Below are 144179 nucleotides of genomic sequence, written 5' to 3'. Positions count from 1 at the left end.
AGTGTTCAATAGTGGGCTACTAGAACACTGTTTCTAATGGCCCACAGAAAATCATGCTCTGCTCACAGAGACTTTCCCCAGGACATGAGCAGCATTAAATGTGAGTATGTCTACAAAGGCTTGAGACCCAATAATCTACTCACAAATGAAACACTCATTCACACAAATACATTAGGCAGGGTTCTCCACAGAAACAGACCAATAGGATGTGTAATGTGTGTATACACACACACACACACACACACACATACATATAGAGATAGAGATAGAAATAGAGATAGAAGTAGAGATTTATTTTAAGGAGGAATTGCCTCACTCATTTGTAGGTGCTGGCAAGTCTGAAATGTGCAGGACAGGCCGGTAAGCAGGGGATCCAGGGAGGAGGTGATGCTGCAGCTCAAGTCCAAAGGCAATAGAGAGGTAGAATTCCCTCTTTTTCTGAGAGAGGTCAGTCTTTTCCAACTAAGGCCTCCACTGATTGGATAAGCCCCACCCATATTATAGCGGGTAATTTACTTTTCTCTAAGTCTACTGATTTAATAATTAATAAATATTAATTAATAATTAATTATTAATAAATAATTAATAAATATTTTTGTTTTTTAATGAGAAAAATCATAATTATATACATTTGTGGGGTGCAATATGATGTTTTGATTTACATATATCGTGGAATGATTCAATCAAGCTAATAAACATGTTCAGCATCTCACTTATCATTTTTATGGTAAGATGTTTGAAATTTACTCTTAGCTATTTTGAAATACACAATACATTCTTATTGACAATAGTCACCTTGCTGGGCAATAGATCTGGAAAACTTATTCCAAACTTTGCACCCTTTCACCAACATCTCTCCATTCACTTTCCTGCCACTGAGGCTCTGGTGACCACTGTCCTACACTCTCTTTCTATGAGTTTAGCTGTTTTAGTCCCACATGTAAGTGAGATCACATAGTACTTGTCTTTCTCTGCCTGGCTTATTTCACTTAGCCTAATGTTCTCCAGGTTCATCCATTTTGTTGCAAATGACAGAATTACCTTCTTCCTTATTTAAGGCTGAATAATATTCCATTGTGTAGTGCACCACATTGTCTTTCTTCTTGGTCCAATGGAAACTTACATTCATTCAAGAATGAATTAATTCATTCACTCTTGGCTATGTAAATAAGGCTGCAGTGAACACGGGCGTGCAGATGTCTCTTTTAGATCCTGATTTCAAGTCCTTTGGATAGATACCCAGAAGCGGGATTGCTAAATCACATGGTAGTTCTATTTTTAGTTTTTTGAGGCACTTCCATACTATTTTCCATAATGGCTGCACTCATTTACTCCCCCAGTAACAGTGTACCAGGATTCTCTTTTCTCTGAGTTCTCGCCAATACTTGTGATCGTTCGTCTTTTTGATTATAGCCATACTAACAAGGGTGAGGTGATAGTTCCTTGTGGCTTTAATTTGCATCCCCCTGATGACTGGAGATGTTGAGCAATTTTCATGAATCTATTGGACATCTGTACGTCTTCTTTGGAGAAATGTCTGTTCAAGTCCTTCGCCAACTTTTTAATCAGGTTTTTTGTCTTCTTACTGTTGAGGTGTTGGATTCCTTGTATATTTTGGATATTAACCCTTTATCAGATGTATGGTTTACAAACATTTTCTACCATACCATACTGTGGGTTACCTCTTTGTTAATTGTTTCCTTTGCTGTACAGGGACTTCTACTTTGATCTAATCCCATTTATCTATTTTTTACTTTTGTTGCCTGGGCTTTTGCGGTCATATCCAGAAAACCATTGCCCAGAACAATCTTGTGGAACTTTCCCCTATTTTCTTCTAGTAGTTTTACAGTTTCAGGAATACTGATTAAATACGAATCACATCTGAAAAACAGGCTCACAGCAACATTTTGGGGTTGACCAACAACTGGGTACCATGATCTAGACAAATTGACACATAAAATTACCCATCACATACACAGTCATGTGTTACTTAGCAACTGGGATATGTTCTGAGACATGGGTCATTTGGTGATTTCATTGTTGTGTGAACATCATACAGTGGACTTACACAAACCTTGATGGTACAGCCCACTACACACCTAGGCTACAGGGAAGAGTGTATCACTCCTGGGCTACAAACCTATACAGCAGGTGACTATACTGAATACTGTAGGCAATTGCAACCCAGTGATAAGCATTTGTGTATTTAAATATATCCAAACATAGAAAAGGTACAGTAAAAAAATCATGTTATAATCTTATGAGCTCATCCTCCTGTATGTGGTTTGTTGTTGACTGAAATGTCATACTATGGTACATGACTATACACACATATACAGAGGTAAAATTTATCCAGGTAGTTTGAAATTATCCATCTTCAAGCAAAAAGAAATCCAAAAAATAAAAACAAATCAACAAATAAAAAGCAGTAAAGACAGTCTATAAAATGTACTACTTGTCTACCTGCAGGTGATAATATGTTTGGGTTTCCTTGACTAAAGTGCTATTAAATAAAATCAAAGTAGATAGTGTTGAACATTGCTCATACATGGGGATGAGTCCCTCTCTGTCCCTAAATTGTCTTTTCTAGAAACTGAGGTGATTCTCTTTGCACAAAATGCTTAAACAAAGCAGTAAGGCACAAGGCTCAGAAGCACAGGTTTTGGAGTCAGCCCAACCGGAGTCCACTCCTGGGCTCCTCCACAGTCTTCCTGTATAATCTTGGGCAATCAAATTAATCTCCTGGGGCTATTTCCTCATCTGTAAAGTGGACGTAGAAAGATGAAATTGCTGAATGATGTGAGAAGTATTCGAGACCTATAAGGAAAGCACTTAATGGCAGTGTCAGGCACACGGTAACGGTCTAGCAAATGACAGCTGTAACAGTGAACCAGCATGGTTACAAATCATCAGCTGCCATGTGCACTGCAACCAAGGCAGGCTTGGATGAGGGCTGTGATGAAACCCGAGCAAGAAGGCCATCTTCAAGGAGGAAGGGGTGGTGGTGGCCAGGACTGCACGTTCTAGGGCAGGTGGGAACACAGGTGGAACATCCAGGTGGTCCACGCAGTGTCTAAGGCATGACAGTCTCCATGCTGATCTCATAGGCAGTTAATAACAGGAAAACATCAAAGTGGGCAGATGTCCCAATGCTGTGAACATTTCAGAGCAAAAGGATGGCATTGTTATGTGAGCACTATCTTTTTTAGCACAATCACAGCCATGGAGGAGACGGCTGATGGGAGAGGGGCAGGGTCTCAGGACTTTAGCTACATGGGTGGGTCCTAATACTTTCCCGTGCATATGTACAACATTCTTGTGAAATAGATTTATCTAATATGCGGTTAAGATATTGCTATATAGATGAGTTCCACCTCTGCTAATATCAGATGAATCCTCCTCAATGTGAACAAGAAGAAAATCTGAGAAAACATTGTTTAAATGTATTTAAAGGTGTCAGAAAGCTAATATAGTAATAAAAAGTTACCCAGCCAAGGTTTGAGAGAAAAATAAAACATAGACAGGTGTTTCTGGCATGTGGGCCAATTTTACCCCGAAAAGCTTCTCTTTATTCTGAAATAAGCTGCAGAACAAGTGAAGAGGAACAGAGCTCTTGACAGATTCCCAGAGACAGAGACAGAAACTGGAATTTAAGGCACTTCAGGTACAGACGGTGGCTCTGGTAAGCACCTATGATTTAGGCTGGGACAAAAAAGAGTTATAGTACAGAATTAAGAGTAACCAGAAACACACTGACTCTCAGACAAAACCAGTATCCAAGCTTTGAGCCATGCCGACCCCTGAGGAGTCAAAGTAATCCTGGCCTTCGAACTCCCCTAGCCTAGTTACCCTCTGGCAGCCAATTGAAACCCTCTGTGTAGAAAGATGGCATTATCCAGAGACTCAAATTAGCTCTACAAGTTTTCAGATACAATGCCTATGCCCAGTCTAAAATTATTATGCATAAGGAGGTAAGAAAAAATTATTTAAAATGAAGAGAAATAGTACACCCGTAAGTGAGTCAGATAATGGCATTATCAGATACAGACTTCAAAATAGCAAGGGTTAATACATTTAGGGAAATAAAGGCTACACTGAGAATTCCTGTAGAGAACCAGAAACTGTTTTTTCAAATCCAAGTGGATGTTCTAGGACTGCAATAACAGCATGTTAATGGATTTCAGAGAAAATTATAAAAAGCTGAAGATGAAATTATTAAACTGAGATAGGTCAGAAAGAATTATCCAGACAATGTAATGAGAATTACAGAAAGAACAGAAGAGATGCAGAGATGTGGTAAGAAGGTCTACATTACTTATAACTGAATTTCCAGAAAAACAAGAGAAAAATAAAGAGGCAAAAAATAATAATGTTCCAAAATCGATGGAAGCCCTCAAGCCACATATTCAAGAAGTTCTACAAACCCCAAAAAAGATAAATGCAAAACACCACACCTAGACACAGGATGGAAAAATCCCTAAAAACAAAAGAAAAAGCAAGCAGAGAAAAAAAGCAAATTACTTTCAAAGTGGTCTCCATAAGACTTAAAACAAATGTCTCACTAGAAATGATATAAAAACCAGAAGAGAATAAAAAGATATCTTCAAATTCAAAAAAAAAACAAGATTTTAAATTTAGTTAGGTTCTAGAAAAATATATCTCAAAGACGAAAGTAAAATTAAGACACATTGGGACAAACAAAATTGACAGAATGTGTCAGCATTGGAACCACACTGAAGAAAATGCTCAAGGAAATGTATTCATCTGCGGGGAAAATGACTGCTGCGAAAACCTGAAGAAGGAAGAGAGGTGAAGCTTGAAATATGTGAATAAATCTAAACAGTATTGTCGATTACAACTATAATAATGCAGAATTAAAATAAACGGCAATAATAATACATTAGTTAGGAGGAAGCTAAATGGAGTTAGGGCAGCCTGAATTTCCTGCACTGAGTGCAAAGGAGTGAACCTACTTATGTATATTTGACTTGGTAGGTCAAGGACACCTGTTATGTTCTCTTAGTAGGATCACTGGTTTTAGAAGAGTGTATAACGACCAAGTAATGGACGGAATGTCTGTGTCCAAAAAATGTCTATGTTGAAACCTGAACCCCCAGTGATCTCCAATGAGATGGTACTAGGAGGCGGGCCCTCTGAGAGGTGATTAGATCAGGAGGGTGGAGCCCTCGTGATGAGATAAGTGTTCTTACATAAGGAGCATGTCTCTCTCTTCCCCAGCCCCCCAATCTCTCCCTCTGTGAGGGCAGTGCCATGTGAAGGCACTGTAAGAAAGTAGCCATCTGTGAGCCCAGAAGAAGACCCTCACTCCAAACCCAACCATGCTAGCAGCCTGATCTCAGACCTCCAGGCCCCAGAACTGTGTGAATTAAATGTTTGCTATTTAAGCCACCCAGTCAATGGTAAGCTTGCTACAGCAGCCTGAACCAACTAAGACTAACAAATTAAATAATTAGGCAGGGTGCAGTGGCTCGCACCTATAATCCCAGCACTTTGGGAGGTCGAGGAGGATGGATCATGGGGTCAGGAGTTCGAGACCAGCCTGGCCAACATAGTGAAACCCCATCTCTACTAAAAATACAAAAAATTAGCCGGGTGTGGTGGTGGGCACCTGTAATCCCTGCTACTAGGGAGGCTGAGGCAGGAGAATTGTTTGAACCTGGGAGGCGGAGGTTGCAGTGAGTGCCATTGCACTCCAGCCCAAGTGACAGTGCAAGATTGTCTCAAAAAAAAAAAAAAAAAAAAAAAAGAAGAAGAAGAAGGAGAAGAAGAAATGAAATAATTATTATAAAAAAATACTTCACCAATTCAATAAAAAGGGGCAATATTAAGGAGAAAAACAAGGAAGAAGAACATCTCTTCCAGACATCAAGACTTACTAGACCATAATTAAGACACTCTGGTACTGACATAAGGACAAACAATCTTATAAAAATGGGATAACCTCTTTGGAAACTGGCATTAGCAACTACATATGTTCATTTGCTGAACCACGAAGGTGGCCCTGAAACACAATGAGGATATAAAGATCTCACCAGTAAATGGTGCTGACACCCATAGGGAAGTAAATGAATCACAGGACATAAAATCAATTCCAGGTGGATTAAAGACCTACCTGTGAAACATAAAGCAAAAAAAGTTCTAGAGAATGACATAGAATATCTTCATGACCTTGGAAAAGATATAAATGAAAAGACTAACAGAGCTGTGTTAAATTTAAGAAAGTGCGTTCATCAAAAAAGACACTAATAAGCGAGTGACAAGGCAAGCCTCGGAATAGCAAAAGATCTTTACATCACAGACAACCTCCAAAGGACTAGCGTCCAGAAACCCTAGAAATCAACAAGAAAAAGACAACCCTATAGAGAAAAGCAGGCAAGAGACTTGGTGGGAGAGCAGAACATGGACCCCAATATATGAAGAGTTGTTGAGCTGAAGGCGATTAAGAAGAAGCAGAAACAGAGAAGTTCTCCGCGCTCTATTTGCCTAAAAGCTGGACATAGATTACAAAGACAAAGGGGATCCTGCCCAGCCCTTCTACCAGCAAGAAAAAAAGTTACCCACTGACAACAACGTAGATCCTTATCTGCCTGGAGATGGCCCTGCAGGACTCTGCATGAGCAAGCCTCACCAGCTGCCTTTATCTGACAGTTATCTGCCTTCCTCCAAGTTGCAGTCTCTGGAGACCAATGGACTGTCCCTTTGTCTGGTCACTGCTCTAAAAATTTACTGTCCTTTGTTGCAGATGCCACATAAGCTGGAATTCAAAGCCACATCTTTGAGAACTGCTCATTCCGTGGGTACTTCCCAGGTACATGTGAAATGCACTTCTGTTTGTTTTTCTCTTCTTAATCTGCCTTTTGTTACAGAGTCCATTCCAACTAAGCACCTATGGGAATTATTCTTCCCCTACAACTTGAATAGATATTTCACAAAAGAGCACATCTAAATAAATGGTTAATGAACACATAAAATTTGTTTAATTTTTTTAGGCATCTAGGGAAATATTTTAACTAAGGCCACAATAGAATACCATGACACACCATCCAAAATGGATGAATTGAAAGATTGATGGTAACAAGCAATATCACAACTGCTTTGAAAATTGTTTGATATTATCTACTGATTTTGAATGAATGCCTACCTTACGACCCAAAAATTATACTCTTTGGTCTATACCCAAAGGAAATGCATGCACAAATGCACCAAGAGACATGGATGAGAATATTTGTGGCAGCATTATTCAAAATAGCCAACAGCTGAAAACAATTATAATGTTCATCCATAGTGGAATGTGAAATAAATGGTAGAAAACTAACACAACTATCATGAAGCAACGAAAATGAACAGACCATAGCTATCTGCTACAATGTGGCTGAATCTCACAAGTGGAGCTGAATGAAAAAAACCAGTAATGAGGGAATTATACTATGTGATTCCACCTTTGCAAAATTCAAAACAAGCAAAGCTGATTTAAGAAGTTGGAAATCACGTGGTGGGTCACAATTACTGGGGGCAGCCTGAGCCACACTCTGGGGTCCTGACAATGTTCTGTACCTTGGTCTAAGTATCGGTAATAAGGATATTCAAGTGCCAACAGTTGATTGGCTGTAACTAGTGATTTGTGCATTTTGTGTACCTGTATTATATTTCACCCCGAAAAGAAAAAATAGTGTACTTTTATACGCCAAACTTGAAAGCATAAGAACTTTAAAATTTGGTAGCTGAAGTTGGAAATAAGTTTCCTTGAACTTAGCCTCTGGGCTAGATTTTGATATGTTTGGTTAAAATAGATTCTGTTTATGGTAGCTGTGCTTGGTGTCCTAAAAGGTACAAAAGTTTATGGAATAAATAAATGGAACCTTGAGCATAAAAAAGCATACTGCTATTCCATGGGAGTAAGGGCAGGCCAACTGTGAAGAAAGAGGCCCTTCTTGAAGTCATTCACCAAGGGCCTGCCACATATTAATCATAGACCAGGTAGGTCTTTTGGCCCAGAAACCAGCACCTGATAAGGGAATCCCAGGTACTTCAAAAAGGTGGACTCTTGACCTCTGCCAGAGAAGGGCCATGTTGAACTATACATAAAGCAGCTCCCAAGAAGTAGAAAAAAATAACATTGAATTTGAAGTCAGAATATCTATAGTTCAGACCCAGGTCAACCATTAAACTATGTTGTATTAGCAGATATTTTAAACTGGAAGATAAAATATAGACTATTTCATCATTCTTAAAAGCATAAAATGTTACAGTTATAGAGTTTTATTAATATAAATTTTAAATAAAATGTAGGTGGTTGTATGTGCAGAACTCCCATTGGGAATGGGAGTGGAGGAACCACAGAAAAACAGGTATCTGATGAGAAATCAGGTGGTTCACACACTTTCTTAGAAGATATCCAACATTCGGCACTTCTGAGATCTTGAGTAACTGAGGATGTCTTCAGAGAGGTGACGTAAGGAGACAGAATGCATCTCATGGCACTAGGCTGAGAGCAAATACGTAGCGCTGGGTCTGCTGAGGTCTTCTGGAGAATCACTGACCTGAGCGTGTGCTTCTTTCTTTCTTTCTTTTTGGCCTGTCAGTAGAAGCTCTGCCCAGTTCACAAAACAGTACAATTACGATCAGCAATGATATTCTTGCATCAGTCTTCACCAGTAACTCTGAGAATGCCCATTTCCTTTGGTTGCATAAGGCACTGTCATGCCTCTGGCAAAGGCTGGGACATTACGCCCTTTTAAAAAAATATCTACTTTCATCCACTCCTAAACATGTTTGTCTTCACTCTCTACTTCTGTACCTCATGGGATCATATGACTCAGATGGAGTCCTGAGTTCACCACTACACATGCAAGGAGAGGAACATGGCAGGCCCTTCCAAGAGGCCATATGATGGCTTACCAAAAGAATTGTCCCAAACAAGAAGAGTGAGACTCCACCAAGGAGAGTTCCCAGGTCTTCAAATCATGCTAATAATAGTAAGTGCATCCCAGGACTTGAGACTCACATTACATTAAATAAGAGGGAGGCGTCTCAAAGACAGTAAACTCTATAAATGATAGTTATAACCATCACCATTACCATTACCATCATCATCATCATCATCATCATCACTATCATCACCATCATCATTACCATCATTGTCTGTATTACTGTCACCATGATTATCTTCATCATCATCACCACCATCATTGCCATCACCATCATCATCATCACCACTATCATCACTATCACTGTCTTCCCTACCATAATCATCATCACCACCACCATCATCATCATCATCATCCTCTCCACCACCACTGCCGATATTGTCATCACCATCAACACCAACATTATCATCACCACCACCATTAACAACATCATTCTGGAATGGGTAAGTTGCCTCTGTCTTCTTTTTTAAAAAAATTTTAACTCCCACACCTTTGAGTGTTCCACCTGAGACCTTTGGAACAGAATGCACCTGACCATGCCCATCATAGAAGTTCTGGTAAAGTGGCATGTTCTCTCTCTCTGACCACATGAAATGGCAGGGATGCATGTCAACAGCAGCTGTGCACTGCGTGATCCAGACCCACCATGGACAAGCCTGGATGCGTAGCTGTATGCTCAAGGGATACAGAGCAGGAGGGCCTCCTCGTCCCCGGAGGCAGTCTGACCAGATGGCTGAGAATAAAGATGTTAAGAAACTGGCTGCCTGTGATCTTGAACGTGCAACCCACTCGCACCCCACAGGGAGACTTTTTGGGACTCTTTTGCCTTGATGTTTTGAATGAAGCTCATTGTGATGCATGCCTGTTCCGCTCACTCATAGTGATGAGTGAGATGAAACCCAGGTGAGTTATTTGGCAGCAGGGAATGCTGCTGTTTTTAATCAAAGCAAATAAAAAGACAATCTTTTTTATTGAAAAGATGTATCCTCAAGGCCTTTTACAGACTGCAGATGTGTGCACCTTAATCTTACGTTCCTTTGAAAAGAGAACATTCTTGAAAAAAAGCAAGCTATATGTTCTTAATTTCACAATAAAATACTTGAATAGTTCTGTTTTTTTGAATCAGTACAGAAAAGAAAGGCAAGGACAAATCCTGCTGGAATGCAGGAACCGCCACTGTCACACAGCCCCTGGAAGGCGATGCTGGTGGATGCTGAATGCAGGACCACCAAGCTCTAAGGCTGCCAAGAAAAGATGTGGCTCTGCATTATAAACACGAGAACATGTCTGTAGGAGAAATATAAACAAAACAATTACTAAAACGTGTAAACACAGCAAGATGAATAGAACAGCAAAACCCATCATCTGCGGAATTGATATGGTAGGTTTTCCTTCTGTCAGAGAAGACGTTCTAGCCACACTTAAAGGCTTAAGTGGCCGGTGCCTAGTAGATCCAACACAACAGCAATGGATGTTAGATGCAAATGGATAATGGTGCTTAAAAAACAATAAGGAACATGCCAGCCTCTGTGAGTGCTCTCAGGAAGAAACCTGAAAGACAAATGCCCACAGAGAAACTCCATTCCAGGCGGAAGCAGAGCACAGCCAGCACATCTTTCATACCAAGCAGGGGAGAGAGGTTATGTGTTCAATGAGGTTGCTAAGAAAAAGCATTCAAGTTCCTAAAATATTCAGGTTTCATGACTTTTTTTTTTCTCTACTCCTGTGACAGATGAGGTTTCATGACTCTATAAAAGATAGGTAATATATAGAAAACATATATTGTCACTGGGTTTCTAATGTGATTTCTACACCCAATTAGACCCCAAAACCCCCCATGTTTCCAAGTTACTGATTGCTCATGAATAATTTTACTTTTTCAAAACTGGTTTGCATGGGTGCAGACATAACTTTGCCATCTCTTTAGTTGTTTTGCCATTCTCTCTTTTTTTTCCACTTCTAGGTATATACTCATATTTTACCATCCTCAAATGACTCTTACCACCGAAGCCATTCACGCCTTATGGAAGTATTTTTTTTTACAAGTGAAATGCAATTTTTAATTCAGCTTTTGTCCTTGGTAGGAAAGGTGGACATGGAACTGGATAGTACAAAAGAAACCCCTTTTACAAGGCCTCTACTAGAGCAGACACTTAAGAACATCTTAATTACAAAATGGGCAAATTAGACCAGCAAGGTGAGCGGAGCAGAGGGGTGTCAGGACTCAAGATGGGAACTTGAGAAGTTAAATACTTATGAGGTCTCTTCCAGGCTGAAGAGTGTCTCCCTGAAATTCTTGTCCACCATGAACCTCAGAATATAATCTTGTTTTAAAATAGGGTGTTTGCAGATGTAATTAGTTAAGATGGGGTCATGTTGCATTAGGCTGGGTCCTAACCCAAAGACTGGTGTTCTAATAAAAAGGGAAAACAGACACAGAGACACACAGAGAAGAATGTCACGTGTGGACAGAGACAGAGACTGGAGTGATGTGTCTAGAAGCCAAGGAATGCCATGAGCCACCAGTGATCCCCCAAAACAGGAGGAGGCAAGAAGCCCCTCCTTGGAGCCCTCAGAGATCGTATGGCCCTGCCCACACCTTGATTTGGACTTCCAACCTCCAGAACTATGAGAGAATCCCATTTCCTTGGTTTTAAACCATAAAGTTTGTGGCACTTTGTTATATCAGTCCTAGGAAACTAGTCCACAGCCCCTTAGTCATCTAGAGAATGGATTCCCAGACTCAGCTCCCTTCCAGGAACTCACAATCATAGAGCATCTGAGTACCCTCTGAATCTGTGAATGGAAGAAGCTGTGGCAGTGGATTAAACAACACATCCTCAAGGGAGGTCACTGGGGCATCGGAACTGACAGACAGTGACTCCTTCTGCTGTGCAGCTCCATGCGTTCTGTCAACCTTGACATGGATGCCTTCCTTTCATTCTCAAGAGGGCTTCCGGAAAGCCACATGTCTTTCATCATCAAGCCTGGATTTTCAAAGGCCAGGGATGTCCTTCACTGATGGTAAATGGCATTTAGTGGAGATTCTGGAATTTTCACCTCATGTCTAAGGCCACCGCTGCCTCTGTTATCACTTCCATACATCTCCCTGTTCTCCCCACAGCTTCTCTGTCACCCACAGCCCTCTCTACCCAGCCTTGAATGCAGCCCTGCTGCATTTCCCTGTGCGTGAGGCTTCCCGGAACCCCTACACCTTCCTCCTTTCATGCCTTTTCTTTGCTGTTCCAAGCTAAATGTATTAGTTCCCTGCTGCTGCTGGAATAAAGTTCCACAAACTCAGAGGCTAAAATTGCAGAAACTTATCTTCTCGCAGCTCTGGAGGCCAGAACTATGCCATCCAGGTGCAGTCAGTGTCCCTAAAGGCCCTGGGGAAGAGCCCTTGGCTCTTGGCTTCCGCTGCTCCCAGCCATCCTGGCCTTCCTTGGCTCATGGCTGCATCATGCAGATCACTGCCCGCCGTCCCCTGGCATTCTCCCTGTGCCTCCTGCTCCCTTTGCGTCTCTCCTTATGAGGACACCAGTTCTTGGATTAAGGCCCACGCTAATCCAGTATGGCCTCATTTTTAACTCGATCCCATTTGCAAAGGTCTATTTCCAAACATGGCTGCATTCACAGGTACTGGGAGTTAGGACTTCAACAGATCTTTCTGGAAGACCCAATTCCACTGACAGCACCCACCTGTGGAAGCAGCGAGCCAGCTTAAGTCGGCCTCCTCATCCTCCGTGGGCACTGCCCTGGTTCTATGCCCATCCCCCCACAGTGGTCTGGTGAGTATCACACCTATTTCTCCATCTTCTCTCCCTTTCATACAGCCTGGCCTTGGCTGAGGTCCTGATGGGCCCCTCAGCCTCCCTTCTTTGCTGTCCATTGTCTGTCCTCTGCAATGCAGCTGGAGGGTCCTCTCAAAGCAGAGACCTGCTCACCTCCCTCACCTGCTCGGGAGCGGAGGCTCCTGCTGCAGCTGGAGAGTCTGAGCCTCTGAGCCTGATTCTCACTGTTCTCCCAAACCAGGCCCTGCCTACCACCTCTCGCCTCATCTGGAACAACACCCAAAATCACACTAATGATCCGGGACATGTGGAGACCCAAGCCCAGGGCAGCGTGTTTCATTTCGTATGCTTTTGATCCTTTGTCTTTATTTCGAGAGTGAGGGCTGGAATGCTCTTGCTTTTGCTCTTGCTTCACTGTCATCAGACCACATGCAGGGCTGATTGCAGGAAGCCTCTCCTCGCTCCTGCCCTGACCCAAGCTGGGCCGTGTGGCTGCCTCAGGGTTCTCAGAACCAGGGCACCTTTCATCACGGCCCACGGCACAGCCAGGTGGAAACGTCTGTCCGTCTGCTTCTCCCCTCGGCTGTCGGCACCTGCAGAGCTTCTGCCGCATCTTGGCACTCCTAGCTGCTAACAAGACCCTCACACTGACCGTGCACAGAGCATAAAGGTGTGTGAATGGCAGCATCTCTTCCCCTCCCTAGCCCTCCACCCTCACACACCATCACAAGGGTCAATGACCAAACAATTTCACAGAGGAGGCAATGTTTCTACGTTTGGAGGCTGAGATTCTCAGAGAAAAGTGTCTACTATTTCTGATGGTATCTTTTGTTTTTCCAAGTGAGAAGATTGACTATCCAGAACAGTCAAGAAACCGCAGCCAGTCCTGGCCACATACTCTCAGCCCCTTTCCCCTCAGAAGACGGAGGTGCCCATCTGCACCTGGAGCTGCAGTGTTCTCAGGTCAGGGTTCCCCGGAGCCCTCAGACTGAGGTGCCACAGAGCGGCTAAAGGAGATTCTGCCACAGGCTAAACAGCACCTGGCTTTAGACTTTGGGGAGGAACAAATCTATATTTCAAAACAAAATAGTCATCTAAGATGGAGAACTCCCTGGGTGAGAGCTGTGCCAGTGCAGACTATGTCCTGGCCATGCCTGCCCCACCTCCCCCAGTCCGTGCCCACCACAGCCTCCCCTTGAGTGAGTGCGGACAGTGGAGGGAGGCCCCTGGCACCTCAGAGCTCTTCACAAAGGAAGTAGACTTGGTCTGGGATGAACAGCTTTAGTCTGAGTGAAGCCATGGGTGACTCCTTCATGCACTCTATGTAAGAGACAGCATCTTCCATCAGCTTCCCCAGCCCCTAGCCTCCCTGCCTCCCACCACCCCCGTCTCCTCATCCTGAAGAAGGAGTCTCCAGGCTCAGGTAGAAGGCTGCCCCTGAGGCTGCCCCTGTCCACAGCCCAAATTTTGTACAGTATTCGGATGATCATACAACACGAACAGCCATCCAGGAAAAGCGCTGTTTGCTCCTTTGTGAATTAGGAAGGCCGCCCACCTCTCTCTTTTCTCTTTTCCCCAGTTTGTGCTTCTACGGTGTTTCCAATGTGCACAGAATTCCTGGAAGAACAACTGAAGAGAAAGCAGGACCTGGCATTTGTCAAGGAGAAACCGAGCTGGACACAGTCTACAGGGCTAAAGACAGATTCTATTCAGTGCTGCTGCAACTAGGGAAAGGAGATTTCAGTATGGAGCTGAGCTCTGCTCAAAGTACAAAACCAGGTGGGGCTCTGCGGCCAAGGAGCAGTGCCAGGGGCTCAGTCGGTGGATGGAGATTAGTAAGAGGAGACATCAGGGTAGGGAGTACCTGCTAAGCCAGCTTACCTGGATCCTCGCTCAGTGCAGGGGGGTGGGGGGGATCAGGTATCACCGTGGGGGCCGGCTTAGCAGGGTTCTTTGTTAAGACAGCCTGAGGACAGGGCTGGTGGAAAAGAATGCTCAGAGGCACCTGTCCAAAGTTTGGTCAAAGAGACAGTCTTTGCCAATGTGCAATAATAGATACCAAAATCAGCTTCCAGTGATTACGTGTTCATGACTGCAGGGTAATGTCACAAAGTCGCAAAGGCCTGAGCACACACCTTGGTCAGGTTAGTGAAATCTCACAACAGCCCAGAGGTAGGCCCGTCATTACCTGTTGCAAATGAGGAAACTGCGGCTGAGCAAGGTGGAGTGACACCCTCAGGTTCACGATGAGGAAGTCAAGGGCAGAGCTGAGGTCTGCAGCCAACTGATTGATCCTGCAATGTTCACACAATGCCTTCTACACCTGAATCCCCTAAATATGGCCAGCTTTGGGCACTCCCCATCAGCATTGTTTCCAACAGCCACAATATCCACTTACTAACAGAGCTGCCATTTCAGCTGCAGACCCCTCCCCTCTCCCCATGCATGGAGAACATGCCACTGGCCAAGTGCTCTCTAAGGCAGGAAAGGCTGCCGCAGAAGCCGGTGCCAGTGAAGGGAGTTGGATCCAGCCTGCCCCAGAGCTGCAGGTGGGGGCCCAGGACCACAGCTGGAGCTCCTGGCTCGCTGGGCTGCCCGCTGGTTGCTGGCCCCAGGTGTCAGTGACCACGTGGTCTCGGCATGCTGAGCCTCAAACACCCGCTAGTTCAGGCGGGCTGGGGAGGCGGCTCCTGTGGCAGGTGCAGTAGTGCAGGAGATGCCATCAACTTCCCGAGGAGCTGCATCTCACACCACCCACACTGCATGCACCTGCTTTCTAGAAAAAGCAGGGAGACAGCCAGGAGCAGCACCCTAAGGACATGGAAAGGCAGTCAGTTGCTCGGGCACTGAAGCCAAGCTCTATGGGTCCTCTTCGCACTGGGCACCTTGTCACCTCTCTGGGCCTCAGTTTCCTGCAGGTGAAATGAAAAGGCTGGACCATGTTTAATTGTAGCACCTTGAGGCTCTATTAAATTTTTAACTAGAAAATGTCCATGTAGACCAAAGCAGGCTTTGCTTCCAATGTGGACAAAGGCCCACAGTGTGCATGGGTCAAGGGGTCAGCTGCAATCCTGGGCACAGAGTGGAGGAAGGATTTTCTCCTGCAGAGGGCACCAGCCCACGCCCAAAGGTCACATGAGGTGGGCTCCATGGCCCCAACCACTCTGATGTTTCTGGAGAGAAGCCCTCGACGTCATATCCCAGGTCACCACCTTCGGTGAGCAGAACGGTGCTGGCAGTGAGGAGGCCCTGCTCAACAGCCTGAGGGAAACACGTTTCATTTCTCAGTTTGCCAATTTGGCCACTAGAGTCCCGGCTCGGCCACTGAGTGTCTGCTGACACTGCGTCCCCGACCTCCCCACAGAGCCACTGCTGCCATGACACAGGCTGGACACTGGTGCTTGCCACACTTCCTACTGGGGTCGGGATGGGGGAAGTGCTGAGTCAGGACCATCAGTCACTGTAGCCCACCATACTCAGCTCCTGTGGATATGCTGTGAGCAGAAATGGAGAGTGGAGAGGAGGGAACCCCATGGGTGCCTTCTAAGGCCAGGACTTTGCAGCCACCCTTCATCCCTCAACACACGCTCCCCGAGCAGCTGCTGTGTGCTGCACTCTCCCTGGAATTCCAGCCTGCAGCCAACCAGAGGAAAGGCCCATCCTGATGAATTTCTTGTTTTAGCAGGAGAGGGGAGATGATAAACAACATAAATTTAAACCTCCATCATGTATTACACGGCGAAGATGGGCAGGAGAAAAGCAAAACAGGGAAAGAGAACCAGTAGGCAGGGAAGTGTCACTGAGAGGGGAGGACACGTGGAGACGGAAGGAGAAGCGGGTGGAGGCGGCCTTGATGCCGTCCCGGGGGGGCATCCCTGGCAGATGGGAGAGTGGAGCCCAGGTCCCAAGGCATGAGCAGAGCTGGCAGGGCTGAGGACCAGCAGAGAGACTCAGTGCTGGAGAAGCTGGAGAAGAGTCAGGCAGGAAAGAGTCACAGACAATGAAGTCAGGGAGGGCATGGGGACTGCAGAGCATCGTGGTTCAACGTTAGAACACCTGCGTTCATTCCAAGTGAGACACGAAATGCATAGGTGCAACAGCCAAGGAAGGGCGTGACCTGGTTTATGTTTTAACACTCTCCTGGCTGCTGGGCTGAAATGGGTGAGGAGCAAGGGACAGAAGGAAGACCAGGCAGGCACTGCACAAGCCTAAGTGACAGAAATGCTTGCTCAGCCCAGGGCTGTAGAGGTGGGCCTGGGGAGGTGTGGCTGGATTTGGGATACGGGTTGGGGTACAGCTCTCAGGATATACTGAGAACCAGGACAGAGAGGGCGAGAGAAAGCACTGAACAATCACTCCATGGTCTTGACCCTGGGGGGCTGGAAGGATGGAGCTGCCATTTACTGTCATAACAAGAGCAAGTGGAACAGGTTGCAAGAGGATGATCAGGAGTTTTATTCCGGACGTAGCAAATTTTAGATCAGACATAGCAAATTTCAGACACCTGTTAGGCTTAAAATGGAAAATGCTGTATGGGAAGTTAGATACAGTAGTCTGGAGTTCAGGATGTTGATCATGGCTAGATATGTAAATTGAGAAGCAACAGCAAACCTAGGATATTTAAAACCAGGAGACTTAAAGCATGGATAGAGAAAGAAAGACATTCAAGGATAGAACCTGAGGTATATCAAGGTTTAAAGAAAACAGAGAAGGAACCCTGCAAAGGAGACCAAAGGGGAAAAGCCACTTGTGTGTTCTGGGAGCCAAGTAAAGAGGCTGCTTCACAAAAAAGGAGGACCAGCTGTGGGCATTGCTGCTGGGGGAAGGAGGAACACTTAGAATTAACCCCTGGATATAACCTTGGGGTTATATCCTTGACCAGAGATCCCAGGAGCGGTAGGAACAAAGGCCTGATTTGAGTCACACTGAGAGCAAAATGAGGGCAGCTGCAGCAATGAAAAGTGGAAAGAAAGGAAGGTCATTTTGCAACACGGAAAGAAATAATGGCATGTTCATTTGCTGATGGAAATGACCCAATAGGGAGGGAGAAATTGATCACGAAGGAGAGAGGGGAGAATCACCAGAGTGATGTCCTTGAGAAGCTGAGAGGGGATAGGATTTATCCTTAGTAACAGGAGAGGAAATGGAGAAGTCGGCACAGCTGGGGGAGGTGGGTGGATGACGGGGAGGGAGCTGGCAGCAATTCTTTTCTGATCACTCTGATTTCCTCCATGAAACTAAAGAAGCAAATAAATCAGCTGATACAAGGATGAAGGAAGAGTTGACGCAGGTTTCGAGAGAGGAGAAGGTGTGAGACAGTGATCTATACATATAACATGATGGCCGGGCAGCTCTCAGGGCCCATTTGAGGTCAGTGGTCACAAATTTAACAAGAGCAGAGTCAGCGCAATGGTGTTCTGTCCAGCCTCCCACTGCACAGGGGAAGGGGCAGCATGGCCAGAGGACTGGGGCCTTGCCAAGGAAGTGAGATGCAGACAGAGAGGAACAAGGGACTTCAGTTTATGGATTGAGAAATATTAGTCTTTCTTTAAGATAAGAAATTGAGTTAAGTTACTTGCCCAAGGTCACAGAGCTAGTGAGATACCTACTTGTGATTTAAATCTCAATCTAGCTGACTTGAAAGCCATTAATCTTTCCACTACTTGATAAAGAATTGCATTTTAGGCCAGGCACTGTGGCTTATGCCTGTAATCCCAGCAATTTGGGAGGCCGAAACTGGGAGATTACTTGATGCCAGGAGTTTAAAACAAAACTGCTCAACACAGCAAGACCCTCATCTCTACAAAATTAAAAAAAAAAAAAATTAGCCAGGCATGGTGGCACATGCCTGTCTGTAGTCCCAGCTTCTCTGGAGGCTGAGGCAGAGGATTGCTTAAGCCCAGGAATCTGAGCCTGCAGTGAGCCATGATCACACCACTGCAATCCAGCCTGGATGATGGAGAAAGACCCTGTCTCAAAAAAAACAAAAAAAAAACCATTTGACATATAGCCATTATATCTTACATCTGCCCTAGAGTTTCTATGCCACTGTATCATGCATACCACTTTGAATCATTTTGCTTTTATTATTCACCATTAGTTATTCCTTTTTCCAGTGCTTTGCAGTTGTTTATTTTTAATAATTTATTACGGCATGACCTACACATAGGAAAATCAGAGTTGAGGGGTATACAGCTTGATAAATATCACAAAGTGATAATTGCTAAGGAGCTTCTTGTGTCTGGGAATTGATGTCTTGCATTGGTTTTCGAAAATTCTCAGCCATTTTTCAGTAACCAAGACAGCAAGGTACTGGCACAAAAAAAAGAAACATAGACCAATGGAACAGAATAGAGAGCCCAGAAATAAGGTCCCACACCTACAACTATCTGATCTTCAACAAAGTTGGCATAAACAAGCAATGGAGAAAGGACTCCCTATTCAATAAATGGTGCTGGAATAACTGGTTAGCCATATGCAGAAGATTGAAACTAGACCCCTTCTTTACACCATATACAAAAATTAACTCAAGATGGATTAAAGACTTAAATGTAAAACCTAAAACCATAAAAGCCCTGGAAGACAACCTAGGCAATACCATTCTGGATATAGGTACTGGCAAAGATTTCATGATGAAGACACCAAAACCAATCACAACAAAAGCAAAAATTGACAAATGAGATCTAATTAAACAAGAGCTTCTGCACAGCAAAAGAAACTATCAAAAAAGTAAACAGACAACCTACAGGATGGGAGGAAATATTTGCAAACTATGCATCTGACAAAAGTCTAATATCTAGCACCTATAAGGAACTTAAAACAAATTTACATAAAAAAGTGCATTAAAAAGTGGACAAAGGACATGAATGGATACTTCTCAAAAGAAGACATACGTGCGACTAACAAGCATATGAAAAAAAGGCTCAACGTCACTGATCATTAGAGAAATGCAAATCAAAACCACAATGAGATAATTATCTCATATCAGTCAGAATGATTATTATTAAAAAGTCAAGGCTGGGCACGGTGGCTCATGCCTGTAATCCCAGCACTTTGGGAGGCCAAGGCAGGCGGATCATGAGGTCAGGAGATTGAGACCATCCTGGCTGACATGGTGAAACCCCGTCTCTACTAAAAATACAAAAAATTAGCCAGGCATGGTAGCGGGTGCCTGTAGTCCCAGCTACTTGAAAGGCTGAGGCAGGAGAATGGCTTGAACCCGGGAGGGGAGCTTGCAGTGAGCCGAGATCGTGCCACTGCATTCCAGCCTGGGCAACAGAGCTTAGATTCCATCTCAAAAAAAAAAAAAAGAAATTAAAAAATTAAAAATAATTTTAAAAAATCAAAAAATAACAAATGCTGGTGAGGTTGTGGAGAAAAGGGAATGCTTATACACTGTTGGTAAGAGTGCAAATTATTTCAACTATCATGAAAAGCAGTATGGTGATTCCTCAAAGAGCTAAAAACAGAACTATTATTTGACCCAGCAATCCTATCACTGGCTATATACTCAAAGAATATAAATAGTTCTCATAAAGACACATGCATGCATATGTTCATTGCAGCACTATTCTACATAGCGAAGACATGAAAGCAACCAAAATGCCCATCGATGGCAGATTGGATAAAGAAAATGTGGTATATATATACCATGGAATACTATGCAGGCATAAAAAGGAACAAGAGCATGTCCTTTGCAGGAACATGGTTGAAGCTGGAGGCCATTATCCTTAGCAAACTAATTCAGGAACAGAAAAACCAAATATTGCATGTTCTCACTTATAAATGGGAGACAAATGATGAGAACACATGGACACAAACAAGGGAGCAACACACACTGGGGCTTACCTAAGAGTGGAGGGTGGGAAGAGGGAGAGGCTCAGAAAAAATAATTTTTGGGTACTAGTCTTGGTGCCTTGGTGATTAAAGAATCTATACAACAACCCCCATGAAATGAGTTTACCTATAAAACAAAACTGCACATGTACCCCTGAACCTAAAATAAAAGTTTTTAAAATAAAATAAAATAAATATTTTTATTTTATTTTGGGTAAATATTTTTTAAAAAAGAAAATCTTCAGCCATTATCTCTTTGAAGACTGCCATTGACTCTGTTTTCTCACCTTTGGGAACTCAATTCTATGAATGTCAGATCTTTCATTTTTGTCAATATTTCTCTTTATTCTTTGCCACATTTTTCATCATTTATTTTTTCTATGGTTCATTCTTTTCATTTTGTTTTACCTATTCTCTTTTTCTCTGGTGAAATTCTCCAACTTGACTTTTAATTCTTGAGCATATTAATCATAGTTACTTTAAAGTCTATTTCTGATAATTTTGATATCTGGATTTCCTGCACTTCTGTTCCTGTTGTCTAGTATTTTCTGTTTGGTTTTGGTCTATTCTTATCTGTTTTTATCTGTTATTTTTAACTTTATTTAGTACATTATGTATGGAAATTTAGAAATCACGTGAGGGACTGATCTACGCTATCATTCTCTAGGGAACACTTACTTTTGCTTTAGAAGGGGAGTCAGGGTAGGGCTAGATGACCTTAATCCAAAAGAGGACTAAGCTGGTTCCCAGCTGGGCTTCAGTCTCTCTGGGGCCTGTTCCATTTATGGTTAATCCTTACTCTTACATGTTATTCTGCAAGATTTCCAACTGAAAGCATGGGGTATTTCCCAGCACCTCTTTTTCACAGTGGTCTCTGATATCTGATATTTGTTTTTCCAGGTCTGGGAGCCGCTGAGAGCTCTGTTCAGATTCTCAAAATTTGGTTACTACAAATGCCCTGAAGGAAAAAGTGGCACCTAATGTCAGGGTTTCTTCACTGTAATCACCTACTCAGAATCTTGGGGTATTAGTCCATTCTCACACTTCTATGAAGAAATACCCAAGATTGGGCAATTTATAAAGGAAAGAGGTTTAATTGACTCCAGTTCTGCAGCACTGGGGAGACCTCAGGAAACTTACAATCATGGCGGAAGGGGAAGCAAATACGTTCTTCTTCACATGGCTGCAGCAAGAAGTGCCGAGTGAAAAGGGGGAAACCCCTTATAAAACCATCAGATCTCATGAAAAATCACTCGCTATCATGAGAACAACATGAGAGTAACTGCCCCCATGATTAAATTACCTCCCACTGGGTCCCTCCCATGACGCAAGGGGATTATGGGAACTGCAATTCAAGGTGAGATTTGGGTGGGGACACAGAGCTAAACCATATCATTCCACCGTGGCCCTGCCCAAATCTCATGTTCTCCCATTTCCAAGCACAATCATTCCTTTCCAACAGTCCCCCAAAGTCTTAACTCATTCCAGCATTAACCCAAAAGTCCAAGTCCAAAGTCTCATCTGAGACAAGGGAAGTCCCTCCTGCCTATGAGCCTGTAAAATCAAAAGCAAGTTAGTTACTTCCTAGATGCTATGGGGGTAAAAGCATTAGGTAAATACACCCATTCCAAACGGGAGAAATTGGCCAAAACAAAGGGGCTACAGGCCCCATCAAGTCTGAAATACAGTGGGGCAGCCAAACCTTAAAGCTCCAAAATGATCTCCTTTGATTCCTTGTCACATCCAGACCATGCTGGTGCAAGAGGTGGGCTCCCACAACCTTGAGTAGCTCCAGCCCTGTTGCTTTGCAGGGTACACCCCCCGACACACACACCTGGCTGCCTCCTCAGGCTGGTGTTGAGTGCTTACAGCTTTTCCAGGTGCATGGTGCAAGCTATTGGTGGATCTACCATTCTGGGTCCTGAAGGACAGTGGCCATCTTCTCACAGCTCCACTAGGCAGTGCCTCAGTGAGGACTCTGAGTGGGGGCTCCAACCCCACATTTCTCTTCTGCACTGCACTAACAGAGGTTCTCCATGAGGGCTCTGTCCTTGCAGCAAACTTCTGCCTAGATATCCAGGCATTGCCATACATCCTCTGAAATTTAGGCAGAGGTTCCCAAACCTCAGTTCTTGATTTCCATGCACCCACAGGCTCAACAACACTGGTAGCTGCCAAGGCTTGGGGTTTGCACCCTCTGAAACCATGTCCTGAACTGTACCTTGGTCACCTGTTAGCCATGGCTGGAGCTGCTGGGATGCAGGGCACCAAGTCTCTAGGCTGCACACAGCAGAGAGGACCCTGGGTCCAGCCCACAAAACCATTTTTTCCTCATAGGCCTCCAGGCTTGTGATGGGAGGAGCTGCTGCAAAGGTCTCTGACATGCCCTGAAGACATTTTCTCCAACGTCTTAGTGATTAACATTCGGTTCCTCATTACTCATGCAAATTTCTATAGTTGGCTTGAATTTCTCTCCCGAAAATTGATTTTTCTTTTCTATCACATCATCAGGCTGCAAATTTTCAAAACTTCTAAGCTCTGCTTCCTCTTAAATGCTTCACTGCTTAGAAATTTCTTCTGCCAGATACCCTAGATCATCTCTCTCAAGTTCAGTTTCACAGATTTCTAGGGCAGGGGCAAAATGCCGCCAGTCTCTTTGCTGAAACATAGCAAGAGTCACCTTTATTCCAGTTCCCAACAAGTTCTTCATCTCCATCTGAGCTCACCTCAGCCTGGGCTTCACTGCTGATATCACTATCAGTATTTTGGTCAAAGCCATTCAACAAATCTCTAGGAAGCTTCAAACTTTTCTTCTGAGCCCTCCAAATTGTTCCTGTTTTCTTCTGAGCCCTCCAAATTGTTCCAACCTCTGCCTGTTATCCAGTTCCAAAGTCACTTCCACATTTTTGACTATCTTTACAGCAGCATCCCACTACCTCGGTACCAATTTACTGTATTAGTATGTTCTCACGCTGCTAAGAAGAAATATCTGAGATTGGGCAAGTTATAAAGGAAAGAGGTTTAATGGACTCCAGTTCTGCAGAGCTGGAGAAGCCTCAGGAAACTTACAACCTTGGTGGAAGGGGAAACAAACATGTCCTTCTTCACATGGTGGCAGCAAGAAATGCCAAGCAAAAGGGGGAGAAGCTCCTTATAAAACCATCCGATCTCATGAGAACTCCCTCACTATCATGAGAATGCATGAGGGTAACTGCCCCCATGACTAAATTACCTCCCACTGGGTGCCTCCCATGACACATGGGGATTATGGGAACTACAATTCAATGTCAGATTTGGGTGGGGATACAGCACCAAACCACATCAGTTGGCCTTCGAGTTCTTGCTGTCTTGGAAGTTCTCCAAAGTTTTAAACAGATAGATAAGCTTTTTTTTTTTTTTTATGTTATGTTCAGTTTTTCTAATTGTTCCTGGTAGGAAGACTGGTCTTCATTATCTAGTCTCCCATTAACAGAATTAGAAATCTCTTCTTAATTGCTTACAGCAATTTTGCAGAGATTCTCTTATTTGCTTCCAAAGCCCAGCAGTCTGTGGCAGACACCTGAAAAGACAAAGGAGAAAAGACTAATTTCACTGGGCAAATGGCAAATGACTTAGTGCATTGTGTTAGTACGTTCTCTTAAGAATGTTACTCTTGTGTTAACCTCCTTAACAAACTTTTCTTTGGTTTTGAAATTTCTACCACTTTCTGGCCAGGCGCGGTGGCTCACACCTATCATCCCAGCACTTTGGGAGGCTGAGGTGGGTGGATCACCTGAGGTCAGGAGTTCGAGACCAGCCTGGCCAACATGGAGAATTCCGTTTTTACTAAAAACACAAAATTAGCCAGATGTGGTGGTGCATGCCCGTAATCCCAGCTACTCAGGAGGCTGAGGAAAGAGATCGCTTGAACCCGGGAGGCGGAGGTTGCGGTGAGCTGAAATTGCGCCATTGCACTCCAGCCTGGGCAACAAGAGCAAAACTCCATCTCAAAAAAAAAAAGAAAAAGAAAAAATTCTACCCCTTTCTGTCATAGAGGGCCTTTGGAGTTAATTTTTTTTAACTAGGAAATCTCTCTCAGGATATATCCACCAACACATTGTGTTCTTAGAAAATTTCCACTTCTCGTGAAAGCATGCCAGGTTGCTGAATTATAAGTTTCAAGTAGTGGTTGGGGCAGAATAAAGGGTTTCAAGATGTACAACCTAACCACAAATGTAATAATGTGTTTTCGGGGGAAAAAAAAGAATTTTAATTTAAAAAGCAAAATGACAGATTAGAGAAATGTAATCAAGCAAGTCAATCTTACAGAGACTTATTTATAATCCATTTCCTCTGGAGATTCAGCTAGGAGCATGAGTAGGAGATGAAATCTTGCTCAGAAGCCTCCTGTGCATGCTCCCTCTGACCCCAGGCTGTGTCTGCACTCTGGACTCCATCAATGAGCCTGAGAGGGAAGGTTGGGTCTCACGGCAGGGAGAAAGGGCAAGAAGGGGAAGCTTTTTGTAAAAAGCAGACAGTGAGGTTGAGGGACTGGCCTCTGTGTGAGTGAACAGAGATGTGCTCGTAGACATGTGTGGTCAAGGGCAGGGAAGAAGCCAGGGAGCCAGTATTTTTTGCAAATACCCTCTGCATAGAGTATTTCAGCTCAATCATATTGAACATCTCTTGGGTCGCCTAAAACATGCTCTCTAAAGCAAATTTACCTCCTGTGCCAAATTTAATCTCTTGGCACTGTGTTGAGAAAGCTTCTGAGGCTGAATTAAGGTCCAGGAGAAAGTCACTGTGAGGAGTGGGGTCAGCCACAGCCACAGCACGGGGTTTGTGCGTTTGCCACTTCTCTCCTTAGAAGAAGCGTATAATCATAATCATTCCAGAATGTGCTAGGGCATGTCAAAGTACATCGTTACTTTTTCACTTTTTCCCAAAACAACTTCATGATGTAGATAAGACAGGTATTATAAATCCCATTTTACAGGTGAGAAAGTGGCAGCAGTGAATGTAACAGGATTTGTCCATTTGTCCACATCATCCACAGGTCCTCGGTAACCGTGTTACAGGAAATGTTTCCGATCCAGACCCCAAGAGAGGGTTCTTGGATCTCACGCAAGAAAGAATTCAGGGCGAGCCCACAGTGCAAAGTCAAAGCAAGTTTATTAGGAAAGTAAAGTGGTGAAAGGACAGCTACTCCATAGAGAGAGTAGGATGTTCCTGAAAGTAAGAGGAGGAACACGTCCACCCTAGGTACAATGCTTGTATCTATGGGGAGATGTGCTCTGCTACAAGGATTTGTGATAAAGGATTAATTTTCTTAACTACTATATTTTCCAAGATTCAATACTATTATCTTTAAAGCAAAATTAGGAATGCCTTTGATGTCCAGGACACTCCCAAGTTTGGGTCTGTTTAGTAAACATTATTAATTTGTCCCCTTAACCTTAAACATCTAGAGCCTCGGAATGCCTAACTTTCTGAGAATGCAGCCTAGCAAGTCTCAGTTTCATTTTCTAGCCCTCACTCAAAATAAAGTCCAGTTTCATTTTCCAGCCCTCACTCAAAATGGAGTCTCAGTTTCATTTTCCAGCCCTCACTCAAAATGGAGTCACTCTGGTTCTAACACCTATGACAACCACTGCTGTGATTCCTACTCAACTTTCCAACGGTTGAAAGAAGGACAAGTCAGTTCCCAGTAATCAGAGAATCATGTTAAACAAATGAACTAGACACAAATATTTATAGCATTGCTCTCAAAAAACACAAAGAAGGCTCCCAACAGAAATGATCCTGTCCGCTCATGATAAAAAATTAAACATGTCATTCAGAATATTTTATAAAACATAAGTAAAAGATAAAGTTATGCATGGTTATGAATATAGATTAACTTAATATTAGAAGTGGACTTAACATAAGTAGTTAATGTTGCAAGCATATGAGGAAATAAAAGATGCCTTCATCATTGAAAACTTTAGCTGCTGATCATTGTGCCTATCGAAAAAGAAGGCAGGAAAAAGGGAGTTTAATTCAGTTAAACAAACATTTACCTGAGCCCTATACTAACTGTATAGAATATTATTTAAGCATATTTGAGCTAGCATATAATGAGTTAGATAAGTGGACAAAAACAATAATCCAAGACGGGATAAGATACACGCTATTGGAAAGACTCAAAGAAAATATTGAAACTGCCTTTCCAAAATTATAATCGGCAAGAAGGTTGTGACAATGGGGTAGATCTGATCTAGCTCAACCCCACTCCTAGCTTTAGTCTCCTCACCACCCCCAGCTGCCCTTGATTATTCCTGGGCTAGCTTTGGGAGACATTTAGTTCATAGTTTAAATGATAATAGCCCTCCCCAGCTAATGAGAGGCTGCCAGGCTAGAAGGAGCAGAGGAACCTGAACCCTGCTAAGGTGCAGACAGAAAGGATTGTCAGCCACATACAACTGACCTAACTGCTCCTGCAAATAATATCAGTATTCTAGAGCCTAAGATTGGCCTTTTGAGATATCTTTTCAGTGTTTTTTTGCATGTCTGACACCCATGGCTCCACTTGGACCCACCAACCCCACTCCTGTGGCCCCGCCCAGAAGCAATTCAGCCTGCAGGAGGACAGCTTCCACCGCCTGTGATTTCATCTCTGCCCCAACCAATCAGTAGCAAGCACCTGTTACCTGGCCACCCCAACCTATTCTCCCAAACTGCCTTTGAAAAACCCCTAAGCTAGGAGCTCTGAGGAGACCGATTTGAGTAATAATAAAACTTCCGTCCCCCAAACAGCTGGCTCTGTATGAATTACTCTTTGTCTATTGGTTTTCAGTTCTTGCATCTGCTTAGGATTATGGCCCCCTCTCTTGATAAATCGGCTCTGTCTAGGCAGCGGGCAAGGTGAACCCACTGGGCAGTTACAATATCATGGGAGAACATGGAATCAAGAGATTTGGAAATAAACATTCTGAATGATTACTGAATGACCATGAATTTCATTTCTAAAATACTTATAATTTGCTCTCAAATTCAGAGGCAAAAAAGGGAGAAATATTTCTTTCAAAATTTCATGTATTGACTGATCCTTTATATTATTTTTTTCCTGGAATCCTCAGATAGATACCAACAAACTATGTCTATAATATATGCAGGTCCATTTCCTGGACCCTTTCAGGGACTGTATGTAATGAGCATTCAATAGTAAAACAATTCATCTCAAGAATCGTGGCATGGATTTTAATTTCTGGTTATAAATCTTCAAAGGTCAGGAAAAGAGAAAATGACTTCTGTGAATGAATCATAGAAACCAAGAATCTGATGCAAATTCATCCAACTCTAAATGGAAATATTTCCAGACTATCCAAGATGGGCTGTTTTACTCAATAGCTGTCCTGGAATCAAGGTCTTGTTTTTCCCAAAATTAAAATGTTTCTTTTCATTGTTTATTTATTTTCTATTTTGTAACCTTTATTTAGGTTCGGGGGTACATGTACTGGTTTGTTATACAGGTAAATTGTGTCTCATAAGGGTTTGGTGTACAGATTATTTCATCACGCAGGTACTAAGCATAGTACCCAAAGGTAGTTTTTCGATCCTCTTCCTCCTTCCACCCTCCACCCTCCAGGAGGCCCCAGTGTCTGTCTTTCCCTTCTTTGTGTCCATGTAGACTCAGTGTTTCACTCCCATTCATAAGTGAGAACATGTGGTATTTGATTTTCTGTTCCTGCATCTGCCTAAGATTATGGTCTCCAGCTCCATTCATGTTGCTGCAAAAAGGACATGATCTCGTTCTGTCTTACACCTGTGTAGTATTCCATGGCGTATATGTAACATATTTTCTTTATTCAGTCTACTGTCGCTAGGCATTCAGCTTGATTCCATATATTTGCTATTGTAAATAGTGCTGCAATGAACATATGCGTGCATGTGTCTCTGTGGTCGAAAAATTTATATTCACTGGGGTATACAGCCAGTCATGAGATTGCTGGGTAGAATGATAATTCTGTTTTAAGTTCTTCGAGAAATCACCACGCTACTTTCCATGATGGCTGAACTAATTTACACTCCCACCAAGAGTGTAGAAGTGTTCCCTTTTCAACAGTCAAACAACAGCAGATGCTGGTGAGGTTGTGGAGAAAAGGAATGCAGATCTGAGAGCACACTGCATCAAGCGTTTGACATTAAAGCCCCTTTGTGTCATGAGTTCTCCTCTTACTGAATACATGGGCACTGGGCAGAGGAAAAGAGACTTTAGCTCCATGATGAATTTCTAAAGTTTCCTGATCCATGGGCACTCTCATCGGTGATGTCTGCTCCATCCACCTGGGCCTTGGTGCTTAGGTCTTCATAGATAAAAGTCAAATTGAATGTTACCCCTTTCCCAATGTGGGGATTCAAATAAAAAAGTCACAACTTCTTTAACACTCCTCCCTTCAAGGGACTGGGTCCATGTCCTCTCCCCTTAAATCAATCAAGCAATGTGGTGGGTGGAGGTGATGATGCCCTAGGGCTCCTGAAGTGAGGCCATACACAGCCATGCAGCCTCCATGTGGCCTTGAGCAGCACTGGCTTTTGGAACGCTCCTTCTTGAGACCCAGCCCAGGTCACTTGGAGATGCCATGTGCTCACACTTGCTCAGCAATGGGAGTGGAGGCTGGTACCGAGTCATCCCAGCCCAGGCACCACACATCTGAGTGAAGAAGCTTCCAGATGGTTCCAGGGCCCAGTCTCAGGTCATGCCAGCCGTTCATCTTTCCGAATGAGGCCCCTGTGCTCCCGCTGTGCTCTGTATAATTTCCTGGCTCACACCGTTTGGGAGCATAATGAGACGCCTGCTGCCCTGCACCACTCAGCTCAGGCCACTTCCACAGCCCTTGGTAACCACAACCCTCTACACCACTGTCAGCCACGCCCCTCGAACTTGTCCAGAGCCCCACCTACCCATCCATTTCCAGACAGACTCCTCAATCCCAAGGAAGTCCTTACACAGGTCTTCCATTTTACCAGTCACTCAATTTGACACAAATATTTTTCTCATTATAATATTTTGGTTTATTTACTGCCATTTTAAAGATTATTTCACTATTACAGGACATTTTACTATTGGGGATGTTTAGATTATTTTGCATTTGGGACAATTATGAATAATGCTGTTATAAATATCTTTGTGTGTGATTTTATGCTCGAGTTGGAGTTTGTTTCACATGATAGATTTTCAGAAGTTCAATTACTGGGTTAAAGAGGATTAATGACTTAAGTCTCTTGAGGCATATTGCCAAATCTCTTTTCAAAAAGTTATAACAACTCATGGTGACACCAATAATATATGAGCCTGCTTGTATCACTGTACCCTCTCCAGCTAAACTTAAACAGATAATTAAGAAAAATATTGACTTGAAGCATAAAACTCATAGCTTTATTTATCTCACAAATTCAGGTAGATGTGGAGTGACAAGAAGGGTGGCTGGAATAAGAGGTTCATCATAGCACCAGGTCTAAAAACAGATAAATTATTCCTTAGAAGAAGAGAGAAATGCAAAGGAATCGTCGTCAAGCCTTGGGGAGGCAAAGAGTGAGGCAGAGCAAAAGAGAGATGGAGCAATGCCAGGAAAGGGAGACACGGAGCCCGTGGCGAGGCCCACATGCGTGAAGGCAGGGAGGAGAGCCAAAAGCAGGGGAGAAACTCCAAGCAAATGCACGGATCTCAGAATTAGACCAGGGTATTGGAAAGACCAGACGAGAGTCATTAAGAAACAGAAAAAACAAGCCAGCCATGGCGGCTCACACCTGTAATCCCAGCACTTTGGGAGGCCAAGGTGGGCAGATCACCTGGGGTCAGGAGTTCAAGACCGGCCTGGCCAACATGGTGAAACCCCATTTGTACTAAAAGTACAAAAATTAGCCGTGCATGGTGGTGTGCACCTGTAGTCCCAGCCACTCAGGAGGCTGAGACAGGACAACTGCTTGAACCCAGGAGGTGGAGGTAGCAGTGAGCCACTGCACTCCAGCCTGGGCAACAGAGTGAGACTCTGCTCCCATCCCCTAAAAAAGAAAATTTAAAAAAAAAGAAAGTAGGAAAAACAGTCTTGACCAGTGGCATCAATATGATGGAATTCCACCTTGTTTATCACCCGTGGTTCCCTCAGAGGCTGGCTAGAAGTTAGAACACAAGCTTTAGATCAATAGCATTAGAAAAAAATATTATAAAAAAAATCTGGAATAAGAATGAATTTGGCCAAACAGATTCAAATATCCTTACCATTATTTTCCAAAATAACTATCATTTACACTTTTTTAGGCAAATGTAGCTCCTAAAACTTAAGAAATTTATGGGAATATTCAAAACAACATTATAAAGATAGTTTTCCTTGAAATTCCCTCTGTTTAATGGCCAGCATGCTGTACTGTCCTATTTTTTTTTCCCCCAGATACCAAAGGCTCGTGGTAAAAAACATCTGGTTTATGTGAGCCTTGGTTTTGGCAGTAGCACATTAATGTAAGTAAATATCTGATTAAAAATGCGTCACACGGTTGAAACTGATATCATCAGCTACTTGGTTTTTCCAAGAACAATACAGGATAAAGCACCAATTAAGTCTCCTAAACAAGAGGACCAGAGAATAACAGATGGTAAAATAGTTCATTTCATTCAGGCTGTCTTCTGCATTGGCATTGAGAGCCTATGTTATTCACGGTTCTTGAAGTTACTGGACTTGCAGAAAGAAATCTAATGTGCCCCCACATCACATTCAAGTACTTGTTACTCACATCTCGCAATTTTGTATTCTGCTTCGCCAGGAAATGGACACATTGAGTATTCTAAGTTTATAGAATAAGCAACATCGATACCTCAGGTGTGGTTTGTCCATTACCCAAACTCACTTTTATTTGTCTACTCATCTACCACGTGCATGGTGATTTCCTATGTGTTATTCTACTTCATGAGCACAACAATATAACAAAAAGTGATTCATCTCTCCACTTTCAAAGCACTGGCCCTGGGTAAATCCAGCCACTCGTGAGGGTAGCCTGATGCGGAGAGAAGTCACACAAATGCCACATGACACGGTTTCAAAGCATTGTTATCCCACAGCCGCTGGCCCTCAGGCCACGGGGTCCATGCCCTGCCTCATCTCCTGTGTCCCTGCTCCCCAGGATTCTGTGCAGTGCTGAGGGCAGCCGGAGGGCCAGCTCTGGGCCTGCGACCCGGGGCCATCGCTTCCTTGTAACTGTCATGTGTCCCTGTGTGAATTCTTCCACCTTCAGTTCTTGTAGTAAATCTAACTCAGTCACGTGAAAAATATAACATTTTGTAAGATCTCAGGGGATCTGGGGACAACCTTCCACATCATTTTCTGAAGAATTCTCTTGTTTACATCGAGACTGCAAAGGAACAGAAAGTGACCTCTCATGTCCAGCTGCCCTTTGAAAAGATTGCTGGTGTTTTCCAACATGCTTTCCTTCCACAGAGACAAGCACTCCCCATTTGGAAAGCCCTGGTTTCTGCTGAGGGTCTTTGAAAACAACTGAAAACACCGTGGTGGCTTTTAATACCATTTGGCTGGAACCACAGAAGGTGTTTGCCTGGTGCAAGGGTCCTGGGCTAACCCCACAAGGGACCTAAGTAGTGGGTCCCACTCTGCAGCTCGGCAGATGTTTGCCCTTAAGGATGGGACCTGTGATTAGGTAGGGAAGGGGGCAGTTCAAGCAGAGGACAGAGCAGCAAAGTAGGGTTTAATTCCAGGGCCCCCACTTGGAGCTGGGCAGCCTTGCCCAGGCTTTGCCTTCTGGGGAGTGCAGGATGGGTTTCAAGCACTCAGGTCTATCTCATGGGCTTGTGAGAATAAAGCATAGAGAAGCCAGCATTTATTGCCCATTTCCTGTATCCTTGATATTGTGCTGTGCACTTTTACGTTCAATATCTCCAATTCTTCGTTCACCTGTGAGGGTGGTTCTGTTGTCCTCCTTGTTTCACAGAAGAGAAGAGTGAGGCAGAGAGACTTGAAGAGGTTTCTCTTCAAGGTCAAATTATGGGTGAGGCCCTTAGGGGCTGCAGAGTGGGACCTGGCCCACTGCATACTCAGCGACCTGGCCCCAGGACAACCTCCCTTGCCTAACTACGACCCTGCACAGTCCATCAGGTCACAAGAACAGAGCTAGCACAGGCAATTGGTTAATAAACGGTGGCTTCCCTTGCTCTCCATCTGTGTTTACAATCGTGATAGAATATTGGCTCTTTAAATGTAAACATAATTTTGTAACAGGTGATCATCCCTAAATGTAAGTTTCTAGCTGGGGAGGGAATCCTTCCATGCCAGCACCTGTGAGCACTTTGCCACGTGTGGAATGGAGGCTCAGGAACAGCAAAATGAATGAACTGTAGACCAAACGCCACTAAATTATTCCACAGGATCCCTAAACATGCGTAAGTGCCCATCCTGATAAATAGTTATTCTTGGAAGCTGCTGTTGCTTCTGAAATTACTTGCAACATATTGACTTTATTCTAGTACTGAAAAGTTATTCAGTTCTATTATATTTGATTCTTTTTACTTACCCGTATTGCAAGCAACTTTCCAATCTCAGGAAAACAGATAGCAATTACCTTCCATGCTGACTGTTTGAACTGAGCCGTACATCAGCCCGGAGTCTTTCCGCATTTCCCCCTCAGCTCAGGCTATGCATCTGTGGCCTCTCACACATCTATGCTTGGCACGTCCCTTTCAGCCATAGAGAAGAAGAGTATTATTGTTCATAAGAAATTAGCCATGGTTTGCTATTTTCAGATAATTTGGAATTGTTATTGGAGAAACTGCCATTCACTATTTTGTGTGGTTTTTGGAAAGTTCTTAGGCAAAAGCTCAGTCCAGGAGGGTCCAGGTGATAGCCGGCCGGAAGGAGCAGAAGTCAATGAAGGAAGTGTGTAGAGTCTTCTTGCAGAACCGAGGGGTGCAGCACCTGCCTGGGTGGAAGCGGAAGGCAGACAGCGAGCCTCCCTAAGAAAGGGCGAGAGGAAAGCTGAAAAGAGGGGCAGACCCTAGGCTGTGGGGGGAAAGCTCAGTGCTTGTCCAAGAGAAAGAGGAGAAGGGAATCCCTGGCTCTGGAATGTCTGCAAAGTCCTAGGGGTGGAGCAGCAAGGGTGTGCCCAAAGGCCCTGCAGCCAGTGGGGGGTATTCACAGGCAGAGTTGGAGAGTAGGGGGTGTCTTCCCCAAGGGCCCTGTCAAACAGGCAACCCAGAGCAATGGGTAAAATCCAGGTGGTCATTTGCTTTGTAGAGACAGTGACATAAACACACTCCCGATCAGATCAGCAGAGGACATGGATTCACGGCTAGCATGAGGCTGCAGGCTTTCGTAGTGTCAGCGCTGAGAGTGAGGGGTGTTAGGAGATGGATGAGCCTTCCTGGCACCACCCGGACCCCTCATCTCTCCATGACTTTGTAAAGGAGGGAAGAAGAGACAAGGGGAGTGGAAAAAGCAGGGGTAAAGTGATGGAGGACAGAGGAAGGTGGGTTCATCACAGTCCACAGCAGGACAATTAAATGTCCCTGAGAAGAATGAGAGAGCTGCTCCTCCCGCCCTCTTCCCCCTCAGCCCCACTCTGATGTCCCTTCTGTTCCAGAACCTGTGGCCTGTCCCAGTCTGGATGCAGTTCTCTTCATTCAACCCCACGGTCTGACACACTGAGGGTGGCCGGCTGCAGCTGGAGCCATGTGGGGTTCTGCAACCAGTTCCGCACTTTCCTTGAGAGAAGGAGGACAGGGACCTTGGAAGAGGCCATGGTATGACTACTGAGAGGAATTTCTGATTTGGGGACACAGAAGCAAGAGCTTAATAAATCCTGGGGCGGGGGAGGGAAGGGGAGGGGAGGAGCAGCCCTGAGTGTGAGTGGGGCCATGAGCTTGGGCTTGTGTTGGTGTGGACTAACTTTGGGCTTCCAGTCACAACCAAGGAAATAATCCGAATATGACTTTGGGAACTTGACCTTCCCTCACTGCTGAGCTCACAGTGGAGTAATCAACAACATAATTGCCCTTGAAAAGAAAAAGGGCCCATGTGATTAAAAAGCCCATATACCCTGAGATGGAGAGAGATTGCAACTTCACAATTTTGCAGCCAACCACTATTTTTCATTGAGAAAATAATGAACAGGTCCATCATGAAGAGTTATGTGATGAGCAATACAGCATCCCATTTTAGGGAATCTGGACTCAGAAATATGAGTGCCCCGTCCCCAAATATGCCAGCTGAAAGGCACACTCATCAGTCACTTCAGGAATGTTTCCTTTCAGATAAATGACCTTTCACACTGGGCCACCTGCTTCCTCCAAATTGGGATGCTGCGTGGGTGCAGAGGAAAACAGAGCTGGTGTGCACTAGCAATGGTTCTCCAGAGACACAGAGCCAGGAGGACGGATCCCCACATGGGTTCGGTGGGTCTGTGTCTCTGGAGAACCCTGACTAATACAATACAGATGATGGATGCATGGGTGGATGGATAGACAGACAGATAGACAGACAAAGAGAGGGAAATTTTAAGGAATTGTCTTACATGTTTGTGGAGGTTGGCAAGTCTGCAATCCATATGGCAGGCATCAGAATCTGGAAATTTAGGGAAGAGTTGATATTGCCATCTTGAGTCCAAATTCCACAGGGCAGCAGGCTGGAAACTCAAGTTTCCATATTGTAGTCTTCAGGCAGAATTTCTTCTTCTTTGGGAAACCTCCATCTTTGTGCTTCCGGCCTTCCACTGATTGGATGGGGCTCACCCACATCATTGAGGGTCATCTCAGTTAGAGTGAACTGATTATAGATGTTAATCACATCTGGACAAGACCTTCAGAGCAACATGTAAACTGGTGTTGGACCGAACTACCATACATCAAAGGCCAGGCAAGTTGATACCTAAAATTAATCATCCTAGCTGGCATAGATTGCCTTGTTTCTAGAACTTCCATAGGGCAAGAACAGTGATTTTCCCCAAAAAAGCAGCCAGTCCTCGGGGTCCATCAGCTGCTGTCCTGGAACCACAAGAGCTCCCAGCATGGGGAACTGCAGAGGGAAGAGGGAGGGACAGACAGAGCTAGTGGTTCTTGCGTTGCTCTCAGATTCTGCCCTTTTTCCTCCTAGAAGGTTTTATTGAGGAATCTCCAAGGACCACGGTGGTTTCCTGCCATGCTCCCTCGGCCTTGGGGGTGACATAATTATGCAAATGCAGCCAAGGGAAACTTTAATTTTAGTGCAATTTATACACGGAAGTGCTCAGATCTCAGGTGTAACTTACGATGCCTGTCAAGACACAGAGCATCTTCCGCGTCCCAGAAAGGCACCTAGTTCTCCTTCCCGTGAGTCCTCCACTGCAAAGCCTGCACTGATCAGATTTCTGTCACCTTCGGTCTCTCGTGCTTATTTCTCCAAGTTTGTATGGATTAAATTTCCTGGGACGTACACTTCTGTGTTTGCTGTACTCCTATTAGCCTGTTACTCTTGAGACTTATGCATATTGTGTGCTGAGTGCTATCCAAGTGCATGAGCAAAGCATAGTTTACCCACGTGTTGATTAAACAATCCAGATTTGACTATTATAAAAGTCTTTTTTGTAAAGGAACTTTTATGGATATATTGCATTTATTTTTGACAAATACCCGGGAATGAAATCACTGGGTCGTAGGATAGAAGTATGTTATTTTAGGAGAGGACAGACAGTTTGCCAAAGTGGCTGTACCATTTTCCACCCCTGCCAGCAGCAGATAAGCATGCCAGGGCTCTGCATTCCTCCCAGCACCTGCGGCAGTCAGCCTTGGGCATTGCAGGTCTTCTAGGGCAGCATGCGGTAGGAGTTCCTGGGGTGTCTAGTGTGTATTTTCTTGATGGTTGATGAAGTTGAGCAGGTTTTCATGTGCTTATTCACCATTTCTACGTCTTCTTTTGTGAACAGCCTCTTTGCTTTTTTCTCTTTTTAAATTGTGTTCTTTGTCTTATTATCACTGAGTTTTAGAAGTTCTTCATGTAATTTGGGTAAAAATTCTCTTCCTTATGAATACATTCTCACAGTTTGTGACTTATCTGTTTATTTTGTTGATAATGTTTTGTGATGAAGATTTTATTTTTTTTGAGACAGGGTCTCATTCTGTCACCCATGCTGGAGTGCAGTGGTATGACCTTGGCTTACTGCAACCTCTGCTTTCTGGGCTCAAGCGATCCCCCACCTCAATCCCCCAAGCAGCTGAGAGTACAGGAGCAATCCACATGCCTGGCTAATTTTTGTATTTTTTCAGCTCAAGCAATCCACCCACTCCGGCCTCCCAAAGTGCTAAGATTGCAAGCATGAGCCGCTGCGCCTGGCCAGATTGTTTTATCTTGATGAAGTATAATTAATCATTTTTTAATTTTATGAGCATGTTTTTTGTCTCCTAAAAAATCTTTGCTTGCCCCAAGATCACAGACATAATCTTCTGTGTTTTCTTCTAGAAGTTTTATGATTGTTTTACATTTTACATTTGGGTCCATAATTCATCTCAGATTGATTTTGTATGCAGTATATTAGTGATCAAGTTCTTTTTATAGATGGATCTCACATAAGGCACATTTTAAAATATGAATTACAAAATATTGATTACAGTTGACTCTTGAACATTGAACAATGTGGGGTTAAGGGCACCAACCCTCTACACAGTCCAAAATTTTTTACTCCCCCCAAATTTAGCTACTAATAGCCTGTTGACTGAAAGCCTTACCAATAACAGAGTTAATTAATCCAGGTTTTCTATATTGTGTGTATTATATACTGTATTGTTACAATAAAGTAATCTAGAAAACAGAAAATGTTATTGAAAATCATAAGGAAGAGAAAATGTATTTACTTTTCATTATGTGGAAGCAGATCTTCACAAAGGTCTTCATCCTGGTTGTATTTTCTTGAGTATGCTGAGGAGGAGGAGGAGGGAGAAGATAAGTTGTCTGGTTGTCTTAGGGGTGGCAGAGGCAAAAGAAAGTCTGCGGGGTTCAAACTCATATTGTTCAGGGGCAACTGTAATAGAGTAGCAATATACACTTGCTTCCATTTGGCTGTTAATACGAGATTTGAAAACTGGCTTTAGTACACCTGAGAGGGTTAGAGAAACTCATGAAATTCACCGCCTCCTCTTGCTTTTCCACTTCCTCTACTTGGGACTACTTTGACTTACTAACCACATTTATTTATCACTGTCGGTTTCCTTGCTGTCAAAATAGAAGTTTATTTTCATCCCCCCCCTGTGTGTAGCACAGCACATGTGACAGACATTCTCCAGATGGTATTGCCTCCCTTGATATTTTTCTCTCTTTCCTTTTTTTAAATTATGAAATTTACCATTCATGGATATATATGCACAGTTTAAAGAATAAACATACTCTCTTTTTCTCCCTCATACACAAATTTATAAGGTTTTTTATATTTATACAAATATGTACCCTTTTTTGGTGCTTTTCATTGCATCTTACAGGTTCAGGGTTAAATCTGTTATAATTTTTCTTCAGCCTGAGACAATTATCGTAGTATTTCTTTTTTTTTTTTTTTTTCCTTTTGAGACAGGGTCTCCCTCTGTCGCTCAGGCTGGAATGCAGTGGCATGATTGTGACTCACTGCAACCTCTGCCTCCTGGGTTCAAGTGATTCTCATGCTGCAGCCTCCCGAGTAGCTGGGACTACAGCTACACACCACCATGCCCAGCTAATTTTTGTATTTTTTGTGGAGACACAGTTTCACCATGTTGGCTGGGCTGATATTGAACTCCTGACCTCAAGTGACTGCCTGCCTCAGCCTCCCAAAGTGTTGAGATTACAGGCATGAGCCACTGCACATAGTCAATTGTAGTATTTCTTAAAAAGAAGGTCTAATGGAGAGAAATTCTCTTAGCTTTTATCTCTTGAAAATGTATTTATTTTCCCTTCATTTTAAAATTAATCTCCTTTTTGAGATAATAGTAGATTCACATACAATTGTAAGAAATGCATAAAGATCCCACGTATTTTTTACTGAGTCTCCTCCAATGAAGACAACTTACAAAATTATAGTACAATATCATAATCAGGTATAGACATTGATACAGTCAAGATATAGAACAGTTCCATCACCTCCAGGATCTCTCATGTTGCCCTTTTTTAGAAACACTTAACTGTCTCCTCCCTACATCCATCCATGACCCCGGTAACCATGAATCTGTCTTCTCTTTCTATAATTTTCTCATTTCAAAAATGAAATTATACAGTACTTGATATTTTGAGATTGGCTTATCTTCATTTTTGAAGGCTATTTCTGCAAGATGTGGAATTCAAGGTTGGTGGTTATTTGTACACATGTGTGTGCATGCATGCTCTCATGTGTCCTTTCAGCTCTTTGAGGATACCTGTCTGTTGTTTCTGGCCACTATTAAGTCTGGTGAGAAGTCAGTGACTGCACTTATCTTTGTTCTCCTGTACATAATGTGCATCTTTTATCTGGCTCATTTTGAAACTCTGCTGTTTAATTTTGGTGGTCACAATTAGCTATGATGTGCTTAGGTACTTTGTATTTCTCCTGATTGGTGTTTTCTCATTGTTTTAGATTTGTAAGTTTATGTCTTCTATCAATCTTAAACTATTCTCAGCAAATATCATATTAAATATTTATTCTTCTTCATTTTCTCTTCTTCCTGGAGCCCAATTATATGTATGTTGGGTCATTTGATATTGTCTCACAAAGAAAGACATCATCACCTATTCTGGGTTTTCTGGCGTTTTTTTTTTTTTTTTTTTGGTCTTTTTATGTTTATTTTTTATTTGTCATTTTTTTACTTTGTATTTCAGCTTGGATACTTTCTAATAACTTGTCCTCAAGTTCACTGATTCTTTCCTCTGCTAAGTCACTCTATTATGAAATCCAATAAAGTACTTATTTCTGATATTGTATTTCTCCTGTGTAGCACTTCCACTCCATTCTCTTTCACAGCTTCCATGTCTCTGGTGATATTCGGCATCTCTTCCTACATGCTGTACACTTTTTCCAAAATATTATTTAGCACACTTTTAGTTAAAGCCCCTATCAAATAATGTCAACATCTGGCCCATCTGTATGTCTAGCTATGAACTGTTCCATTCTTTATTGTAAGACATCAGAACAGCAGAGCTCAAAGTGCACAAGATTTCCCTTCTTATGTCAGGCACTGCTTTCATGTCACTGAATGGACGTATTTTGCAGTTAAGCTGTGTCTGAGCTATTTGGCAAGTTAAGCTTGCTTCAGTTTACTACTAGGTTCAAATATTTTGCAAGTGGGCTCAGGATTTTCCATTCTGCAGTGTGTGGGTTTCTGAGCACTAGCCAAGTTCCCCAAAGTTTTTCATGTCACCCAAATCACCAGTTTTTCAAATCATGAGAGATCTCTCTCTGATTTAAAACTCACGTGATGGTTTGTACATTGTTGGAGAATCTTCTTTGCTCTCCAGTCCAGCCCAGGCTTTTGGATCCACATGGAGCTCTTGCTCTGTCTGGAATGCCCTGGAGGAGTTTCTTTCATCTTTTCTGCCCCACCTGTAGCCATTGTTGGTTGAAAGCCTGAGGTTTTTTTGGTTTTTTTTTTTTAAGAGAGGAGGATTCTCTCAGGTCTCTTGTTTATGCCCGGCTCTTGGGAACTGAAAATGGAGAGTGCCTTGGGTTGATTTATCACAGATCTCAGGCTCTGCTTCTCTCCTCCTTTAGTAGGTGTTGCCTTGGTCTGGGAGAAGGTACCTGGGACCTCAGGGGAATCTCCAGGTCTCTATCTGGTCTCCACCGCAGGCTCTGGTATACTGTATTAGTCAGGATTCTCCAGAGGGACAGAACTAACAGCATATATGTACATATAAAAGGGAGTGGGGTTTTTTTGTTGTTGTTTTGGTTTGGTTTGGTTTTTTTAGGGAGAATTGGCTCGCACGATCACAAGGCAAAGTCTCACAACAGGCCATCTGCAAGCTGGGGAAGAGAGAAGCTGGCAGTGGCTCAGTCTGAGTCCTAAAGCGTCAAAACCAGGAAAGCCAACAGTGCAGCCTTCAGTCTGTGCATGAGGGTCTGAGAGTCTCTGCCAAGCCACTGGTGCAAGTCCCAGAGTTCAAAGGCTGAAGAACCTGGAGTCTGATGTCCAAGGGCAGGAGGAGCAGAAGGAAGCATCCAGCACAGGAAAAAGAAGGAAACCAGAACACCCAGCAAGCCAGCCTATCCCACCTTCCTCCTCCTGCTTGGTTCCAGCCATGCTGGCAGCCAATGGGATGGTGCCCACCTACATGGAGGGAGAGTCTTCATCTCCCAGTCCACTGACTCAAATGTCAGTCTCTTCTGGCAACACCCTCACAGACACACCCAGATACAATACTTTACCAGCCATCTAGGCATCCTTCAATCCAGTCACATTGACACCTAATATTAACCATCACACATACTGTTCCCGAGCATTTGAGGAAAGCCTGTGGGGGAGGCATATTCTATTATTGGGGAGCCTCAGAATTCTAATCTGTCAGCCATATATGCCACTGCACCTTTACTAAAGTTCATCCCAATTCATCTTTATCCCCATCTACGGCAGATTTCTTTTTCTCTTGTGTTTACAAGAAGAATAAGAATCTCTTCCCTTCTCAGAAAAGAAAGAGATTTTATCTTAGGCCATTAGATACTTCATGAGGACATTGGAATCAGCAGGCAGATTTTGAGAATCTACTCAGTGCTTCTTACAAGTCCATATTTTCATTGAAGTTAAGGTCACTTAGCCTACCTGTGCCTCAGCTTTAGAAGCAGACACAATGATAATAATATCTGATTTTCAAGCATGTTCTAATGAAGACAGAGATAAAATACATCTGTCTTCTCTGCTATTTTCTAGAATTTAATTCATATATGGGTTTTTTTTTTTAATCTTCAGCTCTCTGGTTAGTTTAGAAAGACTATGATTTTGTGGCTTCTTACATCTTGCTTGGGTTATTACATTAAAATAATAGTCTCTTGTTATTTTCTACATTCCAAACATAAGAGAAATCTTCCATGCCTCTTACTTTCTATTGTCTGTCACTGTGTCTCCCTGTGCTGTTTTCTGGGCGTTTTCAGACAAATCTTACATAAATTATCTCATCATTTGTAACTAATCTGCTTTTATCTTTGTTTCCTGGCTTTATACTTTGAAATATTTATGTTCGTGTGTATGTTCCTGTTGTTAAAAGCTCCATTTTGTTCTTGTTCAAATTTGGTAAATTTTTGTAATCTCTTATCCTTTTGTCATACTTTTACATTCCTCTCTTATTTCTTAAGCATATTAAATACACATATTTTAGACATTCTAAATGTGATAAATAAAATATACACAAATTCTGTAAGTCTGACTCTAAGCACAGTTTGTTGTTACTGGAAATTCTCTCATGATGTTTTATTTGTTCTTTTATTTCTCATCTGCTTAGGACTGTGTGGGTAGGAGTATGAATTCATGATCCTTGGAACTTCATGTGTGGGGATCTTTTAAGGACTGGAATCAAAATAACTTCCCTCTAGTGAAGATTTGCAACTGCCTTTGCAGGTTCTCGATGGTACTTCTAACCTGGGATCACTGAAAACACATTTTGGGGGAATTGAGCCCACTAGCAGTATATATTCCTGTCCCAAATTCATGAGAGCAGGCCTTTGGATAGAAATTCTCCTGGGAGATATTGTTGTTTGTGTGTGCTTTTTTCTCTGATCCACCCACAGTTAGGTTGAAGGTAGGTTAGCATCCCTACCTTCTTCCTCTTTGGGGCTTTTTTATTTGGCTTACCCCCAAGATATCTCCCTATGTGAGACTTGGCTTTTTGGGGTGGGGCTGTCACTGATATGACATCCCCTAATTCTGGCCCCAGACTTTGTCTCCATTGCCCTTCTATGTGGCCTGTAACCTTCCATCTGCATCCCACTCGAGACTGTCTACATCCCACCCTGTTCAAATCTAGGGCAAATGGTTTCAGTGCTCCTTTCTCCAGGGGAGTTAAGCTTTCTTGTCCTTTCTCACTTTGAAGAGATTCCTTTATTTGCTGCTAGCTCAACTGTGCATTAAAAATATTTTAGTACATGCCTGTAATCCCAGCACTTTGGGAGGCCGAGGTGGGCAGATCACAAGGTCTGGAGTTCGAGACCAGCCTGGCCAATATGGTGAAACCCCATCTCTACTAAAAAATACAAAAATTAGCTAGGCATGGTGACAGGCACCTGTAGTCCCAGGTACTCAAGAGACTGAGGCAGGAGAATCACTGGAGCCCAGGAGGCGGAGGTTGCAGTGAGCTGAGATCGCACCACTGCACTCCAAACTGGGCGACAGAGTGAGACTTCATCTCAAAAATTAAAAGTTAAAAATATATATATTTTAGTCAGCATCTTAATTGTGCTATTCGTCTACAATTCTGCAGAAACCCTCTCTTTATTTTTGACTTCTACTGGGCTCTACTGACAATGAGTGGGCAGGTTTGTGGTTTCCAGGAGTACCCAGGGATTATGGATTTAAAGCACATTTCAGGCTTCATCTAAGCGAGGTGAAGACATTTGCCCTTCTGAGACAAGGAAGCCAGGCAGTCCTCTGCAGGTCCACCTTGCAGAACGTCAACAGGGGAAGCCTGCTCTTTCCTCAGGACCCTGGTCCATTGCAACTGTAAAAATATTCTGTTTTAAAAATATTCTGTTAAAATGATTTTTATATTAGTCTTTACTTTGGTCACTGTAAATGTTGACCTGAATACGAATATGACTAAATTTAAAAGTAAATGTATCATTCCTGCAAACTGACTTCTACCCAAATTAAATTTCAAACTAGTCCTAATAATTTTCTTAAAATGCTTAGCAATTATTTCTAATTTTAAGTGAATCAATAGGTAGAAATATATATATAATTATCTTTTTATATGACCACTAGAAATGGTGTGTGTCAACTGTTCTTTGAGGTTTTGTGAGAAAACATTTTGGTTGACTAAGTCCATGCAAGTTTCAGAACTGAGAAGGGAAGTGTTTAATCAAATCTGGAATTATATTAAAACGTTGTGAAATTATCTGGGGGTAAAATCTATTTAATAAGGTGGATATAATCTTGAAATCCTTAATATGTTTTGTTTTTTCTTGCAGAAAAAGAAGAACCTCACGTGTGAATGCATACAATATGGCAGTGAGAAGGTGCAATGCACCCAGGAAAAAGGCAGGCTCCAGAAAACAGGCAGAGAGACCTAGTTTGCAACTTCTGTCTGCCACTCACCGGCTCTTGCAGCATAGCTCTTATGCCATAGACTGTGCACAGTGAAATCTGCCTCGGAATGGCTGCTCTGAGCACTGTGCCTGGTGCCCAGGTCCCCAGGCAGCCGAAAACACAGTGCTTTTGCTTTTCCCGCACAAACGTGCCTCATGTGGTCAATTTCCGGGTCCTGCTCTACAGGCCCAAGGTAACCAGCATCTTTCTTCTTCCAAGAGATGATGGAAGTGACTATAAACCAAGTCTAATCTTTCTGCCACTTTTTGTCGTTTCTTTCCCCAGCTTAAGATGGTGAAAACACAGGGTCTGGGAGATAGGAAACACATTTTATCTTAGGCCATTGAATACTTCATGAGGATATTGGAATCAGCAGGCAGGTTTAGAGAATCTACTTAGTGCTTTTCACAAGTCTGCATTTTCGTTGATGTTAAGGTCACTTAGCCTGCCTGTGCCTCAGCTTTAGAAGCAGATATAATGATAGTAATATCTGATTTTCAAGCATGTTCTAAGGAAGACGGAGATTGAGTATTCCTTGGTTTAAAAGAAAAACCAAGTTAGTTCTGAAAAACTCTTTATCAAGCAAAGATTTTTGTAATGCCTAATTAGTTAAAATTAGTGGCATGGCATTACTTCAATAATTAACAAACAATATTGTAATATCTATGTTTAAACTTCAAAATTTCATGTAAATCCCTGCCCATTCCATCCCCCATAAAACAAAATGAAAATAAAAGATAAAGGCAAAAGAAAGCAATCAAAATTACTTCATCTCAGTAGTGAAAGATTGCTAATTCTATCAACTAACAAACCACCAGGACCTTTGCAGAATACCAAAACGCAGTGTGGATTTGTTAATGCAAAGAAATGTCATTTTTCAGTTTTTAGTTTTTTGTTTTTTGGTTTTTTTTTTTTGAGACAGAGTCTTGCTCTGTCACCCAGGCTGGAGTGCAGTGGCGTGGTCTTGGCTCACTGCAACCTCCACCTCCCAGGTTCAAGCAATTGAGTAGCTTGAACCTGAGTAGCTGAGATTACAGGCATGCACCACCACGCCTGGCTAATTTTTCATATTTTTAGTAGAGACGGGTTTCACCATGTTGGTCAGGCTGGTCTCAAACTCCTGAACTCAGGTGATCTACCAGCCTCAGCCTCCCAAAGTGCTGGGATTACAGGCGTGAGCCAACGCACCCGGCCCAAGAAATGTCTTTTGAGTGGAAATGTCTTGTGAGGTCAAATTCTCATTATCTGAATGGACATTTCTTGGGAGCGCTGTATTTTGTGTAGAAAAAAAGTTTTAAGCTCTACCAAAAATTTGGGGATGACTCTTATAAAAATATGATTTATGATACACTTGTCTTGTTTCATAATTGCTACACCAAGACAAAAGACAAGTACCAGGGGTGCAAGGAGCCCCATGAAGCCATGAGAAAATATAGGTGCTCCCCTTTCCACCTCAATCTGAAAGACATGCAAGTATTCCTAGCCGTTTTCAACAACAACAATTCCAGGCAAGTTATATTGCGATTATTTTTTAATAATCACAATCACAATAATACAGACATTCCTGTAGGCTAAACGCCTTTTAATAAAGGACTGTATCATCTTTCTCCAGAGACTTTTTTTTTTTTTTTAACCAAAGGAAAAGTAGTGGTCTGAAAAATACAGGGCAACAGGCCAGGAAGGGCTTTCTCCTCACAGCTGCACACTTTCACACACACAGCCAAGTCTTCCTGAGCAGGCGGTGCGCGGGGCTCTCCTTTCTGGAGATCAGATCTGGGTTGTCCAAACGTTTGCCAATGTGACTGTGGTTTTCTATTAAGATATAGAGAGTCTTGGATTATATGCGAGTGCTCAGGGTGGGAGCAGGTTCCTTGGCAGCTGGAAGAGGTGCCCTGGGGCGGGCAGAGCGCTGAGCATGTGCAGTTTGGCCATCCCACAGGGTGAGTGACTCTGCAACCCTCCTTCAAAACACGGTGGGGCACAGCAGGATGCGAAGACACAGAGACTCAGGTTACCTTATCACAAACATGCTTTTGCCTCTGAACTCCAACTCCTGAAACATTTCTAGGTGTTGTTTTCTTACAAAACTGTTGCAACATTCAAAAAGTGTCTGATTTCTCAACACTGCCTGTAAAGCTCTTTATTGGAAGTCCCCTCACAAGAGCTTTAGAAGCCTTGCCGCCACTGGCTCATGCAGCCTTTGCTTCTGTGGAAACGGCCCCTTTAAAATATACACGAGGAACATGTTTGAAAAAGGATGACATTGGGTGGATTTGAAATACACCTTTTGTTTCTTTTCTTTCCTAAGTCTGTGCTTGGTCTGAAGAAGGAGGGCTTCCATACGAAAGAACCGTTTTGAGAGCCAGGGTTCATGATCAAAGTGCAGAGCTCTCCCTGCTGGGGAGGACAGGCGGCTGCAGGCCTCGCGTGTGCACCAGAGCCGGGGAACTGAATCAATATTATTTCCCACTAAAAACACTTGTATGGGGTTAGTAATAACAGTAACCAAAAAATCAACTTGGGGAGCCAGGCATAGCATGTTTTTTGTTTGTTTGTTTGTTTGTTTGTTTTAGTTTGAAGACTTCTGTCTCCCTGACTCCTTTCTCTCTGCTCACTCAGGCACATTGTGGAATTTAAATGAAAAGAATTGTCAGGTGAAAGACAAAATAAAGCTCAACCTGTGAATAATAATAATAATAAAAAAACCCTTCACAATTGCATAGCTTTTTTCTTAAGTGCATTAAAAAATAGGTACGTAGAGCTAAAGAAAGCCAGAAAAAAATTAAAGTAAGCTTATAGTTCCTACAATTATATTCACGTTACTTTAGTTTCTCCAATGCCAGTGCTTCTATTTAGAAGTTAACATGCTGCACTTCAAAACTGCATCAAAATCCAGAAAACTTACTTTCTCATCACTAAGCAAGTTTTACAAACACAAGGATGCATTTAAAACATTATTCCGGATGATTGCCAATGTGATGGGGTTACATTTCTGTCTCTTAAAAAATACGAAATAGAAAAGGTCAGGAGAGAGTGCTTTAAAAATTCTATTTTCTGCTCCACTGCAGACTTAACAAACAGATTTTCAATATGCAAATAAAGGATGGCCCTCAGTTACAGAAATTCAGAACAAAAGTTGTTGGAACTTTTCGACTGTAAGTCACAATGTCCCTCCTTCTATGAAGGTGCAGCAACCACAATGCAGATGGCTCTCCTGGACAACAGAATACGTTTCCCGTTTCTCAAGCAGGAAGAATAAGTATGTAATTGGCATTCTGGAGAATGACCTGCAAGAGAAGCTCATTGTTTCATAAAGCACTTTTGCATTTTAAGGTAAGCACAGGGTCCTGTTTGGTTTTCTCCTCCTTGGCGAACACGTCTCTCGGAACACAGCGACACAGCTCTAAAGAGCATTGCTGCTGCCAGGGCATTGTGAGCTCAATTCTGCATTTACAGATGTGTTTCCACACTAACAAGGCCCTGGATTAAGTAAACATCCTACAATTTGTAGGTTCTTCCGCCTTGTAGACCATTTCCCCTTCTTCCCGGGACACGAGGGGTGATTTGAAAGAGAAGCTTATGAACAGCCTCTGAGTAACTAATGGGAGCGTCCTGGAATGGCTGGGGTGGCTCAGGATCACGTGCTCGATAGGCTAAGGATGCTGGAGCCTTCCCCATCCACCTTTTTTATGTCTGAGGCAGCTGTAGGGCTGACAGAGAACCTCATTTAGCAGAAGACATTCCTGTAGGCTAAATGCCTTTTAATAAAGACTCTATCATCTTCCTTCAGAGACTTTTTTTTTTTTTTTTTAACCAAAGGAAAAGTAGTGGTCTGAAAAATACAGGCCAACAGGCCAGGAAGGGCTTTCTCCTCACAGCTGCACACTTTCACACACACACACAGCCAAGTCTTCCTGAGCAGGGGGTGCGGGGGGCTCTCCTTTCTGGAGATCAGATCTGGGTTGTCCAAACGTTTGCCAATGTGACTGTGGTTTTCTATTAAGATACAGAGAGTCTTGGATTATATGCGAGTGCTCAGGGTGGGAGCAGGTTCCTTGGCAGCTGGAAGAGGTGCCCTGGGGCGGGCAGAGCGCTGGGCATGTGCAGTTTGGCCATCCCACAGGGTCAGTGACTCTGCAACCCTCCTTCGAAACATGGTGGGGCACAGCAGGATGCGAAGACACAGAGACTCAGGTTACCTCATCACAAACATGCTTTCGCCTCTGAACTCCAACTCCTGAAACATTTCTAGGTGTTATTTTCTTACAAAACTGTTGCAACATTCTAAACGTGACTATTATTCAAAAATCAAAATGTTTACTTTATTTGAGGTTTTGCTACATTTTTATCAAGGATAGTTTTAAGAATCTCGCTGGTGTTGGCTTGGACTCGGGGATCCCGGCACACACGTCCAGCAAGTGTGGGGTTCCAGCACAGCCGCCGTGGAGGATCTGGGGCACAGGGGCCTCAGGCCTGAGCGCCCGGTCCCTGGCGGCGAGCGAGGAGACGAGCCCCTAGAGGAAGCTCCTGCATCCCAAATCCTAAGTCCCGCGCCAGCGACCCTTCCCGCAGCCTTCCCAGCAGCTTCGCTTCCAAGGGTCACGAGCTTCCCCAAGTAACCTGAAGCCCACGGGGGCCTCGACCCTTCCGCCCCAGGGGACAACTTCCCCAGTGGAAGCGCACGCACAGGGCCCGAGTATGCACTGGCAGGAAAAAGTAGCTGAAGAGGGCAGAAGGAGGCACCTCAAGTTTCATCCACCTCTGGGACGACTGGAAGTGACCAACGCGCAGGGAGTGCAGCACGGCGAGGTCACTGTTAGGCACCTGCGGGCAGAGCTGCGGGGCGAGGCTGCAGAGACGGAGGCGGGGCTGCGGGTTCGGAGGCGGGGCTGCGGGTTCGGAGGCGGAGCTGCGGGTTCGGAGGCGGGGCTGCGGGTTCGGAGGCGGGGCTGCGGGTTCGGAGGCGGAGCTGCGGGTTCGGAGGCGGGGCTGCGGGTTCGGAGGTGGGGCTGCGGGGGCGGGGCTGCAGAGACGGCGCTGCGGAGGCTGGGCCTGAGCTGCCGGTTCGGAGCCTCTGGTACCAGGATTGCAGAGGCGGGGCTGCGGGGGCGGAGCTCCGGGGGCGGGACCGGAGCTCCGGGGGCGGGGCCGCTGGGCCTCAGGGCCTCAGGCTACGGGCGGGGCCGCCAGGGCGGGGCTACGAAGGCGGTGTCCCCAGCCCTGAGACCTCCACCTGCCCAGGCATCCCTGCTAGGGCAGCCAAAGACCCGCCAGTCAGTTGCAGCCCCGGGAGAACAGGGCCTGGGCGACAGGGAGAGGACATTCCAGTGTCGACCCGTTTCAATGTTTAATTTGCTACGTGCATACAGTAATACACAGGTAAGAGGAGGCTATTCAAGGATAGTACATATTGCATTACAAGTGAAACTATTAAAATGGATATAGTATAACAATAATTAACACAGAAAAACAATACTTAGGAGGGTCCGTTTATGGCTGTGGAAGGTCTGGTAGTTGAGGGTTTACATTCTCAGCTCCTCGCCTTCCCTTTTGAGATTGTGTTTCAGTTGTGTACTCGTAATTTAGGGTGACGTTATCTCAGAGCAGCAACTGATGACTGTTAAGGAAAAAGTAATATTCTTAAAGACTATGGGAAAAATTAAAAAAAAAAAAAACCAACTAGGGATTGGATTCAGTTCAAGGTGGTGGAAGGCAGTGAACAGCTTACCTTCTCTTTTTTCCAAATTTCCATGGAAATGGATCAAGGGATGGGACAGTGGGGAAAGCCATCTAGAGACCAGAGCTGTGACCCTCTGAAGACAGAAAGCAGCTGAGAAGGCAGAGGCCGCTCAGGCAGGGGGAGGGTGGGCAGACCTCGGGTGCAGAACAGAGCAGGCCGCAAGCTCAGAGTACTTACTGGGCAGTGTCTACCCAACTGCTGGGGGCATCCATGTCACCGGGAGGCACCCCCGGAGTTTCAAACTCAGGGGTTTTCGGTGAAGCTCTAGATTCTCCAGTCCTAAGAAGCCAGGTGTGATTTAGGCTCCCCACTGCCGACAGGCCCCGTGAAAGGTGCAATTAGAGAATGGCTGGTGACGGCTGGGCTCCAGGGTGAACGCTGGCACCTTGACACCCTGATGAGACACATCTTGTGTGCGCTTTTGGAAGGCAAGGTGGCCTGAGCCAAGGCATTCCATTTCCTTCACAAAAACACAAAGTTCTTCATGAAAGCAAGCAAAAGCATTCATTTTCATAGAAAACTGAATTATATCATTTTTATGGCTCTTCACTCACACTTCTGTTTTTGCCTCTGTCATCAGAACCTATTTAGTTGTGCAAAACAAACTGACTGCAATATAGTGAGGGCGCTTTAATTCCTCAAAATTCCCCTTAGAGGGGCAAGAAAATGAACTTCTTGTTTCACAATTATGCACTCTGAATTTCCTTGAGAAAGCGTCAGGTAGATGGAAGCAAGCAAGAGAGGAAAGCATTTACAAGTTTATAGATCTGACTTTTTCAACTTTCTCCTAGATTTTTTGAACACCCCTCATTGAAACATTGTTGCATCCTAAGTCTTAATGAGGGTGGTTGATTAGATTTACAGGTGTGAGCTCTATTCGCACTACAAATTCTTTGTAATATGGTTCTACACAAGATAATGTGTCAGGGATGTTTGAAAAAAGTAATGTTAAATGTGGGCAGGATGACTTAATTGACTAGTTTCTTTGCCCACCAGTTCATCAGAGGAGAGCGACACAACCTGCCATTCACTTCACTGACACTACCAATCACGCACCTGGCCACTTGCTTTTTTCTTTCCTTCTTTCCTTCCTCCCTCCCTGCCTCCCTCCCTTTCTTTCTTTCTTTCCTTTCTTTTTCTTTTTCTTTCTTCTTTCTTTCCTTTCTTTCTTTTCCTTTCTTTTTCTCTTTTCTTCTTTCTCTCTTCCTTCCTTCCTTTCTTGTTGTTGTTTTGTTTTTTGATCAAAGCACTTAAGTATTTGCTTTTTTCTTTTTTGAAATATGCTCTTAAACACGAATTTTACATGTTATTCTATCCACACGTTTTCCCCATTTACTTATTAATAATGGCCTTAGGAAGTGCAAGGAACACCTCAAACATGAATGGAAATGCTTCCCTGATAGAAAGGCTCTCAGAGCGCAAAATTCTGCACCCAGACGACCTCTCCAGTTAAGGTTCCCTTTGTCTTCCGGATGGTTTGTTCATGGGTGAGTCTACAGTGCCCTCTAATGGCTACAGTGCAATTCTTCCCGAGTCCAGGTATGAATTTATTTCTATTTCATGTTCCTTAAATATTGAACTTGCTGAATTATACTGCCACATCCTATTTTAAAAAACAAATTAAACAATGTAACAGAGTACCTTCTCTGTGAAAAATGACACTCTGAAGTGTGTAATCATCTTGCGCTCTGTCCACACTCTCTTGACCATTCTCACCCTCTTCTCTGCTGCCCTGGCTTCCCGCCCAAATACCATCATGTGCAGACGCTCCGAGAATCTCTGCCGTTGCCCAGCGCAGCCTGGTTCAGGGTCTCCTGCTTACCTCTGCACTGAAAGGCTTATCAAGCTGCAGGGGAACCAGCTTGAGCCGCCAAGCACCAATTGAAAGCCTTGTCTAACTCCAGGCTGAAAAGTGTTCATTTATTTTTGTGTTTACAGTTTTGGTTTTTTGTTTTTGTTTTTGTTTTGGTTCAAGTAATAAAACGTTACAATAATGTTCTGTTTGGGTACTAGAAATTAATAACAACTTAAAACCTTTCCACTCTCTGGGGATAACACAGTACCATGGGCAACTTCAAGCCTATTTATCATCATCAGTTCATGTGGAGTGGATGGATGCTGCCAAGTAAACTCAAGGAACAAGTATGGCAAGCAAAAGTTAGCACCAGTGCTAATAAACGACAGTGCACCTCCTCTCCACTAATTAAAAACACATACGACTGCTGAGGTATAACATGTTTGAACTACCTGACAAATCCACTCACTAAGCACAATTTCCACAAACTCAGTGGACCACGCCCTGTTCTTCTCTCTTCCATACTTCCTACTCCCTGTGCCACCCATTCCAAGCCCATCACTATGTGGGAGATACTCACCAAGGTCACTCACCTCACCTGACCTTGCAGCTTCCAGCCACATCGGTAGCCAAGTGCCTGGACGATATATGACCGACAAGTTTCCTCCCACACCACCTCCTGCCCTGTCTCTCATCTTCTCCCTCTCCCATGGTACTTCAGATTATAGGAGGGACTGGGGGGATGTTATTTTTCTCCCTGGGTGAACGCAGAAATACACACAAAGAGCTTTAAGTAGTCTCCATGTGCTATCAACTTCCAAAGCTCTGTGACATCCCTTCTATAGAGTTTTTCCTGTAAAGGTTCCCTGCCACCTCCACTTGGAGGTCTTATGGTTCCCATGTCCCAAATGGAAAGCTCAAGAGTCGCGATTCCTACCACCTGTAATTCCTAAATCTGTGCATCTATCCCCAACTCCAGGTGCTCAACTCAGTAACCTGGGCGTCTTCCCTGATTCCTCCCCGGGACTTCGTGAACACAGCATCTATTCCACCCCAATGGACGTGCAGTCCATCTGCCCTTTACCATCTGCACCCTCAGCACCGTCAGCTCCCAGCTCCACCTGTTGCAGTCGCCTCCTAACAGGTCTCTCCACTTCACCTCTTGCCCTCCTCACATCACTTTTCCTCAGAACAGCCCCGGTGAACTATCGCATGTGACACCTCTGCTCAATCTCCCTGGAGCCTCGGATGCCACTCAGCATGAAAGTGCTCCCAGCTGTCTTGAGTGACTGGCAGTTATCTAACCTGATCTCATGGACACACGACAGGAGTTTTGGCTCCAGCAGACTCCTTCTGGCACTCATGGGATTGTTGCCTTGCAGGGCTGCCCCAGCAGGGACATTCCTCCTGCCTGCTTTCAAGTCTGGGTCCCTCCATCCAGGTCCTTGTAACGTTACCTCCTCAGAGAGATCCTCTTTGACCGCGATTTGGAAAGAGGCATCTACCCTGCTACTCCATATGCAAAGCTCCGGGTTTTCTTTGTTGCTATTTCCCCAATTTATGATTGTTGTATATACTGGGTGACCACTCGTTTAGGATTTTCCTCTACCCAAATGCCATGTGACTAGCTCCTCCCAGCAAGGCACCTGGCAGAGAGAGTATGTTCGACATATTGGTAGTAAGAATGACTATCAACACAAAGCTTCCCAAAGGACAACCAAGTGATTTAAAAATTTCAGTTATGCCTGTTATAATTACTTAAGGAAGGAGTAACAAAATTGTTGCCAAATGCAATTGTTAAAGGGCAGCAGTTGTAATTAAACAAAAAATCCAATCATGAGGGCCTGTAAGCACTTAATTATCTGGCATCTGCTATCACTAAAGAGCATCTCCGTAAATACTCAAAGCCGGGTAATGCAATGTTTCTATCACCAGAAGGCAGGTCTCCTTAGGAATGACCATTTTCTTCTATCTTTGGTTAGATGTCTTCTTCACCCTTGGTAGAGCAGAAGTAACACCCAGTTTCACTCTAATAATCAGAACAGTGATATCCATGGCTTACTTTTATTTTTTATTATAAAAACACATACAAGAGTTTTAAGAAATAACGAATATAAGACAAACCAAAACCATGGTGAGTTATTAAACCCATTTTCTATATACAAATACTAAAATTCCCAAAGTGGAATATCATCCAATGTGAGACACATCATAGCACGGTCCATATGTACACGGCACACAGAGCTCTGCCTGCACTCATCTGTGAATTGCTCATTACATGTCACTGATAAAAAAATCTGCAAGGGAACTTCTACTCTTCAGTTCTCCTCTTCCTGATACATTGTCACATATTTTGAAGGAACTTTAGGGATATGAAGAAAATGCATTAAAGTGGGTTTCTGCTAAGGGCTCTCCATGTTTTGCTCTGATCAATTACGTACTACATCTTGAGAAAAACTTTTGCAGCTCATTTCCAGCTGAGATAGCAGAAAACTCTAGGTTTTTGCCAATTTATTTTTTCCTAGTCACTCATTGGAGCACAAGTCCAACAACAACAGCTCAGGAACCAAATCATGTTTTTATACTGGTAAGTTCATTATAAAATGCCACTCAGTTTTAAGAAGCCACTAAAAGGACACTTTCTGCAGCAAAAAAAGGGCTAAGTTCAAGTTTTTGTTGTTTGACAAAGACACAATAATATAACCCATATGTCACAGATCACAACAGCCTTAAGTGAAATGTATGAAATGGAGGGAAAAACGACTATGCGACTGCTTGTTTCTCCTGCCTCCTTGCCAAACAATAAGGAGAGCCTCTGGTCTGTTCTATTTTATGTCTTTCGTTTTTAAACCTCCCTTTGTATTCTGAAAGCTGATCAAACTATCTGTGTTCAAAATGTGTCAAGGCACTTCTCAAGCCTCAGTGGCATCCCGGGTCAGCCAAACTCCTCTGTGCTCAGGGCACTGACTTCCTCTAGACAGCTGACAATCGCAGACGGAACGCTTTTGGAGGCCTCTCTCCGCCAAGCTTCCAGGATCTTGGAAATTTCTGCTGGATTGCTGGGACTCAAGTCACAAAGAGCATACACGGCTGCTAACTGTATACCCCATGGTATATCTGAAAAGAAATTTCAAATCAGTCATAAAACAAGAAAATATCTGTTATTCAAAATTTTAGTGATGTAACCTACTGGAATACTATCCAAATACAGAATGCTTTCTGCCAGCAATGAAAATTAAATATAAGAAAACCCACAATAAAAAAATTCATCTAAGATCTGTCCACAAATAAAAAAGAAGAAAAGCCAGACAGTAGCTGTCTGTAGTTTCCTGGCCCCAGCAGTGTTCTGAGGACTGTTTGTGTGTTTTTAAAAGGGAGAGGGCCTCCAAGATCCCAGTCACCCACGGCCACCACTGAGCTTCCCAAAACAGTTCTGGAAGGATCACACTCCCATATTTAAGTTTTAATAAAATGTGATCCTAAACCATTCATTAAACATATGACTCTATGAGATATCCACGGAAAGCATTTATAAATGGACTTTGGAAATGAAAAAACATAATAAAATGAGATATAATGAAAAACTGTTTTTGTACCATACCATACTTTAAAAAACCACAGTATAGTGTATGATTCTGGATTATAGCTAGGTTATACATTACAGTATATAATATCACAGTTCTCTTTTAAGGTAAGTTTATTTCAGAGTTATTAAAATTTAATTTAGTTAAAATTTAATTTACTTAAATAATTTAGGTTAAACAATTTAGGAGTTAAAGTTGGAGGTTGTACTGTATTCCTACTCCAAAAATCTGAAATCCAAAATGCTCCGAAGCTGAAACTTTTGGAGCACCAACATGACCCACAAAGGAAATACTCACTGGAGCATTCTGATTTTCTGATTAGGGAAGCTCAACTCGTAAATATAAAAGAAATACTCCAAAATCCAAGAAAATCTGAAGTCTAAACCACTTCTGGTCCCAAGCATTTCAAATAAAATATACTCAATGTGTATCTCAGTTTTCTCCAACAGGGCAAACTAGCACTATTTCAAATAATACGAAAGCCCACACATTCAAACATTAATGCTGAAAAGCAGGCAGAACTGCAGATCTTAAAATTACTTCCCCCCATAAGCTACAAGCAATGAGAAAGCACAGAGCACCGGATATATAGTAAGGCCATGACTCAAACAAATAAAAAAGTTTAACAGTAAGAGAAACACAAGAGGTTAAAAAGAATTTTAATAAATAAGAGCACGTGGCGCTATTTAAAGAGCTAGCTCTAGAGAGGGACAGACCTGGGCAAACAGCAGGGATGGCACTTCCTAGCCTCACCTTCAGCAAATCACTCTTCTCTCTGAGCTTTGGTTTCCTCCTGTATACAAGAAGGACAATGCCATCCACTCAGATGGCTGTCTTGGGGATCCCGTTAGGCTGTGGGGCAGTGCCATGCACAAGGTCTAATCTATAGCAGGCCCCAACATCAGCTCCTCCTTCTCCCTCATGGGGACGAGGATTACCACAGCTTCTAGGTTACACCCACTGTAGTATCAGAGTAAACTGCATCTGCTGGCAAGACAACTCATTAGCCATTATTCTGGCTACTTTCTTTTATGTCAATATACAACCTCAATTGTAAAAAAGTACACTGTAATATGGAAGAAATGTGCACCACTTCAGCGGCTATCCTAAAGTTAAAGAAGGTATTTCAGAGAAAGCAGCTTAATGAGAAACACTCTTCTCATGAAGCTCAATATACAGTCTCCCACTGAAAGCTGAAGACAACCTACCATGTTAAGATCATATTGGGTGTTATACAGTATTTAAAATGTAACTCTGTGTATTTCTGATGGCATGTTGCTTAACTGTATTATTCCTTGATTATACAATATTCAAAAAAAAACTAGATTCATCCCTTATAAGAGTTACTTTGAGTTAAGCTTCTCCCACAAGAGATAAAATTACATGCTATGCAACATGTAAATGATAACAGAAATCCCCACTACGAAGCCTTGCTCACAAGGTTTCCAGGTTTCCAAGCTCTCTCCCGACGATGCTAAGTACTTTGTGATACCTGGCATCTCACTGTGCATCACAGATTTCATCCCGTCAACACACAGCTCCACCCAGCAGGCCTCGCAGAGAGCCCAGGTTAAGTCACTTGTCAGGGATCATACAGTACAGAGTTTTAGAGGCAGAATGTTAGCCGCAGGAAGAGAAGAGAGTTTCTTCTTCCTTAGGAAAGCAGTGCCCAACAGGGCAAATGACTTTCATTTAAGTAATCAAATACCACCACAAAATCCACACATACATTCCAATATTAATGCTGGAATGTTTTGCAAATATTCCCTAATCTATGAGGCAGCGAGCGAAGCACAGAGCACAGCACACAGTAAGGACCCCAAAAAAGGTTTAACTATGAGAAACACAAGTTACTTAAAAGTAATTTTAATAGATCTAAGTTTTACCTTCATCGTGAGCATGCTGTATAAACATACCGATAACCGAACTAATATTTTTCACAGCAGATGGAAATCCTTCTTTCAAACCCAATTGGCCTAAACGACCTAGGGGAAACAAAACAAAATGTAAACAGTCCAGTTAAATGTTGATTAACTTTTCCTAAGAATTTAAAGGTCCATTTCTCTTACAAGAGGTGATCAAAATGCCTCATCATTTCTTCTTGCATTCACCTATACCAGATGATGTACAATGTGTTGCTTTCCAAGTACAATGGAATAAATAGAATTTAGAAGAAAGAATGGTTTCAGTAGGGCCAATGTGAAATGCCTGACTTCTGTTAAGTTAACAGATCAAAGATAGGACTATGGTCGCATCAAAATATGTATTTTTGGTCTGACACTTTGGCAACTGGTATTATACCACAGAGTAGTAATTCTCAAGTGTAGTCTGCAGAAACCTTAGAGTCCTCTAAGTCAAACTACTTCACAACAATGCTAAGAAGTTAAGTGCCTTCCTCCCAGTGCTGACATGTGGTCTGATGGTGCAAAAGTCACAGCAGATCAAACTACCGGACTGTGAGTGCAAGTCAAGACAGTGGCACCTCGCTAAATGGGAGTTATTCTCCACTGCCAGGTGCTCACAGTCAAAAAGCCAATTCTACTTAGTCACAATTACTCTCACTAAACCTGGACCCCTAAGCACAGAACTCTGTAACATGCTGTAGACGGCACAGGAAGCACTCCCCCATACACTGAGTACACTGGTTGTTGTGAAGAAATGCACTTATCCAATTGTTTGTCTTGTAAGTGAAATTAGGTGCTTTTTTCTCATAGGACACCACCTTTGATTGAAAGAACTGACAAACTATGGCTAACTGGAACAACACAGATTATTTTCAACAATAAACAAAGTGAACCTGTAACTTAAATGAACTTTATCCTTGTGGTCAATAACATCTGAGCTTTTAAGCAAAATTAAAAGTTTGGAACAATTTTCATCACCTCTCCTGAGCTTGACAGCTTTACAATATTTAAGACTTTTCTGTGATGAGATTGGTGATATTAAATGTGATTTTTGGGTATTGTTGACATTTCGAAGATCTATGTCAATCAATTATTTTCCAAGTGAATAATGCAGGTTACAAAATCGTAAGTGGGCAAAAGGATCCCTTCAACATTTAAGCTAGCTCAATGGATTTTAGTGTAACAAGGTACAAAAAGCTCACTGACAGCATTTCAGATTTCACACTTCAAGTAACCTTTAAGAAATTACTATTGTTGAGTTTTATTGTAGCATCAAAAAAGAATATCCGTATTTGAAAAGGCTAATAAAAGATTCTGCCCTCCATCAACTATGTATTTGTATGAGAATGGGTTTTCTTCATATATTCAGTCTCATGGATATGAAAAACACACGAGAATGAATGCAGAACAGATAATGAAAAATCAGCCATCTGATATCAAACCAGACAGTACAAAGGTCTGCAACAAGGCAATGCGATTCTCATTACTTTTTGTTTGTTTTGGAAATACAGTTACCTTTCATTAAAAACGTCATTTATGGGTTCATTACTGTTCATTTTAAATGAATAACTAAATGAACAATTTCTGAGTTTTTAATTACTAACACAGTAAATACAGATAGATATAACCTGGAGTAACGAAAGTTCTTTGAGGGTTCTCAATAATAACTAACAGGCATGAGAACCAAAGATCCAAGGATGGAGATCACAGGGCAACCAAATTCCCTAAAGGCTAAAGCAAGCAGGATGGCATCATTCCCCCCATTCCCCTACACTCGCAGCCTTCCCTTACTCCAGGAGCTCTCCTATGAATGAGAACTTGCTTCAAAGTGGAATCCTGCTCCCTCCATCCAGGCAAATCCTCATCTTCTTTTGACTCCTAAGTAGGAGGATTGCGGAACACATCTTGGATGTGGTTTTACAACAGTATCATATTGTATGCTCAGCGTTCTGTGTTCACATTCTCTCTCAATACTACAAACGTCCCACAGGTCTATATGTGAATCCAGCATATGAGTTTCATCTCTATTTTAAATGCGGAGAAGCTGAGGCATGGGGCGCTTAAGTAATTTGCATTACTTTGTATCCTCTACAGGAACTAGCTTAGTGCTAGGTACTTGCAGCCTGAATATTGTGATACACAGCAGATGCTCAGTAAATGATTACAGATCAAAGAATATCAGGATAACTCCCAATTTAAGATGACATTGTAAATATCTGAATAATTTCTAGGGAGCCTAGGAAACTGAAAAGTAATTTACTTCAGAAATCAGAAATTTCAGGTCACTGACCACTTTCAAATATCTCTTTGCAATCTGATTAAACTGCTACCAGCATACCACTGGATCTGTCCTCTGAAACAATCCACCACGGATATTAAATGTATGACTAATAGCAGAGAAAGGGATGTGTATCTAACACAGCTATGGTATTCTTCAATCACGGGATGTGCATGCGTTCCCAGGAAATATATAATCATGTTATAAGGGCTCTCCCTTTCAATTAAAAGCGCTTAATGAAATTCAGTTTTATAAGCAACTTAAATTAATGGAGTTAGGGAGTAAAGTAAGAGGAAATCATGAGTCTAGTAGATGATTTGGGGAAAAAGACTCAATATACGACGACCTGACAGAGATGACAGATCGGCTATGATGGAGAAAGAGCTCCCCCACAGAAGGTATGTGAGGACGCCCAGGGCCATCCAGCTGTATTAGAATACAAATAAGAAATGTGGAGCTAATCTCAACGTCCATGACAATGCAATCCCCAGCACTGTCAAGGGAGCCCCAGCAGAGCTGAGGCCTACACAGAAAGTAAGTCTACAGGCAGACTCTTCCAGTAAACACTATTAGAAGATAGAGACGGCAGGGTAAACACTATTAGAAGACAGAGACGGCAAGGTAAACACTATTAGAAGACAGAGACGGCAGGGTAAACACTATTAGAAGATAGAGACGGCAGAGTAAACACTATTAGAAGATAGAGACGGCACGGTAAACACTATTAGAAGATAGAGACAGCAGGGTAAACATATTAGAAGATAGAGACGGCAGGGTAAACACTATTAGAAGATAGAGACGGCACGGTAAACACTATTAGAAGATAGAGACAGCAGGGTTTTCATTTAAGATTCTGGATGCAAGTTTGCAAAGGAAGGGTGAGCTGACACAATTTCAAAGGAAAGCTGACAGATTTGCCAAGAGAACAGATAGAAATCACTGAATAATGGCTACTTCAGTCAGACATGCAGAAACCTGACATGTGACACAGTGTTTTCCTAGCTCTAGGTTCCAGTTAATACCAGGAGGGGCAAATTATTCCGGATTTTATAAGCTCTTTGGAGCAGAAAGGTGGTATTCTACAGATTTACACTCCACTGAATCCAGTGGTAGGCAAATTTCTGTCCCAACTTTGCTACCTTTCCACTGGATGGCCTCAGACAAGGGCTTAATCTTTCTAGGCCTCAGCTCTGCCAAGAACTGAGCACTGCAGTGAGATCAGTTTCTATTCTCCACCACATTTCTGTGACTCTGGAGCAATTCAAGCATTCCACAGAATGCTCTTTAATAGTTTATCATTAAGGTAGGTTGGAGTAAACCCCGTGTACTAATCCTGTGACCATTTGCTGTTAGCAATGCTCACACCTGAATCCAACGTTAGACAATGCAAGTCTCACTGATATAAAGCTTGTTTTACTGTCCATGGAGTAAAAATCTCATTAATAGGATGTGCAAATTTTGAATTAAGAATAGACAGAGGCCGGGCACAGTGGCTCACGCCTGTAATCCCAGCACTTTGGGAGGCCAAGGCAGGAGGATCACCTGAGGCCAGGAGTTCAAGACCAGCCTGGCCAACATGGAGAAACTCTGTCTCTACTAAAAAAAACCAATAAAAAATTAGCCGGGCATGGTGGCGCATGCCTGTAATCCCAGCTACTCGGGAGGCTGAGACAGGAGAATCGCTTGAACCTGGGAGGTGGAGGTTGCAGTGAGCCAAGATCACGCCATTGCACTCCAGCCTGGGCAACAAGAGCGAAACTCCGTCTCAGAAAAACAACAAAAAAAGAATAAAGACAATTCCTTTATTTTATGAAGATCAGTGTGTGACTTAAGTTAATATTATTAAATCACAGCCTACCAACTTGATTTTTTACTCAATTTTTCAGTCAAGGTCAGATTCAGAAATGGCAAGAAAGTTCACTAACAGTTTCTCCTTAGTAACAATTCAAACTCCCAATCCAGATGAGTGTGTGTGTGTGTGTGTGTGTGTGTGTGTGTGTGTGTTGGGGGGTTGAGGTGTTAATGTCACCTCTGAGAAATCTGCCAGGCCTAAACAGCAGGCCTCACTCACTTTCACCCCTTGCCCTCAGCCCACACTACTATCCTTGTCACCCAGCAACGGCCTGGCTCTGAGTCCCATCTCCTGCGTATAGTGCCACGGCACGAAAAGGACAGGCAGGACCAGGTTCTGCTGCTCCTCTCCTGCGCTGGCGCACCTGTGCACACGTGGCAGCCCGCTAGGCTGTGCTCCAGCCTCCCCACACCCATCTTGCTCATGCACACGACTTCATCGGCAGACCTGAGAAGGGCTTATTCTTCCTGACTTTGATCCTACTTCAACATTACGCTAATTATCCATCCTCTGAACTGCTTTTATATGTTTATAAGCATTTTAGTACATGGTACTGTCAATTATATATTATGTTAATTACACATTATTCTTATTCTCTATAACATATAATTGTATTGTATATCACTCTTAATTGTATAAGTATGCATATATTACTCTAAATAATACATATTATTAAATAGTCATAAATTATTTGGCTCTCAACAGCCAGAATTTTAGATTCAAAGAATAAACTAGACTTGATTTGAATACAATTACAAGCCATATTTTATCCCTACAATTACACATCCTTCTTTTTAAATAAACTATTAACATATTCTTAATTCACATATTTTAAGGTACATATTTGAAAGTATATAATCTTAAATAGTTTTCTTTAAAAGAGTTTTGTGACATCTAAATGAAAGGTAAAGTACAGTCACAGGTCGCTTAGCCAGGAGACCACATTTTAAGAAATTCATCTTTTAGGAGATTCTGTCCTTAGACAAACATTATCCTAGAGTACACTTGCACAAACACAGATGGAGTAGACACTACACACCTAGGCTATATGGTGTAGCCTACTCATAGGCTACAAATCTGTACAGCATGTTCCTATACCGAATACTGGAGGCAACTATAACACTTCGGTAAGCATTTGTGTATCTAAACATAGAAAGGGTACAGGAAAACAAGGTATTATCATCTTCCGAGATCACCTTCTGGTATGTGCTCCACTGCTGATGAAAACATTGTTATGCGGTGAATGACTGTGTATACTATTTTATTTATGGCAATCATTCTTTTCCGAACCCATTATTTCATTAGCATGCCTACAGAGCTTTGCAGACACTACTCTAACGCTATCAGAACCTTGGAAGATGGAGCCTGAGAATCTATGTTTTTTAAAAAGCTTCTCTGGCAATTTGGATGGCCAGCCAAATTTGGTAACCCCAGAAGATAAACACTAGTTAGAAGACACACTGGAGAAGACACCAAGATAAATCACAGGTACAGTTGAACCTCCTCTATAAACGCAAAGAGGCTGCTTCCGCTGTTGTATGAGGCTGCTGACCACAAAAAACACAATCTTCACTCTTATTTCCTCTCCAGATTAACCAATACAGAAACACAACCAGTAAAACAAGAACAAAAAAACACCATATTTTAAAGTGTGACTTAAAAAAATACCATATTGTTTTGAAAATTCCACAGATTATCTAGGATAACATATTTATTTACATCTTAAGACATCTCTTCTAATTTTTTTTAACTCTCAAAAAGATTTCACAATTTAGAATGAGTCAAAAGCATGAGCATTTTTTCCTGAATTCGTAAGAGAAGCTGCTACTGAAATCAGCATTTCCAGATACACGGATGTCACCTAACTATGGAGAATGCCATCACTGACCCTCCTGTGTTCCCTAGTGCTCCACAGCTAGAATGGAAATTGTTCTTGAGGGTATCTTGAACTGAGGAATTCAGCAAAACAGTTTTGAACCTGTACACCACATGGCATAGTTTCATTTCCACTTCTGTGCCTCTGCTTATCTTCTGATGTATCTCCTCCAAATTCGTAGTCTTTGGCAATCATTTGGTTCTCCTACCCTCTTGTTTGGTAACTTATCTCCAAGTGTATTAATGGTTATTTCCAGTTAAATCTGGTGTCTACTTTGTAACCAGGTTTTTGTCTAGAACCATTTTATTTACTTAGGGCAATGTTGCTATATTTGCATGCAAAGTACACACAGAGGAGGAATGCAAATTTGCCGATACAGTAACAAAATTCATAGGGTATTTCCTACTGTGATCTATTTTTAGACTGACTTATATAACCAATTCTCAAACACTAACCTTATTTCGAATGATGCTATCTGTGAGTTTTAATTAAGAAAAATCCGGCCGGGCGCGGTGGCTCACGCCTGTAATCCCAGCACTTTGGGAAGCCGAGGCGGGTGGATCACGAGGTCAGGAGATCGAGACCATCCTGGCTAACATGATGAAATCCCATCTCTACTAAAAATACAAAAATTAGCCGGGCGTGGTGGCGGGCGCCTGTAGTCCCAGCTACTCGGGAGGCTGAGGCAGGAGAATGGCGCAAACCCGGGAGGCGGAGCTTGCAGTGAGCCGAGATTGCGCCACTGCATTCCACCCTGGGCAACAGAACCAGACTCCATCTCAAAAAAAAAGAAAAAAAGAAAAATCCAAAGATACTTAAAAGTCATAATTATCTTCGAAGTATCTAAGGGCCATAATGCAGAAATTGGATGAAGCTTGTTTTATATTCCCCAGGGGGAAAGAATACATGCTACAGATAGAGAAGTCAGGTCAAAATTAAGAGAGCTTTCTTTTTTAAGTTCTGGGATACACATGCAGAATGTACAGGTTTGTTACACAGCTATACATGTGCCATGATGGTTTGCTGCACCTATCAACCCATCATCTACGTTTTAAGTCCCACAGGTATTTGTCCTAATGCTCTCCCTCCCCTTACCCCCTACGCCCCGACAGGCCCCGGTGTGTGATGTTCCCATGTCCACGTGTTTTCACTGTTCAACTCCCACTTATGAGTGAGAACATGCAGTGCTTGGTTTTCTGTTTGTGTTAGTTTGCTGAGAATGATGGCTTCCGGCTTCATCCATGTCCCTGCAAAGGACATAACTCATTTTTATGGCTACATAGTATTCCATGGTATATTATGTGCCACATTTTCTTTATCCAGTCTATCACTGATGGGCATGTGGGTTGGTTCCAAGTCTTTGCTATTGTAAATAGTGCTGCAATAAACATATGTGTGCATGAGTCTTTACAGTAGAATGATTTATAATTCTTTGGGTATATACCCACTAGTGTGAGATTGCTGGGTCAAATGGTATTTCTGGTTCCAGATCCTTGAGAATCACCACACTGTCTTCCACAATGCTTGAACTAATTTACCCTCCCACCAACAGTGTAGAAGCATTCCTATTTCTCCACAGCCTCACCAGCATCTGTTGTTTCCTGACTTTTTAATGATCACCATCCTAACTGGCATGAGATGGTACCTCATAGTGGTTTTGATTTGTGTTTCTCTAATAACCAGTGAATGATGAGCTTTTTTTCATGTTTGTTGGCCATATAAATGTCTTCTTTTGAGAAGTGTCTGTTCGTATCCTTTGCCCACTTTTTGATAGGGTTGTTTTTTCCTGTAAATTTGTTTACATTCCTTGTAGATTCTGGATATTGGACCTTTGTCAGACGGATAGATTGCAAAAAATTTCTCCCATTCTGTAGGATGCTTGTTCATTCTGACGGTAGTTTCTTTTGCTGTGCAGAAGCTCTTTAGTTTAATGAGATCCCATTTGTCAATTCAGGTTTTTGTTGCAATTGCTTTTGGCGTTTTCGTTTTAGTCATGAAGTCTTTGCCCATGCCTATGTCCTGAATGGTATTGCCTAGTTTTTCTTTTAGGGTTTTTATGGTTTTGGGTTTTACATTTAAGTCTTTAAGCCATCTTGAGTTAATTTTTGTATAAGGTGTAAGGAAGGGGTCCAATTTCAGTTTTGTGCATACGGCTAGCCAGTTTTCCCAGCACCATTTAATAAATAGGGAATCCTTTTCCTGTTGCTTGTTTTTATCAGGTTTGTTGAAGATCATGATGATGGCTGTAGATGTGTGGTTATTTCTGAGGTCTCTGTTCTGCTCCATTGGTCTATATGTCTGTTTTGGTACCAGTATCATGCTGTTTTGGTTTCTGTAGCCTTTTAGTATAGTTTGAAGTCTACTGCAACACTTCCAGCTTTGTTCTTTTTGCTTACAACTGTGTTGGCTATATGGGCTTTTTTCTGGCTCCATATGAAATTTAAAGTAGTTTTTTCTAATTCTGCAAAGAAAGTCAGTGGTAGCTTGATGGAAATAGCATTGAATCTATTAATTACTTTGGGCAGTATGGTTATTTTCACGATATTGATTCTTCCTATTCATGAGCATGAAATATTTTTCCATTTGTGTCCTTTTTCCTTGAGCAGTGGTTTGTAGTTCTCCTTGAAGAGGTCCTTCACATCCCTTGTAAGTTTTATTACTAGGCATTTTATTCTCTTTGTAGCAATTATGAATGGGAGTTCACACATGATTTAGCTCTATGCTTGTCTATTATTGATATATAGGAATGCTTGTGATTTTTGCACATTGATTTTGTATCCTGAGACTTTGCTGAAGTTGCGTATCAGCTTAAGGAGTGTTTGGGCTGAGACGATGGGGTTTTCTAAATATACAATCATGTCATCTGCAAAGACAGTTTGACTTCCTCTCTTCCTATTTATTTCTTTCTCTTGCCTGATTGGCCTGGCCAGAACTTCCAATACGATGTTGAACACGAGTGGTGAGAGAGGGCATCCTTGCCTTGTGCCAGTTTTCAAAGGGAATGCTTCCAGCTTTTGCCCATTCAGTATGATACTGGCTGTAGATTTGTCATAAATAGCTCTAATTATGTTATGTTCCATCAATACCTAGTTTGAGAGTTTTTAGCATGAAGGGATGTTGAATTTTATTGAAGGCCTTTTCAGTATCTATTATCATGTGATTTTTGTCACTGGTTCTGTTTATGTGATGGATTAGGCTTATTGATTTGCATATGTTGAACCAGCCTTGCATCCCAGGGGTGAAGCTGACTTGATCGTGGTGGATAAGCTTTTTGATATGCTGCTGGATTTGGTTTGCCAGTATTTTATTGAGGATTTTCGCATCGATGTTCATTGAAGATGTTGGCCTGAAATTTTCTTTTTCTGTTTTGTCTCTGCCAGGTTTTGATATCAGGATGATGCTGGCCCCATAAAATGAGTTAGGGAGGATTCCTTCTTTTTCTATTGTTTGGAATAGTTTCAGAAGGAATGGTACCAGCTCCTCTTTGTACCTCTGGTAAAATCTGGCTGTGAATCTGTCTGGTCCTGGGCTTTTTTGGTTTGTAGGCTGTTAATCACTGCCTCAATTTCAGAACTTGTTATTGGTCTATTCAGGGATTTGACTTCTTTCTGGTTTAGTCTTGGGAGAGTGTGTGTGTCCAGGAACTTATCCATTTCTTCTAGATTTTCTAGTTTATTTGCATAGAGGTGTTTACAGTATTCTCTGATGGCAGTTTATATTTCTGTGGAATCAGTGGTGATAACCCCTTTATCATTTTTTATTGTGTCTATTTGATTCTTATCTCTTTTCTTCTTTATTAGTCTGGCTAGTGGTCTATTTTGTTAATCTTTTCAAAAACCCAGCTCCTGGATTCATTGATTTTTTTGAAGGGTTTTTTGTGTCTAAGAGATCTTTCTAATTAATAGATCTTATCACTGATAATTCTGCAGGGCCTGGACAGCAGCTTGTTGAAGACAAGACAGAAGAAAAAAATAAGTAAAAATGAAAATAAAAATAAAGATTCATAGGAGATAAGTAAAAATAAAAACTAACGATTTGTAGCAAATAAGGAAGCAGAACCAAATGGCCATTGAGGTCCTCTTTAAATATGAAATTAAGAAGGATCCATGTCTCATTTAAAATATTTTTAAACAATCGTTTAATTTCTGTAATACACTTAAGTGACCCTTAACAAGCAAGTATGAAAAAATTGGGGCAGGTGGTATGAAGATATCCTCCATATAGTTTGTGTATCTGTCCCCGCCCAAATCTCACGTTGAATTGTAATCCCCAGTGCTGGAGGTGGGGCCTGGTGGGAGGTGTCTGGATCATGGGCACGGATCCCTCATGAATGCCTTGGGCCATCCTTGTGGTGAGCAAGCTGTTGCTCTGAGTTCACAGGAGATTTGGTCATTTAAAAGTGTGTGACCCCTCCCCGCTACCCCTCACTTGCTCCTGCTTTCCATATGTGATGTATCTGTTCCCCCATCACCTTCAACCATGATTGAAAGCTCCCTAAGGCTTCCCCAGAAGCCAAGCAGGTGCCAGCATTCTACTTCCTATAAAGCCTGCAGAACTGGAAGCCAATGAAACCTCTTTATAAATCATCCCATCTCAGGTAGTTTTATATAGCAATGCAAGAATGGCTTAATACAATCCTTATTTTAGAAACCAAATGAAACTACAGTATAATTTATAGCAACTTATATATCCTAGTCTTTATGTATATTAGTATTAGCATCTAAAAAGAACTCAATTGTAACTAAAATGTACTAACATGAAAAATCTTAATCTCTGAAAAAGATGAATAAAACACTAATTTACAAGGAGAGAGAAAGGAGAATGACTTAAGTACAAAAGTATCTACTCTGATGGTTGTAAAATCAGAAATTTTCAAAGTCAGCATACATTATTATACAGTTACCCCCTACCCTTCCATCAAGATATCAATAACAAGAAAAAAAAATAATAAAACAGACAACTTACCAATCAGCCTCAGTATTGAGGCTATAATAATATCAGGAGTATACGCAATGTTCGCATGTCCTTTTCTGTATTTTATCCACTTATCCATCACAGGCCACAGCTCCTTACTATAAAACAACAACATGAAAAGATGTATGCTCATCATCACTCAAATAATACTAATGATTTATCTTATAAATGATCCTTAAGCAATAAGTGAAAGAGGGTAACTGCTGAGGATCTAACATTGTGAGTTCAAGTGAGAACAGATACTGGATGCTCACATCTTCTCCAAGAGCATAGTTGTACCCATGCTAGCTTAAACGTGGCTGCAAATTCAGCGCTTGCATCTTGTTCTAACTCTTCTGAACAAGGCTTTGGACAGAGAAGCTGAACAGCATCCCCAGTGTCCCAGAACTATGAAGTGGTAGAGCCTGAGTTTTCACTTGGACTCTCCAGGTGCAAAAGCAGCCCCTGTGTTTTAGAAGCCAAGTTACCCGGCAGGATCACAGACAAATAAAGCTGTGCATGTAAACCAAAAGGAGCTAAGCCAGAGGAAAATTGTAACTTCAGTAATCAAATAACACTTTAGATGGATAAAAGAAACTTTCCACTGACTGAAAACAGTGCCAATTCCTCTTTGTCATCTGTTTTTTCAAAAATCTATCTACTTCTTTCATGGCATTCTTAAAGAATCACTAGAAAACTTTAATGTAGACAAAAGAAAAATGATAATTAAAAGCATTCCAAACTCAGTCTCAGATCATTACTACTCTTCTAATTCTGGCTTTTCTTCTAGATACTCCCCACTCTCTATGGATGTAAACAACCTGGAGAGAGCCACCAGTGCTGAGGAAGGGAGCAGGGTTGGCAGTTGCTCAGGTGGAGATCCTCATGTTTGATGATGTCTTCACGAGTGCAGGGATCATGGACCAAGCATCTTTGACGGGCACCGGCCCTGGTCTCTTCATGCATAACTGGGGCCAGCAGGGCCCTGCCTCATGGGTTCCCATGAGGAGTCAGAAAGCTGAGGCCCACAGCAGGCCCTGACACATCATTATACAGACTGGCACTGGACAGACTGTTCTGTCATTTTCTTATTTAGTTAACAGACTGGGAAATACTTTTCCATGTCAATACATAGTAATTCATTCATAGCTATGTGTTTTAATATAGCTATCATCTCATAGAGGAGTGCCATGATTTGATTCCTTACTGTTTGACATTCAGATGTCTAATCTTCCCTTAGTGTCAAGATGATGAACAAGAGTAACAGACATCCTTGGACACACATGGATCCATGGACAAGGTAATTTCCACAGCTTCAAGTATCTCAAGGATATGGATTATCAAACCTTTGATGCATCCTTTTTAATGTCACCAACTCCCTTAAACCAGCCTTTCTCAGCCAGGGTTCCACAAGAAAATTAAGACCTACAGAAAAATTATTTGAGTGACAGTTTTCTCCATTCTCTCAGAGATGGTACAAAGCTAGTGCCAGAATTATAGATGCACAGAGAAAAGTTAATTTACTACATACAATGAATGTCTGAGAGCTTAATTTTCTCCCAGGTGACAGAAGCTGCTAATTTATAATTCTGAATATTTCTCTTCCCTTTAGGTTTTGTGAGCATCTGTATGTTACGATAATGATAATTAATTTCATTCAACATACATTCGCCAGGTGCTCCCCTTGTGTGGGCACTGTTCTGCATGCTAGGGATACGCCACAAGCCAAACAAGGCCACCCTCCGCCCCTCCAGAGTCATTTCTATTGGGGAGACAGATGATAATAGCAGAATTGCACAAAAACTAGTGACAGGTACTATAGAAAAATAAAGCAAGAAAATGTGATAGGGATGAAGGTAGTTTTTTTGTTTTTTTTTTTTTTGAGATGAAGTCTTACTCTGTCACCCAGGCTGGAGTGCAGTGGCACAATCTCCGCTCACTGCAAACTCTGCCTCCCGAGCTCACACCATTCTCCTGCCTCAGCCTCCTAAGTAACTGAGACTACAGGCGTCCGCCACCACGCCCAGCTAATTTTTTGTATTTTTAGTAGAGACAGGATTTCATCATGTTAGCCAGGGTGGTCTCGATCTCCTGACCTCGTGATCTGCCCACCTCGGCCTCCCAAAGTGCTGGGATTACAGGAGTGCGCCACCATGCCCGGCCGTGATGAAGGTATCTTAAGGGTAGTTTTATTAACTCTTATAAAATAAAAACAGTGTCATTTGTAAATGTTTCATCTGCCTTACACGCTTAAACGACAAAAACGATTCAAGCCATAATTCAGTGTTCAACAATTCAACCTTACAATAACACATCTTTATTTAAATTAGTAAAATAACTAACCTTATGATGTTATCATGCGTCCAGATCCATTTCTGATGGCAGCAGAGCAGATCAATGGCAAATATGTATTCCCAAGTGTTATCACTTAGGTCTTCACCAAATTTTTCACTAGATTGAAATTCTGTTTTTGGACATAACTGTATGGTCAAAAGCAGCTTAGAAACCATGAAGCCAACATCTACCGGGGCATTCTAGCAAATGAAAAGAAATAAAATAAAATCTGGAGTTTCAAATAGAATGCATCTTACCTTAGTTCTCTAAAAGACTACAATAAGCATTCGATGACTAATCATTTAATCTGAGATACCTTTTTAAAACAGTTTGACTAAGGAACCATGTTTATCTTAGTCACAGAATGATTACACAACGGTAGTTGGATGAGCCAGATTAAAAAGCAATATAGGCAGGATGCAGGATCCAATCAGGTAGAAAAGAGCTTACCTGTAATCCAGATAGGAAAGCACAGTTTCAGTTTCATCAACTCAAATTAGATAATTAAAGTTAGAAAGCTAGTTATAATTATAAAAATAAACCTTTAAAAATTATTTAAATTCTATTATTTTTCTGACATCGAGTATCAGTCTGCCTTTTCGAGAAATTCATAAAACTGAATCAGACAGTAATAGATTCTTATTTCTGGCTTTTTTCACACCTGTGTATAATGTGTTGTGATATTTATCCATAGTGTTGCATGAAAGAGTAGTTTGAACTTCTTTTTACTGCTGAGTAATAACCAATTATATGGACATATTACTGTTTATCAATTCACTTTTGACTACTGTTAATGCTGCTACGAATATTCATGTGCAAGCCTTTGTGAGGATGTAAATTTCACTTCTCTTGAAAATACCTAAGAGTGGAACTCCTGGGTCTCTGGCTAAGAAATGGCTTAACTTTATAAGATGGTGCCCAACAATTTTGCAAAGTAGTCATGCCTTTTCACGTTTCCACCAGCACTGCATGAGTTTCATTATAAAAATAATACACATATAATACTCAATATACTTAATACAAGAAAAGCCTTGGGCTTGGAAATTTGCTTTATTACTAGAAGGACTCAACAAGTGAACCTGTAGCTTAGCCATATATATCCTGAAAGGTTCTAAGTCTCAAGGTTTCTATAAGATAATCCATAGCCAAATCATGGTTCAAAGTAATACACCTGATAACCAAAACTCAGCCAGTATGGTAAATATTTCCCACTTAGAAAAATCAGTGACTTCACAACCTGAGCAGATGCAGAAATAAATTTTGACATGAAAGAAATCAAATCCATATATTCACTTTTTTGAGTACCTATTTTACATTTTGCAGTAATTGTGAACATGGGATAATCTGCATGTATACAATACACGCTCCATAAAGTGCTGAGAATCTCCTATGTTTAAGGTGTGGCTGTAATTGAAGTATTTGGTATTAGAATCATAATTTTAATTAGACGTGTTTAACAGAATGTAATTGTTTGTAAACATTGAATATTTATTACAACTCATGTTCTACATTCAAGAGTTGCTTAAGTGCTTAGAAGATTATGCTTATTAGATTTGAAGGCCTACTTTAAGTGTTTCTGAAGAATACATCTTAAGTTTATGAATACGTTTAAAGTTTTAAGATAATCTGAAATTTGTAAATAAGATTATTTAGGAAATGTTAATCTGTTAAATACATGAGTTAACTAACATTCATCAATGGCCAAAGTAAACACATTCTTACTTTGTTAACAATTAATTGATTTAGAAATGAAACATGACTCATGAATTTAAATGCTTTTTTAAAAGGTTTATAAATTTACAACTTTAAAATTCAGCAGTAATTTAAACCAGGAAGTCACTTCTACATATAGAGCATCCTTTAAGATTTTATCAACTCCACCAGAATAAGTTGGAGGAAGAACCACCTTGAAGAACCCAACCCAGGGAAATACTTCCCATCATGGTTACAGCAGGAATCCCTAACTCATGATTTTAAAAGCTGCAATAATTTCAAATTTTACACTGAAGATAATACTACTGATTTCTTGTTAACTAGCAGTATCATATTTAATAAGTTTCCTTCTATTTCCTAGTCTAGGAATAATCCCATGGGGGTTTCTTCTTTAATTTAGTAATGTATTGATTTTCTGATTCTGAATTCTCCTTGTTTTATCAGGATAAACTCTATTTAGTTATAAAGTATTATTCTTTGAATACACTACTGAAATCTGCTGTTTAGTGACACTTTTTACATCTAAGTGACTCACTAAAAACTGGCTTTTTTCTCTTTCTTATAGCATTTTAAATTGGGTTTTATTATTAGAAATGAACAGAGGCTTTCAATTTTTCCTCATGCTTAAAATAGATTACAGTTACTTGGTTCTTTAAAGATTAGATTAAAACTCAGGTAGAATCTATACATGTCTTTGTATAGAAAAGTTTTAATCATCTTTTCAACCAGTCTTTTCAAGTTTTCTACCCCAAAGCCAATATTCATCATTTTTATTTTGCCAGGAAATCACCCTGTTTCCAAATCTGCTGCTATAGGACTGCAGGTAGTAGTCTTCTCATTCTGTATCCTATATGTCTACTTTCCCATTTCAAATCTTCACTATTTTTGCTTTTCTCTGTTTTTGCTGATCTGCACTGTCAGCTATCTATGTTGCTGGCATTTTTTAAAGGTAGTATTTTTGTCTTCTATGTGTTTCTGTTTCTTTTCCACTTCATTACTATTATCTCTTAAAATTTATTCTTTTTCTCTGGTTCCCTTGTCATATTTCTAATGTTGAAGATGAGTAGCAGTTAACTTCATTTATTTTCTGCTAAACAACTAAGACATTTAAGATACTTTAATGAGTACATGTTTTCCAAAAAAGCTAGAGATCTTTGATTCTGAGTTTACCTTTTCATTGACTTTTAAGACTGTGATTTTACTTTTCATATTTTATTTGTTCCCAGATTGTCTAAGAATGTATATCTCAATTTCAAAGTAAATGTAAATATTTTGAATTTTTTTTCTGTTAAATTTTACTGAATTATTACCAGAGAATTTTGGGTGTGAAATCTTTGCTTTTAGAAATTAATGTTTTCATGTGGCCAATTCATCATTCATTTGTGCAAATGTGTCATAGATATATAAAAAATACATATTCTTCATACACGTTTACTTTTTAAATTAATGAACTGTACTATGTCCTCATTCTTGTTTACCAAATGTTTAATTCTGTAAGCGAGTATTTGGAAATCCTGTAATATAATGGGGTTTTATTCCCCAAGTATTTCTCACCTTTCTTAAAGTTTTGACTATGTATTTTTATTTGATACAATATTTAGCAAATACATTTAATAAAATGTTATGTTCTTCATAAGTAATGTCTTTTTAACCATATCCTGCTTAATTCTGAACAGGTGAAAGGAGATGGGCTCTAGTGTGCAAGCGGAAAGACCGAGTGACAGCAGGAGCAGGCTGGACAAATAACATTCTGAAGGTGGGTAACCCTCTAAAGGCAAGTAACTCTCCAGACACAGTAACTCTCTAGGAACAGGTAACCCCCTGTAGGCAGGTAACCCTCTGGGAACGGGTAACTCTCTGGAGGCAGGTAATACTCTGGAGGCAAGTAACTCTGTGAACAGGTAACTCTCTGGGAACAGTTAACTCTCTTGGGGCAGGTAATGCTCAAGGCAGGTAACTCTCTGGGAACAGGTAACCCTCTGAAGGCAGTAACCCTCAAAGCAGGTAACTCTCTGGAGGCTGGCAGCCCTCTGGAGCAGATATATATGTAGTTGCTGGTATCCACTGGTAGGAGTCGGGATGTCCCTCCTGACACAAAATGACCAACTAGACTTTATGACAATACCTCACATGAATCTACTCTGTTGTGTCTAGATAGATTGATGAAGAGATCATTACAAACTTGCTTTTTAATATTTACCTAACTTTTGACCACCAAAAGCTCTTTCCTTTACGTTTTATAAAAAAATAAAAGCCTAACAAATACTAACATCAAAAGTAATAATAAAAAAAGGCAAAAGAGCATATAAAATTCTGCTCCACACATAAGCCAAGGGTAGTTTTTAGAAAAGGAAATACATGCTCATTAAAAATAGAAAATAAAATTTAAAAATCAGTATCACTGGCTTCAGTACCTCTTCTTGAAGTTTGCTACTGGTAGTTAGACTCTCATTAGATAAAATGAATGAATGAAATAAAATGATGAAAGAACACCCATCTAGACACTTACTTTAACTTATCAATAACTAAAAATAATAATAAAAGATAACACGGGAACAAAGTAGTTAGCATAAAAACAAATTCTATCAACTGGAAAGAAAAATAAAGCATATTAGATTTTAAAAATCCTAATAGGAAAAAACTGAAATATATATATTTTTACCTAAGTATCTATTGAAGAGCCAAATAATTTTGTAGCTTCTCTGAGACTTTTAAACATATATACCTATGTGTGGGTTTCATCAGTCATAAATTAGTGTATAAAACAAACTGTTAATCAACACAATCCTTTGGTCTACTATTCTTCCTTCAATGTCTCATGCATACTTAATGAACAAAATGGATAAGCTCAGGCTAAACTGATTAAATTTTAAAAGATCTAGAAAGAAGAAAATGCCTATGAACTAATAGAAAACTAAATACACAACAAAATAATAACATTTACATAGTATCTAAAAGTAAGGTACTGTAAGAAATAGAAATAAAGCTCACCTTTTCCCAATTAAGAAAAGCTCTCAAGCAGTTCAGAACCTCTCCTTTAGCACGTTGCCTGGCAACTAACTGCATTGCTTTATTAATCACCGATTGAGAGAGAAATATATCATGCCACATGTTTGCAATAAACAAAGTTAATTTTTCAGACTCCGGAAAATCTATGAGAAATAAAATAATACAATAAATCTTTAATGTATGATCAAGTGAATAAATTGCAAATTAAGAACAAATTGTATTAATTTCACTGGTGCCTTGCAGGCATCCTGCAATGGAGGAAGCTGTAAATGGGGAGCCCAGATGAGACTCCAGTCACAGTCATTTCCAAAATCCGTTCTCCAACTTCCTTGGTCTCAGAATTCTCCCATTTGGTATGTGTCATTACAGCCAATTTTTATGCATTACATAGGTTTTACATTACATTACATAGGTTTTTATGCATTACATTTACTCATTGAACACATAAAGCTTCTGATTTGAAGAATTTTTTAAAATAAATTCTAGATGACAATTCTTTTGTTGTAAATACTTTCTCCTACACTCTGACTTTGTCTCTTTTTTAAAAATTAATTGAAGTGTAGTCTACAGACAATAAAATACACTCTTTTAAAGTATAAAGTTCAATGAATTTGGACAAATGATTAAATCCACGAAACCACCACCACAACAGTCAATATCATCATTCCAAAACTTCTCTCGCTCTCGTGCTCTGCAGTGAATTACCTCACCCCAGATACAGAGAAGCCCTGATCTATTGTCACTATACATTAGTTTGCCTTTTCTCAAATATTTATTAATGGATTTGTGAAGTAGGTACTTTCTTCTGTCTGGCTTCCCTACTCAGCATGTTGTTTTCGACATTCATCCGTGTTGTTGCACACATTGGTAGTCTATTTCTTTGTATAGCCAAGTAGTATTTAACTGCTTGATATATCAAAATGTTTTCCATTCACTGGCTGATGGACATTTGTTTCCAGTTATGGGCTCCTATGAGTCAAGATGTTACATCTGTGTGCTAGTTTATGTAATGATGTCATGATCTAACTCTGTGTTTCTGCTGCATAAGTGCCTGAGTGGAATTTCTGAGCCATAGGATAAATGAATGTTTTAATTTCATAAGAAACTGTCAAACAGCCTTCCAAAGTAAAGATTTTTATCCTGTTTGCTGTACAATCACATCTTTTTAGTTTTCTTGTTCTGCTTTATCTATCATTGACACATCTAAGAATAGATAGCTCAAAGCACAAACTCACTGCACTAAACCTGATCTGTTAATTTTTGAATCCTATGTTTATCTGGTGACACTTCAGAGTAGAAACAAGACAAATAAATTCTCTCCTTACAGAGTATACAAGCTAGAGGAGCAGAGAGACAGCAAACAAAATATTTAGTCTTTAAGAAGTGGTAAGTGCCATGAAGGCAAATAAAGAAAAATAAGAGATCCAGGATGACTAGGAAGGTATGCGAAATTAATGGAGTGAAACACAAGAGTTGAGGGAAACAGAGCAAGAAAGCTGTCAGCACAAAAGCTTGAGCTAAGAATGGGCTTGCTGTGGTTGAGGAAGAAGAAGAAATCCATCGTGGTCTTGGCCGAGCCCACACCCGTTCCGTCCCACCACCCGCCAACTGCTGAACTTCATGTGTGTGTTTGTGATGTGACTATGGGCTGTCAGTCCCACTGGACAAGTGTACCTCCATCTGATTTTAATCATCACAGAAATCCTAACATTCACTCCATAATGATCTGTTGAATGAATGACTGAAAGAGTAAACAAAGAAATGAAGTGGGCAAATGAAACACTTAGCAGCTTCGTTCACAACAGTAAAAAGTGATGGATATACTCAATTATCCTGATTTATAAGCCCCATAAACATGTTAGTCAAAGATGGTAAACGTTTACCACTGAGATAAAACGGATATGATACTAGGTTTCATTTGTATATCATATGATTTAAAAATACTGATAATTTGATACAGCAAAGAATGATTCCCAGTCTCATCCACTAGTAGGGATAGAAGAAATAGTAAAGAGAAAAGAGAATCAAAGGACAACCCTCATGTCACCATCTCCTTTCAGCTTTCTCTCATCTACTTCTTTTCATCAGCTTACAATTCCATCTTAAAGTTGCTGCCCTTTCCACCTAGTGGTACAGCAGTTTGGCTTGTCACTTAAAGTATCCCATATTTTAAGGCAACTATATCTAATTCTAAAGCAGCTGCACAGAGCACAGAACAAATACACAGTAATGAGAGATACTCATTTATTTACAAGTGGAAATATAGTGCTGATACAAGTAAGCCCTACTAAAGACCAGGTGCAGCTGGGTATAGCTAAAGCTATTCAATGGACAAAACATAACATTATTTTAAAAGACACACACTAATCAGAGCTGAAAATTTAGACTCCAGTTTAAGGGAAAAAGGCAATCGTATATTTTCAATACAAAATTGTCACAATCTAAGCATACCTTCTTTAAGTAGGCTGTAGCAAAACAAACGAGCTCTTTCCAAGTCTCCAAGTTGCCGACAAATACCCACATACACCCTGCAGAGGGCGTGAATGTAATTGTGGTCCATAGATATCTTCTGAATTTTTAGTTCTGAGAGAATAGAGTGAAGCAAGCACTCTGCTAAATGCTGGATTGAAAAAAAAATTAAAAAGGCAATGTACACTCATATTTATCTTTAGCCTATCAAAGATTATCTAAAAGTTACAAAACTTAGGTATCTATTGAAAAAAATAAAACTTGCGCTATCAGAAGGTAGAGCACAGTAGTAACTGGTAAGAACTTACCTAGCATGGTAAATCATGAGAATCGAGGTCGGGGGCATTGAAGAAATCCCCACACCTGTCTGTTTCCTACGGTTGGTAAATGCTGCAGATGCCAGAATGCAAGTCTCAAAAGACCTAGCTACATACTGTCACTACCACTAGTCAAATAATCATAATTTCTTGGGTTTTGCCTTATGTAATCTGCGTATGTGAGTGTATGAAATACAGTATATAATTCTACTCTCATTCTTGTTTTCTAAACTCTAATTTACTCTATATACTGTTTAAATTTAAAATACTAAGTAACACTTTTCGTCCTAAGAGGAGCATTACATGATAATTTGATATATGCATTCATTTCCTTTCAAAGTGACTTATGGAACTCCTTATGCTTTCTGCAAGTAAGCAATCTAAAAAAATAAATGTTTATGCCAAAATGACTCCAAGTATATGCAGATAAGCACTAAGTGTGATCTGTCTAGCACTAGAAGTCATCCAAGCAAGGTACCAGTGGATATTTAGAAAATATAGAACTATAAAAGTCCTAATAAACTACGTATTTAAATTTAAACCATCCCTTTTTTCCCTCTCTTGACACCAAGCATTTGCTCCTGTTTGATTTGTAACAAAAACTCAAGGAAAAGAAAAATTATGTGATAATTTAAAGCTTTGAAGAAAATAATTTTAAGCCTCTAAACATGCCAGGATCAAGTGGATATATGTAATTTTAGTCCTGACAGACACTTTAAAAAAATTTTAAGCAATTTAATGAATAGAAATGACCAAATCTCCAGCGTCTTATCGTATTTTAAATCTGTAAAATGCTGGCTAGAAATATAGTCGTAATGTTTACATGGATAACTCTCATCCTTGAAGTAAAACTTTTGTTCATGGTCATCTACACATTTTGCTGACAGTAAACAGCATCTGTCTTTGAGGACATGTAATCCCTAATGCACTTAGAAAAGAGCAGCCACATACCTTTTTTGTTGTGCTAAATTCATAAACAACTTCTTTCTCTTGATCTCTCATTACGGGCTTTTTGGAGATATTTCCCACATATACATGACTACGAATGACAGGTAACAGATCAAAAGAAAACTCTGCAATTTTCTTCAGGGCATTAGCTATGGCTTTATCATGGGACTCCACAGTTTCTTTTGGGCTTAAAGGCAACTGTGAAACTGCACTGATGGCTGGACTAGAACAACTTCTTTCCTCATCTGTTGTTGCAACTTCAGCTGGAGGGAGGCTCCTTGGGAGGTTCTTGTGGATTCCTTCTGCAGTGACTCCCCTGGTTTCTGGTTCTGGGGACCCAGTGTCTAGGCGCAGTCTCTTAGCACTTCTCAGTGTAGACGTTGACAGTGTTCTTTTCCCGCTTGAATCCTGCTGAGTCCCCAAATCTCTTGACTTGTCTTCGTTACAGTCACCACCAGAGCTGCTCCCAGTTTTGACAAAAGCAGTTGCTGCTGAAGTGATCGTTTTGAATCCTATCATAGCACTGGCAGGTCCCGGTAAATTCTTACAGTCAGCAGGTGGACCTCGTGTGAGTTGAATATTCCCTTTGAGGATGTTGAGGGTCCGGGCCCTGGCAGATAACTCTGGGTACATGGTGTCAAGGATTTTCACAGAATTCTCCTGAGGCCCTCCCACAGCGGCATGGCCAGATGCACAGGGTGGCAGTCGGCCAGGCACAGGAAGTGCGTGCTTTGGTGTGGCCGCACAGAACTGCAGAGGAGACGGCACTACCCTCTCACTGGCTGAAACTGCAGATGGAGATGGAGAAGGATCTGGAGGAGAGGCACGTCTGGGGTCCTCTGGCCACGGAGACATGACAGGAGGCACTGGGGTTTCACATAAGGGAGAAATCTGGCCGACAGGAGAGGTTGGTGAGGAAGGACTAGAACTCGATATCAGTGGAGAGAGTGGCTGTGAAGTCCTTGGAGGTGTAGCTATCAGAGGAGCAAGCAGAGGCGGCAAAGGAGGCCCCACCTCTTGCCGTATTTTACTCAGTGTGTCAGGAGAACAATCTGTAGGAGTGGATGTATCAGCATTTGCTAAAATGGTCTGAGTTTGGCTTCTTTGAGTTTTTGTATTAGCTTTTTCCCCTGAAAATGACTGAGCAACTTCACTCTGATGAGTTTCACCTCTGCTCGACGCTGAAGTTTTTACTGGTTTGTTTGACTGATCTTTGTTTGAAATCTTTGATCGATTCTTATTTTTGCCAGATGGCTCTAGTTTTGAGTTATAATATGTGTGATCAGATGCAACAATCTGAGTCTCGAAGTTTTGATCATAGATTTGAGAACTAATCCATATACTAGGTTTAACGGGTCTATTTCGCAAACGACTCTTATCAAAGTTGGTGCTCTGACCACTGCTTGAAACATCCTCTTGGGGACATGAAAGATTATTGCCACATGGAGCCTCCTGAAATGCAGGGCCAGTGTGACTGGCCTCTGGGGACTTCTCAGCAGAAGTCACTGGGATGCAACCGGCTTCCAGCTCTCCTTGATCCTGAGAAATAGGGATGTCTCCAGGAATGTCACACAGTGCGACCTGGTCCACATGTGGCAGGACAGCCACACCACTGATGATTGTCCAGTTGTCCCCCTTTTCAATGACTAGATTCTGATCCTTATTTATAAGTACGTTTATAACTTCTGAGGTCACTGTTGCTATCTGACACTGAAATGTTGTTTCGGCCTCACAGTTAGAACTTTGCTCTATCAATGGCTCCATTACAGAGTCAGAGCACAAGGCTGATGGCTCCACAGGTTCTGGCAGGTCTTCTTCCCCACCATCGGTTTGCCTGCCTGCATCTGAACTGGCCTCTGGTCTGCTCTGAGTGTTTTCATTCTGAGGCCTACCGCTGATGGGAGAGCTGCCCTCAGCGTCCAAGGCAGCTGCTTGTGGGGTTGGTTCTGAAGCATGTGATGAGGAGCCAGTCGTTTCCCGAAATGGACTTTTCTCTTTTAAATTCTCAGTGGTCATGCTGTTATTTATATTTAAGAGCAATAAACTGCCAGTATCTTTACCATTGCAATCTTCAGAATTTGTTTGAAGTTCTTGCCTAATCTTGGTCAGAACCTCAGACAGAGTTTCCAAAGAACACTGAGTGAGCTGACTTGTATTTTTTAACGAATAATCATCTTCCTCTGATTCAATCCACTCTTCACAGGTTCCAAGTGTTTCTTCCTCACAGGGTTGCTTTCTGTATTTTTCTCCTATTTCACTTGCCTTTAATTCTTTGTTCATTTCTTTACTTAGGGTTCCTTTACTAGAACATTCAGAAACAGAGTCCCCTGAACTATAATCCCCTAACTGGCAGCTCTCAAGAAACATCACAACCTCTGATGTGGAAAGTCTATCCAGCTCAGAAAAAGTACTTATGTTAAAATCTTGCAGAGCTGACGTCAAATAACCTACCTCTAAGGAAGGTCTCACCTCGGCTACACCAGCATCTGTATCTCCTAAATTTTTCTGTGGGTCATCAGGAGCATCTTGCTGTTCGCTCCCCTCACTGCAGCTAAATGCCTCACTCTCTACCTCAGTGTCGTCTCCCCCCTCTCGAATGCCTGTGTAACAATGTAAGGTACCAGGCAGGCTACTTTGGGAGGTATCCTGTGTCTCTCCATGTTTTCTGCAAAATGCTGAAGAAAAAGTAGTGTCTGTGGTACCAAAACACTCAGGCAAAGCACCACCGGGAGTTATAGATTTCAATTTCCAAAGTCCGTTAGCATTTTGTGGTGTGCTAGTAGAATCATTTGCAACAGCCAGGGCCTCACCACCAGATCTCCCTGTGTCTCCACAGCTGGTTTCTTCAACAGAAAAACCTCCTGACATGGTCACTTCTGTGGCTGGAAGCACCTCACTGCCATGTGTCCCACTGGAGTCCAGATCTGTGGTCCGAGGCTGCCTTTGCTTCTGCCCATCTCCCTGCACTGCAGCTTCTCTCACAATGTCTTGGTTTTGGATGAGGATGTTTTCAGAAGAGAAAGATAATCTGCTATTTGTGGAACAATCAGAATTTTCTACTGGTGAAGAACCACCTGGAGAATTAAAATCTAATTTTCTCCTAGAGGCAGAAACTTCTGGTGAAATGCTTTTCACAGCAGCCACCTCCATGATGTTTTGTGTTGTATCATCTCTTTCCCCATCACATTTTGCTATAGTTGACATACCAGTTTTGTTGCCACTATTTTCTGTTACTAAAGTAGGCTCATCCCTATGTAGCCTCAAGTGTTCCAATTTGGCACTCTGAACCTTTTCAGGTCTTGTCTGTTTTGTGATAACTGATACTTGATTAGGCAACACCGATGCAGTGGTCTTGAATTCTACAGGATTGTTATTTTCTCTAAGAAGATCAGGCTTGGGTGTTGGTCCTCTACTTTGTAGGCATGGCATTGCCTTTTGTAACTGATGGCTAGTCTTCTGTTCATGTTCTGATTTGGCTCTCAGACTTTCTTCGCTACCTTTCCTTAATAAATCACTATGGTGCCATGAAGTACTTTTAACAAAACCCAAACCACTCTTGATCAAGGCAGCCTGAGAACCTATTAATGACGTGAAATCTGGCTTATTTAGTGTGAGCTCAATTCTTGGATCTTGACTTTCACATTGCCCATCTTTTGTTGCTTTCATAAATACTGACCGAGGAGGTGAATGTATTTTGGTCAAGCCTTTTACTACTTTTGTATATTCTATCCCACTGCTCTTCTGATCATTAAAATTAGATGCTCCCAATTCAGGGTTCAAGGCACACAAGCTATTCTCCAAGTTGTTTCCTCCTACAGAACACTCCGGTGGCTCAGACTGCAGATGTAATGTGTTTAAAGTTTTAGTTTGCAATTTATGTTCTGAATGATGCGGTTCAGTAGAGAATACTTTAGTAGTAATATCTGTATCATTACCACAGTCTAACCCAGAAGAAGACTGGGGATTACTGCCAACAGACAATGCTACCAAGGTAGAAGAGGAAGAAAAACTGGTTTCAACGTCAAGCCCTGCTACATCCATGCCATCACCTGAGTCATCATCTTCTGATTCAGGCGATTCTCCTAAAGTGAACCCTTGAGTATCTTCTTTTTCCTTTTCCAATTCTCTAGATAGTCTGTGAAAATGGCCAGAAACTGTGATACGGTCTGGTTCAGAAGTGATTTCATTAATTCGTGTCCACTTAGTAAACTCTGATTTGGGCGATCCTATCATTTTAGACAATAGGGTTTTTCCTTCAGATTCCATGAGTTCATTTAATGGCCTTTTGCCAAGAGGAGAAGAACACAACTCAGACTTCCCAGGGGCAGCTTCCTTCTCTTGTGCAGGGCTGGCAGACAATCTCTCAACGCACAGACCTCGAGTGAGTTTATGAATGGTCTTCTCAGTTTGCACTGACTTATCTATTTCCCTAACCTCCATCTGTGTTTTTGTCTCATGTAAAATGTCTCTTTTTCTATCACTCATGGATCGAGATGCTGTGGTCCAGTGTTTTTCACCAACTAAGGAGTGTGTGGCAGAAGATTCTCTCAGTGTTGCTGTGAAAGTCTCCAGTCCAGCAGTTGTCACTTTATTTACTTCCCATGTATTCAGAGCTTGGATAGCTTCGTGTGATTTGGGCTTTTCCTCCCCTGTACCACTTCCTTTATTTTTTCTCAATGAGCCAAAATAATGTGATTCAGTTGTATCATCTTCTGAAACAGACTCAGCAGAATTTCTAAGCTGGACTGAGTCATTATCGCTGGAATCTGTATACTCTCCAAAGTAGGTTTCCTTTAAAAATATGAATTATACTTGTCAAACACTAATTCAACAGATTAACATGACTATCAATTAAGTGCATTATTTTTTAAAAGTACATGTTTCCTGAAGAATCTTTACAATCACATTTGAGCAGGGGCAGGCTAGGGCCTGGAATCTCTGTGGTGGGTGGGGAGTTCTCCAGCTTTGTTCCAACACTGTTCTGCTCTCTCCTTAAGGGTGCCCAGCACCCCACAGAGACACCTCCCCCAATAACAGACATGCTTCCAAGTGCCACACCCCACTCTACACAGGGTTATGTTTCTCTTAACTTTCAAACATTCCTACTTGCACACTGTTACTTCCCCATCATCTAGTAACAAAGGCTCTGACCCAGGTTGCTGGCCTCTGGCTTCACAACTCTCTATTTCCTCTCTCTCTGGTGTGTCTGACTTGTGCCCGGTACAGCCTTGTGCAGCGGGGGAGGGGTGCAGTCTTGTGGGTATCTCCCACCACATATCTCCTCCCCAACATGTCCTCACAGCCTGACTGATGTCATCAACCACACCTGTGCTACCCTTACAACGCTTTCTCCCTCCCAGCCTGTTCTCCAGCCACCTCTGCTCCAGAACCTTTCCCTGACCCCCAACTCGTCTCCTCCTGAGTTAACTGCCTAGAGCATGTGGCCCACTTGGCGTGCACTGACGGCATCAACCACCTTGTCTCTATTCTGTTAGAGAACAGTGAACTGGTGAAGATTAACAGCTGCTGACATCAACTTGCTCCTACTGAAAGAATTCTTTCCTCTTGAACTCCAGAGTACCACCATCTCCTGGCTTTCATCTATTCTGCCCTTGTTTTCAATCTCCTTTCCTCACACTTCTTCTACTTGTCACTTACATAGGGATGGTTCCCCAGGGTCCTGACTGGGACTCCATCTTCTCCTCTTCCATACTCTTACTGGATGACATCAGAGCTGCATGACTTCCGCTGCACTCAAGTGCTGGCAGGTCCTGAACGTCTGTGCACCACCACAGCCTCCCTCCAGTATCTCGCCTGTGTACATGCATACCTCATACCTAACATTCTATACATTATTCTCCCAAACAGGGTCTCTTCTTATATTTGCTATTTTTCAACATCTTTGACTCCTCCATCTCCCCTGCCACATTAAAAATGTCACCAAATGCTGCTCATTTGACCTCGTAACATTTTTCAAACCAGTTCCCACCTCTTTAACACCAATGCCACAACTTAGGTTCAGGTATCAAGAATTAAGTGAGCTGTGGCCAGACGCAGTGGCTCACATCTGTAATCCCAGCACTTTGGGAGGCTGAGGCAGGCAGATCACAAGGTCAGGAGATCGAGACCATCCTGGCTAACACGGTGAAACCCCATCTCTACTGAAAATGCAAAAAAATTAGCCGGGCGTGGTGGCAGGTGCCTGTAGTCCCAGCTACTCAGGAGGCTGAGGCAGGAGAATGGCGTGAACCCGGGAGGCGGAGCTTGCAGTGAGCTGAGATCACGCCACTGTGCTCCAGTCTGGGCAACAGAGTGAGACTCTGTCTCAAAAAAAAAAAAAAAAAATTTTAAGTGAGCTGCTTATTAAGCCGCTACCCTGCCTGTGGTCTTGTCTATTTTCTGACTATCCCCCCACTCCCTACTCATTCATATTGAAATGAAACTTTCAAATAAAAATCTATCTTTCAGTCTATGTCTTTGGATTCATCAAAGATTCCCCACTTCAGGATAAAGTGGGAACTCCCTGGGAGGATGCACATGGCCTTTCCCAGTGTCACCTGCATGAATCTACCACACACAGAGCTCACCCTTGCTTCTACATTCTTGTGAGAACAGCTCCTCCACCTGAAGCACCCCTACTCACGCCTTAAAACTCAGTGTGGGGATCAAATCTTCAGAAGAATCCTGCCTGTCCCCCAACCTGCCCTGGCCTCCATTCAGGACTGAGCTGCTTTTCTTTATCCTCCCAAGCCGCGTGTTTTCCACCACTGCAGGGCTCTACACAGCAATGAATCTGTTTGCTCCTTTACTGCTCCCACCTCCACACAATGAAGCCCACTGAGAGGCAATGGCATCTTTCGTCACCTCTGCACACCCAGTGTCTAGCCTGGTCCCTGGAACGTAACAGGCACACATGGTGTTTTCATAAAGAAAGAAACTGATTCCAGGAGCAAAACATATATCTGCTCCTTAAGCCAAAAACATATACATCTGCTTCATAAAGACTAACTTCCTAAGAAACTACTATAAACCATTCAGCAAACACAAAAGATGATGAATTCATCAAATAAAGGTAGAGAACTCGGCTACACCAGGTTAAGGGGCATGGATGCTATATACATGGATTTTCCTGTCACTATATAACTCCACGTATACAAATATGTGTTTAATTCAGTCATTCCATATCAAGAGATAAAAACAATTAAGACACAGCCTTCCTATAGAAAACTTGTAATTTGGCTGTGGATAAAGACTACCAAAATGCAACCCTAATACAAAGTGAAAAAATTCATATCATATATGTTGATCCAAGGGTAGTGGCATGCTTTTTAAAATCCTCATGTTACCCCCTAACAAAATTGGCTAAAATGAATAATCTGTGCAAGAATATCACTAATATCCTTTGAGCATCAAGGACATATTAGGATAGACAATGTACCCACTTGGTAATTCAAATTCAGAGAGCAAAACTCACAGGTGCAAATGAAGAAGGTAAGGAACCCAGGTGTGGTGATGACATCGGAGGGGGCGAGGGCACTGGCGACAGAAGAGGAGGGGGAAGTTTGAAGAAGTCAATTGCAGCTTGAAGATCTTCATCAAAAAAATGATCATGATCAACAAATTCAGTGCTGCCACCGTCATGATGACTTTGTACTAAAACCTCAAGATTTCCATTCTCATTAAAAACATGGTCAGAACTACAATTTGTTCCACTGGAGCTCTGTTTTTCCACATTTTGACATAAAAAGTCCTCCTTTATCTCCATGGACAGTTTTGTGAGGCATGTCTGCACACTTGAGGTCCTGAGAGGGCTGCCTTGTGTTGGAGGTAGCGTACCATCTTCCCCAGGCACTCTGGAGCTGGTGATTGCTTTGGCAGGTTTTTCTGTGTGGGGGAACAAAAGGAGGTATCAGGTATTTACAATATCAAGAAAACTTAAAAAAAAAAAAAAAAAGAAACCTTATTACAACAGTTCAAAATGCTTGAAATATTAAGTTCAAGTAAGCAGAAACGTTTTTTAAAAGGCAACCAATCGCTTTCTAAACATTATCCTAGAAAATCAATACATTTCATACAAGTATGCTAGCCTTGCAGTAAGAAAAGTGAGACAGACAGGTGAGACGGACCGGTGGGTGGATGGATGACACAGCTGGAAAGGCATCCACAGCCATGAAAACGGGCCTTGCTGGCTCACTCGGTCTCTGGGTGAATCCTCTCATACAAACAGCAGAATCTGGCAGAGAAACAACTTTGTGCCTATAGGTTGATACAGAACACTATTTTCTGTCCAAAAAGTGATTTGAAATCAACTAATATCAAGCCTACCCATGGCCAAATCTGTACAATGCTCTCTAACTGAAAGATCTGATGAGGTCTATGAATACTCAGTATGATAATGCAACAGAAAAGTTCCTATAAAAACCTAATCCTCGTCTTGATTTTGGTGAACTTCAGGTGTACTAATTATTAACAAAAACATTTGATTCCATAACCATTTATTATATTTGCCAGCTTTAAAAGTAAGTTTTATAGAGGATCCAGGGCTCCTTGGGTAAGCGGTTGATTATACAGCTGGGAAGGGAAAATCCAAGCAGAGATGGAAACATCTTGCGGTACCAGAAGTAAACAACTCAAAAAAAATGGAGTATTTATGAAGGGCCCAGAGCCAATCTGAAGAAGCTCCCACCAAAGCTAAAAGGATAGCAATGAATTATTATTTACGAATACAATAAATATCTATGAGACTATACTGATGTAAACAAGTAATAAACGGTAGATAAGGAACAGCTCTTCCTTACGTAAGAATTCCAATTAATGAATGCAGATGAAATGAGACAAATAAAAAATCACTATTTGGCAAACACTAAAGCAGTAATTATAGCAGGCAAGATCCACTGCTGTAGGCTAAAATCAGCAGGTGACAACTGGAAAGAAACAGAATATTTGCACAACATTAAAGAATCTTTCTCAAGTTGATTCATTAGGAAAAAAAGAGTAACTTTACAACATAAAAACTTGCAGATACCACCTTACCCAAGTGATCAAGGTTAGAGCCCAGCGATAATACATATCCACATCACCTATGCCTAGAACAACTCCCTGAGCAAAGAGAAACATCACCACTGTGACGTTCTTGCCACAAATACACAACCTCAATCTGATATGAGAAAACATCAGATAAGCCAAAACAATGGGCTTTCTACAAAATTATTCTACAAAATAATATTCTCCCAAAGTGTAAAAGACATGAGAGATAAAAAAAAAACAAAAAACAGGAACTTTTGGACTGGAGGAGGAGAAAGCAAGATGACTACTAAAGGCAACGTGGGTTCCTGTACTGCATCCTGGAAGGAAAGGAGGATACCTGGGGAAAACTGTGGAATTCACAGTTTAGTTAATAGGGTTGTACCAAATGTCCTGGTTTTGATCATTGGTAACTGAAAATGTCAAAAATCCTGCAATCTGCTAAGGGATCCATGGGGATTCTCTGAACTATTTTTATAACCATCCTCATATGAAAATAAAAAGTTAAAACAAAAGAATATGTCTTATGGTATAATAAGATTCCAAAGATACCATGTTTTCCCTTCTACTTTGGAAAAATTAACGTAATATATTTACCCCTCAAAAGCATATTTTTAAGTACAAACATTAGATTATGAAATGAAGAACAGCTCTTTTAATAACAGCTTGACAACATAAAATCAAATGCTTAAAATAGAATGCTAATTGATATAGAAGGCCAAAAAGCATCCCCCGGTTGCTTCTGCCTAAACAGATGAATTGATAAATTATAAACTGAGGTGACCAATTTAAGAGTTGAGGGCACCATGTGGTTAACACCAATGGGTACCTGGCAGGTGAACCGAGGGAAACATCTAAAGAAACCCCATCAAATATGCCTCCGTACACTCGACAAGTTCTGAATCTACCATATAAGAATCAGTAACTTGTCCCTTAACATTTTTTCCAAGGAAACTGTCTTTAGAAGCCTGAGAGGAAAATAAGGTGGAGGTTTCCATAGATTTAGAACCTCAATGACCTGTGAATTTACAGCAGCTAATCATAAGAAATTAGTAAAATGACAAAAAGTTAAATAAGAAGCACTTTAATCTTATACAAGACAGCTATCTTCTCCCCTTCTACTCAGGATAGCTAAATCGACTGTAACTGGGAATGTGCTAGAATGCCCCCATGATACTCTGAGAGTCAAGATGTTCAACCAAAGGAACTGATAAATTACACTAAAAATAAACGAAGCTAAAGTGCTCACAGATTGATCAAATTCATGAAATGATTCAGAAGAAACTGCATCCTTCAAGTATCCCCTCTCCACCTGCCAGGTATGCCTCTGCTACTTGACCTTCTCGTTTTTTTTGAAGGTTCTCTGATGAAAGCTAAACGTATTTACTGGGATTAACATTCACACTGAAGGGAAACGAGTTTTGTATAATTAAAAGTACTCATTCTAGTTTACTTCATTCTTTCAATGTTAGAATCAGGAGCTATTAAAAACTAACGGCTGCTATGCCTATGGTTAACCTCTCTACTTTCACATATGAAATCCGTTTCTGTAAGCTTCTCTCTCACCTGGGACACATCTGCTGCCTTCACCAGGTAGTCTGTGTGTTGTGTTTACACAGAGCCAGAGTTCCTTCAGAAGCAGTTTTACTTTTCCTGTGAAACAGAGTAAAGCATTAAAGTCACGTCATTTGGCTCACTGTACACAAGGCCAAAACATACTTCTGTGAAATCAGGGTTTATTAGGGACTTAGAAAATTAGATAAACATCTTCCCCAAACTCAACCATTGCACATAATACAGTCAGTTATTGATAAAAAGGTCTGCAATACTTTAGCTAAAAATTGAAGGCTGAAGGTACATTTGTTTGCTTTTTCTAAAAAAAATTTGGTGGCAGAGGCAGGGGATTCAAAAGACCATGTGTACTTGCTGCTAAAGGCTTTTATTACCTCTTTATATATGCATGGGACAAATGAATCTTTGGCCCACATATCTTCACCAGAGAGTGCTTTGAGATGGGGGAAGGAAGCACAGTTAATAACTGATAAGGGATCTGGGCTCTATGTATTTTACAAGGAGTAGAGAAGCATCCCTCAGTTATAAGAGGTTAGACTTAACCATGCTGTAATTAACCTGGGGAGTTCAGGGATTACAGATAATCCATCAATGGACTTGAGGGGAGACGGTACGGGAATGTGTGCATATGAACATATGGATAGGAACCGATCATCACACACACGAGCAGACAGAGAAGCACATACTTTTATAAGGAAAGTAAAACCTTTGGAATTTTTACACATTTTCAAAGAGATGTAAATTCCTAAAATAGTTAAGAACCAGTAATTCAAATTGAAAGGCCAAGGGATGCTGTAACTAAGACAGCCCTAATGAAATAAATGTAACATTAAGAATATTATACTATGGTTTTAAAGCTTTTCTACATTAACACAAATTTCAAAACCTTCTAAAGCAAAAAGCATTTATGAAAATATAACTATGAATAGCTTGTGGTGAAATGTGCACAAAAAGACAACCCATACGAATTAAAATTCAACTAAAAGTAGCTTAAGTATATGTATACAACTTTCAGGCCATCTCAAAAGTTTTATTAGCGTTTCCTTGAACTCAAGTTTTTTAATTAACTTTAAGCATTTACTGATATTAGTGAAATCTTTAATCTAGTTCAAGAGAAGCTTAAAAGATCAAACTTTAAAAACCCAAATGTCTCAGGGAATCACAGATTTTGTAAGAGATGAGCTCTACTTAAGCTGGCAGACTGCACTGCTCCAAAAACTGAAGTCCACAGAAACGGGACAGGACAACTGTGGAGGACAGTTCACAGGTAAGTGTGAAAGGCTGGACACTGCCAACTCTCCTGAGCCAAAACAACCTTCTGATTGCCACTGTGTGTGAGCCATATCCATTTTTCAGTTCCAAAATTCTGTGATCGAGTAGCTTATCTACATTGTGATATAACCTACCCAAAAGCCTGCTTCCAAATACTGTAATCCCCTTTGCTTAAATGACCTGACCAGGATCCCTGCTTATTACGTATACCCAAAGCAGCAAACAAGGAACCTTAAAAAAAAAGAAAAAAAGTTACTTTTCCATTCTTATGGAGGCTATCACCCAGAGCTATGCCTTTGTAACTGAGCATTCATTACTGCTAATCTGACCCAAAAAAATAAATAAATAAAAGCACTCTATTCCCAACAAAGCAGAAAAAAAATCTTCAGCGTTAACTTCATACTTAGTTGTGAAGATAACACCTCCTTAAAGTGAATTGCACAACTTTCCCTAATCCTTTAAAATTCTTCCTTTATCAAACTCTAAGGCATGTATGAATATTTAAGGACTTACATGTTTATTTATGAAATTTATTTTCTACTTCATTGCTTTGTCATTTTCTGTATCCATACCACACTTCTTTAATCAGGGTAGGTTATTGAATATCTGTTAGAGCATAATCCTTATTCAGTTTTTTCCTGTTGAAAAATTGTATTATTCTGAACATACACTTTTCCCTATAAACCATCTGCTTGTCCTCTTCCACAGAAAACCTTTATGGGACTTTGAATATTTCTGTATATTTATAAATACATTTAGGGAAATTTTACATCTTTATGCTTTGAACCTTCTCATCCAGAAACATGTTTATGTACTCAGGTCTTCCTTAACGCTTTTAAGGAATGTTTCAGTTTTCCTCAGAAACACCGTATACTGCTTTCAGGTCTTTTCTTAGACATCTGCTGGTTCAGGTGCCACTTCAGAATGGGTTGTTCTTATTCCATTCCTTTTCTAACAGGTTAATAACGGTACAATGTATATGTTCATTGTATATGCCAGCACTTTACCAAGCTCTATTACTTCTAATTTCAACTTTAGCTGAGTCTTTTAAATTCTCTACATTAGTAGTATCACCTGAAATAATGACAATTTCAACTTTTCTTTATTAGTATTCACAGATCCTACTCTTCCGCATTTATTCTGTTGCACTGGTTCAGGCCTCCAGTACAAAAAAAAAAAAAAATGGAACAAACAAAAAGCATGCTTGCCTTGTTTTTGACAGTAATAACTATACTTTGAATGTTTCACCTTTCTCAAGTTAAAATTTTTTTCTATTACCTCATCAATTTTTTGAAATTCGGACTAAGTGCTGAATTGAGATGATCACAACATTCTCTGACCCAGCTGTAGTATTCTTGAGATAAATCTTCAAGCATTATTTGTCTGTACTCTTAAATTATTTGTGGATTTAATTTCTTAAAATTTTATTTAGTATTTTTGCAGCTATATTAACAACACAAGAGTCCTGAATCTTGAGAACATGTGTACATGCTATTTGATTTTGGTACAGCATTATGCTAGCCTAAGAGAATAAAATGGAAACATTCCTTATTTTCTAAGTTCTGAAACAAAAAACTTAATAGAGACACTAGTTTTTCACTGAACGTTTACAAAGCTCACCTATAAATTATCTGGATTTATTATGGTGTTAGATCTTTAACTATTGTTAAAAATTTCTTCCTATTTTTTGTTCAGGTTTGCAGCAATTGTTCTGAGTCAATTTGAGCATGTTTTCCTTGAAAATGGACCATTCTACTTACATTTTCACATCTGAATATGAACTTGTGAATTACGAAATTTCTCGACTGTAGTTTTACCTGTTTCTCAATCCTGGTGCTGTTTTTCCTTCTTTTGTTTGTTTGTTTAATCAAAGTTTACCAAAGAGTTGTTGGTTCCACCAGCATTACAAAGAACCAGCTATCAGATTTAATTGTCCTAAATCAATTGCTTTGTTTCCTATTTCATTAACTTAAGTTTGCATTTTCATCAATTTTTTCCTTCAGTTAAACACTTCATTCTCCGTATTTATTTTGTAAAGTGACAATGTATCACGTAAGGCCTTAACATATTCCTTTGAATAGTGAAGGAATTGGCTATATCTTAAAGATTTTAATAAATATTGCCCTACTGTTTACTTTCAAAACAGTTTAGTATTTCAGTTCTTATCTTCTCTGTTACCAAAGAGACGTTTTTTGTGTGTCTTATGTGAGTTTAGTTATTAGGTAAGTTTTGCAGGTTTTGTTTTTGCAGAGGGAGGGGGATTTTTATTAAAAGCTCATATTAAATTGTAGGTATTTTTTATTGTTCACTTACTAGTCAACTTTTATATGTTTGAAAAGTATTTTAACAAACTCCAGGTGTGTGGTTTACAAAGAGTTGTATATAAATTATCCATTTGGAACTGTGATTCCAATTCCATCCCTTGTCTGCTTTTGCTCTCTCTTTCTAAAACACATTGTGAAGTCTCTCACGACGAAAATAAATTTGGCCAGTCCCCCTAGATTTCCAAGAGTATTGCTTGACATCGTTTCACACTCTTAGGTACATACTAGCAGTATCTTCTTGGCAAACTATACTTTTAATCAACATTTCAATCATGTAAATTCATTTCTAAGCTTTTATTATTTTTTACCTTACATGACTGCTTTAATGTCAGCATTGCTTGGAATATTTTTATCCATCCCTCTAATATTCAGTCTGTTTCATTTGATTTTAGATATATTTCCTACGAAGGTGTCAGAGATGGAGACTGTACACAAAAATCACACTCAACACTTGGTGGCCCCTATGAATATGAATATTCCATGTGTTCTCTGCTCAGGAAAGTTCCCTTCTGTCATCTCTTGATCACCTTCTCTCCTTATGTTTCTGTTCTCCCCTCTGAGAAGTCCTGGGAGATGCATATTGAAACATCTGGCTCTATCCTCGAAATCTTGTTATTTTCTCTAATATCTTTAATTTCTTTGTCCCTTTGTATGATGTTCTCAACCGCCTAGGATTCAGTCTCTAGGATCAACTTAATTGATCTTTTATTTGTTCATCCAGTATTTCCACCTTTCTACTGGGTTTATTTTATTTATGCAATTGGATTTTTAATTTTCAAGATCCCCAGCTGGTTCAATTTCATAGCAGCAGGCTATGGACATGTTCTTAGATTTTCTCTAAAGGAAATGTAATCAGTTTTCAGCATTTCCTTCTCATTCATAATTAAAAACTGTTTCTCTCAGTCTTCTTGCGTCTGTTGCTTTTCTCTTTTTTCTCACTGCTTTTTCTCTAAGTTTTAGATGAGAGTTTAGGCAGAACATCTTTGGTAGACAAAGTATATTTCTTCAGCCTACATTTTTAGTGCTATTCCTTTAGCAGTAAATGTAGATTCTCATTTCATAAATCTGTGGGACCCTGCCTTACAGGGGAAGCAGTGGAAAGTGGATGCAGTTGTGAGGGTTTACATGGAGTATATAAACATCTTGTTTTCTGGGAACAGGAGGGGCTAGCCCTTCAAGTGGCCATAATTACCCAATTTTCTGATATCCACGCCCACTCTGAGGAGCTCCAATGTCATAGCTAAAACTTTAGAAAACGAAACTGGGGCCACAGTTTATGAGCAAAGGCCAGAAACAGTTTTTGAAACCAGAAGATTGGCATTCCTTTCACCCTTTAATCAATTACCTGGCAAAATGCTAATGTCCTGCTCCTTCTCCCACTCCCTGCCATCTCTGATTTGGGGAAACTCGCAGCTTCTGTAATGAAAACTTACTTTGTGAGAGCTGCTATTTTCTCTGCAATTGCGGGTTTCATCACCAATTGATACTATCTGCTGTGCATCTTCCTCATTTCTTCTACTGATGGTAATCTTTGTAACTATCCAGGAGTTGCTGCTGTTTTTGTTTTTTTTTTTCTGCTCGAAAATTTTTGTTGGAATTTGAAAGAAAAGAAAGGCAAAGTGGCACTCAGACAGCCTTTTTTTGTAAAGTGAAGTCAACCTAATACTCTGGTGCTTACTTTGCAAATCTTTTCCGTAAGTCAAGTATTAGTGTTAACAATACACTTAAGAAGTAAGGATAAACCCATCAAGGTCCACAGCTAACTAACCAGCAGATTGCCAAAAACTTTACGTATTTGGGAAAAGTAAAATATACAACAGACATATCCCTGCCCTGATTAAGAGGGTAGATAGAAACAAAACATAAAACAATTTTGCTTGAGATAGTAATAAGTCATTTGAAAAAAATACAACAGAATGTAGGGATAGAGAGCAACTACAGAAAGAGGACAGAAGGGTTCTGCTTTGAATAGTAAGGCTTGGGAATAGCTGAATTGTAAAACAAATCTGTCAGTCCAAAAACGAAGATAATTCCATTCAACCGCTGACTACTGAATGGGAAAACAAATGTTGTCACGTCTTCTATTTCTCTCAGCAATAACTATTACTTAAAGTCTCACTTTCCATACACAAGAAATGAAGAATCTAGTCAAAAGCACATGGAATCATATCTAGTGATAGTGGTAGGTGAGCAACCAATGCCCAGGCAGCTGAAAGGTGGGAACTGTTAAAGCCTTACACCAAGGAAAACATGAACTTGTACTCTAAATTTTTTTTTTTAATTAAAGAAAAAAAGGTAAATGTGACTTCTAAAAGAGACACCATACACCTGCACACAATTTAAATGTTTTTAATAATTTCCACTTGGAGAAAAAATAACACATTAGTGAGATGAAATACCATTATTTACTAATTAAACATTTTAAATGCATCCCCACAAAAAACCTGTGAGATAGAGCAGAAATTCAAATTCATATTTCCATTTTTAAAAGGAAAATGAAAATACAAAAAAAGGAAAGTAAATGGCAGAGCCACACAAAAAATGGAAGGATTAAAGTGAAAATTCTCATTTCTCACCTTCTAGAGTTATGCTTCTCACCTACGAGATGCGGTGCTCAGTAATGCGGTGTGTGTCCACATTTGTATTACATCCCCTTTTTCCACGACCACCACTTTTCTTTGCAATTGTGGGCCTTCCCTAAACTTTTCTGTCTATACTATAGGGCTTTACTATATAATATACTATAAGGCTTTAACTCTACAGTTTTCCTGCCTGACTTTAACATTTTCTTATATACTTGGTACCTAGGAAATTTAATAAATTAATTTGATAAATTATAATCCAGAGAAAAAATCTGTATTCATTAATTGAAAAAAGCAGACATTATATCTCCAACTAGTTTTCCTATCCCAAACAATATTGATTTTTGACTCTTTTATTCACTGTATTATTTTATAAGATAATAAGCTGATTATATTTGGATCTAATGAAGACACAATAATATATGACTTCTACTAAAACGAAACATCTGCTAAGCCCTGGAACTTTCACAATTATATGTAGGAGCAAAACACAGCCTCACAACCCACTAAGAGCAATACACAACATTAAAACAAAAGTTGCAATATACTCACTTTTATCTATGCTTCCATATGAATCACTTGAAATTTGTGTTCCAATATGTCTCAACTCTAAAAGCATGGGGAAAAAACAGTTAATAAAATACTACATATCAAAAAGAAATTTATGTACGCATTAACTGAATACTCACCCTTTTCATTTTTCTGTTTAGAAAATTCGTCAAGCCTTTCCTGTGAAAACAAAACATTAATAGTGTTTATGCTGAATAAGAAGTGCAGCCATTCTAGACCAAATGTAAAACAGGTGCAACTTAACAGGCAGCTGGGACTGTTTTCGCCAGGGGGCCTCATGCTTGACTCCTATGTGAGTTACAACACAGAGACGCTACAGAGACCCTGGAGCCACGTACTTAAGGTGTGTGTATGCTGCTTTCATCTAGTACCTGTGTCTTCTTAAATTCCTTTTCAAGTATTTTCTTTTCATTTCTCAGTTGCTTGAAGTCCTGAGTTTGCTTGACAGCAGCCTCTTTAAGTCCAATGAAGCAACAGGGAGAGAAAAATAATTTACTGACTTTACTACTGTGGTTAATGAAATACTGAAAATCTTATCTATTACAAGTTTTTCTCATTTCTTAAAACTGTGAAATAAATTTTGTAAAAAGCCATTGCTCCTTCAATATTTTATCGTCACGGCTGAATGCAATATACTTTTTTCTTTAACTGTCATTTAAACCACAGAACTAGCGCAGGCCTTAAGAATTCTTTCCAAACCAGGCACAGCAATCCCAACTCCTAGTTAAGGAAGAATTCAAGGCATAAAAGGGAGTTGCCGTCCCATTTCAATCACTGGCAACCTTAAAGTCTTAGAAATTTTAGAAATGCGATTTTATCTCAGAATATAGCATCTTTATTAGGGAGGGGAGAGGCGATTTTCTCAATGCTTATTATAGATATGGTTATTCTTCCCTGGAATTCTCTTCAACAAGTTAGCTAAACATAATCCCTAGGACCTTTATTAGAGATCTATTTTAGGTAATCCTTCATTCTCATTTTTGGTTCTGAAGCCTCAAATGGTCCAGACATACTATTAAGAATCTGACCAGTACTGATTTTACATAAATATGCTCATATACAATTACTAACTAAAACTCCATGAAACACCTCAGTAACAATCCTGTCCTGACTCCTCTAACACGTTTGGATTTTTTTTTTCTCAGTAATCTTTATTAAGTCACACCAATAAATTTTTTTTACTAGAAAAAATACTTTTTATACATGAAAAATAAAGGTGACATTTTGCTTCACAGAAAGTCTGTTCTAAAACCTGTACATATAGTCTCACTGGCACTTCAGATTTCTTTAAAAATGTTTCCTTGCAGTGGCTCACGACTGTGATCCCAGCACTTTGGGAGGATGAGCAGGTCTCTTGAGCCCAGAAGTTCAAGACCAGCCTGGGCAACATAGTGGAACTCTGTCTCTACAAAAAATTAGTCGAAATTAGTCGGGTGTCGTGGTGCACACCTGTAGTTCCCAGCTACTCAGGAGGTGGAATAATCACCTGAGTCTGGGAGGTTGAGGCTGCAGTAAGCCATGACTGCACCACTGTACTCCAGCCTAGGTGACAGAGTGAGACCCTGTCTCAAAAAAATAATAATAATTTCCTTGGCTGGGCACAGTGGCTCACACCTGTAATATCAGCACTTTGGGAGGCTGAGGCAGGAGAATCACTCAAGCCAAGGAGTTCAAGACCAGCCTGGGCAACCCTATCTCTACAAAAAATTTAAAAGGCAGGTGTGGTAGCACACACCTATAGTCCCATCTACTCTGGAGGCTGAGGCTGGAGGATCACTTGAAGGCAGAGTTACAGTGAGCTATGATTTTGCCACTGCACTCCAGCCTAGGCAACAGAGTGAGACCTGTCTCTAAAAAATAAAAGAAGTGGGCCAGGCGCGGTGGCTCACGCCTGTAATCCCAGCACTTTGGGAGGCCGAGGCAGGCGGATCACCTGAGGTTAGGAGTTCAAGACCAGCCTGGCCAACATGGTGAAACCCCATCTCTACTAAAAATATAAAAAAGTTAGCCAGGCGTGGTGGCACATGACACATAGGCCCAGCTACTCAGGAGGCTGAAGCAGAACCCGGGAGACAGAGGTTGTAGAGAGCCGAGATCACGCCACTGCACTCCAGTCTAGGCGACAGAACGAGACTTCCTCTCAAAAAAAAAAAAAAAAATTCTTTTTTAAATAAAAAATGTGACTGGGTGCAGTGGCTCACACCTGTAATCCTAGCACTTTGGGAAGCTGAGGCGGGCAGATCACTTGAGGTCAGGAGTTTGAGACCAGTCTGGCCAACATGGTGAAAGCCCGTCTGTACCAAAAAATACAAAAATTAGCTAGGTTTGGTGGTGCGTGCCTGTAGTCCCAGATGCTCAGGAGGGTGATGTGGGAGAAACTCTTAAACTCAGAAGGCAGGGGTTGCAGTGAGCCAAGATTGCACCACCTGTTCAGCCTGGGTGACAGAGAGAGACTCTATCTCATAAAATAAAATATGACAAATAAAAAATTTAAAAAGTTTAAAAATTAAAAAAAAAATTGTTTAAATACAGTAGACACTTATCTCCATATTCTTACAAGAGACGCCAATACTTAGAACACAAAATATCATTCTTACTGCCATATTGTCAGTATTCATGCAATAATCAAATCAGAGGAAAAATTGTTACTGAAATATTTAGAGTTTCAGTCCAAAAAATTTGGTTCAATCAAATAAATTAGTGACTAGAAATACTTTCAGCAACTATTATTCTATGTGCCCAGATGTAACTAAATTCAAACTCTTACTTCACACTCTAAATGAACATAAAACATCTCTGAAGCAGAGCACTAGCAAGACAATGGGTCAGAAACCGAAACCCACAGCAGGTAAGATGCCCGCTGCAGTCCAGGCTGGAATGACAGGAAGATCGTGTGCAGGATGGATCTGGCAAAGCCCCTTTGTCTCTACTTGGTATTAGGTCTGTGTCCCAACCGCACAATGAAGGGAGGAAAAAGCAAATAAAAAGATCTTGAGTTCAGTCCCTACCGGTTCCTGAAAGGTTATTAGCTGAAATGTGAGGACTTAGATTCTCGCATGGTCCCTCTGCACTCGTACCTACTCACTGTAGGCTAGAACCCATAACAAGAGGGCGGGGCATGGGTGAGGATCAGGTACAAACTGGACAATCCCTAATGTACAAAAGTTCATCGAAATCTCTGTATGTGTGTTATAACTATCTAAATACAAGTTTCTTGGTACTAAAAGTAGCCACCCTTTCTACCAGCTACTTATTTCATTAAGAAAAAAAGAAAAAGCCCTATGAGATTCAACTTTCCCAATTAAATTCTTTCATTAATTACTGCTTTTTATAGGAAAAGTATGGGCTGCGATTACTTTGAGTGCAGTAACATTTCGGAGATTTGCCACATTCCATCTGTATGTTACCATTTGGTAACTGAGAGGAGTGTAGTATTCACACTTCTTTCTAATAGACCCCTTGATGCAGTCATCCATGGATGTACCATCAAAAACCATAACAATTCACCTATTTGATCAAGAAGTACCTCCTCATACAGTTACCAATGACTTTTGTACTGACCGAAAACTTCAGGTAACAATAGTGCCACTTACCTTGCAGCTTTTTCACCTTAGCTTCTAGTTTCTTCTTCCTAATAACGAAATTGTATAAGTTAAATGGCAAGAAAGAGTAGAATAGGAAAAAATATGCTCTTATAATTTGTGGCACATATTTTTTAAATTACAAATATTTGTATAACAAATGTTCAGTCTGAACTAGTATCCTAAGAGAGAATAATATACTATTTAGTATGAAATATCTTTACAGTGGATTAAAAAATTGTGTTCTTTCCACTTGAAACACATGCCATGGGCCTGTCAAATTTCTGCCATAAGTACATCTGGGACCCTTCCTGAACTGCAGTGGCATCATTCATGAGACTAGCTAAGTTTCTAGATGGTCTCTAAGAGTCAGTCCAGAGTCTAATGAGTTAAGGTTACTCTTCAGGAGCGTGCATAGCGTTAACAGCGCTCACAGCACCACCGTATGGGAAGCAGTGGCTGAAGAGCTGCACTTGCTTTCAGATGGATTTCTGAGAGTCTGAAAAGGTGGGTAACTCTCTGAGTCACTGCTTCATTACATCTACATTCAACTGTTTTATGTATAGCTCACATTTGTTGTGAATAACATGACTATAGTATGAACCTCAACGATCAATGGGATGCTTTTGAACAGCGCTTTTTATGAATAGTAACAAAGACACCCATTCCACACGCTATCGGTTAAAGCACTGGCACAAAGCAAGGGGTCAGTCATTATGTTCTGACACACAGACACAAGTGAATGCGTACATAATGCATTATATACATAGACAAACACCTTTAGACACACACAGACACATGTGCATGCATATATAATGCATATACATACAGAGACAAACACCTTTATGGAGTTCTTTCTTTGTGCAGCCCTTTAACATATGACAATTTATTTAATGTTCCTTATGACCCTTCAAAGTAGATATAACTTCCAGTTTACAGATGTGGAAACCAAGGTTGAGAGACTAACTAGTTCAAGACCATGCAGCTAATTATGGCCAAGAAATCCAAAGACTGTAAAAAAAAAAAACACTATTGACTTAAGAATTACGTATTTTCAAAACTGAAAACCGTATTTCTATAGTAATTTAGTAACTACTCACTGAGCATCACTCTTCAAGCATTCTTCCTTTACACGAGCATATTCCTGATGAGTATCCTGATACAACTTTAAAGAACTCTTTAAAAAAAAAAAAAAAAAACAGATATTGTCAAAATGAAAGTCACTGACCATTGGTCATAACTTGCTTTGACTTTGATAAACTATTAACCAAATAAACAGATATTAGGCAGAAAAAATATTCACTGAATATTTTAATAGAGGTAACCAGATTCTTAATAGATGAAATATGACTAACAATATAATCAAACAAAAACTATAAAACTTAAAAACAATATACTAATTTTACTGCAATTCTAAACCTTCATAATTGGTTTAAATATCAAACAGCTAATATTTTTGCCTCAACTAATTAAAATTCAATATATCCTGAAGAAATATTAGAGCATAATAAATATGAGCTAATGGTATTGCTACGGAAAAATATAAAATGAATCATTATATCATTATACTTAATGACAACTGGCGAAAATGTGTGAACACTAATATATACACCCTAGCAGCTACTATAAAATGGGAAAGACACTGTTATTGAGAGTTCTAGCAGGGTATGATAAATATACATTTCTTTAATCTCAACAGCTCTGAGAGATTTCTTTAATCTCAACAGTTTCATTATTCCTTTTTTACAAATGAGGAATCTCAGGGTTTGACAGGCTGACTTACTCTTCCAAAGACAGTAACCGAACAACTAATGAGGGTTATCATTAAGGTCTGACTCCAATGTTCATGATTCTTCTCAAATATGGCTGAAAAGATTATATAACCAAATAGAGGTCATTGAACACTGTGATTGTTTCTGTTTGACAGCATAGTTACACATATAGTAAGAATTTCTATAAAGAGGAAAATAAGTATGTACTATTAAAGCACATAAGACCTCAGACAGCTACGTGTCACCACTAAAATAGCACAATTTGAGGAAGACTGAGAGGCACAAACACTACCGTGAGAAGCGCCTACAGAGAAGAGGTTAAGAAGGGAGGATCATTCCAGGTGGCTGCTACTTGGCTCATGCAAACCACTTAAATCTATGGACTTTAATGTTTTTATCTGTAAAAGCTATGAATTCTAAGATTCATGTAGGGAGTAAACAACAATTTACATAGAAAAGCGAGTTTACAGCATTTTTAACAAACTGTTTTACTGCAACTTGACTTTGAAAAGAAGAAGAGCTTCCATGAAAAGACATATGTATCAGATTTTCATATCTGAAGTGGGCATCTTCTCCCAATGCTCCATCTCAGCTTAATAAGTATCACCCAAAAAGATCAAACACACCCTAAAAGAAATAACCCCTAACCTGAACGCTTACTTATAAAAGCATTACTGAAAGACTTATTTTTGTGTACCTCTCACAGACAATGAGAAACCACAAGAGACTACACACGATTGCCAAAAAAAAAGAAATAAAAAGAGATTTTTTAAAAAAGGGACCAAACAAAGCTGTTAGGGTTACAGAGGTAAAGTATACAGACATTGCTTAAAATATTGACTAGTTTATGAATTCTGAGAGTAGGTTCTTTAAAGGACATCTTAACTCATACCAGAGCAGAAGCCCTACACGCCACGCTTCATTCACCACTGGGCTCTCCAAAGCTAGGCCAGAGCCACTGAAGAAATAAAATTCTCTCCTGCTCCCTCTCTCTTATGTACAACGATTCCTCTACATTTAAAGTTTGAATTTTTGCATGTTATTTTACATTTAAGCAAAAAACAAAGGTATAAAAATCAATTAATGCAGAACACATAAAACCACACAAATTCATAGTGAGAAGCGTTTTCTGCTGACCCTCTCAAAAAGTATAAGCAACTAACACAGTATCGCAGAGCTAATAATCACTGTAAAGACTAAGGTACTAAGCAGTTAGTTCAACGTTCTCTAAAGCTAATAATACACTGGGAGTCTTGACTAGCCTTTATTTCCTTTAACACATCAAAAGCCCCCTTGTCCCAATTATACTGAATAAGCTGATCCTAATTTATTGACCATAAATCTTCACAGAAAATTATTGTTCATACCTTTTTCTCTTCTAGCTCTGCTTTTAAAGATCCCAGTTCTTCCTGACATTTCTGTAGAGGAGAAATTTTTTGAAGCATCTCTTCCACTTGGTGATGCAGATTACTATTCTCTCTAAAGACAATGAATTAACATTATTACAGAAAAGTATCTATAATGAATTATTAAATGTATGTGCTTATAATTTCAGATTTTATTTCTAACTTGGAACAAAAAAAAGGATGAAAAAATCTTCTTAAATGCATTTCTCTGTACACCAACATGATCTTCACATTGCCTTTATTTCTTAGGCATAGTATTTTTTTTTTCTTTTCATATTTTTGTTAGTCAGGGTCTCACTCTGTCTCCTGGGCCGGAATATAATGGCTGGAGTATAGTGGCACCACCACGGCTCACTGCAGCCTCAACCTCCCAGGCTCAAGTGATCTTCCTGCCTCAGCCTCTTAAGCAGCTGGGACTACAGGTATGTGCCACTACGCCTGGCTAATTTAAAAAATATTTTACCATTAAGTAGTACTATTTACTATTTAAGTGCCACCACAGCTGGCTAATTAAAAAAAAAATTTAACAGTATAAAAATTTTACTATTAAATAGTACTATTACTATTTAATTACTGTTTAATTACTAGTACTATTACTATTTATTAGTAAATAGTACTATTACTATTATTATAATTTGGCCTCCCAAAGTGGTGGGATTATGGGCATGAGCCATTGCAGCCAGCCTAGTAATCTATTTCTGATAAAAGTCTACCAAAAAGCCCTGTGACAAACAAGTAGATTCTTAATTTGCTGAAGAATACTTTACAGTAAAAATCACTCAAACAGCCTGGCTGAGAATCTGGCTGTTCCAATCTTGAGTCCTGAGCTCATACCCATTTATTCAATTTAAGTGACAGGCAATTTTATGGCTTTGTTTATAACCACGTTTCGCCTTCTTCTGGGTGATGAATCCAATCAGAGAATGAAACATTCCCAAAATTTTATGTAGGCCTATTTTCAACTGTTTAAAGTAACAGAAGATAAACAACCACATTAAAGTGTGAACCGTGTAAACAACAGTTAATTTGACAGCAATAAACTTCACTTCAATGGCAATGCAGTCAGTAAAAGTTACAGAAAAGTGAAACACCCAGTTGTAATTCAAGACCTTAGTAACAAATTCATCTGAAAAATTTAATAGTAGGAAAACTTGAGTCTTATTTTACTATGAGCATCAAAGCAGCATTCTATATTATGAGTCAATCCTATGTACATTTTGCTCAAAGCTGCTTAAAATCTGCTCCAATAAATGTCTATCTCAGATCAACTACTCAAACAGGTGGTATCATAAACTATGAAAACAGGGTGGCTCACCTTCTTGCAAACTGCAGCTGTAAAACTTATTAAAGAAAACTCTGAGAATTTTATCTTCTGATACTTCTCTGGAGATAAAACTCACTTTACAATTATCTTCAATAATTTGTGTTCAACATATATACAGGCAAGATCATAAATACTAGAAAACTATATTCAAAATGCAATCTAAAACACAGTGGTAAGTCTTTTTACTGAGTTATTTCCATTTACCATAACATGTATCAAAAGTCAAAATATCTGTTTCTCTAGAGTTCTGTGAATAAATGTATGATTAGAATTAAAAGAAGACAGACAAAGCAATATGCAACTAATAGAAAATACCTTGATTTCTCTATATAGCGGAATCCCCAAACAACCTGCCCTTCATTTTTCAAATAGTGCAGAGAATAATTCCAACAAAAGTTATGTACTTACAAAAACCATATATAACCATGCTTTGTAGAAAACAGATCATAAAATCTACAAAACTCTCATTTTTTACAATTTATATAATTTGATAACCTTTTTTTACCATCTCATACTGCCAGTAAAATATTCTAAGATAGCAAAAAATAATTCCTTTATGTTTCATCTCCCAGGAATTCCTGTATTTTTATCACAATATAGCACACGTACGTTCATAAAAACGGGTGCATCCTCCATTAGAATGTAAGTTTCTGAAGGTTTCTGAAGACCAAGAACTGTATTTTATTCATCCTAAATTACAGTAATCTTTGCAAAATAGGAAAGTTCAAAAAATACCTGATGAAATAAAATACATTTCTTGCCATTTAGAAAGAGGTGATAATAAAGTGGTCAGAATTACACAAAAAAGAGCTGAAATACTGAATTATCATAGTGCAATTATTGAAGAAATAACTTTCCCATCTTGAAAAAAATGGGAAAATGCACTGCTACTTTAGTAGCAAAGGAATCAAATTATATTTTTAAAAGCCATGTTAAATCTGTGACATCGGCACTTCAAGTTGCAGAGCAAACAACTGCATACTTGAGGCACAACAAATGCATACTTGGAGCAAATGTGAAACATTTTTTTAAAGGTATGTATCTATCTGTAGCTGACAATGAAGCCAAATATCATATTACAGAATGAACTTCTAAAATCCAGGAATAATCAAAAGTTTTATCCATTGAAAAGGAATTCTGATAATTTTTGTTTTAAAATTTTTCTGGCCAACCTTTAGAAAAGTAAAACAATTATTTCTCTGCTAGGTTACATGTATAAGTTAACTCAAAGAGTGTGCATATTTTTTCCGAGAATGATACAATGAACACATACTCTCCTAATACTGGAACTGCCCATCTATTTCCCTATTTCGCCTTCTAAAAGTTGTGATAATTGTTTCCATACACCTTTCACTAACAATTGAAGATACCATTTCTGCCATAATATGCACGTATAGTTAAATGGACTGACGGTTTTAACAAATAAGGCACATGAGAAGATTTCCAATGACCTTTATTTTTGAATGTAAAAATTCAGATAGTAAAAATAAATCTAAAGGATAGCTCTTAATTTTACGATTTTCACACAAATTAGAAATGATGATATATGCTCTGGCTGTGTCCCCACCCAAAATCTCATCTGGAATTGCAAACCGAGCTGTGATTCCCAGGTGCTGGGGTGGAACCTTGTGGAGGTGATTAGATCACGGGGGCAGTCCCCCCGTGCTGTTCTCCTGATAATGAGTGAGTTCCCATGAGATCTGATGGTTTTATAAGGGGCTTTTCCCCGCTTCGCTCTGCACTTCTCTCTCCTGCCACCATGTGAAGGATGTGTCTGCTTCCCCTTCTGCCATGACTGTAAGTTTCCTGGGGCCTCCCAGCCATGCACAACTCTGAATCAATTAAACCTCTTTCCTTTATGCATTACCCAGTCTCAGGCAGTCCTTTATAGCAGCGTGAGAATCAACTAGTACAGACGGTACCAACACAAATAAATGATGATGACATATAAGTTCAGGTATGACACAAATAATATTGAAGCAGGCCTCAAGTTATTGCCAAAGCTGAACAGCTGAATCTGTCCTGACATCGAACATGAAGCTAAATTTCAGGGACTCCCTAAAGGAATACGTATGTTTACTTTTATGAGAAACTTTATGTTTTTACAGGAGAGATTTAAATCAAGGTGTTACCACTGCAAGACATGGAAGAATCAATTACACACATCTTTTTCCCACTGCTAAAAAAATAGCTGACCAGACACTAACTCCACAACCGAACTCATTAAATGGCTATCGAACAAATGGTGACTGTAAGGCCAAGAATTGTCTTCTGACTGCCCAACAGCGTTCGTGAATATACAGCAATGCTATTTCTATATGATTTTGGAGATACATATATACACACACATTTCCCTGTAAATCACAAAAATGATTAATGAAAGTCAATTGCCCAACATTTTGAATTTCCCATACTGTACTTCTTGCAGATTCAAAAATAACATTCAGCAAGTATCACATTCAGTTTCACATTATTTGTAAACCTAAAAAACATGCTACATCCTCAGCACAAATTAAGAGAAACCCATCCACTAAAAAGCTTATGAGATGTTAAGAAAATCACAATCAACAAGAAAAATAATCTCATTTTTAACACTCATCATTAAACATGGATTAAGAATAAAAGGACTGTCTGTTTACTGTGCTTGTGAGACATGCTCTCTACTGAAGCCTGTTAAGTACTATCTTCCAAAAGGCCTAGGAGGAACAATTTTCACATCTCTTTCAGGAATTAAACATAAGTTAGTTCCACAACTCAACAGAAAAAGCCAGTAAAAGGATATCATCACATTTCTTCTGATATTCTGTTAACAAATTACTGCAAAAAAGAAAAGAAAAATTAGGTTACTTTTTAATTTAGAAAATATACTATGTTAAAATTATGTTTCAAACCATGCAAGGCACCCTCTAGACTTCCTAGATTTCCTGAAACAAATGCATGCTAAATTAATGGCTATATCACCCTAAATTTCTCAAAAGCATCACATTGATATATAAGCCTTTTATTTAGAATCCTTTTGATCTGAGTAGTATCTTGGCTCGTACATTCATGAGACTATTACAAAGCTGAAAACAAAAAAATAGGAAATCTCACACCATGGCTATAAAATACTGTTAGGAGGTTTGAGGTCCAGCAGTAAAGCTAAGAAGGCTTTGAAGATAGAAAACAGATTTTTTAAAAAGTCCAGTTGGGTAAAAACAACTTCCTACTAACCCATGAGCTTTGTTTTAAAGGCCTGTGAACCTCTAACAAAAGGTTCAAGTCCCAAAGCTCACGGGGAATTATAATCAGTACCATGTAAGCCTCCAAAGGAGAAACTCTAGTGTTCATTCCAGCCCTGGGGGCCTAAAAGCACCGCCTGCTTCAGCCAGTTTGTCAGGTTTACAAAGTTCTGCCAAACAACATGCAAATATACTTACTCTGTATTGATAATTTTTTGTTTCAAGGTAATTAATGCTTCAACATATTCATTCAAATTCTGAAAGAAAAAAAGCCACAGTCAGCTGTTTGTTTTTATCAATTACTTTAAATGTAATTATTGTCTGTAACATTATCATATCTAAGAATTTTAATAATTACATAAACATAGAAATGTTAATGTATTATTTATATTGTGTAGAGCACAATCTGAGCCCATGCTGCCTCTCTCTAAACTTGTTTATCTGAATGATAGTACTCCTTTAACAGCAAGGTAGTTAGTTGTAAATATGCTTTTACTGTGTACAATTAGTCACAGAGCTCAATAAATATTAACTATTTTTAGTTTGCTATTAATCGTCGATCTTTACCCTGCATTGTTTCTGAGAGGATTTAAGGCTACCCCAAAAGAGGCATAAATCATAAAAAATAACAACAAAAAAGAAACCACGGGGGAGATGAATAGAAATATTAAAATGGACTAAGATTAAGTGAAAAAATATATAAGGATCTAGGCCGGGCGCGGTGACTCATGCCTATAATCCCAGCACTTTGGGAGACTGAGGCAGGTGGATTACCTGAGGTCAGGAGTTCAAGGTCAGCCTGACCAACAAGGTGAAACCCTGTCTCTACTAAAAATACTAAATTTAGCCAGGTGTGGTGGTGGGCACCTGTAATCCTAGCTACTCAGGAGGCTGAGGCAGGAGAATCACTTGAACCTGAGAGGCAGAGGTTGCAGTGAGCTGAGATCGTGCCACTGCACTCCAGTGACTGAGTGAGATTCCATCTCAAAAAAAAAACAACAAAAAAAACCCCACAAATTTGGCTCTAAATTACTGCTATCAACCCAAAAGGAAAAACATCCTTAGTTACACTGTTGAAATGTTCCTAAGATTTTAAAATAAGCTAATTTTTTCTTTTCATTAACTTCTTTCCTTTAATGTCTCCTTTTTCCATCCCTAAATACTTCAGAAATAAGGACTTACTTTTAAACATGACCACAATAGCCTTTCATAAGTAATAATTACACCAGGTAATACTTTGAAATTATCCAAACTATGTTCAATTTTCACTGATTATCCCAATAGTTTTCCAGATAATCCAAATGATTTTGATAGTTACAGTAATATTTCCCTTTATGATAATGTCTGCCTTTTCTTCTCAGTTATGTTACATATCTGTTAAAACATCTACACATTAAAATAAAGTCAAATGCAGTTTCTCTTGTAATCTCACCATCTGTCAAAAATCACTTAGTGTGTTTTTAACTTTCAACTTTCAGAACTGCCACCACATATATAAAATATATTTTTGGATGTACTCCATCTATCAAATTGTTGTTGAGGGAGGTTTAGGTCCTTTTCCAGTCTTTACAGACAGCATGCCATGAATTTCCTTGCCCATTCCTTTGTCAAACAGTTCTATTTTTCCTGAGAATAAAGTCCAAATACTGGTACTGCTGGACCAGACTTATGCATTTCAGAGGTTTACACTGAAAAAGGTAAAGGATATAAACTGTCAATTCACAGATTAAGAATTTGGAATAGACAACAGACATTTTTTAAAAAAGGTATTCCACCTTTTTCATATCAGGAAATGCAAAACTAAAATAACAAAAATTTACTTTTCATCCACTAGGCTAGACTGAAATAAACATATTGGTAAGGATGTAAGGAAAATAAAATTCATACTATGGGTGGTAATACTTGAAGAGCATTTTGGCAGCATATAATAAAATCAAAACACATACAGTGGTAATTTTTTCTATTTTTCCTCTATGCATTCCTGAAGGATGTTTTCTACATCCTGGTTAGCTTTTACACCCAAGGTTAATTTGTTTTTACCACTAGCATGAGTACTATCTTTATGTTGCTGTTTTTGCTATAACGTCACTTATAAACATATACACAAAAGATCTAAATAAAATATATGCAAAGTAAATCCAGCAGTGAATAATTTATCTGCAGATTCTCTTGGGTGTGTTATGTGAATAGTTGTAACATTCACTGATAATTTTTTCCTACCTTTACTCATGCCTACATTTCATTTGCCCTCCTTCTTAAACTAAGGCTTCAGCACAATATTGAATAGTAAGGGTAATAACAGGTGTCTTTGTCTTAAAAGTTGGAATTAGTTAATTAAATTTGCTCTGTTCCAGGTTATTGGTTGATATCCTTTAATCACGTTATGAAACTTCTACACACAGTCTCCTAAAAGATTTTCATGTATAGGTATCAAACTTCATCAAATAAATTTCTGTATCTATTTAGTTTGAATATGTATTTTTCTCCCTTTATTTATTAATTTCAGTGAACTATAATAGATTTTCTAATGATAAAGCAGCCTTACATTCCTGGGGATAAAAGTAATTGAATACTATGTTAATACTATTTAAACACACTGAGGATTCAATTCCCCAATATCCTACTTAGGTTTTTTTTTTTTCATCTATGTTCATAAGTGATATGCCTATACCATTTTTGCACTAAAATTACTAGGATGCCTTTCCCTTGCTAAAAACTGTAAGGAGGGAGTAAACTAGGAACACCTCTCATGCATGAATAACACTTTGCTAGGTACAGAATTGTTGGGTCACCATCTGTTAAGCGTTAAATCATGACCTGCCCCACAAAAGACATGCTGAAGTCCTAACTCCCAGTATTTCAGAATGACCTTATTTAGAAATAGGGTCTTTACAGATATGATCAGGTTAAGATGAGGTCATACTGGACTAGAGTGGGCCCTAATCCAGACTTCTGGGCAGAGACGGTGGATGCATGCATTTGCTTTTATTTCCCTCCCTAAAATCAGCTAAAACTACAGTCAAAAATTTTTTTTTCAAAAGGCAAAACCAACAAGGATGACAAGAGGATAAAAGACAAACGGAAACTGGAAAGCAGACTCAAGAGTGCTGATTTAGCACCCAAGAAAGCCAGCAGTGGGGAAAAGTGAAAACCAACTCCATTTATACTGCAAAACTTCAACAAGCTTGAGAATCAGTAACACGGGTTCTTTTGAGAAGGTGAAGGGGGATGGAACTAAAACAAGCACTAGTTGCAAACCTTCTCATAAGTATTTAATCCCAATCCCCAACCATCCACCATGCCTCAGAGAAATCACTCCTCCCCCATCCAGCAGAAGGAGGTTTGCTTTTTGAAGGTCTCTGTAATACCAGGGACCCTTGGGGCAGGTGTACTATGTCAAAAGCACAAGGATTAAATAAACCTAAGCACAGTGGTCTAAGACTGGCTGGCTGTCTCTCTTCATTAGGCTTCCAAACAGTGTAGTCTTTCTGTCTTCCAGGAAGAAGAAGGGAAATACCTTCTTAGAGATAACATCTAAAGGTAATGACACTAGATATTCTTCAATCAATAAATGGCCCAACCAGACTGTCCTGCCTTGACACTCAGGGTCCAGAAGCCCCACATCCTCAGTGTATCCGCTACTCACTCTTTGCAAGGATTTCCGAACATGAGACAGACCTGCAATGTGAAAGAGGCTAAAACAAGCAAAAGCAACCCGAAGTAAACAAAAACTGAAAAGAAAACTTAAAAAATGTTTATTAATAGAATGAGACAAATAATATTTGCGAAACAAGTTACTTTTGAAAGGAATATTCAGAGCTCTTAAAATTGAAAAAACTTAAAAATTAAAAATGAACACTCTAGAATAACTAAAATTAAAAGACAGACAATAACAAGTGTTGATGATGATGTGGAGAAACTGAATACATTCCTCATACATTGCTGGTGGGAACACAAAATGGGGTAGCTGCTGTGGAAACCAGTTTTGCAGTTCCTCAAAATGTTAAATAGTTACCCAACGATCCAACAGTCCCATTCCTAGGTATGAAGTGAAAACAGAGTTCACGGCAAACTTACACACTGATATTTATAGCAGCACTATTCAAACTAGCCAAAAAGTGAACACAAATTAAATGTCCATCAAAGGATGAAGTGATTCACACAATGTCATATATCCATACAACAGGAATTATTTGACAATGAAAACAAACGAATGATACATGCTACAACATGGACCAACCTTGAAACATTATGCTAAGTGAAAAAAGCCAGTTACAAAAGTCCAGGTGTATTCTAGAGTCCATTCATATGAATTTTCCATAACAGAGCCAAAAGTAATCCAGTGGCTGCCAGAGACTGGAGGAAGAGTACAGAGACAGGAAATGACGAGTAACTAGTATAGGGTTTCTTTGGGGAAGATGGAGGATGAAAATGTTTTAGGACTATGTAGTGGTGATGTCCGCACAACTCTGTGAATTGAACTGAATTGTATACAATAAAAGACAGAATTTTATATGTAAATTATATTTCAATCAGACTCAAAATATTTGACCATAAAGTTAAAAAACAAAAGGACCCAGAAAATAAAAACCCAGACATGAGAAAGAAGGAAAATAAATAAAAACAAATAGGGTATCAACACAAGAGGCCCCACATACCCAACAATAAGAGTTTCACATAAAGAATAAGGCGAAGATGGAGACCTAATTAAAAAAAAATACTGGTATTCAAGAAAAGTTCCCAGAAGCAAATCTAGAAATTTCTAATTGAAAGGGCCTGGAATATGGACTTCAACAGGATTCAAACCATGAAACAAGAACACAAAATTTCAGACCACTGGAGACAAAGCAAGACCCTACAAGAATCCCAAGAGCAAAATAAAAGGCATCAAGTGATACACAAAGAATTGGGGATAGAACGGCTTCAGACTTCAACAGCAACACGAAAAACTAGAGACCTAGAAAGCAAGCCTTCGAAATGGCAAAGGGCAAGTAATTCCAAGATAAAATTCTACACAATAAATATTTTCAAATCTGCAAAGTCTCTACAAACTTACTTCCCAGACATCCTTTCTCAGGGGGTACTGAAAGATGTGAACACGGTCCTTCAGAATGGAGATGGGGGTGAAGAGAGCCCTCAGAATGCTGCTGTGTACCAGATGAGAGTAGGCCCCGAAGCTCAAAGGGAGAAGAAAATGAAAGACTGAAAACATTCAAGTATTTATACCAAACTGGAAGAGACTTGCAAGGGAATGCAATTATTTTTGGACATGCATTTAAACTATTATTTTTTCTAAAATAAAAGTGATTCTTCCTCTTTTTTCTCCCATTCTCATTTGAGTTCTTTGGTACCCTAGCTCATCTTTCCCATGCTTCCAGATTGTCATTTTGAGTTGCCAAGTACTTAGGCAGAGACCCCGAAGAAACCTCAGGCTCCAGAGTCACAGTCAGATTCACATTCCTATTCCACTCCCACTTTCTGCTGAGTGACCTTGGGCAAATTTATTTAACCTCTCCCCTGCCTCGAAACTATTTCATCAGTTTTACAGATGGAGAAACTGAAGCACAAAGAGTTTAAATAACTGGCATACTATCAGGATTAAATAAGATGCACCATATAAAGTGTTCAATCCAGTCCCTGGCATAGTAGTAAGCACTCACTAATATCTTCAGGATGAAAAACTGAATTAAAGATACAATCATTATCAGGGAAAACAAGAAACCATGCAGAAAACACCACAGCTTAGCTTCAAATAACACAGTCCTAATAATGTCAACTTCAAATACTGATCTAACTGAAATCATAACTATACTGAACAAATGGAGAGAGAAGAGATATGCTTAGGCATGATGGAGTATGGGGCAGTAAGAGAGCTGAATCCTCACCTCCCAAAGTCAGCAATGAGTCTACTATTTAACAACAGGAAAGTTCATTGTAAAATACACAGTGGAAGCAATTAAAAATGGTTCTCTCTTGGAAAGCAGGGATGAGTGGGGCTGGAGGCTGCTGACTTGTTGTCTTAACTCTTGTATATTTATCTAGCTGCCTTTTTATATTTAACTGTGATTAAAAAAAAAAAACAAGATCACAAAACAGTATAATGAGACAACAAAGATTTCTCAGTTACCCGATAGCATTCTAGTCTCTGACTAACATTATTTCCCAAGGCCCTGCTGCGTATCAGCTCAAATTTGGTCAGATACTGTATTATCTGTGGTCAGATATTGTAATACTCTGATAAAACATTTTTTTCCTCCAATCAGATTCAAATGTCATTTATGTTGGCTGAAACCAAGGCCTCTAAATAATGAACCTCGCAATTGTGAAAGTGAGCAGGGTGTGCCTGGGTGAAGGGCGCTCAGGCTCTTCTGACCCACATTCATTCCTGCACAGGTCCAGCTGCTATGGAAGAAGTGAGGTTCAAGGTGTTCTTCCTCTCCAGGAGATACTAAGGGTTGTTTCCTTGATTATCGCTTTCTCCTAGCAGCCCTGCTCTCCTCTTCTAGAGCTTCTATTACATAGTCTATTGGAAAGTTCAGGCTTATTTTCAATTCTCTCCTCTTTTCTCTCATAACTACCATCTTTTGTTTTTCTTTGCCTTCTGGGTGATTTCTTAAGCTACACTAATTCACTAACACAATTCCCAGAGCAGCCCACTCTCTTACTCAAGACTTTTTGTTTCCCATTTACTTCTCCCCTCTAGCAGACAATTTTAACTTTATCCATACAATACCCTCCTGAATTGTCACTGTGAATGTTGATGCCCATGCTTCCTTCCTTTCTTGGGGAAGTAGAATCACACCTGGCTGAGCACACAGGGCAAGGAGCAAACTAGCAGGCCTACCGGCTGAGAGGACATGACAGAAGACACGGCCAATGCAGTCGGGAAAATGGTTATGCTAAGGCAGTAAGTATATAGATAATATAGCAAACAAATACAGATGATAACGGGATATGTAGTCTGCTCAAACAAATCAGTAAATACATAAGAGAAGACAGTTTCTTAACTTCAGCACTACTGACATCTTGGGCTAGAAGGAAGACAGGATGTTCGGCAGAATCCCTGGCCTCTACCAGCTGGCTGTAGCACTCCCCAAGCCCCAAGGTGTGTGTGTAGCAAACAATTAACACAGCAGGCCTGAGAACACGATCCTTAGCAAGACCTGCTTGCAAGGCGGGCCATTGGCTATCACCTGGGGACTCGGATTTCTGGAGAGTTCCTTCCCATCATTCCCCAAACTGATGAAACTGGCTCATCATGTATGGTTTATGCTCAACACCTGCTTTCCTTGTGGGAGTCTGGAATCTTGGTGCTTGCTAGGCAGAGGGTGCCTACAAGACCAGCCCCCAATAAAAAAAAACTCAGGCACTAGGTCCCTAATGAGATTCCCTGGCAGACAACACTTCACAAGTACTGTTACAACACGATACTGGAGCAATTAGGCACGTGCTGTGTGACTCCACTGGGAAACACTCTCAGAAGCTTGTGCCTGATTTCCCTAGACTTTGCCCCATATGCCTTTTCCCTTTACCGATTTCACTCTGTATCCTTTCCCTGTAAGAAACCACAGCCATGAGTATAACTATATGCTAAGTCCTATGAGTACTGAACCTGAGTGTGGTCTTAGGGACTCCAACACTGACAACCAAGAATGTCTTCAGAAGTAGTAAAATGTTCGCTGAGGAATGCAAGGCTCTGCTGTTTAAACTTTCACAAACATGAAAGACAAAGACTAAATGAAGGAGGCTGAAGAGACATTACAATAAAATATAACACATATTCCTGACATGACTTTGAGTAAGAAAGCAAAAAGCCACTCCCAGGCCAGCAAGCAAAATCTGAATAGGTCTACAGCTGCATCAATGTTACTATCCTGATTTGGAGGGGTGTAGGGTAATTATGTTGGAAAACGTTCATATCTGGAGGAAGTATACCCTGGAACATGTACAGGAGACAAAGTGTATGTGTGCAGACAATGATGAAGCAAATGCAATAACATGTTAACAATTTGTGAATTTGAGAACATCAGGATTATTTGTATTATTGTGGCAACTTTCTTGTAAGTCTGAAATTACTTCAAAATAAATTATTTTTAAAAATTACACTACTCACATTTATTGCTTTGCTGGGAGAGATTTGGCTAATTGTTCAGCATGACTCCTCTCTGATAAACCACTTACTTCTGATGTGCTTGCTGTTTATTAACTGCTGTTATTTAAAATCAAAGCCTACACTGGTATCTAGCAGAGATGAGTGTGTCTTCTCACATGTTAGAACCTCTGGCACAGCGTGGACTGGAACAGGGCGACAAGGCAAGAATGTCCACCTCTCTCTAACTGTGCCCCAACCACACCCACCCACCAAAACCAAGCAGAGTGGCTTCTGGGTGTTGGGAAGGCAAACCCCAGTCTCTCCAGCCCCACCTCAGTTATCCCCACCTTTACTGTGTGCTTCATCTATCGTCAACTGCTTTCTCCCCTCCAGGCATTGGCACAACTTGTTCTGTCTACAACACTCTCCCTCCATCTTTTCCCTCTTAGTTAACTGCAAATCATCTTTCAGACCTCAATTTAGATTCACTTTTATGAAGCCTTCAGAGAGGTGGCACAATTTCTATATAGTTGTCCCTCCTACATGCTCCCAGAGTACCTCATATGTCCCTTACCATAATATTTACATTATACATATACTGTGGTTGCTTTTCTACTTAACTGTAACCTCAACGAGAATGAGCTCCATGCCTCTTCTGTTCATGATTGCATTCTGAAACACAGGATAGCATCACATATACATCGACGCTCAATAAATGTGTTTGGTAAATGAATGAATTACAATTTTGTGAGCATTCCTTGTAAAAGAACCATTTATAAATCAATAGGTCTGGAATAAAATGTTTCAAGTTCCAAACGATGACACTTAAATCACTAGCAATTATCAATGGGAGTCCAGCACAAGTTTACAGACAGGCTCAAATCTGTTCCAAGGACAACCATACACCAAACTCACTGAATCTAATCTAGATACATGAGATGAACAATATAATCACGTGTTTCAAACTCTCATCTGGATCCCCAGGAGAATCCAATTGTTTTGCACTGCAGTGAAGTCAGCAAATATGGGCCTCTCCTTCATCCGAATAAAGAGACTATGTCAGCTTCACTAGCTTGACTTAAACACACACAACTTAAGACTTTACTTAATCATACATAATACATAATATGACTAGAGTGAGGACCCACACTGTTACATCTGACTGCCAAAGTTCTGCAACCCAGAACTTTGGGCATTGGGCTATGCATCAGCAATTAACTACTGTAATCAATGAGAGTAACAAAACAGATACGAAGTGATTTGTGAGACTACGAGCAAAAGACACGAAACCGTAGTCAATCTGTACACTTCTGAATCAAATAATGATCTCTGCAAAGGTACTGTTATCTCTTCAACAACTAAAGAAAAAAAGGACAGGGAGGATTAAGAAACGAAAGGAAGATTTTCAGTGCAAGCAAACCGCTATTCAAGACAGAGAGGCAAGTTAGCCTAACATTACAGTTCAGAACGAAGTCACAATACCAATATGGTTGCCTACCATTGGAAAGACCGACTCCTATATTACACTTGTAAATTCTCTGCATGATCAAAAAGCTAAAACTATAGCGCAGAATATCTTCTCTCTGTACCTCTTTAGTTTCTCTCTCACAGGAAAGTTTAATTGAAATACAGAACTTGACGTAGTTATTATACACGCAGAAAATTATTTCCAAAACGCGGTTATCTACTAATTGACCAAAAGAATTGCTTTGCCTTAATTGTCATTCTTTCCGATCTTAGTTCCCTCTGGAACTCTTGATTCCCTCTGGAACACAGTCCCTGTTTAACCCTCTAACACACTTTATCTGTTTCTCCTTTCCTCACCATTCCATGTTCCCCTTCATCAAAGGCCACACATCAGCTAGTTGGTTTTCCGTCACTGACTCTAATGATAGCATGTATTCCCATAAATTGGCCTCATGGTTTCAAAGATTCCTTTAAGTGACAGAACATAATGCCCCATTTTCCTATCCTCGCACCTCCCTTCTGTCAAATAAGCTTTTTTTTTTTTTTTTGAAACGGAGTCTTGCTCTGTCACCCAAGCTGCAGTGCAGTGGTGGCACCATCTTGGCCACTGCAATCTTGGCCTCCCAGGTTCAAGCAATTCTCCTGCCTCAGCCTCCTGAGTAGCTGGGATTACAGGTGCATGCCACCATGCCTGGCTAATTTTTGTATTTTTCGTAGAGACGGGGTGTCACCATCTTGGCCAAGCTGTTCTTGAACTCCTGACCTTGTGATCCACTGCCTTGGCCTCCCAAAGTGTTGGGATTACAGGCATGAGCCACTGCTCCCGGCCCAAATAAAATTCTTACACTGAACAAAGTGCACATCTAACCTGGCCTGCTATTTCCTTGAGGGATATTAGGGCACCTTGGAAGTACTGTGTTCCACAAACATTAAATTTGAAAATGGATGAACACTCCTAGTTCTGACGTCATTCCAACTTCAGTCCCTTCCATCTTGATTTCCTCTTCCTCCTATATCTACCACAGTTCTCATGGTCATTCGAGTTTTAAATCTCAGGACCTTCCATTTCCTGACATGAGACCTGCCCACTCTTTACACTGTCTCATATTCAGAACCTTTTTCTTCTTTATTCCCCTTCCCAGGAACCCTCAATTACTTCAGTCTTTTGTTATCACTATTACATATTAGTAAAATAATTTACCATACCTAGTTGCACCCCCTCCAATCCATCCTGCATACCACCGTTCCTTCTACTACAAGCACTGCCCTAATGTAACTATGCAAAAACTTTCACCATCCCGTAACACTGACAGAAACAAGTACAAGAATTTATCACGGTTACCATTCAAGGTTCTCTATAAACTGCCAGGAACCTATTTTTCTAGACTCACTTTGCACAACTACAGAATTCCTCCAGAGACTCTACTCATAACTTTCCCCTAAAAAGGTAATCCAATTCCAGGCCACAGAAAATCCAAATGCAATAGTGTCCTGACCTAGAGAAGAACCCTGTAAACTGAGGCCCAACTCCAGTGTTTATGTTTTAATGGAACACAGGCATACTCATTTCTTTATGAATTGTCTACAGCTGCTTTCACATGAAAATGGCAGAGCTGAGCAGTTCTGAGCAAGTCCCCAAAGCCTAAATACTTGTGATCTTGCTCCTTACAGAAAAAGTTTGCAGACCCCTGGATCTAGGATTACTCTTATTGATGTTCTGAGAACCCACAGCGGGAAATGTGGCAAGGGTAGAAGGAAGGAGATTCAAACTCTAGGCCATACATTAGAGTAGTTCACACCACGGTGGAAGCAGTGGAGATGTTGAAAAGTGGGTGAATAATGAAGGCAGAGCAGACACAATCTGATAAACTGGATACAGGTTGTGAGAAAAAAAGAGCTGCATCAAGGATGCCATCTAGTTTCTGGCCTAAGCAACCAGAAGGATACAGCTGCTAAATTTAACCATAACAGATCCATGACTGAAAAGCACAGTTCACATCAGTAGTTCTTCTGCACAAAAGCCTCCAATGACTCACCATTTCCATCGCCCAAACCCCAACAATGGTCTACAGGAGCCCACATAATCAGGCCCTCCTCCTTCCTGCCTCCCAGCATTCACTCCGCTCCAGCTTCACTGGCCTTCTTGCTCTTCCCAAGCACACCAAGCCAGCTCCTGCTACAGTTCTTCACATCTGATGTTTCCACTGTATGGGAGACTTTGCTTCCAAGATTTCAACAGAGCTTATTATTCTCTCACCTTTGCTCCAATATAAACGTTCCAGGACTCCCTACTTAAATTCCAACAGTCACTGGCCTAGTCCTCACCCATTCATTCCCTCCCCATCTCTGTTCAATTCATCAACAACGTCTTCACATTACCCTCTAACATAACACATTTGTTTCATTTATCCTGCCACCCTGCTAGAATGGAAGCTCCAAGAGATCAAGAATTTTTGTCTTTTTCTCCCCTAATGCCATAATTGCAGTGTCTAAAATACGGCAGGTGATCAATAAATATTTGTTGAGCGAATTGGCTCGAATAATACAATGCATTAAAGATTCGAGAGAACTCCAATCACGTTCCTGGGGTGGCGGCGGGGGGGGGGCGGGGGGGGGCGGGCGTTATGAGATACCTACACAATGCAGCTCAGTGAAGGCAATGATCTACTAGTTCTCCTTCTACTCACAAAAGCAGCACATTTCCTTCCTCCCCTTCCTTCAACACTTAAAATGTTCGCAATCGGTTCACCGATATTGCACTTAAAATGCAAACCAAGTCTCTCGGCATGGCCCACCTAGCCTGCACTCCCGTCTGGTCTCATCAACCATCTTCTGTGTGCACTACGCTCATGCCAACCATACCATGTTCTGCTCATCAAAGACACCCTGCTCCTTCTCACCACAGGAACCTTTCCACCTGTTAATCCCTCTATCCAGAAAGCTCTTCCCACATCTCTTCTGACAGCCCGATCCTTCTCATTATTCAAATATCTGAAAGTTACTGACTGAAAAATTCCCTACCTGACTACCCTAGCTAAGAGACAAGACCAATATTCCAACATCCTCCTTTATTTTCTAACACCTAAAATCTTTTGAGGCCTTATTCACACATATGCATCTTACTTATGAGAGATCCTATTTTGTTCACCACAATGTCCGTAGTTCCTAGAACACTAGGCAGAGTAGGTGATGAGGTGCTGGTGAGTTCCGTTTTATCACTGAAACCGCGATAGTAGGAAGTTAAAAGAGACCCCCGACATCAGGCAGCTAGGAGAGTCGTGGGCAATAAGGGGCACTATTGCCCAAGTACCACCCCATAAGATCTGGAGCCACACTCTAGCAATTCTCCCTTATGTCACTCTAAAGAAGAGCCCACGCCACTGTTAGAAACCTCCAGTCTCTGCATGCCTTTAATAAACTACTTTTATCAAACAACTGACAAGCTACTTGACCAATTACTTGGCTTGCTTTTTAAAAAATTAGCCTCGGGATGGCACATCTGCTATAAGCTGAAATGCCTCCCCAGACTCTTAGAGTCTAATGACTCAGACAACCCACATGTCACGTAAAATTCTGCCTCCAAACAACAAATACTCAGGATGGGCCAGAAGACCAAAGCGTTATCCTCAGGGAGATAAGTGCCCTCGGCGTCTCACCTGTCCCTCACAGACCCAGGGAGTCAGCCCTAGGGAGCTCCGAGGCCGGGTAGGGAAGGTGGGGGGCCCTCCAGAACTCGCTCACTCCACCCCCACCGTTACACCCGCGCATTCCAGTCAATGAACTCTGGGTTTCAAGCTTAAATAAAGCCAAGGAAGCCGTCCCCAAAACTCATGTAGGAAAAAGAGAGCAGAGAGACGAGCGAGCAAGAGCTACCGTTGGGAAGGGAGAGCAGCGCACTGAGGCACAGCCCGCGCGGCCGGATCCCACATCCCTGCGCTCCTGGCCGGCCGGGCCGAGTCGCCCCCCGCGCCCGCGGCCCCGGGAGGTGCCGCACCTGCTGCAGAGAGGCGCAGCCCTGACATCGCGACAGGTCCGCCGCCGTCCCGGGCGCCGCCGAATGGGTCTCGCCCGGCATCATGGTGCCGCCGCCGGGCCCGGTGGACACGCACGCCTCAGGGGCCCGCGGCGTCGGCCCCGTCCTGTCTCTGCTGATGCCGCCGGGGCCGCCGCCTGCCAGGCCGCTTCCCGCCAGGTCCGGGCGGGTCCATCCGTGCACAGAGGTCCCCGTGGGGTTAGCAAAAGGCTCTCAGAGCCAGAGCTGCCTCAGGCACTAAAAAGAAACGCTACCCGGCGCGGCCCCCGAGCGCGACGCAGTCCAGTCAGGGCCCCGCCCCGCCCTGGCTCGCCCCGCCCCTCCCCTGGGCGCGGGGCTGCCTAAGGCGCTGCCTGAGCAACACCGGGAGAGGAGCTGTGCTATGCGGCGGGGGAGACGCCCACAGAGGAGCAGCCAATAGGAGTCGAGGGATCGAAGGTGCATTCCTTCCACTGTTAAGGGTCGATCCTTTATTGCCACCTTGCTGTACGACAGGCTTTCCATAGACACCTAAAGGCCTCCGCTATGTGGGCGGTGACCCGCCCGTGACGTAAGCTCCAGACGCCTGAGAAGTGGAAGGACCCGGCGTCCAGGACAGGAAAGTGCGTGATTTACAACTAGAGGGATAGGCGCTGTCCCGGAGCCCGTCCTGGGCCTGGGAGCAGGAGAGGGAGGGACTACAGTTCTCGACGCGCTGCGGGGCGGGCGGAGATCGTGTGCTTCGGAGCCAGTTGCACGGCCTTAGCAGCCAGTTGCACGGCCTTAGCAGCCACTGGCGGTTGCCCTGCTCCTGTAACAGTCCCCTTGTCTTCTGACCTCTGGCTCCTCGGTCATGTGTCCACGCCGGTCGCCGCGGCAGCCCGTAATGCCCGAGCGGCGGGTTCCCAGGCCCAGGTGTGGGCGCCACCGCCCACCATGCTCCAAGCCCAGAGCCTGGTTGAATCGTTCGCCACCTTGTCCACCCATTTGGCCATTATCCTGCCACCTTCAAGTCCTGTTTTTGACACCTCTCGGGAGAGAGAGAAAACGGAAAGATAAAGGAATAAATTCCTCGTGGCAGTAGTTAGTGGGTAAATTCAGATCTCGTTTGAACCGAGGTTTTTCTTATCTCCAGCCACCGTATCCACTACCACCAGAATCGTCTTTTTAGTCATCACAGCTGGTCGCCATCAGTACCTTGTTCAGAAGCCTCTCGCAGCTTCCATCGTGTGGTTATAAAATCCAGATTCCTTATGAAGTCCAAATTCAAGAGGAGTAATGCACGTTTAGTTAATGTCTAGACCTTACCAGCCAATTTCTAGCTCCTCAGTATGGAAATTGCAACTGAAAACACCCCTTCCAAAAAAAGCAGTCTGCATTTTTCTCTGAGTTTTCTTCTCCAATTTCGCAACCCTGACCTTGCTAACACACTCTGGATACCACCTGCTGTGGAGTGGCGGAGGCAGACATCCAGGGATAGCTAAGTTTCCTGTCGTTGACACCCAAGCAAGACCGGCGTGTACCTAACTGAGGACCTGCCGGTTATAGAAGTCTCGGCTTTTCTCAGAGACAGGTGGGCAGAAAACAAGGGTAAGGTTAAAAAAGAAAAGGGAAGTGAGCAGATCCATAGCGGGACGCAGCTATACAGTGGAAGACAGACCATGTGACCCATTAGGGAAAGGGGCAGCAGGTATTAAAGAAAGATCTGTAGGGATCATGATCGTCCCGGTGCTAGCGTCTGATCCCAGACAAATTTGTCTTCACCATTACTTCCCTTTTATGTACAGTTACTTAAATGTGTGTTTTTCCAAAGTACCTTACTGGAGAAGACACCAGCTCTCTCTCCCTCTACACCCATCCACCCACAGCCATGACGCACTTTTATGATTAGGGGCACTTGGAATTCTCACTGCTGTCTCCCTGTCTGTGCACCCTTGCTAGTGTTTTCCCCTCACCTGGAACACGCTTCCTTCTAGCTCTAGGTGTAGAAACCCTACCTGCTCCTCCAGGGTCCGTGGTTTACCTCCACAACCCCAAGGATCTGCCACCTAAGGGGCAAAAAAGCCCCTTAGCACGGAGTAATTTTTAGTAACATCACATTTTGAGTTGGATGATAGTGATTTTTATGTCTTAGAGATGAGTCTTCCCTTTAAATGCTGCAAAGTGCTGCATAGTAGATGTTAAATGAAAGTCAGAAGGAATCAAATGTACTGCAAATAATTGAAGGTAAGAAACAACAAATATTTCCCTTCAAAAATGTTAATAAAAGTGTATTTTCTTCTACCTTTCTCAAAGCCAGTTCTCAAGACATCTAATGAAAACGAGTCTTGTTTATGTAATGCAGGGATAGGCAGACTCTGAAGAGCCACATGGTAAATATTTTAGGCTTTGTAGGTCACACCGGTCTGTGCCACCTATTTGTCATCTTCTGTTTATTTAAGAAACTTAAAGAGTAAAAGTCATTCTTAGCATGCAGGCTGTACAAAAACAGGTGTGATTATTGGTCATAATGAAAATGTAGTAGGCCACTAATTGAGGAATGGTCAGAATTACATTTTTTCTCTCTCCCGCATGATGGGCCACACCTGTTTTTTCATCACGATGGAAACAAGCAAGTGTGTATACTGCAAGTGGTGAACTATGGCTTTGGAACCACACATCTGTCTTTAAATTCTTACGCAAATGACCTATTTGTGCTGGTGTTTCCTTACAGAGGACCAACTGTAATTTAAGTAAAAAGTGACAAGGATAGGACCCACTCTATAGGATTCACTAGACAAAGAATAGTTATTAATAATTTATTGATGGTGATATCCATTTTGGAAAGGAGATAAATATATCTTCAGCTGATTCATAGGAAAAAGATGATTTGCTTTTTCTTTAAAAGCATTTTTCCTGTCAAACTTCCAAGATAAACTTGTTGTTTTTCTGCCAGAGAAGCCCTAAGACCCGGAGGAATGTCTGCATTGCAGACTCTGGTCTTGGGATTCCCTGTGCCTGTCGAATCCAGCCAGCTGTTCGGAGGATCCAACTCAAAAAGTCTCACTTCTCACTCCACACGCTCATTACCTCTTAGATACTTGGTATCTGCTTGAAACGAAAGCTCTGGAATTAGCATCATTGAGAGGTAACTGTTGATTTAGTTTATTAACATATACCTCCACTGAAATGGCTAATAGATATGGTCTAGAAACCAAGGAGAACTCAAAATGGAAAGCTATCTATTCTTTAGAAGTTCAAGGCTATGCTTTTAATTGATGCATTTAACCATAAGAAAAATGAACTATGTGTTCATTTTTTTTCTTTTAAAAGTTGGAGGGATGTTTGATGGAATTGTTTGTGACTAACAGTGTGTTATTCAATGATATGATCTGATTATTAGGTATTAATTTCCAGACCTGTGATGTAATGCTACCATATGCCCACAAGATGTCTGTCTTTCCCTGTGTGTTTTCCACATACATAGCATTTCCGACGGTATTAGGACTTAACCGAACCTTCTTATCAAGGGGAAAGTCCATCCTCTGGGGCATCCTGGGGTGGAAGGCGTCTTGTGGGAACCACTTTGCTATCCGCCCACACACGTTTCACCAGGCTTAGTCCTAAGCTGTCTTTGCTCCAGTTTTTCTCAATACTCGGGGTTATAGTGGTAGGGTTTCGACTTGTCCTCAGACATCAGCAGTTTGCTCACAGCCTCAGCTCTTACCCTCAAAGTGATTTGAAGCCAGAGAATAAACATGTTGCTTCTTCCTGAAACACTGATGTTACTTAGAAACTGGACAAAAAAAATTTACTTTTGAAACAATTAGTTTGAAATAGAAAGCAAAACTGATACGATTATTAAAGCAAAATTTTCTTCAACCTGAGAAAGCTGATTGAGAAAAGTAAAAAAAAAAAAAAAAGATAAAGCAACATTTGAAAGGACTTTCACAACTTTCACATTGCAGTCGCCCTCTGTAAAGGAGGACAAGCCCCCTCTGCCTTGCGGGTTTGTGAACACCTGGCGGCTGTAAGAGTTTGGATTTGTGAACACCTGGAGGCTGTAACAGTTGGTCACATGAGAAGCTTCCTGTAGCTTCCAGGATTGGAGGAAGAAGAAGGCAGGTGCTCAGAGGTGACACGTGTTGAGGAGGGGATTCTGTGTAGAGCAGTTGGCGAGGGCATGTCCCACCTAACTCCGAGGAGGGATAGGAAAGGGAGGGACATGTTTCCCCTTCACCTGAGGCCAGTGAGGGGTCTCCTTGGTTTCTAGACCACATGTAGCAGCCATTTCAGTGGACGTATATGTTAATAAATTAAATCAACAGTTGCCTCTCGATGATGCTGTGTTCCAGAGCTTTTGTTTTAAGCAGTGCCCCCACGAAGTGAAGCACTCAGAGTCAGACACTGCATGCCCTAGAGTAGTTCCAAGGGAACCGTGGGACAGCTCCAGGAGATGGGTTGGAGGTGACTGAGCCGCATGCTCACTCGCACTGGGGTGAGCAGGGGTTCTGCATACTGGATATGGTGGGCATTTCAGTGGCAGCTGGGAGGAAAGCGAGGGTGAGGCAAAGTGAGCAGCCAGAAGTGAGCAGCCAGAAATAAAACTTTGCTCTTCCGTCCCCCATTGAAAGAACTGTAGCTGGATGTCCACAGCTGGAAAGTCCTCACTTTGAACTGTATCCACACAGCACCAGTGGCAGACAATGGCAGCCACTCACCAAAACTTGTTTCTATTCTGTCTAGTTATTCCCCAGCCTCCCTGCACCTGACACGTGATTAAGTTCTACCAGCCAAACATCAGCAAAAGGGGCCTAGGGCCTTCCTGTGCTCTTTGTCACTTCCTGCTGACTGGAAGAGGGATGAATCCCAGGACCCTGAGCTGGTGGTTAAGCTACTGTCTCTCGGCCCCACACCTTCCCTTTTATACTCTGCCTTGTGATGTAGGGACTGAGGAGCCACGTGCCACCTCTCCTGCCAGAATTCTGTTCAGCTGTGCCAACAGATGCACCCAAGGCAACCAGAAGATAAGAGGTGGGAGAGGGGCCTGTGCCTCCCATTCTGTCCTGTCTGACTCCTGGCCCTGCCAGCGTCATGCTGTCCTTGCTTTCGCACCGTGGCAGTGGCAGTTCATGAGCAGAGCAGCATACAAATTCAGTCTGCAGTTTCTCTGACACACGCAGAGCCAGCCTCATAGCATCCCCTCGGAGATACCAGCAAAGTTGGTTTCCCAGCTCCACAGAGCCCTGACTCCAAGAGCAGAGGCCCCAGCACCAGCCCAGAAGGTCCCTTCTTCAGATGTCTGAGTGTGATTTCTGGGCAGCGGCTCCTCCACATTTCTGAGTTTTGCTCACTCCGTCCTCTTTCCTTTATTCTCTCCAGCACAAGGTGTCAGCTGCTTCTTGCAGTGGCTCCTCCTGTGATATTTTAGTGTTTTGCTTTTCCCTTTTCTCTCTTAAAATAATTTGGGTGTAATGTGGGTCTCCTGGCTGAACTCTGCCCCAGTCAAGTGTGGAAGATGCTCTTCCATCCCAAGGAGCTCCCTGCAGGAGAGAAGCTCACCCCACCAGCCTGTTCTTTGATCTTGGACTATGACTCAAGCACTTTGGGAAGCCAGGTTACAAAGACTGCATCTTTTTCTCCTGATCCCTTCTCCTACCCCAAGCTTGGAGGGGTCACAAACAAGCTGGTGAAGAAGGAAAATGTTGGAACAAAGGAAAAGCCTGTCATGCCCCATTCCTACCCACCCACACCCATCTTGCTAGCATCTAAGAACGGCTACCAGCTCCATGTGTAAGAAGCTAAGTTGAAGACAAGAAATAAGTGACAGCACATCACACTGGACTTTGTGTTGTCTCAGAGTGACTGGAAAGGCTAGGGTGCATGCCCAAGACTGGATCTGGGGTAAGAAAGAGCCCAGAGGACAAATCCCACAGACAATGATTTAAAAACCAAGACATGGAGGAAGTGACTTTATGATCATCATCTGCTCAGTGCTGCCCTTCCTGAGGCATGTGCATCCCTCCACTCCTCCTCTTCCTCCTCCTCCTTCTCCCCCTCCTCCCCCTCCTCTTCCTCCTCTTTCTCCTCTTCCTCTTCATCTTCCTCCTCGTTCTTCTGACCTACCTCCCAGTGAATTCCTCAGTTGTGTGTGTCCAGCTCTCATCCTTCACAGTGCACAGTTCCAGGCAGCCCCTCTGCGAGATTGGGCTTGGCGTGCAGGTGGCACCCCCTTGCTGTCCCAGGCAGTAAATCCAACCAGTTCTCCAAGGTCCATTCAAATCCAGTTTCTTTGGGAAATGTCCTTGATAGAGTTTTGAATATCAAACTTTTTTGTTTTTGTTTTTTTTTGGTATCATTCTTGGTCCTTCCCTTTTTTTTCCTTTGTCTCCTCCCCACATATAAGCAGCATGAGTTCTGTTGGTAAGATGGCTGTCTGCCTGTCCCACCACAGCCATCATGGTCACTGCCATCCCTGGCAGTCAGTTCTGTCCTGGGTTCTGTGAGGAGCATCTCCCTGCAGCACGCTGCCTGCATGTACCCCTGTTCTCCCACTTGCTAGGACCAAAAACTGAGGAGTTTGCCTGACTGCTCTTTACTCCCACACCCTGTCACAGGGTCAGCCAGCCATAGTCAGCATGTGTGTGACTCCCAGCACCTCTCATTGTGTGCATCATCCTCTCCAGTCCTTGTGCCCTGACATCTGTCTCAGTGGGCAGAACCCACTCTACTTACTGTCATGTCCCCAACACCCAGACCATGTCTCCCAAACATCAGTTACCAAGAAATGATTGCTGAATCAGTAAGCTGAGTGAATTAATACATTAATATGTTAAACAGCTGATATCTGGGTAAAAGTATAATCCCGTGAGGTTAAAAACCAAAAGCTGCAGCAATCATGCTCCTTGGTCTTTACCCAGATGAGTTGAAACTTAACATCACACACAATCCTGCACATGAATATTTAAGTGGCTTTATTCAGAATTGTCAAAACATGGAAGAAAGCAAGATGTTCCTTTAGTAGGTGAATGGATAAATCAACTGTGATGCATACAGCCTGTATTAGTCTGTTCTCACACTACTATAAAGAACTGCCCAAGACTGGGTAATTTATAAAGGAAAGAGGTTTAATTGACTCAGTTCCACAGGGCTGGGGAGGCCTCAGGAAACTTACAATCATGGAGGAAGGGGGAAGCAAACATGCCCTTCACATGGCTGTAGGAAAGAGAAGTGTCAAACAAATAGGGGAAAAGCCCCTTATAAAACCATCAGATCGTGTGTGAACTCACTACCATAAGAACAGCAAGATGGGGTAATCAACCTCGTGATTCAGTTACCTCCCGCTGGGTCTCTCCCACAACATGTGGGGATTATGTGAGCTAAAATTCAAGATGAGGTTTGGGTGGGGACACATCCTAACCATTATCACAAACCATGGAATATTATACAGTGCTAAAAAATAAATGAGCTCTCAAGCCATGAAAAGTCATGGGGAAATCTTAAATGAACATTACTAAGGGAAAGAAGTCAACCTGAAAAGGCTATATGCTGTATCATTCCAACTATATGGCATTCTAGAAAAGGGAAATGATAGAGACATTTAAAAAAAAAAGTGGTTTCTTTGGTTTGAGATAGGGGAGGAAGGGATGAATAGGCAGAAGGATTTTTAGGGCAGGTAAGGAATTCTGTATATCATAGGGGTGGATACAGTCTTACATTTGTCAGAACTCCTAAAATGTCCAACACTGAGTGAACCCCAATGTAAACTATGAACTTTGGTGTGACACATAACAATGTGTCAGTGTAAACTCATTGGTTATAACAAATGTACCACTGTGAGTGTGGTGTTGATAGTGGAGGAGGCTGCATGCATGGGGGCAGGTGGTATATGAGAACTCTGTCCTTTTTGCTTGATTTTGCCGTGAAAGTAAAACTGCTCTAAAAAATAAAGTCTTTTTGGAGAAAAAAAACAACAAAAACCAAGAGCAAAATTCCAGGTAGTGGGAGTAATGACAGGAAGTCTGCCTATCTGGAGTGAATGTGGCATATTAAAGCATCGGAAGTCAGCTCAGGTAACCCAGACTATAGTGAACAAGGGGCCACTTGGTATTGATTTACTTAAGAGGAGAGATGGGGCACAGACCAGATCATATAGGGTCTTGTAAGCCAGGGTAGAAAAGTTTTAGATCTTTGAAGAGGTTAAAGAAATGGAGTGGCATAATCTGATTTTACTTTAAATATATTTCATACTGCCTCTCGTGGGAGATGGACAGGGACAAGGCAGCAGAAGAAGCCAGGATACCAGGGACCAGGCTGTGATCCAGGACACAGAGAATGGAGGCATGGCTGCAGTCCTGGCAGTGGAGTTAGATGGAAATAGAAGGAGCGAGGATCCCAAATTGTATTCCAAAGAGGCTGTACTGTATCCTACCAGCAGTATATATGAGTGTCCCAATTCTTCCCCTTCCTTGCCAACACTAGATATAATCAGTCTCTTAATTTTAGCCACTTTAATATGAGTGTAGTAGTAATTCCTCTTGTGTATTTCCTTAATGCACACTTCCTCAATTTGCTTTTCTTTTTAATTAATTAATTAATTTTATTTTACTTTAAGTTCCAGGATACATGTGCAGAATGTGCAAGTTTGTTACACAGGTATACTTGGGCCATGGTGGTTTTGCTGCACCTATCAACCCATCATCTAGGTATTAAGCCCCACATGCATTAGGTATTTGTTCTAATGGTCTCTGTCCCCTTGACCCCATCCCCCGACAGGCCACAATGTGTGTTGTTCCCCTCCCTGTGTACGTATAGTCTCATTGTTCAACTCCCACTTAGGAATGAGAACATGTGGTATTTGGTTTTCTGTTCCTGTGTTAGTTTGCTGAGGATGATGGCTTCCAACTTCCTCTGTGTCCCTGCAAAGGACATGAACTCATTCTTTTTTATGGCTGCATAGTATTCCATAGTGTATGTGTACCACATTTCTTTATCCAGTCTGTCATTGATGGGCATTTGGGTTGGTTCCATGCCTTTGCTATTGTAAATAGTGCTGCAATAAACATACGAGTGCATGTGTCTTTATAGTAGAATGATTTATATTCCTTTGGGTATATACCCAGTAATGGGATTGCTGGGTCAAATGGTGTTTGTGGTTCTAGATCCTCGATGAATCACCACACTGTCTTCCACAGTGGTTGAACTAATTTACATTCCCACCAACAGTGTAAAAGCATTCCTATTTCTCCACAGCCTCACCAGCATCTATTGTTTCTTGACTATTTAATACTCGCCATTCTGACTGGCATGAGATTGTATCTCATAGTGGTTTTGATTTGCATTTCTCTAATGATCAGTAATAATGAGCTTTTCTTCATGTTTATTGGCCGCATAAATGTCTTCTTTTGAGAAGTGTCTGTTCATATCCTTTGCCCACTTTTTTATGGGGTTTCCTTTTTTCTTGTAAATTTGTTTAAGTTCCTCGTAGATTCTGGATATTAGACCTTTGTCAGATGGGTGGATTGCAAAAATTTCTCCCTTTCTGTAGATTGCCTGTTCACTACGATGCTAATTTCTTTTGCTGTACAGATGCTCTTTAGTTTAATTAGATCCCATTTGTCAATTTTGGCTTTTGTTGCAATTGCATCATGAAGTCTTTGCCCATGCCTGTGTCTGGAATGGTATTGCCTACATTTTTCTTCTAGGGTTTTTATGGTTTTGGGTTTTACATTTAAGTCTTTAATCGATCTTGAGTTAATTTTTGTATAAGGTGTAAGGAAGGGGTCCAATTTCAGTTTTCTGCATATAGCTAGCCAGTTTACCATTTATTAACCATTGCTTGTTTTTGTCAGATTTGTCGATGATCAGATGGTTGTAGATGCGTGGTGTTATTACTGAGGTCTCTGTTCTATTCTATTGATCTATATGTCTGTTTTGGTACTAGTAGCTGCTGTTTTGGTTACTATAGTCTTGTAGTATAGTTTGAAGTCAGGTAGCATGATGCCTCCAGCTTTGTTCTTATTGCTTAGGATTGTCTTTGCTCTATGGGCTCTTTTTTGGTTCCATATGAAATTTAAAGTAGTTTTTTTTTTTCTAATTCTGTGAAGAATGTCAATGGTAGCTTGATGGGAATAGCACTGAATCTATAAATTAATTTGGGCAGTATGGCCATTTTCACAATATTGATTCTTCCTATTCATGAGGATGGAATGTTCTTCCACTTGTTTGTGTCCTCTCTTATTTCCTTGAGCAGTGATTTTTAGTTCTCCTTGAAGGGGTCCTTCATGTCCCTTGTAAGCTGCATTCCTAGGTATTTTATTTTATTTGTAGCAATTGTGAATGGGGGTTCATTCATGATTTTGCTCTCTGCTTGTCTATTGTTGGTGTATAGGAATGCTTGGGAGTTTTGTAAATGTTTAACATACACGTATTATATGATGCAAACATCCCACTTCTACATATTGACCCAAGATAAATGAAGACATTTGACTATATAAGATTCGTACTGGCTGGGCATGGTGGCTCATGCCTGTAATCCCAGCACTTTGGGAGGCCAAGGTGGGTGGATCATCAGAGATCAGGAGTTTAAGCCAGCCTGGCTAACATGGGAAAACCTCATCTCTACTAAAAATACAAAAATTAGAGGGGCGTTGTGGTGTGCACCTGTAGTCTCATTTACTCTGGAGGTTGAGGCAGGAGAACTGCTTGAACCCAGGAGGCAGAAGTTGCAGTGAGCTGAGATCGCACCACTGCACTCCAGCCTGGGTGACAGAGCAAGACTCCATCTCAAAAAAAAAAAAAAATAGTATTCATGGGAACTTTATATGTAATAGCCAGAACTTGAAATCAAGCCAAATGTTAACTGGTGAATGGCTAAACAAACTGGTGAATGGCTAAACAAATGTTAACCGGTGAATGGCTAAGCAAACTGTGACATTCATATTTTATTGTGGAATTGTATTGCATTCTATTGATAGTATGCAAACAGTTTCCCAATAAAGAATGAATGAATTATTGATATATGCTACAAAATTATTGAATCCTATGCTGCATGAAAGAAGCCAATAAAAAAGAGTACATACCATGTGATTTCATTTATGTAAAATTCTAAAAAATGCAAACTAATATATAGTGACAGGAAGCATATCAGTGGTAGCCTGGTGATAGTAGGGAGAAGCAAGAAAGAGGGGTTACAGAAAGTCCCAAGGAAACTTTTGGGGATGATGATATGTTCATTATCTTAATTATGGTGCTCATTTTACGGGCATATACATATGTCAAAACTTACCAAGTTGTGCACTTTAAATATGTGCGGTTTATTATATGTCAATTATACTTTAATAAAGATGTTAAATAGAAAGTAAATGCAGGGTAATGACAGGGAATTTCAAATAAAATAACTGAAAAAAAAAGGAGAAGGACTGAGGATTCATGCAGTTATTGCCAGCAAGGCGGTCATGGGGATTACATGTAGAATTAAGGAAAATAATCATGAGCGACTCCTGAGATTCCAGTTTGAACCACTAGAAAGTAAGAGTACAGAAGGGGTGGGAGGTTGTCATCCTGAACTCGGAATGAAGAGTCAGCTTTGGGCAGGAAATTGAGATGTGTTACTTCAAAGATACCTGTAACTTAGACGAGATTGTTTACCTTCTTTCTAGATTTAACAAAATAAGATCACACAGCTCTTACAGACGTGGAGACTTGGAAGTTCAAGGTCTAGGGGCTACATCTGGTGAGGGCCTTCTTGCTGGTAGGGACACTCTGTACAGGTCCAAGGCAGTGCAGAACATCACATGGTAGGGTCTCAGCAGAGATGGCCAAATTGGCTCTTAGTATAGATCTGCTCTTCTGAAAACCAACCCATGCCCTCTATAACCCATGAATCCAGGACTAGATTACTCCACTCACCTCTTAAAGACTCCACCTCTTTTTCTCTTTTTTTTTTTTTTGAGTTGGAGTTTCGCTCTTGTCGCCCAGGCTGGATTGCAATGGTGCAATCTGGGCTCACTGCAACCTCCGCCTCCTAGGTTCAAGTGATTCTCCTGCCTCAGACTCATGAGTAGCTGGGACTACAGGCATGCACCACTATGCCCAGCTAATTTTTGTATTTTTTTGTTGTTGTTGTTAGTAGAGACAGGTCTTCACCATGTTGGCCAGGATGGTTTTGAACTCCTGACCTCAAGTGATCCACCCACCTCAGCCTCCCAAAGTGCTGGGATTATAGACGTGAGCCACTGTGCTGGCCCTTCACCTCTTAGTACTGTGATACTGGGAATTAGGTTTCAACATGGGTTTCAGAGAGAATAAACATTTAATAGCAACATGTTTGGCCAGAAATTTTCTTGTGGCCTCATCTTCCAGCCCTGACATGAAGAAAAACAGTGCTACACTTGAACAGCACATTCCAGATATGTGCTGAAAGTTTCAAGACTTTTACATGTTATTCAACTTACACCATAGTGAAAAAGAGTCTTCACTGCAAAAAAAAAAAAAAAAAGATAGGAAAATATGAACCCCAAATGTCTCTTGAATATATCCTCTTTATTTATATTATAAATTTCTATTAAAAGGTTTCCTATCTAGTAAGGGGCTTTATGAGTGTTAAGAAGAAAACTTAAATGTCTGTTGAAGTACAGGTTGAGACCTCTTTGAAAGTTCAGAAATAAGATATGAGAAGGATTTTTGCAAAGACATGTCATGTCTTAGTCAGACTCTGAAAAACACATTGCAGGTTGTCAGACTCATCCTTGCTTTCAAGAACTGGCTAAGAAACTCAAAGGTGTTGGAAAGGAAGAGGAAAGGAAAAATGCAGACAATGTTTCCTTTTCCCCCCCAAGAAGTATAAACAATCATGGAGACTTTTGATCAGGCAAAGTTATCTGAGATTCTGCCAAAGTCAGGTAGTTCTATCACTTAGAAATACTTCAGTTGTAAGAAACAGAAAGTTCAACTTCATTTTATGTTACGGAAATGTATTGGCTCATGTAACTTGTCAGATCCAGAGTTCAGTGGATCTGACCTTGGGATTCTATTTCAAGGATCAGACAAGCCCCCTTTTCATAATCACCTGATGGGTTATAGCCACTCCTTGGCCTGCATCCCTCTGGGTTCTCATCCACTAGGAAAGAACATCTATGCCAGCCACTAGCTAACAAAATCCCATGTTTCACTGTGTTTGGCTCACTTGGGTCAGGTCCTCATACTGGACTTCACGCCAGTCCTGCAGCTGAGAGAAGCCTGGGTCTCAGTCCTGTGCCCTGCCCTACTGCAGTGAAGTCAGCTCCCCTTGCTCCATGGGCTGCACAAACAGACAAGGGCGGATACCTACATGGGGTCATGCTCAGAGTCAGGTTCCAGCCCCAGGTGAGGGCTGAGCGGAGCAGGTGGATGTGGGGCAGGGAGCTGGAAGAACACTCAACACTCAAGAGACATCAGGTAGATGAGGCATGCCTTTATTCAGCAACTCCCTCACAGGGTCAGTATTACTTTTATACATTACACAATAGTGGCTGAGAGCCAGGTGGTGAGCTTCTCTGTTATATCTACATGGCTGTGATTATATAAGTCATGGGACTGCGCGCCTGCACCACAAACCCGCTGAGTCATCCAGGCTGTTTACCTCAGCCTATGCCTGCTGCCCTATGCCTGATTAGCTGCAGCACAGCCATGTTCCTTACACATGGTATCAGGCATGACTACCATGGAAAGGTGCTGGGTACTGGCCATTCCTGTCATGCAAGTAGCCGCTACAGAAGACTCTGTCAGTGATAATGCCACCCACTTTCCAGCCCCACTTTGTGAAGAAAACAGAAACATAGCCTTTTGGGTGGTCAATGCCTACCTTTATTCCTAAGATGACTGACTGTAATAGCGACTTAAATAGTAGGAAACCAGATTTGGGAAGGTAACTATGAAGACAAACTCCATTAATTTGTCCATTCATTGAACATGTTTTATGGAGCTGCTGGCCTGTTTCACGCCAGGCCCTGTTTCATGTGCTGGGATGTGGAGGTGAACAAACTCAGTGGGCCTCCTCCCCAGGAACTTGCCTACTGGTAGAGATGTAGCAGTGAGCCCCAACTAAGCCACAGCTAAGCACGAAGGTTCAGATGCTGCTGAGTCTAGTAACTGAGAGTTAGGAGCAAAGTGTGCCTGCCATTGAAACCATAAAAGAAAAAAACAGAAGCCTTAAGAAACCTAATGATAAAATATCACAGGAAAAATTATTGCTTTAAGTCTGGACAACACAACATTACCTCATCTCTAATTAGCTGGGTGTGGTGATGTGTGTCTGCAGTCCCAGCTACTCAGGAGGCTGAGGCAAGAGGATCACTTGAGCCCAGGAAGTTGAGGCTGCAGGAAGCTGTGATTGCACCACTGAACTCCATCCTGGGTAACAGAGCAAGACCCTGTTACATATGTATAGTTTTACATCTGGATATTTATTTAAAGAGCTTTCTGTGGGCTGGGCACTGTGGCTCACGCCTGTAATCCTAGCACTTTGGGAGGCCGAGGCAGGCGGATCACCTGAGGTTGGGAGTTCAAGACCAGCCTGACCAACATGGAGAAACCCCGTCTCTACTAAAAATACAAAATTAGCTAGGCATGGTGCCTCATGCCTGTAATCCTAGCTATTCGGGAGGCTGAGGCAGGAGAATCACTTGAACGTGGGAGGTGGAGGTTGCGGTGAGCCGAGATTGTGGCATTGCACTCCAGCCTTGGTAACAAGAGTGAAACTCCATCTCAAAGAAAAAAAAAAAAGAGCTTTCTGTGAATATCATATAAAAAGCAAAATGTTTGACCCTACGAGAGTAGTTATTTTAAAGAAGTGAGCAAAAATGCTTGCTCAGTACTCATTTAGTTAACTCCCCAGCTGAAGATTCGTTGTTTGGATTAAGTAGCTATCATAGGACCCTAAAACTTAACTAATGGAAATGAAATCAAATTGTAGAAAAACAATTAGAAAAGAAAACAACAAACTTCTCCAGTGGTACTGAGGTTGCAAACAAATGACACATATGATAAATCACAGCGAAGGAAACTGATTGCATTAAGTTATGGTAGATATCATCTTAAACATGGCTTAATGTGGTAGATAGAGGTGGTCGGCAACAGCATCCTTGATCATCTCTCTGGTAGGTCTTTTGTGGATTGGAGGGTCTAGACAGCTAACCCTCCATGTTCATAGTTAGAGTTTTGGATGTGAGTTAGAACCTGCCGATTAGATGCACTCACAAAAGTTGTGGAAGGAAGAAGCAAGGGAAAGACCCACTTCTGCTGCTCTGGCTGTATAGGAGAGCTTGCCCTGCCATCCCCATAGTGTTCCAGGATGTCCTCACTCGTCTTGTAGGCATCAAGACCCTTTGCAGCAGAGATGGCTGGAGCCTTCTTGTTTCGCTAGGAAAGGAGGACCTGCAGACACCAGGTGCTTGCTCTCCTGACTCTCTGCCTTCCTCACTCGGCAGAGGTAGCAGCCTTCGGTCTACTTTGGCCTGCAGTGCTCTGGGGTCCTTTCTGAAGGCCCAGGCTGGAACCAGTTTTCCAACCCAGCATACAGCAATATTGTGGACACTCCATTTTAAATTCCTCTCTACTTAAAATGGTTAGGGTGGGCTTAAAAAATTATATATTTTAAATTAACAAGTGTGTATATTGTGGGGTACAATGTACTGTTTTGATTCATAGATACATTGTAGAAAAGTTAAATCAAGCAAATTAATATATCCGTCCCCTCACTAACTTATTGTTTAGTGTGTATGTAGAGAGAATGTTACAAATCTATTCTTTTAGCAGTTTTGAAATATGCAATACATTATGATTACCTGTAGTCACCATGCAGTGCAGTAGACCACCAAAACTTATCCCTTAGTCTAATTGAAATTTTGTTTCTTGTTTAAAACATTTGTACAAATTTAGGGGTATAAGTGCAATTTTTTGTTACATGGATATATTGTATAGTGGTGACACAGGCTGGGCTTTTAGTGTAACCATTACTGGAGTAGGGTACATTATACTCATTAAGTAATTTCTTATCCCTCACTCCTCCCACCTTCCCTCCGCTTCCTAGTCTCCATGTCTATTATCCCACTCTCTATGTCCATGCGTACACGTTGTTTAGCTCCCAACATCTCCCCTTACCCTACCCCTTCAGCCCCCTACTCTGGTAACTACCTCTCTTCTGTCTGTTTCTATGAGATCAACTTCTTAAGATTCCATGTGTAAGTGAGATCATGCAGTATTTTTCTTTTTGTGCCTCTTTTAATTTCTTGCAATTTAATGCTTACTAATATGGAATTTGGTAGAAAAAGTAGTTGTAGGCAATAGTCCCTCAAGAACAAGACCATAGAACTGCTTATCAGCCTTGGTTGGATTTGAAGGCAGTAAGAACCTAATTACCACTAGTAAATGAGAACTTGGACATATGACACACTAGGAAACAGCTGCTTAAATTATCACCTGCGGTCCCTGGGAATACAAAGCCTGTTGAAGGCAGACGGAGGACCCAGTGACTGCAGCAACATCATAGTGAGAATGAGGACTCTAAGGAGGGCGGGGGATGGCTGCTCATGACCAAACTGAAGCGTTCAAAGAAAGAAAATGCCAGCTCAGGGGTTTACATTCTCAGTTCAAGGTATGTCCAGTGACAAATCTCTAAGTCCTAAATGATTGCTTATCTCTTGTAGCTGCTGGCCAGATTTCACCAAAACTCCCAAATGGAGGCCAATCATGCACATGACTGAATTACAGTGTAAGCTGATTCAGAACTTCGTTCACCAGGTCTTCTTCAGCAAATATAGGAAATATTTTGGTTAGGAGTGAGAATAGGAGACAAGGGAATGAGGACTTCAGAGCTTCTCCTGCTAACAGAGGCTCCTCCTTTGATGAGGCCAATCCTACCGACACCTAATGTAGTTACCTTGAAAGAAAGGACAGTTCTTCTCATACCAATTTCTACCTCCCCCACTGCCTCTACACCTATAGTTATAATCAGATCCCTGCATACCCCAGAGGCACAGTATAGAATCTGACTCAGGAAGAAAGGAGTTACTCGTCAATGTAATTACGATGTGTTACAATTTGTTTATATTTATTTACATTAATTTACATTTATTCATATTGAATTACAGAAGAAGCTAGGTAATATGTCTTGTCATATATTATAAAGATGTTAAGCCAGGGTAAAAGGAACATGAGTTTGGGCAAAATGTATCAGATATTCTGGAGTCTTTTACTTTTGCTAGATACCAGCATTCTTATTCTCTATCACAATTTAGCCCTAGGGAACTTGATTACCTTCCCATTCAACAGGGCAGTATATTGGTTCAATTTCTTGATGACATCATACTTATTGAACTAGGTAAGCCAGAAATATCCTATCAATCACATGTAAGATAGAACAGGGGAGATAAGCCCAGTGAAAATTTGCAAGGGCCACCACAACTTTGGAGTTTCTGCTAGGCCAGATGTAACCCAACGGTGGGGAGTGAAAGTCAATTGTTGTTATCTGACACCCTATAACTAAAAAATAAGCATTAAACTTTTGTTCCATCTGATATTGAAATGAAGCTCAATGCTCCTTTTTTATTTGGTCAGCCTTTCTTTTTTTTTATTTGATGTTGGAGGCAGGGTATACATCCTTTAGGTATGCTGCACTGACCCACTTATTGAGTACCTTGAAAATACAGTTTTAAGGAGAGCTTGAAGCAAGAGAGAGCAATGAGATCTGCTATCTGGTATCCCAGCTGATGCAAGAGGAAGGACCAGATGCTTCATGGAAACTATTGCAATCCCAGTATCTTAGTCCATTCTCGCACTGCTATAAAGAACTACCTGAGACTGGGTAATCTATAAAGGAAAGAGGTTTAATTGGCTCATGGTTCCCCAGGCTGCACAGGAAGCATGGCTAGGGAGGCTTCAGGAAACTTACAATCATGGCAGAAGGCAGCAGGCAAGCAGGCCCATCTTACATGGGCTAGAGCAGGAGGGAAAAAGAGAAGGAGGAGGTGCTGCACACTCTTAGACAACGAGACCTTGCGAGAACTCACTCACTATCAGGAGAACAGCAAGCGAGAGATCTGCCCCCGTGATCCAGTCACCTCCCACCAGACCCTCCTCCAATGTTGGAGATTACCATTTGACATGAGATTTGGCTAGGGGACACAAATCCAAGCCATATCACCTAGTAATGCCTTTTTGGAAAATAACTACAACATTTTTTTTTTTCTGAAATGGCTCTTTGTTGCTCCTGGGCCCTGTAGAGACCAGATGCCTAACTATGGGACATTAAGTGACCATAAGATCTAAATCATGAGTCACACAATTTGACTTTTATAACAGCACGGGGTGGAATGAAAGTGGCATATGTGAGGCTGAGCGTAAGCATGATCCAGAGACTCATCTCTCAGCATGTTCACAAATGCCACACAGGTGCCTCTCTTTTAACCAGCCCTCAACTATGGCCTCCCTTGATTGTCTGAGGAAAACAAATGTTGATGCTAGTTTACAGAAGGTTCTGGATGGTATGCTGGTAACAGCTCATGAGGGATTTCTGCAGCTCTTCCCAGGTTTGCTCCGACAGAAGAGTAGTAAAGGGAATTTCTCCCAAGGGAAGAAATCGAGCAGAATATGAAATGTCTCATTTTTTTTGGAAGGATACATGTCCAGATGTATAGTTCATAACTGATTCACAGGAAATCGATGGCAGGTTGGATACTTGAGGACCTGAAAGAAATAACCCTGGAGAATCAGTGACAAAGAGTTCTGTAGAAGAGGCATAAGCACAGAGTATAGGATACTTGTGTTCTTTATGATTCTTAACCAAAGGACATCAATTTCAGATAAGTGTTTCAGGAACCACATGGGGAGATAACCAGCCTGTGAAGGTCAGCCAGCCTTTTCTTATGCCATCTGTGTTTTCCCAGTGAGCTCAGGAATAAGACAGCCATGGTGTCAGGGATGAAGATTAAACATGAGTTCCACAACATGGGCTTTATCTCTTTAAGGCTGAGTTGGCCCATCCCTGCTGTGTGCACCTCCTGTTAAGAGTAGACAACATTGGGCTGGGCGCGGTGGCTCATGCCTGTAATCCCAGCACTTTGGGAGGCTCAGGTGGGTGGATCATGAGGTCAGATGATCAAGACCATCCTGGCTAACATGGTGAAACCCTGTCTCTACTAAAAATACAAAAAATTAGCTGGGCATGGTGGCACGCACCTGTAGTCCCAGCTACTTGGAAAGCTGAGAAAGGAGAATCGCTTGAGCCCCGGAGGCAGAGGTTGTAGTGAGCCGATCACACCACTGCACTCCAGCCTAGGCAACAGAGCAAGACTTCATCTCAAATAAATAAATAAATAAATACATAAAAGAAAGAAAGAAAAGAAAAAAGAGTAGACAACGTTGAGTATCATATATGAAGTCATTCTGTTGGGGGCAGACAGACACGCAGGGGAAGGTTCGTTACATAAGACCCTTTTCATTGTGAAAAAAACGGTTATTTGTCCTCTCTGGAATAGATATTTTGGGTATGAAATGCTTCTGCCAATACTACCATGAAAAAGAATCAATTAATATGATTATGGTATCCCATAAACCTTGTTTCTGACCTAATAAGTCATTTTCTAGCAAGAGAAGTGAAGCAATGGCCTTATTCCTATGGCATTCTGCAGTCTTCCTATTTATCTCAACACACATGTGCAGCTGGCCTTAAAAATTGGGGAGTGACCTCTTGCATACACAGATAACATCCATCAGTGGCATTGTGTGAGATTGGGTGATGTCCTATAGTATGCAGTATGCACTTTGAAAGGATGACCAAGATGTGAAGCTGTTTTCCCAATGGCCAAAATATATGGGTCCCAGATTCCTGGAAGTGAGAATACACAACTCCGTTTGTTATTACACCTAATAACCCACTCACAAATGTTGAATTCCTGTTCCTCTAACTTTGTGCTTTCCTTGATTAAAAGCATCAGTTCCCAGATCAGAAAATGCTGAACCTCAGGTTATCATCAGCAACATCGGTACTGCCAAACCAGTGGCAAACGTTAACAGAAGACTACAACAATCCAATATAAACAGGACCCAAAGGGCTCAAGCCCATGAAGAATGAAGATTTCATTTACCAGGCAAATAGCCAAAGTGTTTTTTGAGTGGACAAAAAGAAGTCAATTGTAAATAATTATAATTATGATCACTGGTAGAAATGAGGACTATGCTAACTACAATTTCTTGCTCATTCATGTATTAGCCAAGTTCCTTTTGTCTTTTTTCCTTTTCCTTTAATTTGATAGATGTATTGGCAGTGATTGACGCCTTGACATAGTCTTTCGTTTGCAGAGATTATGATTGTGACTGGCAAGAAACATCTCCAGTAATGAAGGTGCTGATGGACAAGACCCTGGATAGCTCTTCTTTTGCAGAGAAGATGGGGCTTCTTTTCATTTGTATGAAGAATAAATCCATTGTGTTGGGCAGGATCATTTGTTGTCATTCAGTATGGCAGCCGGTTCACTATAGAATGGTGTGCAGATGCTGAGTTGCCTAAACAGGTTTCTGTGACACTTTTGGTGGATCGACACTCCATTCTAACCTCTTCCATAAGCACAGCTTTTCAGAAAGGCCTTCCAGAGTTATGCCTGGAGCCCAGGGCACAGACCACTTCTCCAGCTTTTTGACCCTTCTGGAAGCATCTGATTCTCTGCATTAAACCCCTTTCTGTTTAAGATAGCTAGTGATTCCTGCTTCTTGCTTCTTAGCCTGAGTATGGCTTGGATACTTTCTTCCAGTGCCTTGGAAGAAGACACAAAAGCTACATATGAACTCTCGATTTTTCCCAAGCTGGTTTCTCAGTTTATCTTCCTCCTTTCTATCAATGATAGCTCATTCTCCCTGTGAGCTCTCTGCTGACTGTTTTCTTCATGCCTTGTCTGAATTCCTCTTTCTTCTCATCCATACTGCCCAGGCAGGCTCCATTACCACACAGGTATACCCAGCATCACCTACTCATCTATGATGTGGCTTCACTCATTCCATTCCGCATTCTTTTAGAGCTTTTAGAGCTTTGACACATTCATTTTCTTAAAAAAAAAAAAAAACAACAACTGGACACAGTGGCTCACGTCTCTAATCCCAGTGCTTTGGGAAGCTAAGGCAGGAAGATTGCTCAATGCCAGTGTTTGAGGCCAGCCTGGAAAACACGGTGAGACCCCCATCTCTACAAAAAATACAAAAAATAATCAACTGGGCATGATAGCACACACGTCTAGTCCCAGCTACTTGGGAAACTGAGGCAGGAGGATCACTTGAGCCCAGGAGTTTCAGGCTGCAGTGAGCTATGATGGTGCCACTCTACTCCTGCTTGGGCAAGAGAGTGAGACCCTGTCTCAAGAAAAAGCAAAACTACGAAACAAAAATAAGCATGTTATTTTCTTGTTGTAAAAACCCGGTCACTAAGGTAATCTACAAGACAAAGCCCCCAGCACCATAGTATGGAGTTAGCAGCCTCCACCTCTCCTTCCCGCACATCTTTGAAGCCTTATTACTGATTGGTACATTACAGCAACTCTCAGCCCCCTGGTCATGCAGCGAATCATTCTAGCTGTGCCCTCATTCCAAACATCTCCCTCCTGGAGAGTGCTGACTGGCTACCTTCATCTGCCCAAATTCTGCCACCTTTGACTTCCTGCTCAAGGCCCACTTTTCCCATGATTTGCCCCTAATTTATCTAGCTCAGAATAACCACTCTGTCCTATGAGTTCCTACAGGATTTAGAAAAGAACTGAGCCATGCATTCAATCTCACACTGCCTTGTGCTATCTCTTGGATGTTTTTGTTTGTTTTTATGTGTTTTTTTGTTTTGTTTCGTTTTTGGTTTGTTATCTCTTAAACTGTTCTACATTCTTTTAATGTGTAGGTTATAAATCCTGAGAACCACAGATTATCACTGTGTCATCCACAATGCATATTACAAATCGATTCATAAAGCAGGGTTTAATCCATAATTATTCAACTGAATGGACGTTTGAGACTCATGGATGGGGAAACAGCTCACGCAATCAACCCCAGAGGGTGATGGTAAATACTGTGTATTCTAATATCAGCTCAGTTATGCATGTCTTCTGTGCATAAAATGTTTTTTCACTTGTATCTGAGATTTCCTGCCCCCCAAATGGGGTAAGTCTATTGACTCATTTATCAGGAGTCCTGTGAAGTGCAGCATTGTTTGTAAATCATCTCCTTCCTCTGATAAACAGCAACATGAAGAGACCAGTGTAACTTTCCTCATGAAGTATGTTTAAGTCACGGATCTAAAATTTGAGAGAAGCAAAAAAAATCCAATAAATTTTGAACTTGACAAAGGTGACCTTTTGTCCTTGAACCAAGTGGTACTAATTTAGAAAATAAGAAAAAAATCCTTGTTTCTGCCAGAGTTTATGTTTTCAATTCACTTATCCAAAGTTTTGCTATTTTTTTTGTTGTTGTTTTTGAGGGGAAACTCCTATATCCCACTAGATTGATGAAACTCCCATATGTTATAGGAGTAAAGTACATGATTTCCTCATCTAAACATCTTCCCAGAAAAGTAAGTGTTTGTGTTAGAAATCAACACATTCCTATTCGATCCTGATTTATTGAATAAGCTAAACATCTGCTCCAGGCCAGGCACTGCTCTGGGGAAGTAGAGATGGCGAAGATGTACTCCTCATCCTCAGGGTGTTCACATACTGGCCAGGTGAGCCCCTTGCGAGTTATGATGCTCTCCACTGAGCACAATGACAGAGGTGCAGGGGTAGCAGGGCAGGGTCAGGGCAGGACTTTTCACCGGACATCCAGGCATACTTCACAGAGGAGACAGGCCTCGAATTCCGAGCTGGAGGCTAAGACAGGATTTTGCCGAGAACTGAGCCATTAGAGATAGCACATTCCCAGGGGAGAGGGAAAAATTTTGGCAAGGGCACCTGGCATAAAAATATTGGCTTAATGAAGGGAGGTGTGTATCAGCATACGGCTGCAAGGAAGGTTGTCTAGGGAGTAATAAGGAAAGATTACGTAAAAGTGGGTTTCAGGGGTCTTTAAGTTGCAGGGAAGGAATTTGGGAAGCAAGAATATTGAGCTTTTTGGGAAATCAGGGAAGGGCATGGAGGGGATTTGTATAACAATTTGGACTTCCAAGGAAGAGACCTTTCTAGGGATGGATTTCTTTTTTTCTATGAGACAGAAATTAAAACCCACAGACTACAGTGGATTCATGCCAGTGTGTGGATTTATATGTACATACTGTGCAAACACAGCACAGCGTAACAGTAAGTGGAGCAGAAGCTAAGGGGCTTGCCTTCTAGAAATACTTGACTTCTAGAAATTTGCATGGTGTGACACAAAGACGGAGACTCTTAGGACACAACATCTTACTGTGTGGCTG

General features: G+C 41.2%; 1 protein-coding gene across 1 annotated transcript; it reads right to left on the bottom strand.

Annotated features, from left to right (window-relative positions):
* Positions 1–53375: 53375 nt before the first annotated feature.
* On the bottom strand, positions 53376–121099 carry ICE1 (interactor of little elongation complex ELL subunit 1). The gene is made up of 19 exons (XM_024247266.3): positions 120764–121099; positions 107409–107467; positions 106772–106806; positions 103981–103999; positions 102627–102738; positions 100588–100664; positions 99500–99537; positions 96278–96360; positions 96026–96065; positions 95889–95945; positions 89153–89239; positions 86037–86446; positions 78566–83353; positions 77280–77448; positions 74811–74971; positions 70116–70306; positions 67785–67891; positions 56796–56894; positions 53376–54442 (listed from the first exon to the last, which is right to left on the bottom strand). Exons 1-19 carry the CDS (start codon positions 120845–120847, stop codon positions 54261–54263), a joined length of 6798 nt encoding a protein of 2265 aa, XP_024103034.2. The 5' UTR covers positions 120848–121099; the 3' UTR covers positions 53376–54260.
* Between the last annotated feature and the right edge of the window lie 23080 nt (positions 121100–144179).

This window comes from Pongo abelii, chromosome 4 (assembly GCF_028885655.2).
Source record: "Pongo abelii isolate AG06213 chromosome 4, NHGRI_mPonAbe1-v2.0_pri, whole genome shotgun sequence".
Lineage (NCBI taxonomy): Eukaryota > Metazoa > Chordata > Mammalia > Primates > Hominidae > Pongo > Pongo abelii.
Note: the sequence above shows the minus strand (reverse complement) of the source record. Positions and strands in the feature narration are given on the sequence as shown.

Excerpts from the sequence above, each read along its gene's own strand:
- ICE1 (XM_024247266.3), bottom strand. The coding sequence starts at position 120,847 with ATGATGCCGGGCGAGACCCATTCGGCGGCGCCCGGGACGGCGGCGGAC. Across the intron at positions 77,449-78,565 it reads AATTTAGCACAACAAAAAAG|CATTTAGCAGAGTGCTTGCT; the intron begins GTATGTGGCTGC and ends TTTTCAATCCAG. Across the intron at positions 56,895-67,784 it reads CTCAATACTGAGGCTGATTG|GTCGTTTAGGCCAATTGGGT; the intron begins GTAAGTTGTCTG and ends TGTTTCCCCTAG.